Here is a 144,179-nt window from a genome sequence, read left to right on the forward strand (position 1 = left end):
GTTAGCACATCCTTCATCTAACATAATTGCCTTTTTGTTGTTATTATTTTTGTTGTTATAGTGAGACCATTAATGAACTACTCATAGCAACTTTCAAGTATACAATACAGTATTGTTAACTGTAGTTACCATGCTGAACCTTAGACCCCTGGAACTTATTCATCTTATAACAGAAAGTTTGTACCCCATGACCAGCATGTCCCCATTTACCCCACCTCTCAGTCCCTGGCAACCACCATTCTACTCTCTCTTCTCTTTCTTAGATTTCACTTAGCATAACATCCTCAAGTTCCATCCATGTTGTTGCAAACAGCAGGATTTCCTACTTTTTTAAAGGTTGAATAACATTCCATTGTATACCTATACCACATTTTCTTTATTCATTCATCCATCAATGAACACTTGGGTTGCTTCCATGTCTTGGGTATTGTGAGTAATGCTGCAATGAACATGGTAGTACAGATATCTCTTTGAAACAGTGATTTCATTTCCTTTGGATATTTACCCAGAAGTGGGAATTACGTGGTAGTTCCATTTTAAACTTTTTGAGGAACCTCCATACTTTTTCCCATAGTAGCTGCACCAACTTACATTTCAACAATGTTCAAGAGTTCCCTTTATTGCACATCCTTGCCATTTGGCTATCTCTTGCCTTTTTGATAATAGCCATTCTGAGAGATGTGAGGTAATATCTCACTGTGGTTTTTTTTTTTTTAAAGATTTTATTTTTTTCCTTTTTCTCCCCAAAGCCCCCCGGTACATAGTTGTATATACTTCGTTGTGGGTCCTTCTAGTTGTGGCATGTGGGACGCTGCCTCAGCGTGGTTTGATGAGCAGTGCCATGTCCGCACCCAGGATTCGAACCGACGAAACACTGGACCGCCTTCAGCGGAGCGGGCGAACTTAACCACTCGGCCACGGGGCCAGCCCCCTCACTGTGGTTTTGATTTGCATTTCCCTGGTGATTGTGATGTTGAGTGCCTTTTCATGTACTTGTTGGCTATTTTTGTGTCTTCTTTGGAGGATTATCTACTCAATTCCTCTGCCCATTTTTTAATTAGATTGTTTTTATTTTGCTATTGAGTTGTAAAGTTACTTACATATTTTGGATATTAACCCCTTATCAGATATGAGGTTTGCGAATATTTTCTCTCATTCTGAAGGTTGCCTTTTTATTTTGTTGATCATTTCTTTTGCTGTGCAGAAGCTTTTTAGTTTCATGTATCTGACTTGTTGATTTTTGCTTTTATTGCTTGTGCTTTTGGTGTCATATCCAAAAAAATTATTGCCAAGACAAATGTCAAGAAGCTTTTCCCCTATGTTTTCTTCTATTGCATGTGAATATCCAGTTTTCCCCACACAATTTGTTGAAAAGACTATCTTTTCTTCATTGAGTACTGTTGGGGATTTTGTCAAATATTAGTTGGCCATACATTTGTGGGTCAGTTTCTGGGCTCTTCATTCTGTTACATTGTCTGTGTGTCTGTTTTTATGCCAGTATCATATTGATTTTATCACTATAGTTTCATAATGTAGTTTGAAATCAAGGAGCATAATGTCTCCAGCCTTGTTCTTTCTTGAGATTGCTATTTGGGTCTTTTGTGGTTCCATACAAAATTTAGGATTGTTTTTTCTTAATGGAGATGTAATTGACATATAGTATTAGTTTCAGATGTACAGCATAATGATTCTATATTTGTATGTATTGCAAAATATTCCACCACAATGTCTAGTTAACATCTGTCACCATAGTTACAAAAGTTTTTTCTTATGAAGAAAACTTTTAAGATCTATTCTCTTGGCAACTTTCAAATATGCAATGCAATATTATTAACTATAGTCACCATACTGTACATTACATCCTCATGAATGATTTGTTTTATAACTGGAAGTTTGTAGCTTTTGACCACCTTCAGCCATTTTGCTCACTTCTACCTCCCAACTCTGACAACCACCCATCTTTTCTCTGTATCTACGAGCTCGGATTGTTTGTGTGTGTGTGTTAGATTCCACATAAGTGAGATCATACTCTATTCGTCTTTTTCTGTCTGATTTATTTCACTTAGTATAATACTCTCAAGGCCCATTCATTCCACAGATGGCAAAATTTCCTTCTTTTCTATGGCTGAATAATATCCATATATATATATATATATATATATATATATATAGACACACACACACCCCACTATTTCTTTGTCCACTCATCCCTCGATGAATACTTAGGTTGCATTTGTGTCTTGGAATTTATAAATAATGCTGCAATGAATATAGGGGTGCATATATCTTTTTGAGTTAGTGCTTTCATTTTCTTCTGATAAATACCCAGAAGTGGAATTGCTGGATCATTTGGTAGTTCTATTTTTAATTTTTGAGAACCTCCATACCATGTTCCATAGTGGCTGCACCAATTTACATTCCCGCTAACATTGTGCAAGGGTTCCCTTTTCTCCGCATCCCTATCAACACTTGCTATTTTTGTCTTTGTGTGTGTGTGTGAGGAAGAATGGCCCTGAGCTCACGTCTGTTGCCAATCTTCTTATTATCGCTTGAGGAAGATTGTCACTGGACTAACATCTGTGCCAATCTTCCTCTTTTTATGTGGGATGCCACCATAGCATGACTTGATAAGTGGTGCTAGGTCCACACCTGGGATTTGAACCCATGAACCCTGGGCTGTTAAAGTGGAGCACGCAGACCTAACCACTACACCACCAGGCTGGCCCCTTGTCTTTTTGATAATGGCCATTCTGAAAGATATGAGGTGATATCTCATTGTGATTTTGATTTGCTTTTCCCTGATGGTTAGTGATATTGAGCACCTTATCGTATACTGTTGGCCCTCTGTATATCATCTTTGGAAAAATGTCTATTCAGATCATCTTCCCATTTTTAAAATCAGATTGTTTGACTTTTTGCTGTTTAATTGTAGAATTCTTTATATATTTTGGATATTAGCCCCTTTTTAGATATATGATTTGCAAATATGTTTTCCCATTTGGTAGGTTGCCTTTTCATTTTGTTCATGATTTCCATTGCTGTGCAAAAGCTTTTTAGTGTGATGCAGACCCACTTGTTTATTTTCGCTTTTGTTGCTTTTTATTTTGGTGTCAAATCCTAAAATCATTGTTAAAGATGATGCCAAGGAGCTTACCGGCTGTTTTGTTCTAGGAGTTTTGTGGTTTCAGGTCTTACATTCAGGTCTTTAAGCTATTTTGAGTTAGTTGTTGTATAGGATATAAAAGAGTGGTCCAGTTTCATTCTTTTGCATGCAGCTGTCCAGTTTCCCCAACACCATTTATTGAACAGACTGTCTTTTTCCCTTGTATATTCTTGGCTTCTTTGTCATAAATTAATTAACCATATGTACTTTGGCTTATTTCTGGGCTCTCTATTCTGTTCCATTGATCTATGTATCAGTTTCCATGCCAATACCATACTGTTTTGATTATGATAACTTTATAATATAGTTTGAAATCAGGGTGTGTGATGCCACTCTCTTTGTTCTTCTTTCTCAAGATTGCTTTGGCTATTTGGGGACTTTTGTGGTTCTATACAAATTTTAGGATGGTTCTATTTATGTAAAAAATGCCATTAGAATTTTCACAGGGATCGCTTTGAATCTTTAGATTGCTTTGGGTGGTATGGGTATTTTAATAACATTAATTCTTCTAATCCATGTTCACAAGTTATCTTTCCATTTTTTGTGTCTTCCTTAATTTCTTTCATTAATGTCATAGTTTTCAATGTACAGGTCTTTCACCTCCTTGGTTAAATTTATTGCTGGGTATTTTATTCTTTTTGATGCAGTAGTAAATGGGATTGTTTTCTTAATTTCTCTTTCTGATAGTTCATTATTAGAGTATAGAAATGCAACAGATTTTTATGGATTGATTTCGTATCCTACAACTTTACTGAATTTGTTTACTAGTTCTAATAGGTTTTGGTGGAGTCTTTAATGTTTTGTATATATAATACCAAGTCTTCTGCAAATAGTGACAGTTTTAATTCTTCTTTTCTGATTTGAATGTCTTTTATTTAGTTTTTCTTGCCTAATTGCTCTGGCTGGGACTTCAAATACTCTGTTGAATAAAAGTGGTCATCCTTATCTTGTTCCTGATCTTAGAGGAAAAGCTTTCCACTTTTTACTGTTCAGGATAACGTTAGATATGGGCTTGTCACATATGGTTTTTATTATGTTGAGTTACAGTCCCTCTATAACCATGTTGTTGAGAGTTTTTATCATGAAAGGATGTTGAATTTTGTCAAATGCTTTTTCTGCATCAGTTGAGATAATTCATATGATTTTTATCTTTCATTTTTTAATATGTATCATCATGATTGATTTGCAGATGTTGAACCATCCCTGCATTTCTGGAATAAATCCCATTTGATAATGGTATATGATCTTTTTAATGTATTGTTGAATTCAGTTTGCTCATATTTTGCTAAGGACTTTTGCTTTGTGTTCACCACAGATATTGGCCTATAAATTTCTTTTCTTGTGGCTCCTTGGCTGCTTATGCTATCAGGGTTATGCTGACTGTAAAATTATCTTGGAAGTGTTCTCTCCTCTTCTATTTTTTGGAATAGTTTGAGAAAGACTGGTATTAGTTCTCCTTTAAATGTCTGATAGAATTCACCAGTGAAGCCGTCTGGTTCTGAACTTTTGTTTCTTGGGAGTTTTTTGATTATCAATTCAATCTCCTTACTAGTAATCAGTCTGTTCAAATTTTCTATTTCTTCATGATTCAGTATTGGTAGGTTGTATGTTTCTAGGATTTTATCCATTTCTTCTAGGTTATCTAATTTGTTGGCAAGTAATTGTTCATAGTAATCTCTTATCATCTTTTGTATTTCTGTGGTACCAGTTGTAATGTCTTCTCTTTCATTTCTGATTTTATTTATTTGAGTCCTCTTTTGCTTCTTAGCAAGTCTGGTTAAAGATTTGTCAATTTTGTTTATTTTTTCCAAATATAAGATCTTAGTTTCATTGATCTTTTCTATTGCCCTTTTGGTCATTGTTTCACTTGTTCCACTCTGATCTTTGTTATTTTCTTCCTCCTACTAGCTTTGGGCTTCTTTTGTTCTTCTTTTCTACTTCCTTGAAACGTAAAGTTAGGGTTTTTATTTGAGAATTTTCTTGTTTCTTCAGGTGGGCGTTTATTGCTATGAACTTCCCTCTTAGAATTGCTTTTTCTGCCATTAAGTTTTGGTATGTTGTATGCCATTTTCATTTGTCTCAAGGTATTTTTTGATTTCTCTTTTTACTTCTTTGTTAACCCATTGGTTGTTCAGTAGCATATTGTTTAATTTCAATTTCAATAATATTAATTATTGTTTAATATTGTTTAAATTCACTTATTTGTGAATTTTCAAGTTTTCTTCTTGTAAGTGATTCCCAGTTTCATATCATTGAAGTCAGAAAATATACTTGATATGATTTCAATCTTCTTAAATTTATTATCACTTGTTTTGTGGCCTAACTTATGATCTATCGTGGGCAATGTTCCGTGTACCATTGAGAATAATGTATATTCTGTTGTTTTGGGATGGAATGTTCTGTATATATCTGTTATGTCCCTTTGGTCTAATGTGTCATTTAAGGTTAATGTTTCCTTACTGATTTTCTGCCTGAAAGATCTATCTAGAGGTGAAAGTTGGGTATTAAGTCCTGTCCTATAATTGTATTGCTGTTTATTTCACCCTTTATATATTTTAATATTTGCTTTGTATATTTAGATGCTCCTATGTTGGGTGTATAAATATTTAGAAATGTTATTTCCTCTTGTTGGATCAATCCTTTTATTATTATGTAATGACCTTCTTTGGCTCTTATTATAGTCTTTGTCTGAACGTCTATTTTGTCTTATATAAGTATAGCTACTCTAGCTTTCTTTTGGTTATGTTTGCATGGAATATCTTTTTCCATCCCTTCACTTAGAGTATATGTGTGTATTTACATCTGAAATGAGTCTCTTGCAGGCATCATATAGACGGCCTTGTTGTTTATCCATTCAGCCACTCTATGTCTTTCGATTAGAGAATTGAATCAATTTACATTTAAAATAATTATTGATAGTATATATTTATTGCCATTTTGTTGATTGTTTTCTGGCTGTTTTGTAGTTCCTCAGTTTCTTTCTTTTTCTCTTGCTCTCTTCTTTTCTAATTTGATGATTTTCTGTAGTAGTATGCTTAGATTACTATCTCTCTATCTTTTGTATACCTTCTATAGGTTTTTGCTTTGTGGTTAGCATGAAGCTTACATAAAATGACTATTTATAACAGTTTATTTTAAGCTGATAACAAGTTAAATTTGAATGCATTCTAAAGCTCTGTATTTTTATTCTCCCCCCACATTTTATGTTTTTGTTGTCACAGTTTACATCTTTTTATCTTGTGTATCCTCTAACAAATTATTGTAGTTGTAGTTATTTCTATTAATTTTGTCTTTTTTTTAAAGATTTTATTTTTTTCTTTTTCTCCCCAAAGACCCCCAGTATATAGTTGTATATTCTTCATTGTGGGTCCTTCTAGTTGTGGCATGTGGGATGCTGCCTCAACGTGGTTTGATGAGCAGTGCCATGTCCATGCCCAGGATACGAACCAACAAAACACTGGGCCGCCTGCAGCAGAGTGCGTGAACTTAACCATCGGCCACAGGGCCAGCCCCTATTACTTTTATCTTTTAACCTTCATACTAGTTTTATAAGTGATTAACCCACCACCTTTCTGTTAGATTATTCTGAATTTTGCTATATATTTACCTTTACCAGTGAGATTTATTCTTTCATATGCTTTCCTGTTACCTTTTCACTTCAAATTAAAGAAATTCTTCTAACATTTCTTGTAAGGTTTGTTTAATGATGATGAACTCCATTAGCTTTTGCTTGTCTGGAAAACTCTTTATCTCTCCTTCAGTTGTGAATGACAACTTTTCTGGGTAGATATTCTTAGTTGGAAGTTTTTTCTTTCAACACTTTGAATATATCATGCCACTCCCTGGCCTGCAAAGTTTCTATTGAGAAGTATGCTATAGTCTTATGGAGGTTCCCTTGAACATAACAAGTTATTTTTCTTTTGCTGCTTTTAAGATTCTCTCCTTATCCTTAAATTTTGACATTTTAATTATAATGTGTCTTGGCATGAGTCTTTCAGATTCCTCTTATTTGGAACTTTCATGGCTTCCATGGATGTTTGTTTCCTTCTCCAGGTCAGGGAAGTTTTCAGTCATTATTTCTTCAAATGGTTTTCTGCCACTTTCTCTCTCTTTTCTCCCTCTGGGAGGCCCTATAATATGAATGTTAGTCCACTTGATGCTGTCCTATAAGTCCCTTAAGCTATCTTCACTTTTTTTCATTCATTTTTCTTTTTGTAACTCTGATTGGGTAAATTACATTGCCCTGTTTTTGAGTTCACTGATCTTTTCTTCTGTATCATCTTGTCTGCTTTGAATCCCTCTAGTGTATTTTTAAGTTCAGTTATTGTATTCTTCAGTTCTATTCTATTCTTCAGTTTCATACTTTTTTATATTTTCTATCTTTTGTTGAAGTTCTCGCTTTGATCATCCATTCTTCCCCTGAGACTAGTTAGCATCTTTAAGACTGTTATTTTGAACTCTTTATCAGGTAAATCACTTATCTCCTTTTCATTAATGACTTGAAGTGTTATCTTGTTCTTTCATTTGGAAACTTTTCCTTTGTTTCTTCCTTTGGCTTGACTTTCTGTGTTGGTTTCTATGCATTAGATAAGACAGAAACTTCTCCCAGTCTTGAAACAGTGGCCTCATGTAAGACATGAACTTCTCATTCAACTCTGCCCAAGCCCTCTGTTGTCTTTCACAGCTTTGTGATTGTCTAAGCAGTCTATTTTATTTTTAGTGGCCTCCAGTTGAAAGTGTGCCAAGACATGTCAGTGTCCCAAAGAGGAGGATTTTGGTCAGCACCTAGATTCAGGCTGATTGGAAGTTAGGCCCTCAGGCAGCAGCTTTTAAAGTATGCAAATGTATACAGTCCTGTGGGACCACAAGCATAAGTCCTGGTGGCCACCAGAGCCAGGCAATCTAGAGATGTTCCCTGGGCAGCAGCCACAAAAATCAGGGCACCGGATGATGGTATAATCTCTTTTACAGGAGATACCAGTGACCTGGAGCATGGGAGAAGGGAAGCATAAAAAGAGATGACATCTACCAGCCTCTATTCCCTGAGACCATCTTGGAAGCCTCCCAGATGTGTCCCAATCCAGAAGCCTCCCCTGCATGCTGAAGCTCCAGGACCAGCAATAGGCCTCTTTCACAGAAAGGCTGAGGATGTGTAGTATTAGCCCTCGCAGTTTTTTTCTTTTTTGTAATGCAAGTGCCTGACTTATGCTTTGATTGTTGAGGCATCCACTTCAAATAGGCATCCACTTCAGAGATGGCTATCTTGAAGAAACACATTGCCAATCACACAACTAGATAAAGAGCCAGGCCACCCCTCCCCACCAGGCTACTTTGCTTTTAGAGATTGGTTGATTTCAATAACTGGTCATTTGGATCACTTGTTTTTTTCTTTCCTTATGCTTTAATTTCCTGTTCTGATGTTTTAAATTTATCAATAAAGAGTAAGCCCATGAAACTCTGCACTCAAACCTCAACCCCAATAAAATGGAATGCTAGGCCCACACTCTCTGTCTCTCTCTCTCTACATGAGCGACCTTGCTGTGTGGCTCCAGGTGTGCCATGTAATTTCCAGGATGTATAAGTAATAAACATTTTCTCTTTCAATGTTTTCTGATAGTTATTGCTGAGGGCATCTTACAATCATAATTAGAACCACAAGGGCCAGTCCAGCCACAACATTGGTTATTGATGGGCTGAGACCAACACAAAACAGGGTGCATTTCAGACTTCTGTCTGCATTTTGCCCTGGGGGTAGTAGCCAACAATAACTGTCTCTCTGATCGTTACAGTCTTGCGAGACGCAGGAAAGCAAGCCCCACTGGCCGCGAGAACCAGGCAATCAAGGAGCATTTCCTGGGAAGCAGCCACAAAAACCGGGGCACCAGACGTAAAACCCAAGCCACCAGAAATATGTATGGGCTCCCCTCTGGGATGTACCAGGACTCTGGAGCCTGGCAGAGGGAGAGCATAAAGATATCTCCGCCCTCTTAGGTCTCTGGAGAGGATTACCGTCAGCCCTTAGATGTGTGTTTAATTAGAAACCTACCTCTCAGGCTGTAGCTATGATGATAAACTATTAGGTTTCTTTCACAGAAAGACTGGATACCTTACTCAGTGCCTCTTACTGTGCCCTGGGGGTAGTAATTGGTTAAGAACTCTTTCTCCATTGGTTATAACCCTATGGGACTCGTGATCATAAGACCTGCTGGCCACCAGACCCAGGCAGCCTTGAAGTGTTCCCTGAGTGGCAGCTACACAAATGGGGGTGCCAGCTGAGGGTTCAATCTCCTTTCTGGGAGATACCCATGAGCTGAAGTGAGGCAGAAGGAGAGTGCAAAGATGATGTCTACCAGCCTCTGTCCCCTGAGAGCACTAAGATTTTTATCTATTTCTGTGAAAAATGCCATTGGAATTTTGTTAGGATTGCATTGAATCTGTAGACCTGTTTGGGTAGTATGGAAATTTTAACAATATTAATTCTGATCCACGAACATAGGATATGTTTCCATTAATTTGTGTCTTCAATTTTTTCTTCAATGTTTTATAGTTTTCAGTTTCCAGATCTTTCACTTCCTTGGTTAAATTTATTCCTAAGTATTTTATTGTTTTTCATGTTTATGTAAATGGGATTGTTTTCATTATTTCTTTTTCAGATATCTGATTATTAGCATATAAAAATGCCGCTAATTTTTGTATGTTGATTTTGTGTATTGCAACTTTCCTGAATTTGTCGGTTAATTCTAACAATTTTTTGATGGAGTCCTTAGGATTTTCTATGTAAAAAATCAGAGAGGCCAGCCCGGTGGCATAGTGGTTAAGTTTTCACACTCCATTTCTGAGACCTGGAGTTCGCTGGTTCAGATCCCAGGTGCAGACCTAACACTGCTTATCAAGCCATGCTGTGGCAGGCATCCCACATATAAAGTAGAGGAAGATGGACACAGATGTTAGCTCAGGGATAATCTTCCTCAGCAAAAAGTGGAAGAGCGGTGGCAGATGTTAGCTCAGAGCTAATCTTCCTCAAAAAAAAAAAAAAAATCACGTCATCAGCAAATGGATGCCTTCCTTTCCAATTTGGATGCCTTTTATTTCTTTTCTTGTCTAATTGCTCTGGCTAGAACATCTAGTACAATGTTGAATAAGAGTGGTGAGAGTAAGGGCCCTTGTCTTTTTCCTGATCTTAGATGGAAAGCTTTCAAACATTGAGTATGATGTTAGCTGAAGATTTTTCATATATAGACCTTATGTTGAGTTATGTTCCTTCTCTACCCAATTGGTTGAGAATTTTCACCATGAAAGATGTTGAATTTTGTCAAATGCTTTTTCTGCAGCTATTGAGATGATCATATGACTTTTGTCCTTCATTCTAGTAATTTGACGTATCACATTTTTTGATTTGCATATACTGAGCCATACTTGCATCCCAGGGATAAATCTCACTTGATCAATGTGTGTATAGTCCTTTTAATATGCTGTTGGGTTCAATTTTCCAGTATTTTGTTGAGAATTTTTCTATCTATATTCATCAGGAATATTGTCTTGTAGTTTTCTTTTCTTCTAGTGTCCGTGTCTGTCTTTGGTTTCACGCTAATGCTGGCCTCATAAAATCAGTTTATGTGTGTTCTTTCTTTTTCAATTTTTTGGATGAGATTGAGAAGAATTGGCATTATTCTTCTTTAAATGTTGGTAGAATTCAGCCAGGAAGCTATCTGGTCCTGGACTTTTCTTTGTTGGGTGGTTTTTAATAACTGATTCAATATCCTGACTTGTTATTGGTCTGTTCAAATTGTCTATTTCTTCCTAATTCAGACCTTGTAGGTTGTATGTTTCCAGGAATTTAATCATTTCTTCCAGGATATCCAATTTTTTGGTGTATAATTGTTCACAGTAGTCTCTCATGAACCTTTTGTAATTCTGTGGAATCAGTTGTAATGTCTTCTCTTTCACTCATAGTTTTGCTTATTTGAGTCCTCTCTGTTTTTTCTTCTTAAGTTTGGCAAAAGATTTGTCAATTTTGTTTACGTTTTTAAAAAACAGCTCTTAGTTTTGTTGATCTTTTCTTTTGTTTTGCTAGTTTCTGTTTCATTTATTTCTGCTCTAATCTTTGATATCTTCTTCCCTCTGCTAGCTCTGGGCTTAGTTTGTTTCTATTTTCCTAGTTCCTTAATTTGTAAAATCAGGTTACTTTGAAATCTTTATTTTTTCTTAATATAGGCGTTTATATTTCTCTTTTAGCACTACCATTGCTGCATCCCATAAGTTTAGTAATACAAGTGTGTTGCATTTCCATTTTCATTTATTTCAAGATGTGTTTTGATTTCTCTTTTGATTTTATTTTTGACCCATTGGTTGTTCAGGAGTGTGTTGTTTAATTTCACATGTTTGTAAATTATCCAGTTTTCCTCCTGTTATTGACTTCTAGTTTCATAACATTGTGGTAGGAAAAAAATACTTGGTATGATTGCAATCTTTTAAAATTTGCTGAGACTTGTTTTGTGAACTAACATATGATTTATACTAGAGAAGGTTCCCTGTGCACTTGAGAAGAATGTGTATTCTGTTGCTTTGGGGTAGAATATTCTGTACATGTCTATTAAGTCCATTTGGTGTAAATTATAGGTCAAGACCAATGTTTCCTTTTTGGTTTTCTGCCCTATTCATTGTTGAAAGTGGGGTATTGCAGTCTTCTACTATTAGTGTATTTTTGTGTATTACTCTATTCAAATATGTTGATATTTGCTTAATATATTTAGGTGCCCTGATATTGGATGCATATATGTTTACAACTGTTATATTCCCTCAATGAATTGAGCCCTTTATCATTATATAATGATCTTCTTTGTCTCTTCTTACAGTTTTTGATATAAAGTCTATTTTGTCTGATGTAAGTATAGCTACTCCTCCTCTCTTTTGTTTTCTATTTGCATAGAATATCTTTTCCACCTCTTTTCTTCGAGCCTATCTGTCTCCTTGGAGCTGAAGTGGATCTCTTGTCAGCAGTATATAATTGGGGCTTGTTTTTTTTTATCCATTTAGACACTTTATGCCTTCTGATTAGAGAATTAATCCATTTACAGTTGATGTAAATATTGATAAGTAAAGAGTTACTATTTCCATTTTGTTAATTGTCTTTTGGCTGTTTTGTAGTTCCCTTCTTTCTTTCTTTCTCCTTTGCTGTCTTCCCTTGTGAAATGATGATTTTCTTTAGTCATATACTTTGATTACCTTCTTTTTATCTTGTACATATTTCCTACAGGTTTTTGTTTTGTGGTAAGCCTGAGGCTTCCTTGACACATCTTATTAATATACCAGTCTATTTTAAGCTGATAACAACTTAACTTTGGTCCCATAAAAAAACTCTTCTCTTTTACTCTCCCTCTCCCGTTTTATGTTTTTGATGTCACGATTCATATAATTTTAAATTGGATATTGTTTAAAACATTATTTCATGGCTATTTTTAATACTTTCATCCTTTAGTCTTTATATTAGAGTTGTCATCACCATATTGCAGTATTAAAGTGTTCTAAATCTGACTGTATGCTTAGCTTTACCAGAGTTCTGTATATTTTCATGTTAATAACTGTATCTTTCCCTTTCAGCTTGAAGAACTTCTTCTAGCATTTCTTGTAAGGCAGATCTAGTGGTTATGAACTCCCTTAGCTTTTGTTTGTCAGGGAAAGTTTTATCTTACCTTCATTTCTTAACTAAAACTTTGCTGGATAAAGTATTCTTGGTTGGCAGTTTATTCTTTCAGCACATTGTATAAATCATCCCCTTCTCTCCTTGCCTGTAAGATTTCTGCTGAGAAATCTGCTTATAACCTTATGGGAGTCCCCTTGGATGAGAGAATTTTTTTTCTCTTTCTGGTTTAAAAATTCCTTTTGTCTTTGATTTTAGACAGTTTTATTATACTGCATGTTGGAAAAGATCATTTTGGATTGAAATTATAGGGTGACCTACTAGCTTAATAAACTTGGAGGTCCAAATCTCTTTCCAGGTTTGGGAACTTCTCAGCCATTATTTCTTTAAGTAAGCTTTCTGTCCCTTTTTCCCTGTCTTTTTCTTTTGGGACTCCAATGATATGAAGATTATTTCTTTTTATTGTTTCTCTTCCTATAAGTCTCGTAGGCTTTCTTCATCCCTTTTCATTCTTTTTTTATTGTTTGCTCCTTTGACTGGATAACTCAGAATGACCTACCTTTGAGCTCACTGATTCTTTCTTCTGCTTGATCCAGTTGGCTCCTGAAGCTCTGTATTGCATTCTTCAGTTCAGTCGTATTCTTCAGGTGCAAAATTCTGTTTGGGTGTTTTTTATATTTTCCATTTGTTTGTTGAACTTCTCATTTTGTTCTTGTATTGTTTCTGTGATTTTGTTAAATTGTTTATGTGTGTCCCCTTGTAGCTCTCTGAGCATCTTCAGAAGAATTATTTTGAATTCTATGTTGGGAAACTCATGTGTCTTCATTTCTTTGGAGTGGGTTACTACAAGTTTGCTGTGTTCCCTTGGCAGTGTCATGTTTTCCCGATTCTTCATGATCCTGACAACCTTGTGTAGATTTCTTCACAGTTGAAGAAGGAGTCATCTCTTCTAGACTTTATGGACTGACTTTCATAAAGAAAGACCTTCATCTGTGGGTGGGAGCATGCTGGAGTGTGCTATGATGCTGGGTCTAGTGGTCCAGGGACCCAAGTGCAGGGCCATGTGATGGCTCCATGTCTCATGGTATGGTGTTATTTCTCATTAGCTCAGGCTTCTGGGGTCCACTATGAGAGTCTGAAGTGGCTGCAAGGTGTATTGGGATCTTCAGTGGCCTCTCCAGTCCAGTGGCTAGGAACCATGGCAGGAAGTGTTGGTGGCTGGAGCTGGTAATGTGTACATACTTGGGTGAGGGGGCCAGCTGCAGGTACTTGTGTAGTAGCAGAGGCTTGCTGCAAACACACATTTAGTAGAGAAGGCCATGGCCATCAGCAAGGGCCTAGGCCAACTTCGGATGCACTGGGACCTGTCTGCATGCACTCCTCTGGCTTCAGTCTCTCCATGGGTCCACACATGGCAATGGAGAACAGTGTGGGGAGTTGGGCTGTGGGTGTGAAGGTGCATAGCTGGAGGGGCTTGCTGCAAATTAACCCAGTGGTGTAGGCCAGTGACTGGAGCTAGGGCTAGATATGGGCCCACAAGCATCTGCAGGGGCCTTAGTTTTTGGGATGCACTTCTGTGTCCATAGGAACTTGCCATGGGCACACACATGGCAGTAGAGGCTGGTGGTGGAAGTTAGGTTGGTGGTGTCCAAGTACACTGCTGGAGGGGCTAGCCCTAAGCATGTTCATGAAGGTAGGGGTCAGCTTCAGGAGTCTAGGCTGGTGTCTTGTACTCACACAGCTGCAGAGGCCCGGGCTGGCTGCTGATGTGGTTTTTGGGCTCCAGTGTGGTGGAAGTGTAAGGGAGCAAGGAGGGATTCAGGCAGCTGGCTTCTGTGATTGCAAATACCTGTGGGAAGAAAACCAGGTGAAATCTGCAGGAGGTCCATGGCTACTATGCTAGCCATGGATTTCTTCAAAGGTGAAAGCAGCAGGTGTCCTCTGCAGAGCAGGTTCCTGGGAACCTCAGTCAATCTTGCAGGATGGCTGATACCAGTAGCCCTTGCTTTTCTTCCTTGTTCCTAGCTATCTCTATTTGTCTTGGCTTTACCAGTCCTGTGGTGGGGTGAATTCTAAGTGAGTCCTTCAAATGGCGCCTCAACTGCTGGGGAAGCTGGTCACTCACCCTGCTCTTTCTTCCCTGTTAAAGAGAACTCTTTCTAGCTGGGGAGGTCCCACATAGTGCTCCTATAATTAAGAATCAGAACGGAAGATGTGTATAGTTTTGTTTCTTCTGTATCCTTAATTAGCTTAAACATCCCCAGCAAGGGAACTACAAAGGACAAAGGGAATCCTGTACTTTACTTCCACGTCTCTATTCAATTCATTTTTTGACATATTTATAAGGATAATAAATTAGGACACTTCCTCTGAATTATTTGAAGTCCTTTGTAAGATGTATCTAAAACTAACAACCTTTTTCTTTAGGCAAGAGGCCAGGCAAGCTAAGTCACTTCCACATAAATGATGGATGAGTTCATGCACTCATGGAGGCTGTTCTTTCAGTGAAAAGGAAGAGATTAATACACAGAATATGGATCCTTTGACCATGATGACAGCAGTCTTTGATAAGCAATGCCTTTAGCCTGTAAAATTAAAAGCATTCTTCATGTTTTAGTTTATTTTGGCTCTAAATTTTGTAAACATATCTAAATATGGTTTTAGAAACCATGAGAAAGTTGTACTATTTTAATATTAACAGAATTGATATGCTCCAATACCAGGAAAATATACTTTTATAAAAACAGAAGGTGTGTATAGCTTTTCCCTTTCACTTGCTCTAAAGACAGCTTTTGTAGGTTTGCCACCTTTGTTCTGCTGATCCAGGTACAGAGTGAAGATACAGGACTTAAGACAGAAATGGCTGAATCCCTCTATAGATGAGGAAAGAAGGCAAGAGAGAATCACAGAGAGATACTGGCCAGAAATTTTGGGGGAGAAAGACAAAGAAAGGAGATAGGGCAGGACCAGGCACTGTTGGGTTTTGAGGATTTATGTGGGTAAATTTGACTGTATGTGGAGAGGTGGAATCTTCCCTTTGTCACCTCTTCAAGATGGAAAATTATATTATTTTTAAAGTATATTAGATTTTGAATTTGTACTTCCTCTGAATGGAATATTATTCAGTAATTGGAATACTCAACCTAAATACAGTTTGACAAAGACTTCTCATTCTGAATTGCCATTTTATTAGATAGCTCTCCTCTACTACCTTAGCTACAGTTTTTTAAAAATGAGAACAAAAGACGACTGGAATTCACTATGTTAATCAGATTATTTGTTACTACCCATACAACATCATCTGTAGCTGTTTGAGTGGCAAGGGATGCGACTCTTCTGTTACTTTTTTCAATAAAGATTGTGGGGAAAGAAGGTTAGTCTCATACTTTGTTATATAGATAAAGTTTTGTTTCAAGCTCAAGAGAAATGTAGATTTTGGTCAATAAAATGAATATGTGTTAAATAGTGGGAACTTTCTAATATTTGGGTAGGTCAACTCAAGAGTTGGTGAGTATCCTTCACTGGAATGCTCCAATATGGACTGAACGACCACTTGGAAGAAGTGAGTAGGCAAGCATTACTTAGGGATACAGAAGTTTTAAGTGACTCTTTCAGGATTCCAGTGGGTCTCTTTTTCCTGGGAGAAACTTGGAAGAGGAAAGCAAATGGTATAAACTGCAGCCTCCACCACTGTGCCTGTTATCAGGGCCACAAGTAATGCTTCTTGTCTGCTTGTCTCTTCTCTGATAGCCATTCTAAATTCCCTTCACTCTCAGCTGGTAAGTCTGCTGGTTTTGGTGGCAAACTTGGCGATTTATGCAAACCTTATCCCTGAGGGGTATAGGGGTGGGCCACCATGCCCCTTTTCAGGCCAATTTGCTGCACTTGTCCATTTATTCTACAAGTAAGCAAGGGAGTGCCAAAAGGCACCAAAGTAATCACTGGAATGTCAAATGTATTCCTCCCTGCTCTCATTGGGTAACAGCAGATCTAGTTCTTTCTGATGATTAGGATCAATATCTCCATTACGATGGTGATTTCTCTTCATGCTTGATAGTGCCTTGATAAAAGGAGCTCAAAGTGCCCAGGTGACAGCTGTGGTTTTAATTCAATGGGAATCTTGCTGTTTCCATTGGCAGAAGTGTTTCCCCTTTGGGAATCAGGATTTACAACTATGCAGAGCTCTGAGCTGTAGGGATGGGCAGCACAAATTCCCCATTAGGTCAATAGGAGTAATGGTTGGTAGAAGCAGTCCTGCTTCCCCACCCCTGGTTCCCAGACTCATTTATTTTCCATACTGGACACAATATCATATAAAGGTCTTTGTTTCAAGGTATATGCTGCATCCCATGGGATGGCACTCTATTACCATAAAGTGTTTCCTCTGAAGCAGTACTTCAGCTGTACCTTATGCAGGCTAGTTCCACTCTCTGACAGGCAGGCAGCTTCTGGGTCAGATGTTATAGAATATGACCAAAGAATCCCATGGTCATGAGCCAACTCCCACACCTCCCTTGCTGTAAAGAAAGTCCCTTGGTTTAGTGTAAGGTTATTGGGGTTCCAGTGTAGGCGAAGCAACACTATAAACCCTTAGATAGTGGTACTGCCGAGAAAGCCAACACTTACTCAGAATATATAAATAGGCTATTCTTACTACAACTAATTGCTTGCTCTGCCAGAGTGAAAGAAGCCCAACTGAATCAACTTGCCACCACATGGCCTGTTAGTTTGCTCAAGGAATGATGCTGTATCAGAACTCAATGTTGCTCTCTGTTTCTGGCAGACTAGACACTTGGACTAGTAGTATCTAGATCAGCTTTGGTAAGAAGCAGCTTGTGTTCACAGTCCCATCTATAGCTTCTATCTCTGCCACCATGGTCACTTCATTCATGTGCTCACCATGTCAGCACTTGAGAGGCTGATGACAAGAGCTGGCTGGTATCTTGTATACTTGGTCATTAGTGCCTCTTCCAGAGCAAAAGCTTTCTGATGGGAGCACTCATCTGAGATATAGGATTTTATACCCTGGCAAAAGATCCTGGAGGTGGTATGAACTCACCAGTAGGATGACTCCTAGAAACATAACAAAGTTTTGGCCTAGCTCAATGGAGTTGAAATACCAGAATTGCCATGTTAGACAATGGAGGAAGGGATTAAAACATTCTTGAAAGTGGGCTTACTGGAGTGGATATACTAAATAGTGCTGGAAATTCAGTGGTGCTTTCCTTTGTAGGCCAAGGAGGCTGGTAGTAGGGGCTCACTGACAGCGGTTAGGATAATAAAAGATAGTACCCTGAAACAATAGAGTCCAAGTGGAGGGGCTCAACTATCAGAAAGCAGAAGACACAATTGTTGCAATAAGCAACAAGATTAGGTGGTCATTAAGGGGACTTGACTCACAGACAGGTATGGGGATGGTTGATGGCACATGGTGTTTGTGGGCATCGGACACCCCAGAGATGTTTTTGTTAGTGTTGTCAAGTCAATATCAACTCCTAGCAAAACTGTGGACAGCAGAGCAGAACCCTGCCTGGTCTTTTGCACCATCCCTTCACCTTCTGGCACTATATCAGACAATGCCTCACTGATATTCCTAGGGTTTTCATGGCCAACTTTTTTTGAAAGTGAATGACCAGGTCCTTCTTCCTAGTCTGTCTTAGTCTGGAAGCTCCTCTGAAACTTGTTCACCCTAGGTGACCCTGTCGGTATTTGAAATACTGGTAGCCCAGCTTTCAGCATGACAGCAACACACAGCTGCCACCCTATCACAACCTACAGGCCAGTGGTGTGGTTCCCTGACTGGAAATTAACCTGGGCTATGGCAGTGAGAGTGCCAAATCTTAAACACTAGACTGTCAGGGCTGGTACTCCATAGATGAGAGATGAAGAAAAATGATTTTTCTTTGCTTATGGAGGTAAAGGAGGCCACTGTCCCCCTTACTTCTTGAGTCTCCTGGGAAGGATAATGGGAATGGGTCCTAATTCCAATCTTGTTGGTATTTAAGTAAAATCTCTTCAAAACTCAGATGGTCCCATGTGTTTTGGCTGTTAGGACCTAGAGACTTCTCCAACTTCTGGGTTTCATTCTTCTGCAATGTAAATACATAGTGAAAAAAACACTCCAGTCTTCCTAACACCCTCAGATGTAGTCTCGAGCCCCACTCTAGGCTATAGTCATTTGGTTTAACAGAAGTTTTATTCCACTTTTGGATCAGATCAATTAACTAGAAAAATGGCTACAGAGCTAACTCTCATGGTATTTAGAATTTCAGAAATCTTGGGCTCACAGAGGAACACTGAGATAGCCAGGAAGGTTTTGTTTCCCCATTGTTCTACACAGTTGTATCAGATGTGTGGATTTGTGTAACCACCGCCAAAATCAAGATACAGAACAGAACCATCCCCGCAATTTTCTCTTACCACTCCCGTAATGCTTCAGTTCACAACAATTGCAATTGTTAAACTTGAGATCTTTAGAAACTCAATAATTTGAATAGTTCCAGAATGAGCAATGAAGTATGTCCGGACTGATATGGAGGGGAGATGTAGACTCATGTCATTGGTAAATTCCAAGCCAGAGAGATGCCTTGAAGATCATCATTTACAGAATATGACTTGGGACTAAGAAAGGTTGATTAGCTTATCCAAGATCAAACAGGAGCAAAACCAGGAATGAAGGTAACTTCTCCTAACTCCTTGGTTCAGAGATGGTGAAGGTAAGAAAGTAGAATCCCTAAGGGGTCATCGACACGAATGTTGAAAACTTGCTTTTGCTTCAGACTTCATTGTTAAAAGTCTCAAGTATTTTCTTAAATTAGAAGGTAGAGTGAACCAAAATTAATTTTAAAGTTTTTTAAGCTGTCTTTCTAAATAACAGTGATCTTAGAATTGCTTTGTAGATAATAGATGTAGAAAGAATAGAAGACTGAATCAAATATGTATGAGGCCATAGCCAGATGTTTACATTTTATATTATGTCTTAAAAGCTCTAGTATAAACTGGTTTTCTGGAGCTTTATGATTCTCTCTGAAAAATGAAATGTGGGAAATATTACTAGGTGTAGTTTTATTTAGTAAAAATTTTACTATAAAAACTAAAAAGAAATGAAAAGGAAGTTGTTACAAAATGGAAGCCTATGTAGGTTAGCTTTTTCTGAAGGCTAAATTTTGACTTACTGTTGATTAACAGAAAATAGATCATGCGGCATCCATTGAGTCTATTCAAGCTCTGTGAACCAAATAAAAGTGGTTGGGACTGAGATTGCTCTGCGTGGGTTCGACCCAGATTGCTCCCTGCACTTAAGTCATAGCTTATATTTTATGCCCATGGCCATCCAAGTCTGGAACATTTTAACCTATATAGAGTAATATGGTTTGCAATACTTTCTTGACTTTGATGTTTTCAAATTTCATGTTAATTTCTATTGGTATCCATCAGCACTTTGTTTCTCACTCCCACCCCAACATACACATTTATGGGCTTTGAAGTCCAGCTTTGATTGGTTTTCAAATGACAAAATTTGCGTTTTCAATCTCCCATCATCTTTGTTACCTTTTAAAGAATTGTTTGAATCATGTGATGTCTTTTAATGGAATATCAGAAATGCACAAAGCAAGCAAGGAAAATTTTCACCAGCTTTCCCAAACCTACAAACCGACCCCGTAGACTTTCTATTCTTTCCTCACAGCACCAGCTACTCTTGGAAGATGGCACTGCCTGAAAATTCCAATATGAATAATGAGGTAAACTTTCCCACAGACTCAGGCACTTGTACTTAAGCCCAGGTTCATACATGGACCACAACTTAGATACATGCAGAGAAGCACTAAAATTCTGTTAAATTAGGTTTTTGAAAACTCAACTAATGCAAATATGACCTATAGCTCAACGTACTTTAAAACATGGCTCTTCTTTCTTCATCCTTAATTTAGGATCCATGCTTAAAACTGGCTGAATATGACAAGATTCAAAGTCAAAATGAGTTCCCAAATAGTTCGATATGTCTTGTCACGATTTTTCCAGTTGGAGAGCTCTATTTCTATTTCTAGATCTTCACACTTTTTTAAGTGTGTTCTATCATGTAGCCTTTTATGTATCATATAATTTAAGCCCAATAACAGGCAAATACAATCCTCACTTGGGAAACTTGGCTAAGATCATATGACTGTTGAGACCCTCAATCTGAGGCAGAGCTGCTATATGAAGGCATATGTGTCTTACTCCACATTCACACTCTTACCTGTTGTCTGCCAAATTATGCTACAATTCCCTAAATAGGTTTCCAAGTAAGGATGTAATAAAAACTTAGAGATATAAGAGACCTTAAAGATGATCTAACTCAGAAGCCTTACGTAGATAAAGCAGAAACCCAGGGAGTTCCAACAATTCTCCCAGCTACATCCATTCTCAGGCCAGAAGCCAGCGAGTCCGATTCCTGCCATTCGTGTGTTGTGGCTCATGTCAGCTGCATTGTGTAGCACTACAAAGGGACTGTTTTCAAATATTCCTTCCATTAATACCCACTACTCTAACTCTATCGATAAGCCTTTAGTCCCATCTGGTTTATGGTTTTAACTGATTCTAATTCAAAAATTAATAAATCAACACAGCATTTTGGCTTCAAAAAACATAATGCAGTGCTTCTTTTAAACAGGTAACCGTAGTTTTCCATCTAAAAATCATAGCAAAATTATCACAAACTCTTCGATTTTAGAGAATTTAAATAACATGAGATGGCTGCTTTTACTATTTTGGAGCTCTTCTTTAGGGGTTCATATAAAAACCTTTTTAAAAAACCATCATTTATCATCATCCTTTAGTTCCCTGGATGTCTCTCAGAATATCTGTCTTAGAAGAATGCTAATGATCAAATTAAAATCTCTAAACACAATGGTTAAAAATGAAGAAAACATACACAGTTTGCAACATCATATTCTATACATTCTGTTTTCTAGCTCCTAATAATTTCTTCCATACTGTAAATTTGTGATAATGCAAAAATACATGCTCTTTAAAAGCGTGTCCGTAATGGCAAAGTACTGTGATATTTCTTGCCATAATACTTATTCTTTGCTTCATTCATTATTAAGCTCATTCGAGACCCCTACTTCATATACACATCCAAAGGCTTATCATTAAGGTGTAAAAGGCCAAAGTTCTTCTGAGAGTCTATATAATTACACTTTTAAAGACACCTTGAAAGAGTTAGGTCAGAGATATGAAGCCTATACTTAGAGCACAATAAGAACAAGTTTCTCACTTAGTGATTGGTTGTATATCCTAAATCAAGAATTATCAGACAGCTATATGGTTTTTAAGATGCAGATCTTCTTGATATCAATGGAATATACATGATGTCTATTTATTTCTTTGATTCAAAGAAAGGCCTGTGTGCAGTGGTAGAACTTCTTTTCCAGGGAAAATAATTTACATCTTTTTAAAGATATGATACAATATGTTGCCCCAAGATTTATGCGAGGTGAAACATTTCCATTTGACATTTGCATATGTTCAATGGAATTGAGATGGTTTATTTCAATTCCATTGAATGCCTGTCTTGAAGCACCATTTATATTTGCTTTAAGAGAGGGCCCCCAAAAGCCAAACCCAGACAATGATATCCTGAATTGTACCAGCACAATTTAATACAATACCATTACATTTATAACATTTACATGTATAGTTGCAAATCTACTTATTTTGATCATAATTTATATAATATTTTGACAGACAAAAATATATGTTTAGAACCATTATATGTATCTGTCTGTTGAGTAGCAAACTTACAATTAATTATACACTATTCCAGAGTAATTTTCTTGAAGGCTAAAAAAGAAAAAGTCATGATTATGTTTAAAATACAATGCTAATTCATTATTTCCAAATAAAAAAGCTAATAGCCATTGCACTAGATTCGCTTGTTTCAGGCTTACATTCATCTGATATTCACACAAAATTCATCACTTGTAAGTGTAGCAGCAAAGCTGGACTTTGACAGTGAGTGCTCGTTACTGACAGTCCAGCTCCAAGCTTGATGTTTTGAAAAAGTACGTGTGAATATACTAACATTATCTGACAAACATGTTACAATTATTGTAAAAGTATGAAAATGAAATGTTTTATTCTAATGCTTTATCCACAGGTATTGCCTCCAAAGGTTAATATAGCCAGTATCTAAAACGTTTCTGTCATTTTCTGTCCATTGAGAATGGGCTTTTGGAATTAGGTTTGCTGAGCAAAGCCGGAAGAATACAAAGCTGTCTGCATCACCTCTGACATCAAAACAGAGAAGGGACGAGCACAAAGCGTCGTCCCCTACATTTCACCACTTCATTCCTTCCTTGGAAATTGGGGGGCAATTTGTGTGTGAATGTGCCTAAATAAAGACCCTGTGATTGTTTTTTCATTCCTTCTTATTTTCAACTATTTTCAACCTTAAAAAAAAAACTTGCTAATATTTAGCACATTTATTAGTGGATTTTATACTGAACTAGTTTTTTATATATTTAAGAGTAGGTAGGAAATAATGAGATAAATAAAAATAGAACATTATTTGTTAGCTTATTTAATTTATCTAGTTTTTAACATTTTGGAGACTAAAATTTTTTCCCCTTTATCTTTCTATTATTATAAAATGAATGGGATGGAAGAAATTTTCACTACCAGTATTTATTCTTTTTCACTGGATTTAAATATGATCTGTTTGGACAATTGTTGCACAACAAAATTGTAAAATATAATGTCTGTAAGAAGATTAGACTTCCCTGTTGTACTCTATTGAATTACAGCTGATGTATTTCTATGGAAGCACGTGCCTAAATAGATTGAAACAAAAACTTACAGTGATGGAGTGGGTAAAAATAATCATTCAGACAGTGTGCTGGACAGCATGGCACAGCTGAAGAATCGTGTTTGCCAGGAACTGTAGACTCCCATCAAGTAATTACTTTTACGTGTCAAATATTTCCATCTCTGTAGTTTTTCTTCTTGTGTTTCCTGCCCCTGGTTCTTCTCTCAATCCGTTTCCAAGAATCTTGAGATTCTCACACTTACTAGTTCCCAAAATGTGCTCCTTCCAAGTACTCCATAGGGTACTGGCATAGAAAAGATTCTGAGCAAATAGATGAGTACAAAGAGTTCTCTTCTCATTTGGACATAGATGATGTTCCTTAAAGATTCTGAATGCAATGTCATATTCACCATCAAGTTTTGATAAAGCATTAAAAATAAGGGACACTACAACATGTAAAATTATTTAATTTCATATTTTAAAAATTACCCTGTTACTTTAATTCATGTTTAATAACAAAAACGGTGTATTATTTGATGCTTTTAGACAATTACAACTTTTAAGAAAAGGAATTCTAGCTTACCAAACACTTTTATACTTAATGTCAAACACTGAGTTAACTTCACTTTGTGTATGAATCACAAAAAAGAAATATTTTTGGAAAAAAGTGACTTAGTTTGAATAATTCAGGCTGCTTTTTTTTATTGGATCAAAAGCTCCGATACTTTTTCAGCTTATCAGTTCTGTCTGCTTTTGTAGACACAGCTCCAGGTATATCTATAAAGTGACTGGTGGAAAAGCATTTATAATTCATGAATGAATACAAACCGTTACATGTGTGTATATATATATACACACACACACACATATATTTTAACTCCAGAAAAGAAGCAAAATAATGTTTAATGGTCAACCTCATGAAAGTTATGTAGACATCAAAAGTAAAAATCAATGGCTTCTTCCTTTTAGGACTTATTTTTTCTTTCTGATTTCTCCTGCATGTTAAATTTCACTACATACTTTTTGTAATGATTTGTCCAGTGCCTAAGTTCGGCTTATGTGAAAAAGCGTCACAGAATATCTTGCTTGACACTAAATCATCCTCACTAATGAATATCCAAAATTAAGTGGGTTTTGTTTTCCTGGTTTTACTACCATGGGGAGGCGTGGCTTGTCTCTCATTAATCTTAATTGGTGCTGGGTAGCTACCTCACCCTAAACATGGCTCATTTTCACTTGCAATAATAATTTAGAGAGTAAGCCAAGACATTACTTCTTTTAGCATGAAGCAAGACTTTATACATTTTAGATGAGGATAAAAATCTACCATTCTTCCTGTAACTTTCTGCTTAATGGGCTTCTTGAGTTATTGCTTTAAAGTTGTCTAATAATCACGCTGTCCATGCTCCAGGTACTCTTCTCAATGCATCTGGTAGTTGTAGACACACTCAAAGGAGCCCAGGGCTCCTCTGCAAAGATGGATTCTATTTCCCTATCACCTGGACATAAAAAATGCCACTATACAATATTTTGTGTGTTAGCTTTGCCTGTGCTCAGGATAATACATGCCACTACTAAAAGAAAACAAATTGCATGTTCAGCAAATGTTTTAATTAAGAACACAAAAGAAGAAAATCAGCTGGTTAATTCATTGCACCATTCCTTGGTGTGACGGTGAGTTATTCTCACAGCCTCAGTGTGAGAATTAAATTGGATTCACCAGTGCACTAGCAAACAAGATCTGGTCAAGACTATCCAATCTCCTTAGCTCTTTCACATCTACTTCCTTCTTTCACAATAAAGATAAACGCTCTGCTTGGCCCGCTGTTCTTTGAGTGGGGCTTTATTCATTTTGGAATAGTTAAAACTATCTAGAGTTAAAATCAAATGAGGATGAGAAACACCAATGAGGAAGAGAACTGTTGCTTTCACAGGTGCCTCCTTTAGCTTGGCTTGTATTTGTGCAGTTGCACTTTTATAGGCATTTTTGTCCTCCTGAACATTTTTGGTTTTTTAAACATGTTTTATATGCTGCAAACCATCCTTCCAGGACTAGCCTGCTATCGTGCTGTTTGAGAGAGCAGTATTTTATTTAGATGGGGTCATTATAAATTATCTTCCGTCCCAGACCCTTCTGGACTGGAATCAATGTCAAGGAAGGCCTCTTTATTGGTGAAAGTCGAACTGAGAGTTATGCTCTGTCGAGGCTTCACAGGTGCAAGTTCATCTAGTTTAATATTTTCATTTTTGACCAGAATCGTCTTATCCATGTTTTCTTCACTGTGCCTTGCAACAACAGCATCAAATACATCTAATTTTGGTGGCAAGGTTCCACTTTCAAATAGGTATTTGGCTAGATACGAGATGCAAATGTTGGTTAAGAATGCAGTAACCATGGCAAGGGTCTTAAACGGGAATCTCTGATTATAGATACCATTCTTATCAGAGTAATAACCAGGGTAAAAGATCAAGGGCTGCAGGTACAGGTATGGCTCCCCACCAGTTATTCTCAGAAAAAGGCCAGAAATATAGCCTGCCACGGCCCCATATGTGTTGGTTCCCTTGATGAAGAGCACACAGAGCAGCTGTGGGAAGATGATGATGTAAACGAGGTCTGAACTTAGGTACCAGAGCCCATACACAGTCTTTGTTAGCAAGGCCATGGCAGTTGCAGAAGCTCCAAACACAAATACTGTGATTCGCATCACCCAAACGATTTCCTTGTCTGATGCCTGCAAGAAATTGCCACAGTGTCAGCTTCTTACACAATGTGTTGGCTCATTTAGGTGAAGAATGAGATGCATTTTGGTGCTTCAAAGCTGTTCTAGAGAATTTCCCTAGTTCAAATGGCTCAACCTATGGGAAAAGCTGACCTAAACCACAGCATCAGAAGCAAGCAATTTAGGTGGCTTCCCGGGGAGGCCTTTGGGAGAGGATTCTCTGAACCATGTGCAGGAAGAACAGACCACCTGTGCCTTCCCCTGAATGTGCAGGAGGAGTGGTGAGATGAGCTAACGTCTTGTCATAGAGGAGTAATAATGCAAGGCTGAATTTTGCTCACTTTACATTTTAAGGAATAGTTGTTATGTGGCAGTAAGGAGCCATAGCTCCTCCTTGCTGCCTCTCTTCATAGGAGCCCTCCCATCTTTAGGGCCAAACACCTTAAAACAAAAGTTGAACCATTTTGTTACCTATGACCTGGAAAACCTAGAGTAAGGCAAAGCTTTAGTCAAGGCTATTGGCTCCTCAGCGACCACAGCAGCATGCTGCTCTGCACCCACTTGATTCAATAAGGAAAATCAAATTGAGAGCCTATTTTCTGACAAAACTGGACTTGGGAGTTCAAGCAAGCAGAGGCATAGATGTTACACAAATACCCACGAAACAACTTACTCACCATGTTCTGCTTACACTAGAGTTCTCAAGTTTCTTATCGTATTTAATTAAACTCAAAGTTTTTCTAAGATATTGTGAGTTTCATTACTCTTTCATTAGAAAGACAAGAGGCTTAAATTATAGCAATATGACTGTACCTCTTGGGAAATAGTTATATTGATTTTTTTCCCTTCAGTATTGGCATGAACAATAACATGCATTAAAAACATTTATTTATAGCATAAATAAAATTCATCATTATTTAACCTTGTGTGCTTAATCAAAGTAGGGTCAGATTTTAATATAGAATATTAATCAGTAAATAATATTACATACACAATAAATATAATGATGGCAACAACGATAACAATAATGATACATTTTTAAAAAATGTGTTCTTACGTTTTGTCTGAATGAAAGCTGGTAGATGTTCCGAGCAAACATTGAACTTGCTGACAAGATAGAAGAATCTGCTGATGACATAACAGCAGCAGAAACTGCCCCAAGCCCAAAGTAAGAGATGTATACAGGGCAGAGATACTGCAGAACAAGTGGTAAAATCATGTCTGCTTCCTCATTACTCTTTGGATCTGGAATCCCATATGCAGTCTGGTTCCAGTCTGTTGAATAGAAACAACAAAACAACAACCAAGGAGACATACGTTCTTCATCTTTCTGGGGATCATCCTATTAGGTAGTTTTTAAAATGAATTCAGAATGTACGAATTAGTCCAATTAGATGGGAAGTCCATGTAGTGGTCAAGTGAAATTGTCTTATATGTTCTGAGTTCTAATGGTTTTTGGTTGCATTTAGTCTTATTTACAGGACCTGCACAGAATGTGCTGGTGAGATATACACACATATATTTCTCTTCTGGAATGGTGGCATTACATAGAAAGTGGTGAAGAATTATAGAAAAGAAACGTTCTTAAACTGAAGCACAGAGTATTTCTCCAACCATTTGGAGATGTGAGAGGACACTTACTCTTTCATTCCTTAGTCCTCAATTGTACATGTATAAATGGATAAAGACAGTAGTGGGGCTAATCTTACCCAACCTCTTCCTGTACATAAACTTGGTTTTGTAGCTGTCTCATCATTGTTTTTCTCCCAACTAAATTCCTTCTTGCATCAAATTCCACTTACTGGAAATGGGAAGCATGATACATAAAGGATAGTCCCTTTGAATTGAATAAAAAGTGCAGGTATGGGGCTGAAAGTTTGAGGACATTTTTGGACTCTGTGGTAAAAAGATGTGAAACATAAGCTTATCTTTGAATGCATAGCTTCTTCACCTTTTAGTTATGCGAACACGTGCTAAAGAAGACAATGGAACCTTTAAATGTACATTACTGTAGTTTCTTGTTTAATGCCATGATTACAAGACCAAATAAGAGTGGTTTTCCTCAGATCCTACCATTTTTTTCTTCCCTCATTTTCCGTTACAATTGTTCAAAGCCACGCTTTGATGTAGCCAATTTTACAGCAGTAACTGAGATGTTGTGTTAGCAGAAATATTGACCAAGAATGTGTACCTGATCTAAAAAAAATTGTTTTTTAAGTCTCTTGTCCTACAACACACACACACACAGAAACATTACTGAAACCAGATCTGTTTTTTGACTGTGACATAAATTCTATCTTTTATTTAAAGGCACACAATCACCTTTGTCAGCCACCTTTTTAAGTGCTTATGTCACGGATGAACAACTGGAATAGAGAATGTATGCTATGAACCATGACTACTCTTTTAAAAATTAAGTAACCCAATGAATAGCTCTACTAATTGAAAGTCAAATTAGCCAGGTGAGCATCATCCTGGAATATCTTTACAAAATACAACGGAGTGAGAGGTGAACTTCTCTAATCTGTTGTAATCATCTCTACCTAGCCTCCTTGAATTTGGGTTAATGTGGTGTATTTTCATGAAATGCTCTTAAAAGCTGTATAGCATGGGAACACAGGGTCAGGAACAATTAATAAGTTCAATCACAATAAGGGTGCGATTTAAAAAATGTTCTTCATAGAGCCTAACTTGGAAATACGCATTTCATAATGCTGTTTTTACCAATTTTGAGTAAGTTATTCCCTAAGTGACTTAGTATCTTAGTTTATCTTTAACTACACACTTATAGATTGATTTCTCCAAGAAAGAAACTCTTAATTAACAAACTATCAAAAATGTAAAGCAGAAATCTCAAGTTCAAAGTGCTCCTGAGGTGGTCATGATGATGGCAGGTAAACTTCTAAGCCGACGGCTCTCAACTCTGCTGCACTTTGACTCAGCAAGAGGACTTGAGAAAGCACTGGTCTCTGGTTCTATCTTAGATTATTAAAATAAAATCCCTGTGGTGTAGGCCAGAAATAGATATTTTTTAAAGAGTCCCTCTCCCTCTCCAGGTGATGTCAACGTGCACCTTGGCTGAGAACCACTCCTGATAGGATTACATATACATGATTGATAAATATACCAACATTGGAGGGGCTGTGTGTGCTCACAGGTATTTTATTGGAAGAGTGAGCAACCAAAAAAAGTTTGGAGACTACTGAGCTATAACACTATTTGTTGAATGCTATAACAAAGGTGTATATGTGAGCACGATGAGAAACAATGAACTATGTGGGGATAAGAGGAAAAGCAGGGGTGGAAGGGCAGCTGGGTGGTAATTCGTAACTTCGATGAAGCTTAAGTGGGTCAATTAGTGAAGCTGTAAGATATTTACCTGTTGATGCACCAATGGCCCCAATGAGTATGGCTGGCAGAGCCATCACCAGGCACCCAAAAGCTGCCAGAAAGGACAGCACTTGAGCATAGGTGGCTGAAGATGAAGAGAGAACCCTCTGGAAATAGGCTTGCCATGGGATTCCACCCAATATCTGCATGGGAATCATAGGGACTCAGAATGAGTTGGAGGCAAATAGCATCTATTAGGTATTTTTAAAATGAAATTTATTACAATAATATTCAGAATAGTCATAAGTACAGCTCTAAAGTACAAAAATGGTCTTACATGCCACTCATCTCAACTGCTATCACTATATTATTGTCACCCTTTTAATTGTGCAGAATTTCCTCAAGTTATTTTCTTACATAGCTACATAGGACAATCTTTTCTTTTCCTTAATTTACATACTTTAAGTGCATTACAACTACCAGAAGCCTTTGATTTGTTCCCATGTGCGGGTTCTAACCATCATAAAATAGTCACAAAAAATTAAGATTCTGAAAGTATGAAGTTTAATCTGAATCAATACAATTCAATGAATATTTCTGGACTTTGGTCATGTGCCAGGCAATGCAATGGTTGTCAGAGCACAAAGATGAATAAGGCATGGTTCTTGCTCTGGAGCTAACTGTCAACTGGGAGAATCAATGCATTTTGTTTGTGGAATACTCAAGACATTATACTGGGGCATCAAAGAAAACATTAGAATTTCTATTTATGCTCATTTTTACCTCATACCTAAATGTTATATAGTTGTTTTTCTTAAATAATTTACATACCATGTTAGTACAGTACATATAAGCAATTGAAAACTACATCTACATTGGAGGTATGCTTAAAATTCTTACTGATGATATAAATCAAAAAAGTTTGGAGACATTGAACTATAATATAATTTGTTGCATGCTATATGCATGGGATGAAAAATGAGAAACAATTATCTGGGGATGATGGAGGGAGGTTAAAAGCTGAGAGGAAGGGACAACCGCATGGTGATGAGGAAAATCTACAGAAATGATATTTGAGTCAGTCCTCAGGCATTGAGAGGGTGTCACCAGCTAGAGATGGAGAGAGAGGAGAGTAGCAGGGAGAGAATCTAATAGGAAAAAGAAAGAAAAAAACAATGAGGCAGCTATGAGCCCACCATATTTGGTATAATTAGAGGTCAGGATGTGTGGGAGTGACGAGAGAGGAGGCTGAGAAAACACTTTCCTGTGGATTACTGCCACAGTCTTCTGACTGGCATAGAGTCAGTGTTCTATACATGCATATCATGTGAATAAGTGAACTGATGAATGAGCTTCCCATATCACAATATATTTAAGTTGTTTCTTTAATTGCCTCTCTCTATAACTGGGCTCTAAATTCTGCCAAGCAGAGTGCTTGTCACATACTGATTCTAGAATAATTTCCTTTTTATATAAAACACACACGTTCAAAAGTAAAAAAAAAAAAAAAAAAGTTAAAAGAATATCCTCAACAAAGCATTAGCAAAGCAGATTTAATAATACATTAAAAGGATCATATACTGTAATCAAGTGGGATTTATTCCAGAGATTCAAGGATGGTTTAACATCCACAAATCAGTCAACATGATACACCACATTAACGAAATGAATACTAAAAGTCATATGATCATCTAAACAGATGCAGAAAAAGCATCTGACAAAATTTAACATCCATTTATGATAAAAACCCTCAACAAAGTGAGTAGAGAGGGAATGTAACTCAACATAATAAAGGCCATATATGATAAACTTATTGTTAACATCATACTCAATGTGAAAAGCTGAAAGCTTTTCATTTGAGATCAGAAACAAGACAAGGATGCCCACTCTTGCCACTTTTATTCAACATAGTATTGGAAGTCTCAGCAAGAGCAATTAGGCAAGAAAAATAAATAAAAGGCAACCAAATTGGAAAGGAAGAACTAAAACTGTCACTATTTGAAAATGACATGATATTATATATAGAAAACCCTAAAGACTTCGTTAGAAATCTGTTAGAACTAATAAACAGATTTTTTGTTTATTATTCTAATAAACCGACTTTCTGAAACAGAAATTCAGTAAAGTTGGAGGATGCAAAATCAATATGCAGAAATCTGTTGCATTTCTATATACTAATAATGAACTATCAGAAAGAGAAAAGAAGACAAAAATCCCCTTTACAATTGCAACAAAAGAATAAAATACCCAGAAATACCAAGGAAGTGAAAGACTTGCGTGCTGAAAACTGTAAGACATTCATGAAAAAAACTGAAGAAGAAACAAATAAATGGAAAAATATTCTGTGCTTATGGATTGTAAGAATTAATATTGTTAAAATGTCCATACCACCCAAAGCAATCTACATATTCAACGTAATCCCTATCAAAATTCTGAAGGAATTTTTCACAGAAATAGAACAAACAGTCCTATAATACCTATGGAGCCATAACAGATCCCAAATAGGCAAAGCTATCTTGAGAAATAAGAACAAAGCTGAAGGAATCATGCTCCCTGATTTCAAATTATATTACAGAGCTATAGGACTTAAAACAATGTGGTATGGAATAAAAAATAGGCACATACATCAGTGGAACAGAATAGAGGGGCCAGAAATAAACCCATGCGTATATAGTCAATTAATCTATGACAAAGGAGCCAAGAATACACAAGGGGGAAAAGACAATCTCTTCAATAAATGGTACTGGGAAAACTGGACAGCCACACACAAAGAATGAGACTGGACTGTCATCTTACACCACACACAAAACTTAACTCAAAGTGGATTAAAGACTTGAATATAAGACCTGAAACCATAAAACTCCTAGAAGAAAACACAGGGGATGATTTTTTGGATTTGATACCAAAAGCAAAGGCAACCAAAACAAAAATAAACAAGTGGGACTACATCAAACAAAAAAGCTTCTGCGCAGCAAAGTAAAGCATAGAAGAATGAAAAGGCAACCTACTGAATGGGAGAAAATAATTGAAAATCATATATCTGATAAGGGGTTAATATCCAAAATATATAAACTCATATAACTCAATAGCACAAAAACAAACAACTCAATTGAAAAATGGGCAGAGAATCTGAATAGACGTTTTTCCAAGGAAGGCATCCAGATGGCCAGCAGGTACATGCATAGATGCTCAACATAACAAATCATCAGGGAGATGCAAATCAAAATCTCCCTGAGGATATACCACCTCACACTTGTTAGGTGAAATAGGTCAGACAGAGAAAGACAAATACCATATGATCTCTCCTATATGTGGAATCTAAAAACAAAAATTTAAAAATTAAAAATAAATGAGGTACAGGTACAGGGAACAGATTGGTGGTTGCCAGAGGTGAGTGGTGGGAGAAATGGTTGAACTGTTGTCTATACTTTTAGTTTAAGTAAGTTGAACAAAAACAAAGTTAAAAGAAGGAATTCTAAAATTCCTAATTCCACGACTCAAGTCTATATTCTTCCAAAATTTTTCCTTTATTTTGCAGCCTGTAAATCAATATATTACTAACATCTTCCATGCCAATGAATATTTATCAATAATATCAATGACTATATGAAGTGATATATCATAATTTACATATCAATCCCCTTAGACATTTAGATCATCACATTATCAGAGGTTTCTGAGTAAGGTAAAATCTGACCTCCATTGACAAACAGAAGCTTCCACGGCAAGGTAGAAAATAGGTTTGGAACAGAGAGTTATGGGGGGCTGCCGGTGGGGAGACCAGTGAGGGGCTAGCACAATAGGCCAGGTGAGGAATGCTGTCAGCTTAAATATAATGACAATATAGGGACAGTGGGCTGGTACAGAGCGAGACAGGGAGATACTTTGATGTTATCATTAGCAAGACTTGGTGGGTTTTTTACATGGAGGATATGCTTGAGAAACAACTGAAAGATGAGACACCAATGGCGAAACATTTCAGGGTTTATTTTTACAGTTTACTCATTCATTCATTAAACATCTACTATTTCATTTCAACTTACTTTATGATTTGAATAATGAACATGACTTGGTCATACAATTTTTTAAGATGGAAGAAACTTTAGCAATTATGGGGTACAATGCCTTATCTTGAAGGCCAGTAAATCTGAGAACTAAAGTGGAGTATAGAGGAAAGGACTTTGGAGTCTTGATTCTCTGTTTCGATCTCTAGCTTAGACAATGGTGTGATCATTAACAAATTGCCTAACTTGTCTGAGTCTCATCATCTACTCCATATAACCATAAAAATACCTGCCATGCAGGTATAATTATATGCACATCCAATATTTAATCTCTTTCTCTATTCAATTCATAATAGTAAATTATTCCAGAAAAATTTCAGCCAATGCATTTCTTAACAATCCTTGGGGAAGAAGCTCTCCTACTCGCCACTGGAAATATTTGTTTTTATGTTTTCTTTCCTGGGAGAGATACTTCTACTTTTAGTGCTAAAATTTAGCAAAGTGGCACAAACACAAAGTTAAATCACACAATATTGCGAACCCTCTAAAGAGGAAACAAAAATAAACAATTTCACCTAATTTTAATTAAAAAAAAGTAATCTATTTCTTCCTTTGAAATCAAATACAGTGTTTTATTTGTATGTATAACCCTTCTAATTAGCAAAATCATAGAATCTGGTAGGTTCTTTTGGGTTTTTTCCTTCCCTCAATCTACGGCCTGTGCCCTTTCCCCCAAGGTTCTTCATGGTCTCAGGCTGCCTCTGACTTCCCAGGGTTTCTTTCCTGGCATCTTTCCTGAGTGATACCTCCTTTCCCAACTTATCTCATGCACATAAGGCCTTATGACATCCCCTAATTTACTTACTTTGTAATTAGAGACTAAATGAGTTACTTATTTCAGAAGAAATTGGTCCAAAATACAAATTAAAATTTTTAGATGGCTTGACTCTCAGATGAGGGTAGGTATCTCGGGGTAGGGCATGGTGCTCCTTAACTTACAGTACAACACAAATGAGAAAACACCACACATAACCCCATGAACATTATTCCTTATTTCACTAGTCAGCTACCACAGTCAGTAAGTGCCTCCATCCTTTCAATAGAAGGTATTCAACTCGGAAATGGACAGTAGGTGAATTTTACATATAAACTTTAAATTATTGAAATTGCATTTGATTTCAGGAACAATTAGATTGCATTCCTCAGGTAAAAGCATCACTCACCAACAACAGAAAACTATCAAGCCAAGTGTAGACTTCAAATGATTCAATGGTTCCAAGCCAAGGCTCCTGGTATTTGGCATGGACTGCAGTGAACCCAATGTCAGTAACTGCAGGATGTGACAGTGCGAAAGGGACACTGATCCACTGTAACCAAAGAGTGACATTAGAATGTTAGGCTATTATTTTTAACTAATGTATGTAAGGTTTAGCCACCTATGTTTTTTCATAGACGTCATAGCTCAGTAGTTCCTCTTGTTCAGACAGAAGAACCCGGAATCACGTTCTCTGTAGGACACCATGCAGTACTGATTTAGAAAAGTTAAAGTAACATATTATATACTTCTGTGCTTAATTGCACTGTATTATACCAACTATAGGAGCAATCACCACAATGCTCTGGGAAGAAAACATTAAATTTGAGAACATTGTATATATTTATTTATAAACTTTTTACTTTTTCTTTGAATTAGGAAAAAATATCCATTCCCCAAAATAAGGAGTGATTTGATTGAGAAATTGGTAGTGAAATAAGCATTCAAGGGTGAGCCTTCCAATAGGTGGAAGAAGAAGGAATTGCAGGGAGAGATGGTCTAGGTGGATCAAGACAGAGAGCAAAAGAATATATGGCATACGGACATGTGTGCGCACACATCTGCTGAGTGACAGGGTTTGCTGGCTTGAGGGTGGATTAGAGAAGTGGGAGAGATAAAGATAGAAAACCTTGTATTGTGAACTAAGAGATCTGTATTTTCTTTTTTAGGCAAACAGAAGCTAGAGGAATTTCTTCTGAATTTAAAAAAATATTTTAGTAGAATTTCTTCTGAATTTTAACATCCTATGTGAATAGAGAGTTTAGCTGAAGGGAAGAGCCAGGAAGAGCGGTAAGTTGGCTCAGACAGGAAGGAAGAAGAACATCTGTGAATGGCCCCACTTACCAGTCCTACGAAAATGCAAAAGAGCTGAACAACATCCGTGTAGGCCACAGAGTAGAGACCTCCTACCAGGGTGTACAGAGTGGCGATGAGTGCAGAGACAATGACAGAAGCGTGTACATTGACATTAATGATCACACTGATAGTGGCTCCTGGAAGAAAGCAAAAACAAGAGAACGCTGTGGTCAACGTACTCAACTGGATTCCACTTCCTGTGGAAAAATATATTTTTTCAGTGACAGCAGATATTTTCCTATGTCACATGAATCGTATTGGATGATAAAGCTAAAGCAAATTTTCATATTGAAATTTTTATATCTCAGTAAATTGAATATGCACTTACATATGTGTATTTATGTGTATATAAATGTATATTTAAAAATATTCTTTCTTTTTGAAATTAGTGCTTTGCCAACCTATTTACATGGGGACACCTGAAATCCATGATATGATTACAGAATTTCATGAAATATGATAAATTTAATGACTGTGAGAATTTATAATAATTCCACCAACTATCTGAAACTTTAATTAAATATATGCAATATATTTATGCACATCCATGAGAAATACAAGCCTTTTTGATAAGCATATTCATCCATTTCTACATTTTACAATTAATATTCACTTACTATTTTGCATTAATTCTGACCCATGCTAGCTTTTGTGTATGACAGATGGTATAAAGTACCAATGTTTGAGACAAATTTATAGGAGAAAATAACAAAATTGGTAAATTGTATCTAGCAACTTTTCCTCTTATTTTGTAAAAGATCACTTTTATTTTGTTTAAGTGGTGGAACATTCCAGGCTCACTCCTAGGACACGAACGTATGGAAGAGCCCTAGATTTAAGCATTATAGTTTTAAGGAATTTTCATCAACAAATTTTTAAATCTGCCTTAGAAATCAAATTTATATTTTCTTACTTTATGACTTTGTTCACTGTGCTTGTTGGTGTCTAAATTTCCAGTGAGAATATTATGGTTTGGACAATTGGACCCCTGTTGTTCCTGGACTGGCAGTTCAGAATTTGCTTCTTGCTTTACAAAGCCTCTTCCCAGTGCTTTTGAGAGCTATATAATTCATATTTCATATTTTTAAACACGGCAATGCTAGGAATGCTAACACACATGCAATAAATCTGTGCTTTTGTGTTATCAGTTGCAATCTTACATATTACTACAACTCCTCAGTTGCATGCTACTAGTAGTGTATGCGACCCACCAGTGATGAAAATTTATCACAAAGAGCAGTAAATGATATTTTGATCTAAGATAACACAACAAAATACTTATCAAGAAATTTTTTCTTAATGCTTTGGCTTTGGTAACAGTTAAATTACTTTCAATTAATAAAGGAAAAAACATGGTAAGGAGTTAGAGGATGAAGACAGAGGAAAGAGGTCAATTATTTATAAATGACTTTGGGTAACTGACTGAGTTATTGTAGTACAAATATCTGTTGTACAGATATTTGACAAGTTATTTTTTTCCAGAAATTATTTACTTCATCTTGAAACTTTAGTTGCAACTCTTTGCCATTCTTCTTTTAGTCTAGTTTCTCTCCTTTAATAACAACATTTCTAAGTATATTCCATGAATTATCAAAGTCCAACTATCTCTTTTGAGTCCTGCTTAATTTTCCACACATTAGTGAAATTTCTATTAATCCTACACCTGCAAAAGGTAGGGAGGTTGTATATTATAGAAGAAAGATCACTGGACTAGGATCCTAAAGGTAGGGGGTCCTAGTAGATGCTGCCATTTGGTTGTAACTCAGTGGTTTTAGAAAAGTTACCCACTTTTCTGTCACTATTAATATGAGATAAATTTTTTCTCTAAAATATTTTCTAAATAATTAAATCATTTGTAGTAAGTAAAATCAAAGTTCTACTTCCAGATCTGCTGTGAAATATTAGTGTACTGATGTAGTCATTAACATAAATATACTGTAAATAAAGTTACAAAAAATTCACTGAATTTGAGCTGTTAGAAGTGTAAATACACATTTCTCTAAAAAGTTGTAAGGATGCTATCCATTTATACAGAGAAGATAGTTTAAAATTCTTCTGTGTTTCAGTGGTGAACCACACACATTCACAGTAGGGTGGTAATAGAGCTTATATTTGTCTATTCTGAAGTATCCCAAATTATTTCTAATAAACACTAACTTTGAATTATGTCCAACTATTATTTCTGAAGAAAATGGAGGTGTTAATTTAAAAATATACGCACATTCTCTTTACCAGAGCATGGATATCAAGCAATATCAGTAATGTCTTCATATATATTGTCTCATATTTGTGTGTGTGTGTGTGCGCGCGCACACGCGCATGTGGAGAGAGAAAGAGAGAGGCATTAATATATTTTACATATATATTGACATACACAGGCATAGACACACATGAATTATATACAAAAATAACTATTGCAACAAAGTTCAGAGTTTAGCTATTATGTTTTATATTTCCAAAATACTTTAGAAATATTAGCTTATTAATTCTATTCTCCCTTCAGGGCTCTGTTACATAAATTGATCTTTATTCAGTGAGAGTGAACATTTTGCATTCTATTAGATATTCAGCCTACTCCTTTTTTGATATCTCAGCAGGCAGTTTGTTCTCAAAACAAAAATTTTCTGGTGTTGAAAGCAATATAAGCCACCATTGCTTCTTAGCTAATGAGAGCAAGGTGGAAAGGTAGGTGTACTTTTACAAATAATTTCATTAAGATATAAATGCAGTGGAGTATTGTGGAGTATTGCCATCTAGCACCAGGAAAGTGCAACATTTTTCACTGAGTTATTAGAGTATTTTATAACTATGAAATTCTCTTCTTTTCTCCAACAAGTCACTCCCTTGTTTTACAGTTGGAGACCAAGAAAATAATATAAGATTATATAGGATTTTGAGAGAAAAAGGAGTAAAATGTAGTATATATAAATTATCTGATATTACAGAGGCCAGGTCTGATAATACTTAAACCAGACGATAAGTTTGTAGTCTGGAACATACAACATAGAAGAAATTCATCTCATCTTACTTTTGTTCAGCCCAAAGTCTGGCTGTACACTTAAGCTCTTCATTTCCATTTGTAAGAAGAGATGGAGAGTAACATGTGTGAGTGCCTGGATGCAAAACATTGATATAGCTCACTGAGGAAGGTTGCCAAACCTCCAGCTCTGTTGATTTTCAAGAAGGAACTCAGCACTCAGTGGGATGGTTTAGATTTCTCCTTGACCAAAAAGTAGAGTAATGAGCCTAAAGATCTCCCACCATCCCACTGAAATCTCTTTTTTCTAAAACTTATAAATGGGCGGAAAAGCCAAGGGCCAAGGACAGATTGTCCTTAGCATTAATTGATCTTGCTAGTAAGTCAGACTCTAAAGAGTCTAAGTTCATTTTCTAGATCCCTAAAGATGTCCACAACCCAATACTTCACAATATAATGGGACTACATTGAGGAAAAAAGAAGCAACATTTGTTTTCTTTGTAGCTGTAGATCATTCATTCACTTGTGATAGGATTACACCTGTTAACAAGACACAAGTCCTGCTTTCTAGAAATTTATAATTCTTTTCTTGAGGTTAGAAAGGTTGAGGTTGAGCATGAAATAGATAAACAGACACTTAATCATACAAAGTGAAGTCCAATGAGAACAAAATTCCAGGTGCCTAATGAAGCCCATAGGAAAGGCACCCAGGAGGTTCAGGATGACTGCTCTAAGGAAGTGACATCTATTAGAAGATCTGAAGGATACTCCTGGTTATCTAGGCAGATGTGGGAGAGGAAAGAGGGGAGATGAGTCAAAGCAGAGGGCACCTGGGCTTGCTAAGCGTCAGAGGTGAGAGAGGAGGACTACAGTTCTGGAAGAAGGAAGGAGGCATGGGGAATGATGAGAGGAGAGAACCATAGCCCAAGTCATAAAAGACCTTGTGAGCCCAGTTAAAAAGTTAGGTTTTAAGCAGGAACGAGATATGATCAGATGTGCATTTTAGAAGGAAGAGTCTGGCTACCATGTAGAGAATACAGGGAGAGGGCAGAGCAGTGGGCAAGGAGATGGTTGCATTAATCCAGGTGAGGGAGGCTGGGGGTGGCCTGTAAAGTTGTGTATCTGTTCAGTCAACGAGAGAGATGAAGCTAGAACAATATTTCATCGGTCCTTACCTAAGGCAGAGAAAATGGCTGCAGCCCAGAACATTTCTCCCATTAGTGCAGGAATAAATAAGAGCCCACCCATGCGTTTTCCGTAGATCTGCTGAAATGGGTCTAACATAGTCACATATCCCTTGGAACGCATAGGCTTTGCAAAAAACAGCCCACCTAAAAGAAATCAAACAAGTGTTTATGAGAAAATAAAAAATGCATAATATAAGAGTGTTTGCCAACCTTTCGCTATGCTATAATTTTTGAAGGGAAACAGATTTTTTAGAACACTTGTATATGTTGAGGAACCAACCTGAAATACCCTATGAGTACAGAACCAAGAAATATTTAGCAGCCAAATAAAAATTTCTTAAGACATTTATCACTGTATGCATCCAAAGGACAATTGAATTGGTATATCTGAGGCATGCAGATTAAAAACATGGACCAGCACAGCACTCACTAAAATGCCTTGACGTATTTATTTGTAACATCCAGCATAGCACTTAGACATTTTGAATAAAGGCAAGATCCAACAAAAGTATTTTAAGTGCAAAAAAAAAGGAACTCTATGATATAATATTCTTGACCTTTTATTAGTTTGACTTACAAAAAGAAATTCTGATACAATTTAAGTGAATTCATTCTTAATGATATATTCACACTATTTTTGAAAGAAAAAATATTCTGTTAAGAAATTCACTGTTCTATTAAGTCATAAGATCAAGGGACTTTCTTTACATATTCCATAGTCAAGAGATCAAATAATCTACGCATTATTGTTCCACTATTTACCAATTTCTTGTAACAGCTACTTAGAGATTTATGGTAACGCTTTTACACAGTAGTCATTCACATTGGTTGACTTGTTACTTCACTTGTTATACTCCTTTTCTAAATGTTCACTGAGTGGGTCATTGAGGTTTAAACTTTCACTTACCTAAAACCAGACTAAGAGAATATCCAATTGGTGCCTGAGCCCACGCTAGACCGTAATCTGGTACGTACACTGCTTCAGCTGTCCCGTTGATGTATCCTCCTCCAACCCAGGTGGCTGAAATAAAATGAAAAGCGAGGGAAAGACACTGCCATACCCGTCATACCCTAGACCTGCTTGGTCTAACACAGTGGCCATTAGCCTCACATGTCTATTGAGCACCCAAAACTTGGCTAGTCTCGATTGAGATGTTCTATGAGTGTGAAATACACACTGGATTTCAAAGACTTAGTATGGAAAATAAATGTAAGATATCTCAATAATTTTTTTGTGTTGATTACACGGTGAAATGAAAAAATTTTCAATGTATTGAATTAAATACATTCTATTATTTACATTAATTCATCTATTTCTTTTCATGTCTTTTAAAGTAGTTTGTAAAAAATATAACATTACATTTGTGGCTCACATTATGTTTTTATTGGACAGTGAGGCCCCAGATGTTTTCTAAATCCATTTAGTCATCAACAATTTTAAATGATATTATTTAAATAAATGAAACCATATACAATATAATATATGACTATTTCTATTCTCAATAATACTACAACTTTTTCCCTAGCCTTCATAACATGGGGTCAAGTGTCTTTATTTCAAGGCCTTCTGTTTTAATTGTATTGATCTTTACACAGTGATCGTGACTATTCTCCTCAGGGAGTAACGTATGTGGGTGCGTGTGTGTGTGTGTCCGTGAGTGTGCTTTTCCTTAGTAGAGTCATGTCTTAAACACTCTGGGTACATAGGACCTTGGCAAATCTGTGGAGCATCATAATTAAGTGATACTACTACTTTAAATTGCCAGGAGAGTGAAGGGAAGAGAGAGATGACATTTTTACTCCAAGGTGTCCTACAGTGAGTTTAAATTATCTTTTCCATCTGTCTTCCTAAATCCTCAACATCCAGGTAGGGCCTAGACTAGCGATCAGAAGAATTTAAAATGTTCACTGCATACCCACTTGCAATTCTTTGCTCTAATCTGGGTCTTTTAGTAAGATATTTGATATATCACAGAGAATAATAAGAAATATGTCTTCTCCAGATTTATTTAATAAAATTTCTGTAGCATAATAGCTAAACGAGGGAGGTCAAGGGACCAAAGAAAACACATTTTGTTAAACAAGTTTGAGCCAAGAATGATCTATAAAATCTACCATTTTCTCCAAGAAGACAATATAATATTTGGTTCTTGCTGAAAAACTAGGATTACTGGGACACTTAAATCTTCACAGTTTATATCATTTTAAGAGTACAATAAAAATATTTAAAATAATCCCTAAGTACAGTTTGTGTACTTAGAACTGTATAATAGAATTATGAGGGATACAGGCTGGCAAGAAGCTTATCAGATGTGAGACTGAATTCTGGGCTGTATCATCACATTGGGAATAAAATGTGACTGAAAAATTCTCTAAAATCTTACCCTTAGAACGTAAGTAAAACCAATAATATGTACATGAAATTATCAAAGACAAGCTTTTCTGTTGTGTTCGTGCCAGAATTTATCTGGCTTTCAATTGAAAAACAAAGCAAAGAACAGAGAATGTTTTGGGGTTAATACTATTTTTAAAAGGTTAACATGTGAAAAGACTTTCCTGCACAGAAATTTTAAGTATATTCAACTGGGAAGTTTATATACAAAATCCTAAAGTGGATAAATATGTATTTATCAGTCAATCTCATCTTCATAGTAGCTTTCACATGGGTATTAATAAGTAACAAATGCTATTATTTGTTTTTCTCATTCTAAGCCCCGCTGAAATTTTAAAAAGGGTTTTTTTCCCCCCACTGAGTGTGTAACTAGGACGAATTCTCACAGGTTCAGGATCTGAGACTTTGTCTTCCTGCTGGGCAACCGGAACTGCTAACAACACACCACAACATTTCATTGCATAAATGATCTGACAGTCTTACAAGCACACAGCTTACGAGGGATCAGTTTTCATTGTGTAGGTCTCCTCTTCCTCATCCAAACTGAACATGGTGCCTGAATGATTGCAAATATTATAATATAAAGGTGAAGACTTGGTTACTTGTTATGATTAAAATTCCTCTATTTTTATCAATCTAGTTCCTTCTATACCAGAATTTGCTCTGCATGTTTGTATATGTCATGTCAGATTCATGAATGAGAACAAGAACTCTTTTAACCCATATGCATTTTTATTTTCAGTCTTTATTCTTTATTAAATATATACAATCAATGAATCTGACAAGGTTTAGATAATATTGTTCAGATTTTAAATAAATTATGATATTGACCAAGGTTCTTTTCAGTTCTAAGAGATTAAAAAAAAGCTTTAAAAACTGAGCTAGATCATGTCACTTTATAGGAAATATTATAATTCAACTTTTTTCTAAATACTTTAACAGCCTATTAGATTGGAAAAATCTCTCTAAATGATGAAAGAACAAATTCTGAAATATTACCTTTATGGGCATAATAAATATAATATTAAATTATAGTAATAACTATAATAATTTACATGAACAAAATATGCTGATGTACAACAGTGTATTTATTTTTTCAACAGCTTTTTGAGTGACATCAACAACTTTTGTTGTTTTATTTTGCTTTTCTTCTCATTTTTTTCTCTATATCTCTCTGAGGGAAATATAGTTACGATATTTTAAACCACTTCAGATCCCAGTATCACATCAGGATCTTTAGGGGAAGGAAGAAATGTCTGTGCTATAATGAAAATGAAGATATGAAGTTGTGCATACTATTCATCAATAGGTGGGTAAGAAGAAAATACATTGGAAAATCTACACCAACATTTCAGTAAACTTATCTGCAGGTGGTAGCTTTATGGATGACTCTTGTTCTTTATATGCTTTTTATTTATGTAATTTTGTATATTAGGCATCACAGAAAATATTTTGCAAAATACAATTTGTTCTGTATATGTATGTATGTAGAAAAAATGAGAGATGGTAAAAAAGAGACCTCTTTACAAACTGTGTACTTTTATACAGAAATAAAGTGAAACCAGCGGAGGGCCGCATGTGCACACTGTGGAGGACCTGGGCGTGGCTGCCAGGAGACCACTGGTTAGGCCTTGGCTCTGCTCCTTGTTAACCATGTAACTCTTAGTCTTCACTTAAGCCCAGAGCCCTTTCATGGAGCTCAAATTCAAACGGAAGATCTTCACAAAGATCAAATGAAATCTGTACAGTTCATGAAGAGTTAAACAAACATAAAACATACATATCTGAAAAATAAAATCTATAGTCCATAAATTGTTCCACAGTATTGTGGGTTTCAGATGCCCAAACAGGGATGCAGTCCTTCCAGACTGGTTTGTAAGCTATTTCATATCCAGAGTGAACCCTTTTTAAACAACACTTCAGGACTGAAGTTGGGCATCATTTGGATATGATTTCCAACAGGACATTTTCAAATGGGCACTCAGGGCTCCTGTTAATTGGTTATGTTGCTAATGCTTGAAAACCTAAGAAAACGCTAAAACAAAATGTGTGTTTTTACTGAATATGTATCAAATAATACTAAACATATAATTTTAAATTCTTGTTTTTCAGAAATATTTTCAACAACCAAGAAGAATATAAAGGAGAAACAAGTCACCACTTAAACAGAACCACATCTGGGCAAATGAGGAAAGAGTATGGCCCTCCCAGCAGAGAGAAGGTGTGAATGAGAGAGAGCTGCAGATGGTGGCCCAGGGGTCAGCCCACACTCTGTTCTGTTAGGACACACTTTAGATTTTTTCCTTTTATATCAAGCTTCCTGGAAATCTCTTTTTTCAGTGCTGTGGATTTCTAACAAGTGATTGTCTTCTTGTGAGAAAATCAGTTTATTACCTGGTAGAATTAGGTTTCAGAACAGGGTATCAATCAATCTGGAATTGTGTTGCCTCCAAATTGATTTATTCAGGTTTAAAGCCATCACTAGCCAGTGTTCCTTGGCATTCATCGTTTAAGACAACTTTAAGTTGCAACGTCATGCCCGTATTAATGAACACGATGAGACACTGACTTTATCACATTAATTAACAGAGACATAACTTGTAAGAACAAGAGATTTTTGTACTTTCCGCCACCTCTTTGTTTGAATTCTGTTTACACCCACTAAACAGCCTAGAGAGCTCAGATTTGTCTCATTGATATTCTGTCCAGTGATTTATTATAAAATCATTTTGTTCAAGTACCACTGAGTTGAAATCATTTTATTTTTGTTTTAAATAGGTGTAAAATTATTTAAAAAATATGTAAGTAGTGAACACACAGAATCCCCAAAGGACAAAAAGCAACACTTGCTTTGTTACTCTGAGAAGCCAAGGAGGACCAGGCAGCGTCGGAACCTACCTGTCATGGTGAATCCGCCCACTAGCAGGCCAATGTCCCGGCCGCCAACTATTATGGCCTCGCTGCGCTCCTCCGCCCGGCTGCTGTTTTTGGTTCTCCAGGCAGCCCATATTCCAACCAGCAATATCAGAAGGTAGAACACGATGATAGCTATCAGTCCTTCCACATGGAATGTCATCTTTATCTGGGGGGTCTGGATTCTTTCACAGCTGGCTACTTCATTAAGACTTCTGAAGAAAATACAGTGATGCATTATAAAGCAGCCAAGCATGCACAGGCAGCCGCAAACAAACCTGCTGGCTCCTGAGAGATCCTGTGCCACTTAAAGAAAAAGGACATTGTAATTGTATATTAAAGTAGTAGTTGCCAACAAGTGCCCATCGTATCATTATATTTCTACTTCACAATTTAACATTCTTTTGAGTTGAAACAGAAAAAAATCAGAAATTCTGTTTAACAAATGTAATCATGATCATTTTGTATTTAATAAATTCTTTCAATTTAAATTTAATCTTGTATCTTAACTCAGTAAGTTGGCCAAGGAATCACCTACAAAGAGGATGTCTGCTTGCTTTTGGAACTGACTTACTATTTGATCTAGAATTATTCAGTAATGTAAGTGTATCATAAAAGGCCACTCTGCGAATTCTAACATATTCATTCACTCATTCTTCTATCCCTCCTTTCAAACAATTTCAGGGAGCAGTTCCAACAGTAACGTGACATGCAAATATCGGGGAGAAAAAAGCTTCAGGAAAATCTATTTCAAAACCACATCAATTCCAATTTTCAACAAGTGCCAGTAGCTCAAGTTACTGCAGCAAATAAAGATGTTATGCTGTGTAAAGGGTCCACCCTCTCGATCAACTCTTGTTCCCCATCTGCTGTCCTTTGTTCCTTTTATTCCCTGCCGCCAATGGTATATACAAGAAAACGGTTTAAAAATACAGAATTGCCTAAAAACATGACAGAGAGTCAAAGGGATTAAAAACAAGACACTTAGGTGACATGTCAAATTCTCATGCCTTCACTTTTTGGAATTCTTGTTCTCTGTTATTTTTTCCCTTTGTGACCACGGCTATTTCATGCACCTCAGTTGACACAAGTTTCTGGGGGAAACTCAGATATTTGTTCACGCAGGTGGGTAATGAGACCTTGGGCAAAAGAACCAGCCTCCCTTGGATTCAGGGGGAAGCAAAAGAAGCGCAGGCAGGCTGGAAGGCTTCTGCCTTTGCGAGCAACTGAGCCGGAAAGTTCTTTCTCTGGCCACAGCCAAGTGCTCCCCGGCCCCGCGCTGTCCCTCCCGGTCCCCACTACCCATTTCCTGCGCCAGGACTTGGTCCCTCTTGAGCCCAGACTCTCCAGCCCCTAGCATCCCAAGAGCCATGAGTGCCTGACAGTGCCCTCGCCCGCGCATCCCCACGGAGAGGGAAAAGAGCCGTGTCCCTCGGCTCTACAAACGCCCAGCTCGGCGCCCGCCGCGTCCCCGAGGGAGCGGGCCCCGACGCGCCGGGGATGCCCGCTCTGCTCCTACCTGGAGAGGTGGCCGCGCAGCGAAGCGCTCCGCCGGGTCGGGCTCCTCCAGGGACCGCCGTCCCTGGGAACTGCGGTGATGGGGGGGCTGCAAGGGTGCAGCGTCGAGAGAGAGTGTGTGTGTGTGTTTGTGTGTGTGCTTGTGTGTGTGTGTGTGTGTGTGTGCGCGCGCGCAAGGGTGAGGTGGGACGGGGCAGGGGCAGGGCCAGGGGACCGGGGTCGGTTTCTGGACTGCTCCTCGCCCAGTGTCTTCAAGAACCTGGGCGCGCGCAGAGTTGACAGGTGTGGGCGCCGGCGGAGGGCGCGGGGCGCGGGACGAGGCGGTGATCGATCCCAGTATTGGCAAAAGTCCTCTTTATAAGGACGGCCGGTGGGGGCGATCGTCAGAGCTCGGGAGACGGACGTCAGAGGAAAGTGGTGCTGGGGCGGGTGCTGGAGACAGTGCCCTCTCGAGCAGGGAGGTGTGGGGGTGCGAAGGGACCGCGGGCCTGAGGAACTGGGGCTGAGCCTGCGCTCTGGGCCAGCGCCACGGTGACATCTCCGTCCCTGACGGATGCGGGGCAAGTCTCTGCCACTCCCGCTTCCCTCCTCCAGGAAAGACGGCGATACTCCCTAGGGTCATTTCCAATTCTGACTTCCCACGACTCTGGTTGGAAGCAGAGAATGGGGAGACTGGGAGGGTCTCAGAGAATTATGTTTTCAAATGGAGCAGCTGGAAGTCCAATGAGAGGAGGAATCCAGGGTTCTTGTCTTCCTAGACTTTGCCTGGAATGTTTCTCGAGGTTTCTCTCACTGAGAGCAGAGGGACCCTCTCCCAATGCCTCCCGCAGGCCTGGGCTGGAGGCAGGGTCGGCTTCCCTGGGTGGGGTCTCTGAAGGAGACGTTTCAGGAAGCTTTCGAAAGTCATTTTTAAATTCATACCCCTTCCACTTAAAAATAAGATCAAAATGAAAGACTTTAGGAGTTGTTGAAAATAACAATGAAGTTATCACATTAGCAGACGAGATAGCTTTCCTTGTAGAGCCTACTAGGTTGCTTGCCCACCAAAATATCCTATTCCACCCTTACAAAAAATTGCTATATAAGTTTGAAATATCTATCTTCACCTAGATACCTGTATTTAATATCTACATTATTTATATATCCATGGATATAGTTATATATATCTATAGCTATGTTTCCACAGAGCTATATTAATATATGTACATCTTAGGTAGATATAGATATCTGTGTGTATTTACATACATATGTCTGAGTTCATGTGCATTTATGGAAAAAGATGGACAGAGAAAGTATAGAAGAGTAACAAACACAAAGCCACAAGCCCTCTGGCCACTTTCTCACTTCTTTCCCTATTCCACCATGCCAGTGTATTAAACAGTGAAATATGAAAATTTAATAACTGATAAAATAAGTAAGAGTATTTCTTTACTGTCCACCTCTCTCTAGGCAAAATCTCAGAACATCCCCCATTTTCTCACACTGGATTTGGAAATGAACTTTCAAATTTCTGTCACTACTCCCTTTCTTTATTCTCTGTGTGAACAATCATGGTATCCAACTACTTTATTTGAGATAAGAAAGCCCATGGAGTTCAAACAGACTTTAGGACGGGGAGAAGGGCCGGCATGGGGCAGTTCCCTCATCTGGTTTATATGATTAGCTCATTGCTTTTCTGGAAAAGGCTTAGATAGCCTTTGAATATAGCTCCATTTTACATGGAAAGGTTATGAATTTAAGCAATTTTAGGGAACTTAGGGAAAACAGAAATAAAATTTCATATAATTCAAGTGTTTTTAAACAGAGATTCATTCATTCATTCATTCATTTTGTTTTGGACAGTTTATAACTCAGTTTCTGATTCTATGCTTTGGGCACAGGTTAATTTATGTCTTTCCTGCCAGAATATGTTTAAGGTGATGATGACAAAAAGCTTACGGTTGTAGGAGGGCAGGAAAGGGCAATGACAGTGTATGAAACAGTGCACAGGGCTAAGGTCAGGAATCTGGATTTATATCCAAAGAAGGACGAAATAGGTGACTGTCCTCAGAAACATATCACCAGGGCTTTTAGGTCTAAGAATCAGGAATGTAGCCAGGACACGAGGCTCTCTGTGGGGCCTGCCTAATCCACTTTAAGAAGCCAGACTTGCCAGACTCTACATTCAGTGCCAGATCGGGGAAGGTACAATGACCTTGGAGGTGGCCAAAAATATTCTGATCTGGCGGAGCAGCTGTCCTTCATGACGAAAAGCACCGGTTGAAAATAACAATTGTTGATGTATTGAGTCTACTTTTCTGGAGACATTTCCTCATTTTCTGAGTCCTTTGAGCTCCTGGGTCTGATCTAAGGATGACGCTGCTTGTGAATTTCTGCTCCTTCGGGTACCCTCCCAGACAACCATTCATCTTTTGTCTTCAGCATGCGCCTTCCTCCACTCTCCCGAGAATATATGATCATGCTTGGAGCTGGAGAAATACATCTCAGTGGGAAATCAATTGCAGCTTTCGGGGATAAAAAGCAGGTTTTGCCTTTTCAAATCATTTATTTATTTAATAGACATTTCCTAAGTTCCTTTTATGTTCCAAGCACTGTCCTAAGTACTGAGAAACATGGAGAAAATTATAGAGCCCCTGCCCTTAAGCAATCCATCATTAGTGAAAGGAAGGAAGGAACAAACTGGCGAAAGCTCTGCTTCAGTGTATTGTTGTAAACGCTGGGAAAGATGCATCATATCTACACACACAGATTAAAGGGAAAACACAGACAGAAGGTCCTAATCAGACTAGGATATTCTTTGAGGACAGGGAGAATTATTCATTCAACAAACGCATGGTGAGCACCCACTATGGGCCGGGAATTGTGACTGAGCAAAAAGAGCCCCATCTTTAATAAGCTTACAGTCTACAGTCTTGTTATTCGAAGTATAATGCATGGAACAATAGTGTCAGCATCATCTTTTTTTTTTAACAACGTTGGTAATTTGAGAAGGACATCACTTGGCATACATATATTGAACATGACTCAGATAAGAATGAAAATGCATAATGAGATTTTTTGGGATTCCTTTTCCTTAAGTCATTTTCTTTCATAATGCCCCAGTTTCCTCATGCAATTTTTACTTGAACTTTTCATAGTGTCTTATTGATTACATTCAGCTTCAATTGCAGTTGTGGTCTGTCATTTCTAAACCAGAGTGATCTCAGAATCATAGATTGCTTCAAAATGGAAGATCCTTGAGCCCCACAGCAAGAATTCTCACTCAGTAAATCTTGGGCAAGAGTTCAGAAGTTTTTTTTTTAATAGAATTATTGTTTTTAAAAGAAGTTTTAGATTCACAGCAAAATTGAGCAAACATAGTTCGTATGTACTCCCTGCCTCCACACATGTGTAGACTTCACTATTATCAACATCCCCCAGCAGAGGGTACCTTTGTTACAATGATCACACCATCACCCGGAGTTCATAGCTGACATTAGGGTTCACTCCTGGTATGCTTTCTATGGGTTTAGACAAGTGTATAACGACGTGTATCCACCATTATAATATCACACAGAGCATTTTTGCTGTCCTAAAAATTGTCTATGCTCCACCGACTCATCTCTTCTTCCCCATTAACCCATGGCAACCATTGATCTTTTTACTGTCTCCATAACTTTGCCTTTTCCAGAATGTCATATTGTTGGAATTGTACAGTAACCTTTTCAGATTTCAGTTAGTAATATGCATTTAAGTTACCTCCATGTCTTTTCATGGCTTGGTAGCTCATTTCATTTAAGTGCTGAATAATGTTCCCTTGTTTGGTTGTACCAATTTATTTATCCTCTCACCTACTAAAAAACATCTTGGTTGCTTCCAAGTTTAGGCAATTATGAATAAAGTTGCTGTAAACATCTGTGTGCAGGCTTGTGTGTGGACATAAGCTTTCAACTCCTTCGGGGAACTACCAAGGAGTGTGGTTGATGGATTGCATGGTATAGGTATGCTTAGTTTTGTAAGAAACTGTCAAACTATCTTCCAAAGTGGCTGAACCATTTTGCATTCCTACCAGCTCCACGTCCTCACCAGCATTTGGTGTTGTCAGTGTCCTGAAGTTTGGCCCTTCTAATAGATGTGTAATGGAATTGAGTTCTTATTTTAATTTGCATCTCCCTGATGGCATATGATGTGGGGTATCTTTTCATATGCTTATTTGCTATCTGCATATCTTTTTTGGTGAGATGTCTTTTAATGTCTTTGGTCCAGTTTTTAATCAGGTCTTTTGTTTTCTTATTGTTGAGTTGTAATAGTTCTTTGTATCGTTTGGGTAAAACTCCTTCATTAGATGTGTACTGTGCAAATATTTTCCTCCAGTTCATGGCTTGTCTTTTCATTCTCTTGACAATATTTTTTGTAGATTAGAAAATTTTAATTAATGAAGTCCAGCTGATCATTATTTCTTTCATGGATTGTGCCTTTAGTATTGTATCTAAAAAGTCATCTCCTTTCCCAAGATTACCTATGTATTCCTCTATGTTATCATCTAGGAGTTTTGCAGTTTTGTGTTTCACATTTAGGTCTGTGATCAATTTTGAGTTAATTTTTGTGAAAGGTGTAAGGTCTGTGTCTAGATTCATTTTTTTTTTTTTTGCATGTAGATGTCCAGTTGTTCCAGCACCATTTGTTGAAAAAACTATCTTTGCTCAGTTATATTGCCCTTACTGTGCTGTCAAAGGTCAGTTGGCTTTATGTGTGCCTATTTCTGGGCTCTCTATCCTTTGCTTTGAGCTATTTGTTCTTTCACCAGTCCTACACTGTCTTCATTGCTGTAGCTTTACAGTAAGTCTTGGAGTCGAGTAGGGTCAGTCCTCCAACTTTACTCCTCTCTTTCAATATTGTGTTGGCTATTCTGGGTCTTTTGCCTCTCCATATAAACTTTAGAATCAGTTTGTCAATATCTACAACATAACTTTCTGGGATTTTAATTGGAATTTTGCTGAATCTATATATCAAATTGGGAAAAACTGACATCTTGACGATATTGGGTCTTCCTATCCTATTCATGACGTGAAATATCCACTTATTTAGTTCTTCGATTTTTTTGTCAGGGTTATGTAGTTTTCCTCATATAAGTCTTGCGTATATTTTGTTAGATTTATACACATTTCATTTTTTGTGCTAATGTAAAGGATATTATGTTTTTAATTTGTTTCCACTTATTCATTGCAGGTATATAGGAAAGAGGAATCTTCCCTTTTTTTTTCCCTAGACTTTCCCTGATGATTCTGATGGTCAGCCAAGTTTGGGGGATCCTGCTGCATTTCTGAGTGGAGAGAGCTTTGAAGTCAAAACAGACAACTTTAGCTCATATTTGCTAGTTATAGGATCTTCAGAAAATTGTTTTCTGCTTTGAATTTTAATTTTCTTTAAAGTGGAAATAAAAAATATGCAAAGTTACTGTTGATCTCATAGGGGTGCGAGGATTACTTGAGATGGCATATTTTAAAACACCAAGTGCAACACATACTTTCCCATTGGCGCTCAGTATGTGTTGGTAAGCATTTGCTACTGCATCAGCTTCTGTTATTGTTGCTTTGATTCATTATTGAAACCTGTTGATGTCCCAGCCTCTGGTGGCAGTTAATTATATAACTACTGTGGTAAATAAATGTCTCTGCCTATTTCCTTACTTAATGGTAGAGAAATGTTTTCTTAATGAGCTCAGGGGTACTTCAGGAGTTCATAAATTCTGTGAACCACATCATAGACTAAGGTCTAAATTCCACTTCTTGACCAATTTTTTACTAACTCAATTTGTGCCTTTGTAGGTGGGGCTGGGGGGAGTGGCAACAATCCACTTTCATAGAGACACATGTGGAAGAGACATCCAGCTTCTTCTTCCTCTGCCTGACACTCTGTTCTCACCAACAGTTCCCAGCAACTTTTCAGCAACACCCTCTTCACGTTGGCCACCTTGTATGAGGCTAATTCCTTTTCATTCTTTTAGATTCAGCTCAGACATGGATCCAAAAGAACCTCTGTGATTCCCTGTTTATGCCCAGACTGGATAATGTGTCCCGCTTCCAGGCTGCTCTCCCACGGCACTTAGTTCTACATGGCAATTGTTTGCATAGCATACATCTATTTCTCCACTAGCCCATGAACTCTTCTTAGGAGAAGATCATATTCCATTCATCTTTATATACTCAGCACTTAGCACTATACCTGGAATCTACTAGCAAAAATTTAGTTGAACTGAAAAGCCTTATCATTTTACAGAAGGAAAAATTGAGACACAAAATGAATAAAGACCTGAGCACATTAGAATAGACCTCCGTGTGCTGACAATAACAATGACTAGAATTAATCACTTGGATACAAATAAATTAGAATCAAAAGCAATTGTCCAACAAATGCCAAGTTTTTTCTTTTCTCCTTGTGATAAATGGTGTACGATCACTAAATGTTCATACTTTTAAAACAAGAAGTAAGATAGGAATTATCCAATTGTATAAATTCATCATAGTTAAAAAAATTTTAACAGTGATGAATAATGTACTTTAGGGTCAATGATTTCCCTCTGTTGTGGTGTCAAAGTCATTCTGTGCAGCCACTGCTATAGCTCTTGGTAGTGGCAGTTCTCCTGTTGGTTATTTTTCTAATATTTTATTATGAAACTATTTAAATGAATATCACAGTTGAAATACATATCAAAGTTAACACCTGTGTAACCACCCCCTAGATTCTATCATTAACGTTTCTTTGTCTTATATCAGTCTGTACATCTCTCTATCTGTTCATCAATTAACCTCACTTACTTGATGCATTCAAAGTAAATGGTATAAGTACAGTTCCTCCTTGAGCAAGTATGTCATTAACTAGAGTTTGAGAATTTTTTACAGGATTTTTTTTCTATTGAAGTAAAATTTACATGTAACGAAATGTATGAATCTTAAGAGTATATTAGCTATTTTGATAAACGCAAATAACAGTGTAACTCAAGCCCTGATCAATATATAAAACATTACTTTTGTCCCCAGAAAGTCCGTTATACTCCTTCTGAGTCAATCTCTGCCATTGTCCCTAAGAGGCAAGCAATGTTCTAATTTTTCTTATATTTTGCCTATTCTAGAACCTCATATAAATGGAATCATACAGTATATACTTGCACTCAGCATATTGTTTTTGAGATTCATCTATGTTTCTGAGTAGATAAATAATTCGTTCCTCTTTTGGATGTCATTTTCCATTGCGTGAATATACCGCAGTTGGTTATCTATGCTCCTATTGATAGGCACCAGGAGTGTGTCCAATTCTTGACTATTACATATAAAGCTAGTATGAACAAGGTTTTTGGGGATACAGGTTTTTATTTCTCTTGGTTAAATACCTAAAAGTGATATTTCTGGGTCACAGAAAAAGATGTTAACTCAGGGCAAGTCTTCCCCAGCAAATAAATAAATAATAAATTACTTTAAAAAATGTCAGATCTTTTGCAAAGTGGTGGTGCCATTTTACCCTCTCATCAACAATGCATAAGATTTTCCTTGCCAGCATTTGGTGTTATCAATCTTGTTAGAAAATAATTTTAATATATTTTTCATTTTAATTTTAAGCCATTTTGGTTGTTATATAGGTATGTCATTGCGGGCTTAATTTGCATTTTCCTTACAGTGAATAATGCTGGGCACTTTTTCATGTGCTTAATTATAATAGTATGTCTTCTTTTGTGAAGTGTGTATTTGATTTTTTTTTCGAATTTGTGATGGGTTACTTGTTTTTATTACTACTGAGTTTTATGCATTCTTTATATCTCCTGGATACCAGTCATTATCACACACATGTTCTGTGAATACTTTTTTCCTGTCTGTGGCTTGTCTGTCTACTTTCTTAATGAGGATCAGAAAGTTTCAATTTTGATCAAATCTAATTTAATTATTTTCTTTAGTTTCAATGCCTTCTCTTAAGACCTTTGCTCATCCTAAGTCAAAATTTTCTGTTTTCTTTGAAAAGCTTTATAATTTTAGTTTTTACATTTAGTTCTATGATCTATCTCAAATTAATTTTTTGTGTACGAATATGAAAATTTTATATTGTTGTTTTTAAAAACATTTTTCTGCCCCATCCTCTTTTCCCTCCTCCTCTGTGTCTTCAAGTATATGTGTACAAGACCTTTAGAATTCGTCTCACAGATTCTTAAGGTTCTATTTATTTTTTCAGTCTTTTTTCCTTATGTTTTTCAGATTCGCTAACTTTTACTGATACATCTTTACAGTCACTGCCATTTCTATTCTTCTATTTCCCTATTCAGTGCTTTTTAAATTTCACATATTGTAGTTCTGGAACTTCTATGTGTTCCTTTTAAATGGTTATCTCTGCTGAGTTTCCTATCTTTTCCATCAGTATGACAGACTTTCTTTATGTAGTCAAGCATTAATAGATGCTTTAGCATCCTTGTCTGCTAATGGCAACATCTGGGTCACCCAGGGTTTCTGTCCTGTTATTATCTGTTCTATTGGGGATTGGTCACATTTTTCATTGCTTCACACTTTGAGTAATTTAGTTTGTATCCTGGACCATATGGATCATCTAGACTTTTGCTTTATTTATATAATTTTTTCATATCCCACTACTGGCTTTGTCTCTCTTTTCAAAAGTAATTTATTGAGGTAAAACTCACACAACATGTAATTAACCACTTTAAAGTGGTTAATTAGTACATTCACAATGTTGCGCAACTCCCACCTCTATCTTGTTCCGAAACATTTCCATCACTCTAGAGCCTTACCCAGCAGTCAGTTTCTCCCCACTCTCTCGCTTCTCCTAGCCCCTGGCAACTGCAAATCTGGAATCTTTCTCTATGGATTTATCTATTCTGGAAATTTCACATAAATGGTATCATACAAAATATGACCTAGTGTCTGGCTTCTTTCATTGTAGCATAATGTTTTGGAGGTTCATCCACACTGTAGCGTGCATCAGTAGTTCATTGATTTTTATGGGTGCATAATATTCTATTGTAGTTAGATGTATACACCATGATTTGATTCTCCACTCATCTGTTGTTGGACATTTGGGTTGTTTCCACTGTTTAGCTATTGTGCATAGTCCTGCTATGAACATTCATGTACACGTACATGTTTGAGTCTCTGTTTCCAATTCTTTTCTTATATACCTAGAATTAGAATGGCCTGGTCATATGATAGTTCTGTGTTTAACTTTGCCAGGAACCACAAACTGTTTTCCACAGTAGCTGAACCATTTTAAATTCCCATCAGCAGTGGATGAGGGTTCCAATTTCTCCGCATTTTTTTTTTTCAGTTATGACATAGTAGTGGGCGTGTGACATGGTACCTCCATGTAGTTTTGTTTGTGTTTCCCTAATGAGTAATGATGTTGATCATCTTTACATGTTTGCTTTTTTAGCCATTTGTAAATCTTCTCGGGGCTATGTCTTTTCAAGTTCCTAGTCTATTTTTTAATTGGGTGGTTTGTCTTTTTGTTTTTGACTTGTAAGAGTTTTTTATGTATTATGTATTTTTTGTATTTATGTATCATGGATACTAGATTCTAATCAGATATACAATTTGCAAATAATTTCCTCCATCTATAGGCTGTTTTCTTGATAATGTCCTTTGATGCACTGTTTTAAATTTTGATGAAGTTTATCTATCTTTTCTTTTGTTGCTTATGCTTTTGCTGTCATATCTAAAAATCCGTTGCCAAACCCAAGGTCATGATGATTTACCCATATGTTTATTCTAAAAGACTTATGGTTTTACCTGTTTTGAGTTAATTTTGTGCATAGTGTGAGGTAGGGATCCTCCTGTGTTCTTTTGCATGTGGTTATCCAGTTGTCTCAGACCCATTTGTTGAAGAGATTACTCTTCCCCCGCCGAGTTGTCTTAGAAATCTTTTTGAAAATCAGTTGACCATACATATGTGAGTTTATTTCTGGGCCCTCGAATCTATCCCATTCATCTTATATGTCTATCCTTATGCTAGTACCACAGTGTGTGGATAACTGTTGCTTTGTAGTAAGTTTTGAAATTGACAGGTATCAGTCCTCCAACTTTGTTCTTTTTTAAGATTGTTTTGACTATTCAGGGTCCCTTGTAATTTCATAAGAATTTGGGAATTGGCTTTTCCATTTCTGCAAAAAAAAAGGCCATTGGAATTTTTATAGGGATTGCATTGTATCTGTAGATCACTTTGGGTAATATTGACATGTTAGCAATGTTTAGTCTTCCAACCTATGAACATAGGTTATCTTTCCATTTATTTAGATTTTTTTCATTTCTTTCAGCAATATTTTGTAGTTTTCATTGTATAAATCTTTTGGCTCCTTGGTTAAATTTATTTTTAAGTATTTTATTCTTTTACATGGTATTATAAATTTCATATTCTGATTGATTACTGCTGGTGTGTAGAAACACAGCTGATTTTTGTGTGTTGCTATACTACCCTGCCACTTCACTGAATTTGTTTATCTTTAAGTGAGTGTGTGTGTGAGTTCTTTGGGATTTTCTAATATAGGATAGGGTCACAGGAGAATAAAAATCCTTTTATTTTTTCATATTCATTTGGATTTCTTTTATTTCTTGTCTTTTTGTTTTTTTTAATCTAACGGTTTTTCCTGAAGATCTATGAGGAGAGAGGTCACCAATCCTCCATTCATATTTTTTTTTTTTTTTTGTCTAGGAAAGATTTGCCCTGAACTAACATGTGTTGCCAATCTTCCTCTGTCTTTTTTTGTTTCTCTCCCTAAAGCTCCAGTACATAGTTGTATATTCCAGTTGTAAGTCCTCCTAGTTCTTCTATGTGAGTGGCTGCCACAGAATGGCTAGTGACAGATGAGCTGTGTGGTTCCATGGCCAGGAACTGAACCAGGGCCATTGAAGTAGAGCATGCTGAACTTTAACCACTATCAGGGTTGGCTCAGGGTTTCTTTTATTTCTTTTCCTTGCCTAACTACTCTGACTATAACTTCCAACTCTATGCTGAATAGTGATGGTTAATGTTGGCATCCTTGTCATGTTCCTGATTTAGGGGGAAAGCTTTAAGTCTTTACTAGGAAATATAATATTAATGAAGGGTTTTTTAATTTGTCTTCTACTGTGTTGAGGAATTTTTATATTCCTAGTTTTTGAGCATTTTTATCATCCCAGGATATTGACTTTTGTCAAATGCTTTTTATGTTAAATTGAGATAATCATGTAGGTTTTCTTTCTTTCATTCTATTAATGTGGTGTATTAAAAGAACTGATTTTCTTACAATTAACCTTCCTTGCATTGTGGAAATAAATTCCACTTGGTCATGATGTATAGCCCTTTTAATATGTTTCTGAGTTCCATTTGCTATTATTTGGTTTGATATTTTTGCATCATATAAGGGATTTCGGTTGATAGTTTTCTTTTCTTATAGCATCTTCGTTGGAGTTTAGTAGGAGGATAATACTGTCCTCATAGAATGAGTTAGGAATCTTTTAATTATTTGGTGAAGTGTGGGAAGGATTGTTTAGGTCTTTAAATGTTTGGTATATTTCACCACTGGAATCATCTACCCAGGGCCTTTCTTATTGGGAAATTTTTTGCTTACTGATTCAGTGTGCTTACTAGTTATAGCATAATCAGATTTTCTATTTATTCATGATTCAGTTTTTGTAAATTATGTATTTTTAGAAATGTGTCCATTTTATGTAGGTTATCCAAGTTGCTGGCATACAATTGTTCATAGTCTTCTGATAATCAATTTAATTTCTGTATAATCAGTGGTAATGTCTCCACTTTTATTTCTGATTATAGTAATTTGAGTCTTTTTTCTTTTTAAGAGCAAATATAGCTATAACTTGTCACATTGTTGATGTTTTTAAATAATCAACCTAAGTTTCATTGATTTTCTCTATTCTTTTCTACATTCTGTATTACGTATATCCCCTCTAACCTTAATTATTTCCTTCTTTCTGCTATCTTTTGGTTTAGTTTGCTGTTATTTTTCTAATTACTTTGAATTTAAAGTTAGATTATTGATGTGAATTATTTCTTACTTTTTAGTGTAGGCATTTATAGCTATAAATTTCCCTCTGAGCACTGCTTTCATTGTACACCCAAAATCTTGGTATGTTATCTTTTGGTTTCTACTCATCTCAAATTATTTCTAATCTTTTTTGTTTTTTATTCTGGGACGTATTGTATTTTTATTTGAGTGTTGATTAATTTCTACATATTTCTGAATTTTCCAATTTTTTTTCTTATATCAATTTCTCATTTCATTCCTTTGTGATTATAAAAAATACTTTATATGATTTAAATCTTTTTAACCTTATTAAGATTTGTGTTGTAGCCCAACATATGTCCTATCCTGGAGAACATTTCATATAAACTTGAGAAAAATGTATATTCTGCTGTTGTTGAGTAGAATGTTTTGTATATGTGTGTTAGGTCCAATTGGTTTACAGTGTTGTTCAAGTCTTCATTTCCTTACTGATCTTCTGTCTGGTTATTCTAACAGTTGTTGAAAATGGGATATTAAAGTCTCCAACTATTCTTTGAGAATGATTTATTTTGCTATTTCTTTTGTATATGTCTTACAGCTTTTTTGTTCCTCATTTCCTCCATTATTGCCCACTTTTTGTTTAGTGGAGTTTTTGTAGTGACATGTTTGATTCCCTTCTGTTATGGACTGAATTGTGTCTCTCCAAAATTCATATGTTGAAGATTTAATCCCCAGTGACTATTTGCAGATGGAGCCTTTAGGAGATGATTAAGGTTAAATGAGGTTATAAGAGTGGGGCCCTAAACTGATAGAACTGATGTCCTTATAAGAAAAGGAACAGATACTAGAGCTCTCTCTCTGCAAGTGCACAGATAAAACATGAGGTGAGAACACAGTGAAAAGATGTTCTTCTGCAAGCCAAGAAAAGAAATCCCTCACCAGAAACCAATCCTGTTGGCATCTTGATCTTGGACTTCCATCGCCCAGAACTGTGATAAAATAAATATGTGTTGTTTAAGCTGCCCAGTCTGTGGTTCTTTTATTGAAACTCTGCTGACTAATGCAGATTTTGGTACTGTGAAGTAGGGTGCTGCTCTAACAAATACTTAAAAATATGGAAATGGCTTTGGAACTGGGTAACGGTAGCGGCTAGAAGAGTTTTGAGATGCATGCTAGAAATAGCCTAGATTGCCTTGAAGAGATCGTTGGTAGAAACATGAATGGTAAAAAGTGATTCTGGTGAAGACTCAGAAAGAGAAAAGGAGGACTATAGAGAAACTTCTATCATCTTAGAGAATACATATATCATCATGAACAGAATGTTGGTAGAAATATGAACACTGAAAGTGCTTCTAGTGGGATCTCAAATAAATGAGGAACGTGCTATTGGAAACTGGAGGGAAGGTGACTCTCGTTGTAAAGTGGCAAAGAACACAGCTGAATTGTGTTCTAGTATTTTATTGAAGGTAGAACTTGTGAACAATGAAATTGAATATTTTGCCGAGGAGATTTCTCAGCAAAGTGTTGAATGCACAGCATAGTTTCTCCTTACTGCTTATCGTAAAATGCAAGAGGAAAGAGATAAATTGAAGGAATTATTAGACAAAAAGGAACTAGAACTTGAAGATTTGAAAAATTCTCAGTTTATTTATATTGCAAAAATGAGAACGCATGTTGTGGAACCAACACCAAGAGTATGGCTGCACAGTCAGTTTGTAAAGATATTACCCATGGATTTAATCTGCCGTCTCAGTTGAAGCCAAGAATAGGGATCGGATTATTTCAGTACAAACACTATTAGCTGGGATTAAAGAGGGTAGAGACAATGAAACAGAATGAAGAAAGCCTGTTGGACTCTTGGGATGCTGCAGGATGGACAATAGAACTATGAGGCTTTGGACAAGGGTTATCCTTCAAGAAAAGAGAAGAATGATTTTGAAGGTGATTCACAGATCATCAAATCTGCACTTTGACCACAGGAATAAGTGGCAAGCCTGTTTCCTATCTGGTTTCAGAGGGTGGGGCCAACTCCTCCATTTCAGTGGGCCAGAATGTCACTACTCAGTGCATCAGGGGTAAGGTCAACCTGCAGAGCTGAGAGGAAGGACCCATCATCTAAGGCCATAGAGGCAATGCATCAGTGGGCCTGAAGGGCAGAGCATTGAGCCAAAGAGATTTATTCTTGAGCCTTAAGATCTAACGGAATTTGCCTTGGTAGGTTTTGGATTTGCTTGGAACTCATCACCCCTTTCTTCTTTCCAACTGCTCTCTTTAGGAATGTGAATATCTATCCTCTGCCTGTCTCACCAGTGTATTTTGAATAACTTGCATAACATTGTATAACTTGTCTGGTTTCACAGATTCAAATCTGGAGAGGAATTTTGCCTCCAGATAAATCATACCTTGAGTCTCACTCAGACATGATTTAGACAATATTTATATGAGACTTTGGAACTGGAGTTGATGATAAAATGGATTAAGACTTTTGAGGCAGTGGGATGGGATAAATATATCTTGCACGTGAGAAAGACATGAACTTTGCAGGGCCAGAGGGTGGAATATTATGGACTGAATTGTGTTCCTCCAAAATTCATATGTGAAGTCCTAATCCCCAAGGTGACTATATTTGGAGATAAAGTCTTTAAGGAGGGAATTAACATTAAATGAGATCATAGGATGGAACCCTAATCTGATAGGACTAGTGTCCTTACCAGAAGAGGAAGAGACAGTAGGGCCCTCTCTCCGCATATGCACAGAGAAAGGTCATGGGAGGGCACAGAAAAAAGATGTGTGGTTTCCCCAGAAACCAATCCTGCTGGCACCTTGATTTTACTTCTTGCCCCTAGAACTGTGAGAAATAAATGTCAAATTTGTGAAGTTGCTGGTCATTATTTATTGAAATAATTTTTGCACCCCTTTGTCTCTCTTTTTCTCTTCTAGATTTCCACAGTGCTTCTGTTGGTCCACTTGATGATGATGTTTTTTCTTCATTCTTTTTGTTTCTCTTCAGACTTGATAATTTCAAACATCTTGTCTTCAAATTTACTGATTATTTCTTCCACCTGCTAAAATCTGCTATCGAACTCCTCTAGTGAATTTTTAGTTCTCTTATTATATTTTTCAGCTCCAAGTTTCTGTTTAGCTGCTTTTGAGAATTTCTGTCTCTTTATTGATTTTTTTTTTTTTAAAGATTGGCAACTGAGCTAACAACTGTTGCCAATCTTCTTTTTCTCTCTTCTTTTTCTCCCCAAATCCCCCCAGTACATAGTTGCAGATTTTAGTTGTGGGTCATTCTAGTTGTGGCATGTAGGATACCACCTCAGTATGGCCTGATGAGTGGTGCCATGTCTGTGCCCAGGATCCGAACCAGTGAAACCCTGGGTCACCGAAGTGGAGCACACGAACTTAACCACTCAGCCATGGGGCCAGCCTCTCTTTGTTGATATTTTCATCTTGGTCATATATAATTTTCCTGGTTTCCTTTAGTTCTTTGCACATCTTTCTCCTTAACTTCTTGAGCCTATGTAAGACAGTTGTTTTACAGGTTTTGTCTGACAAGTCTGATGTCTTGGATTCTTTGGGGATAGTTTCTGTCAACTTATTTTGTTCTTTTGAATTGCCCACATTTTACTATTTCTTTATATGTGTTGTGACTTTTTGTTGACAGTTGGAATGTGGAAACTGGAAATTAGATTCTCCCCCTTCCCCAAGGTTTACTGTTTATTTTGATTGTTCAAGTTTATAGTGGTCAATTTTTTGGAGAGTTTTCCAAACTATTTGTACAGTCTTATTCCTTGTTGTGTGTGATAACTGAAGACTCTGTTCCTTTAGCTCATTTTTAGCTAATGTTTTGACAGAGATTTCCTTAAATGCCAGGAACAGAAACAAAGAAACAAACAAACAAGAGATATCAAGGAGAAAAACAGAGAGACAGAGAGAAAGAGAGAGAGAGAATGAGACAGATAGAGACAGAAAGGCGAGAGAGAATGGCTACCTGTAGATTTTCTCTGTGCTGGTATACTCCTTCGCCACTTAGCTTGACTTGCTCTGAGCCTAGTGATCAGCCTGAGATGAAAGCTTAAGATCTTCTCAGGGCTTTTCTGGGAATGCCTCTTGTCTTTTGTCTATGCATGTGCTTAGCTTTGTCAATTCTTTCGTATACATGGCTGCCCTTGAATGTCCCAATTTTAAAGCATCTCATCCTTGCTTCTCCTCCAATCTCAGATGGTCTGTTGTATGTCTCCACTGATAGCCTCTTGCCCCAGGCATCAGTGGGTTCGTAATTATCTTGTAGTTTTTACAATTAGTGACTGCCCCTTTTCTCTTTTGCATTCTGAGTTACAATAAGTAAAGACAAGCACCTTGCATCAACAATTCAGGTATCCTATGGATGGGTTAGAAAAGATGTAGACAATAATTTTCAAATAAATGTACTCTTCTCCCTCTGGTTCGAAGGCACTTGGAAACTGGGCTGCTGCCTGTTTAAGACCATGACTCCCACTGCATGAGGATGTGTGTGTGTGTGAAGGAATGGAGAATAAAAACACCATAAAACTTTCCTACCATTCTGCAAATGGCTTTTTCTTGATTCGGTGTTTACTTGGTTGCTCTAAATGTTTGACTGTTTTCCAGAGCTCAGAAAAACTGGCTCAGAGAGTTTCTGGGTTTTTTTTTTATGTTTCTCTGGGGGAACATAAGCTTGGTGCTTCCTAGTCCACCATTTTGCTGATGTTGTTCCTCAGCATCCCATAAGTTTTGTGATATTGTGTTTTCACTTTTATTAGTCTCCAATTATTTTCTAATTTCCCTTTTTGTTTTTTTGAGGAAAATAAACCATGAGCTAATATCCACTGCCAATCCTCCTCTTTTTGCTGAGGAAGATTGTCCCTGAGAAACATCTGTGGCTATCTTCCTCTATTTTATATGTGGGATGCCTGCTGCAGCGTGGCTTGATAAGCAGTGCACAGGTCTGTGCCCAGGATCCAAACTTGCTAACCCCAGAACCCAAACGTGAAGCACACGAACTTAACCACTATGCAACCTGGCTGGCCCCTTCTAATTTCTCTTTTGATTTCTTCTTTAACTCATAGTTGTTTAAGATTATGTTAATTTCCACATATTTGTGAGTTTTCTAGTTTCCTTCTCTTATTGATTTCTACTTTCATTCCATTATGATTAGAAAAGACACTTTAAATGATTTTCATCTTTCTAACCTTATTAAGACATTTTTTGTGGCCTAACATTTGTCCTATCCTGGATAACGCTCCATGTGCAGTTGAGAAGAGTGTATATGGAAGTTCTGACTATGTCTGTTAGGCCTGACTCACATATGGTTCTTCAAGTTCTCTATTCTTTATTAATCTGGTTGTTTTAGCCACTATTGAAAGTGGGTTATTGAAGTCTCCAACTATTGTCATAGAACTGTTTATTTCTCCCTTCAATTCTGTCAGTGTTTGCTGTATATGTTTTGGGGATCTGTGGCTCTGCTGTTTGTTATATATTCATCATATTCGTAAGTCAAGACAGACGCTACAAGGCTGATTTAGAACTAAGTTCAAGACTGTTTATTTAAAGAAAAGAAAGAAAATAAAAACAGTTTGGGATAGAGAAATCAAATGACTTTTTCTTTTACTCTTAGCTGCTATCCCAATTACAAAATTACCTGTGAAGGCAGAGAAATTTGCCCTTTACACAGAGCATTATTTGTTATTATGATTTGACTTAAGATTAGAGGCCTTTCTAAAAAGTGACATTTAGAAAGCTATCTTAAGAATAAAAATAAGAATGATTTTTAAAGCTTAAAGTAGAGGCATGATAGGTCACACCTTGTGGAGAAACAGACTCCACAGGCTTAATTTGAACAAGTCATTAAACAAACAAATAAAACCAGCAATAATAGCCATCTCTAGGGGCATCAGCATCCAGATACCTGTCTCTGAACAGGCAGAACATGTAGAGTTCCTCTGAGGTCCATTTCTTTGTCATTGTTCGACCCACTACAATAATGTTATCCCAAATGTCCGGTTATCAGCAAAGAAATTGTGAAACATGCAAAGACAGAAAAGTGTTTCCTATACACAAGAAATCACATGGGAATCAATATATTCTGTCTCTGAGGAGAGCCAGGTGTTAGACTTAGTAGACAAAGAATTTGAAGCATATATTGTAAATACATTCCAAGAACTATGAAAAATCTTGTTTAAATAGTGAAATGAATACAAGATGACACTGACACTGAAGAACAGAAAGAAAGAGTGAAGAAAAATGAACAGAGCCCCAGGGACCTCAATATACCCGTAATGAGACTCCTAGAAGGAGAGTAGAGGGAGAAAGCAGAAAACGTACTTTAATATAATGTCCAAAACTTTTCCAAATTTGACTGAAAACATTAATCTACATGTCATGAAGCCCCACAAAGTCCAAATAGGATAAATACAAAGAATTGAACCTTAAAAAACGTCTTGATCAGAGTGATGAAAGCAATCACAAAGAAAATATATTGAGAGTAACAAAAGAAAAACGAATTGTTGTGTACAATTGATCCACAATAAGATTAATAGCTGACTCTATCTTGTAAGAAACAAATTATTCCAGAAGACAATAGTTTGACATATTCAAAGTGCAGGTTGACAAAAATACTTTCAACCAAGAATTTTATATCCAGCAAAACTATCCTTCAAAAATAAAGGCATTCCCAGATAAATAAGCACTAAGAAAATTTGTTGCTTGTCAACTTGCCTTAAAAAGTACTAAAAGAAGTTCATAAAACTGAAAGTAAATGATGGAAAGCTTTAATTCAAATCCATGTGAACAAGCAAATAGCACTAGTAAAAGTAATTACATAGGTAATTATTAAGAATGACAATTGTATAAAGCAATAATTATAAAACTGTGTTGTTGGGACTTTCAACATATAAAGAAGTAATATATGTGATTATAATCTGATAAAGCTGGCTGGAGGGAATGGGGCTATATTGAAACAAGGAAATGATATCAGATGGTAAACTTGAATGCAAGGGAAAAATGAATACCAAAAATGGTAAATATGTACATTATTATAAAAGATACTCTGAAGATATTTTCCTCCTTGCTTCTCTTGTTTGAAATATATTAGATTTCATAAACAACAATTATAAAACTGTATTGTTGGGTTTATAATATATAGAAAGACATTTATGACTTTAATAGCACAAAGGAGGGAGGAAACAGCACTATATTAGAGCAATGTTTCTGTATTTTACTGGACTGAAGTTAGTAATAATCTGAAGTAAATAGTGAAAAATTAATATATTTATTGTAATTCCTAAACAACAATTAAGAAAATAAATAAAAATATAGTCAAAAAACAACAAAGGTCTGACTTCAGAGGAAATGGTGGAACAAGGACTTCCAAAATTCTTTTGCTCCGTAAAATCAGTAAAAACATTGGGAAAAATTCTCCAAGTAAACTATTTCAGAACTCTGAAAATTGACCAACAATCTGGGGAGTATCTTTCCAAGAAAATTGGCTAAATCTCAGTAGGAATAGCAAGCTTTCTTGCTTTTCAACTTTCTCTAGTCCAAATGTCTCTCGCCTACTTGATGGTAGCCTTTCATGTAATAGTTTTATGATTATGGTGAAAATGAACAGCCTAGTAGCCTCTGAATAGGCAGAACATTGTGGAGTTCCTCCAAAACTCAGTTCTTTGTCACTATTTGACCTGCTCTAAAATAGATAGTAAATAAAAAGACACAAGACATTAAGCTGAATTTACATAAATAAATAAAAATAACTGGTATTGACAACTACATAAATATAAAAGAGAGAATAAATGTACCTCGTTTGTAACTCTTTTCTCCTATCTGTGTAAAAGACAAGTATATAAAGCAACAATTATGAAGCTGTGTTAATAGGCACACAATAAATAAAGTGTACTTTCTATCACAATAGGAGTACAAGAGAAAAGGAATGAAATGAAGCTATATAGGATCAACGTTATTGTAAATTATTAAAATTAAGTTAGTATTAACACATTCTACGAAGCCAACATCACCCAACCCCAAAACTAGACAAGGACAACACAAAGAAGGAAAACTACAAGCTAATATCACTGATGAACATAGATGCAAAAATTCTCAACAGAATTCTGGTAAACAGAATACAGCAATACATTAAAGAGATCATATGCAATGATCAAGAGGGATTTATTCCAGGGACACAGGGATGGTTCAACATCCACAAGTCAATCAACATGATACACCACATTAACAAAATGAAAAACAAAAACCACATGATCATCTCAATAAACACAGAGAAAGCATTCAATGAGATCTGACATCCATTTATGATAAAAATTCTCAATAAAGTGAGTATAGAAGGAAAGTAGCTCAACATAATAAAGGTCATATATGACAAACCCACAGCCAACATCATACTCCCTGGGCAAAAACTGAAAGCCATCCCTCTGAGAACAGGAAAAAGACAAGGGACTCCACTCTCACCACTCTTATTCAACATAGTACTGGAGGCTTTGGCCAGAGAAATTAGCCAAGAGAAAGGAATCAAAGGAATCCAAATAGACAAAGAAGATGTGAAACTCTTGCTGTTTGCAGACGACATGATCTTATATATAGAAAAACCACAAAGAACCCATGGGAAAACTACTAGAAATAATAAAAAACTACAGCAAAGTTGCAGGGTATACAATCAACTTACAAAAATCAGTAGCATTTCTATACTCTAATAACAAACTAACAGAAAAAGAACCCAAGGACACAATCCCATTCAGAATCACAATTAAAAGAATAAAATACCTTGGGGTAAATTTAACCAAGGAAGTGAAAGACCAATACAATGAAAACTACAAGACTTTCCTGAAAGAAATTGATGATGACATAAAAAGATGGAAAGACATTCTGTGCACATGGATTTAAAGAATAAACATAGTTAAAATGTCCATACTACCTAAAGCAATCTACAGATTTAACACAATCCAAACCAGAATCCCTGTGACTTTCTTTATAGAAATAGAACAAAGAATCCTAAAATTCATATGGGGCAACGAAAGACCCCAAATTGCTAAAGAAATCCTGAGGAAAAAAAAAAGTTGGAGGCATCACAATCCCTGACTTCAAAACATACTACAAAGCTACAGTAATCAAAACAGCATGGTACTGGTACAAAAACACGCACACAGATCAATGCAACAGAATTAAAAGCGCAGAAATAAAACCACACATCTATGGACAGCTAATCTTTGAGAAAAGAGCTGAGGGCATACAATGGGGAAAAGAAAGTCTCTTCAACAAATGGTGCTGGGAAAACTAGACAGCCACATGTAAAAGAATGAAAATATACCATTCTTTTTCACCATTTACTAAAATAAACTCAAAATGGATCAAACACCTAAAGGTAAGACCTGAAACCGTAAGACTTCTAGAAGAAAATATAGGCAGTACATTCTTTGACATCAGTCGTAAAAGGATCTTTTAGGACACCATGTCTTCTCAGACAAGAGAAACAATAGAAAGAATAAACAAATGGGACTTCATCAGACTTAAGAGCTCTTCAAGGCAAGGGAAAACAGGATTGAAACAAAGAAAGAACCCTCCAATTGGGAAAAATATTTCCAAATCATCTATCTGATAAAGGGTTAATTTCCATAATATATAAAGAACACACACAACTCAACAACAAAAAATCAAACAACCTGATAAAAAAATGGGCAGGCGACATGAACAGACATTTCTCCAAAGAGGATATATGGATGACCAATAGACACATGAAAAGGTGCTCATCATCACTGATCATGAGGGAAATTCAAGTCAAAATTATGCTAGGATAGCACATTACACCTGTTAGAATGGCAAAAATAACCAAAACAAAAAGTAACAAATGTTGGAGAGGTTGTGGAGAAAAAGGAACCCTCATATACTGCTGGTGGAAATGCAAACTGTTGCAGCCACTATGGAAAACAGTATGGATATTTCTCAAAAAATGAAAAATAGAAATACCATATGATCCAGCCATCCCACTACTGGGTATCTACCTAAAGAACTTGAAATCAGCAATTCCAAAAGCTCCATGCACCCCTATGTTCATTGCAGCATTATTTACAATAGCCAGAACATAGAAGCAACCTAAGCGCCCATCAACTGATGACTAGATAAAGAAGATATGGTATATACATAATAGAATACTACTCAGCCATAAAAAACGATAAAATCCTCCCATTCACAACAACATGGATGGACCTTGAGGGTATTATGTTAAGTGAAATAAGCCAGATAGAGAAAGACAATCTCTCTATGACTCCACTCATATGTGGAAGTTAAGCATGTAGACAAAGAGAACAGATTAGTGGTTACCAGGGGAAATGGGGGGTGGTGGTGGGCACAAAGGGTGAAGTGGTGCACCTACAACACAATTGACAAACAATAACGTACAACTGAAATTTCACAAGGTTGTAAACTATCACACTCTCAATAAAAAGTTAAAAAATTGTTAGTATTAATTTAAATTATATGTTTGTAAATTAACATGTTAAGTGTGACCCTTGGGCAACTACTAAGAAAATAACTAGAAAATAGTAAAATAAATGACAACACAATTAAAATGGTACACTGGAAAATATCTTTTTAGCACAAAAGAAGAAAGTTATGATGTAATAATTGAACAAAAATGGTAAAAGACATAGAGCAAACAAATAGCAAAATGGTGGGTGTAAATTCTACATTATCAATAATGACTTTGACTGTAAGAGTCATCACTCCAAACCAATGCAAAGATTGACAGAATGGATTAAAAAAACCCCATGATCCAGCTATATGTTGGATTTACAAGAAATGTTCATTAAATTCAAAGGCCCAAATAGGTTCAAAGTAGAAGTATGGAAAATGATATGTCAAGCAAATAGTAACCAAAAGAGAGCTTGCATGGATAAAGCAATATCAGACAAAACATATATTAAAGCCCAAATTTTTACTAGATACAACATAGACATTTTGTAATGATAAAAGTGTCAATCTGTCAAGAATATATACCAAGTATAAACATATATGCACCTAATAACAGAGCCCCAAAATACATGAAGGAAAAATTAACACAGACCATTCAAATATAATAATTGCAGACTTCAATACTTGACATTCAATAATGGGTAGAACAACAACTAGACGGAAGAGTGGCAAGGAAGTAAAATCTTGAAAAACACTATAAATGAACTAAACCTAATAGGCATCTATAGAACACTCCTCCCAATAGCAGAAGAATATAAATTCTTTTCTAGTACAAAAGAACAATTTTCAGAATACATAACATGCTAGACATTAATGTCTCAATGATTTTTTTAAAAAGTTGAAATCATAGAAAGTATGTCCTGTGAACACAACAGATTAAATTAGAAATCAGTAACAAAAGGAAATTTGGAAATTACAAATATGTGGAAATTAAACACAATTGGTCAAAGAAACAAAGATAGATTAGAAAATACTTTGACAATATTAAAACAAAACACGGCATATCAAAACTTATAAGACATAACAAATATAGTGACTTAGAGAGAAATTTTTAGTGGCAAATTCCTACATCAAAGAGAAAAAATATCTCAGATCAATCCTCTAACCTGCTACCTTCAAAAGCCTAGAAAAAGAATACCAACTTGTTGAAGAACATCAGCAAAACAACCCCTAAAGCTGACATACAATAGTGAGAAATATATCCCTTTTCTGTTAAGATAAAGAACAAGACAAAAGATGTCTGATTCACCATTTATTTTTCAGCATACTATTAGAAATTCCAGCCACTGCAATAAAGCAAGAAAAAGAAATAAAGGCATATATTGTGGAAAGAATTAAATTTGCAGATGACATAATTTGCTAAGTGTAAAATTCCAAAGATCCTACAAAAGAACTCCAAGAACTAGTAAGTCAGTTCAGCATGTTCACAAGCTACAAGATCAGCACTCAAAAAATCACTTACATTTCTAAATATGCACAATGAACACGGGAAAACCACAATTTAAAAAAAAATATCATTTACCATCATCCCAAACAAATGAAATACTTAAGTATACCTCTAAAGAAGTATAAAATTCACATGCTGAAACTTACCAAAACTCATGAAGAAATTCAAAGAAGATCACTTCTCCCACTTTAAACAACAACTAAAATTACCTTAATTTATGAGTAGAGGATACCCACACAGCACATCAGGATGCCTGAGAGACACATGCAGCTATACATCTGATGGTGGATGGACTACTGACAGAGTGGTGGTGGAGATAAATGAACACTCTCCAGCCCCCAGGCAGCCCAGTACATGTGTACAAATGCTTTCCTGGCTGGAGCACTCATAGCACTATTATGGCCCAGAGGGTGAGAGCATGACTTGGTGTGACTACGGGAACCAGTGACAGCAGCCATAAGGCCCCACATGATTGCTTCCCCATCTGGTGGGAGAGCCCAGAGTGCTGCATGGTCCACATTGAGCAGCTCTGGCTCAGACTCAGTGGAGATGCCCCACCTCCCAAGCTGTGCTTGTGTGACCTGGCAGCAGACAGTGGCAGAACTGCAAGCCAAGGTGAATGAGCTACAGGCTGCCATGAATGCCCAGAGTACCTCAGAGGTCCCAAAGAGGAGAGTGCAACTCCGAAGTGTGGGAGCAGGTGACAGCAGTCCTGAGCCCCTGTGTGATCGCTCTCTTGTCTGATGGGAGAGCCCACCATCCCACTGCAGTCCCAGTTTGGTTATGGCCCAGACCCAGTGGGGAGGCCCTGACCATGAAGCACAACAGCTGGTGCAACCTAGGAGCAGATGGTGGCAGATCTGCATGCCCATGTGAATGAACTTCCAGGTACTATGAACACCCATGGTACTGCTGAGGCCCTGAAGGGAGGAGAGTGTCTTGGCAGGATTGTAGGAGCAGGTGGTGGCAAACCTGAGCGCCAATGTGATTGCTTCCCCATTTGGTGGGAGAGACCATAGGGCCACTGCAGTGCCAAAGAGTGGCCAAGGCTTGGTGAGGCACAGCTGACAGGGATCATGACAAGCTCAGAATACACAGCTTCTGTCCCCTGCCCCCTGTGGCAGGTGGAACCTGCAACCAGATGTAATCACTATACGATGGCACAAATCCACTCTATCAAGTAGTATGAAGAAATATATTAATACTCTAGACAGAAGGATAAAAACAAACACTCAGAAATGAATCCTGAAGGCATGGAAATATACAATCTAAATGACAGAGAATTCAAAATAGCTATCATAAAAAAAACCCAGTGAGTTACAAGAGAACTCAGAAAGACAGTTAAATGAAATCAGGAACAAAATTAATGAACAGAAGGAGTTCTTCACAGAAGAGATTGAAAATATAAAGAAAAACCAATCAGAAATCCTAGAGATGAAAGACACAATAGATGAGATAAAGAAAAATCTGGAATCCTTAATTAACAGAGCTGATATTATGGAGGATAGAATTAGCACTCTAGAGGATAGAAATATAGAAATGCTTCAAGTGGAGGAGGAGAGAGAACTAAGACTAAAGAAAAATGAAGAAATTCTCCAAGAAATATCTGACTCAATTAGAAAATGTGACATAGGGATTATAGGTATTCCAGAGGGAGAAGAAAGGGAGAAAGGGACAGAGAGCTTTGTCAAATAAATAATAGCTGAGAACTTTCTAAACATGGAGAAGGACCTAGAATTACATGAAAATGAAGTCAACAGAATTCCTAATTATATCATTGTAAGAAGACCTTCTCCAAGGCATATATTAGTAAAACTGGCAAAAGTCAATGACAAAGGAAAATATTAAGGGGAGCAAGGCAGAAGAAAATAATTTACAAAGGAATCGCTGTCAGGCTTTCAGCAGATTTCTCAGCAGAAATCTTCAGGCTAGAAGACAGTGGAATGATATATTCAATATTCTGAAAGACAAAACCTTTCAGCCAAGAATACTCTATCCAGAAAAAATATCCTTCAGATATGATGGAGAAATAAAGACTTTCCAAGATAAACGAAAGCTGAGAGAGTTCATAGCCACAAGACTCACCCCCACCCAAGATATGATCAAGAAGACCCACATAAATAAATTTTAAAAAAGAATAAAGGGGTTACAAAGCCTTGAGCAAGGATATGAATAGGCAGACAAAATAATAAAATTGCAATTCTATCAGAACACATTAGCAAACATTTAATTATAACTCTAAAGATAAAGGGAAGGAAAACACCAAAAATAAACATAATCGTTTCATTTTAAATATAAACTCACAACACAAAATGGAATAAGTTGTGACAACAACAACTTAGAAGGGGAAGAGGTAAGGGATGAAACCTGCTTAGACTAAGAGAATAAGAGGCTTTCAGAAAATGGACTATCTCATCTATGAGATCTTTTACACAGACCTCAATGGTAATGACTAAACAAAAAATCAGAAGAGAGACACAAATAATAAATAAAGAGAAAACTGGGAAAACCATCATAGAGAGCCACCCAGCTCAATTGGTAGTCTGGAATACACAGGGTGAGAAATAAGGGAAACACAGAACTATAAAACTAGCAATAAAATGCAGCATTAAGCCCTCATATATCAATAATCACTCTACATGTAAATGGATTGAATCCACCAATCAAAAGAGACAGAGTGGCTGTATGGATTAAAGAAAATACCCAACAATATGCTGCTTCCAGGAGACACATCTCAGCTATAAAGACAAACACAAGCTTAGAGTAAAGAGGTGGAAAACAATACTCCAAGCTAATGACACACAAAAGGAAGTAGATTTTTGTCATACTTATATCAGACAAACTAGACTTCAAGATAAGAAAGACAATGAGAGACAAAGAGGGACAGTGTATAATGATAAAAGGGACACTCCACCAAGAGGACTTATAACACTTATAAGTATATATGCATCTAACAGGAACACCAAAGTACATAAAGCAACTATTAATTGACCTAAAAGGAGACATTAACAGCAACACAATAATAATAGGGGACCTTAAACCCCACTTTCATCAATGGATAGACCAATCAGACAGAAAGCCAGCAGGAAACAAATGAAACCAAATGAAAAACTAGACCAGGTGGACTTAATAGATATACATCGAACACTGCATCCAAAATCAGCAGAATATGCATTGTCTCCAGTGCACATGGAACATTCTCAAAGATAGACCATATATTGGGAAACAGGGCAAGCCCCAATAAATTTAAGAAGATTGAAATCATATCAATCATCTTTTCTGATCACAATGCTATAAAACTAGAAATCAACTACAAGAAAAAAGCTGGGAAAGTGAGAAAATGGAGACTAAACAACCTGCTGCTGAACAACCAATGGACCATTGAAAAGTTAAAGGAGAAATCAAATATCTGGAGACAAATGAAAATGAAAATATACCATACCAAATCAGAAAATACACTCATACCAATGCAGTAAAAGCAGTCCTAAGAGGGGAATTCAGAGCAATACAGGCACACATTAACAAACAAGAAACATCTCAAATAAGCAATCTTAAACCACACCTAACACACTTAAAAAAGGAGCAAGCAAAGCCTAAAATCAACATAAGGAAAGATATAGTAAGAATTAGACCAGAAATAAATGAAATTGAAACAAACAAACAAACAAAAAATAGTGGAAATGCTCAAAGAAACTAAGAGCTGCTTCTTTGAGACAATAAACAAAATTGACAACTCTTTAACGAGACTCACTTAAAAAAGAGAGAATGATCAAATAAATAAAATTAGAAATGAAAGAAGAGAAATTACAACAGATACCACAGAAATAAGAAAACACTATGAAAAACTGTATACCAACAAATTAGACAATCTAGAAGCAATGGATAAATTCTTAGACTCATGCAACCTCCCAAAACTGAATCAAGAAGAAATAGAGAATCTGAATAGACAAATCATAGTAAATACATTGAAGCAATAATCAAAAAACTCCCCCAAAATAAAAGTCCAGGACCTGATGGCCTCTCTGAAGAATTCTACCAAACATTCAAAGATTTAGTATCTATCCTTCTCAAAGTTTTCTAAAAAATTGAAAAAGATGGAACCCTTCATAACATACTTTATGAGCCCAACATCATCCTGATCTCAAAGTCAGACAAGGACAACACAAAGTAGGAAAACTACAGGCCAATATTGCTGATGAACATAGGTGCAAAAATCCTCGACAAAATAGTGGCAAACTCAATGCAACAATACATCGAAAAGATCATACACCATGATCAAGCAGGATTTATAACACCATGATCAAGTGGAATTTATACCAGGGTCACAGAGATGGTTCAACATCCACAAATCAATCAATGTGACACACTACATTAACAAAATGAAGAGTAAAAACCACGTGATCATCTCAATAGACACTGAGAAAGCAGTTGAAAAGATCTAACATCCATTTATGATGAAAACTTGCAATAAAATCAGTATAGAAGGAAATTACCTCAACATAATAAAGGCTATATATGACAAACCCACAGTAAACATCGTACTCACTGGGGAAAAACTGAAAGACATCCCTCTGAGAACAGGAACAAGACGAGAGTCCCCACTCTTGCCACTCTAATTCAACATAGTACTGGAGGTTTTGACTAGAGCAATTAGGCAAGAAAAAGATATGAAAGGTATCCATATTGGCAAGGAAGAACTGAAACTCTCACTGTTTGCAGATGAAATGATTTTATATATAGAAAACCCTGAAGAATCCATAAGAAGACTATTAGAAATAATCAACAACTATAGCAAAGTTGCAAGGTACAAAATCAACTTACAAAAATCAGTTGCATTTCTATACTCTATTGAACTAACAGAAAGAGAACTCAGGAATACAATCCTATTTAAAGCTTCAAAAAAAGAATAAAATATCTAGGAATAAATTTAACCAAGGAGGTAAAAGACTTATACAATGAAAACTATAAGACATTATTGAAAGAAATCAATGATGATGTAAAAAAATGGACGGATATGTCATGCCATGGATTTGAAGCATAAACATAGTTAAAATGTCCAAATTACCTAAAGCAATCTACAGATTCAATCAGAATCCCAATGACATTCTTCATGGAAATAGAACAAAGGATCTTGAAATTCCTCTGGGGCAACAAAACATCCTGATGAGGTACAGCAATCCTGAGAAAAAAGAAGAGAACTAGAGGCATCATGATCCTTGACTTCAAAATATACTACAAAGCTATAGTAATAAAAACAGTACAAATACTACAAAAATAGAAGCACATACCAATGGAACAGAATTGAAAACCCAGAAGTAAAACCACACATCTATGGACAACCTAATCTTTGACAAAAGAGCCAAGAACATACAATGGAGAAAAGAAAATCTCTTCAATAAATGGTGTTAGGAAAACTAGACAGCCACATGCAAAAGAATGACATTAGACCATTATCTTTCACCATACACAAAAATTCATTCAAAATGGATTACAGGCTTGAAGGTAAGACGTGCAACCATGAAACTCCTAGAAGAAAATATAAACAGTACATTCTTTGACATCCGTGTTAGGATCTTTTCAAATACCGTGTATACTTGGGCAAGGGAAACAATGAAAAAAAATAAACATCATGAACTAAAGAGCTTCTGTAAGGCAAAGGAAACCAGGAGCAAAACAAAAAGACAACCCACCAACTGGAAGAAAATATTTGCAAATTTTATATCTGACAAGGGGTTAATCTCCAAAATATATAAAGAACTCACACAACTCAACAGCAAACAAACAAACAATCTGAAAAAAAAAAAAATGGGTGGAGGATGTGAACAGACATTTTTCCAAAGAAGATACACAGATGGACAACAGGCACATGAAAATATGTTCAACATCACTAATCGTTAGGGAATAGGGAAATGCAAATCAAAACTACATTGAGAAATCACCTTACACCAGTTAAAATGGCTATCATAACCAAAACAAAAAATTACAAACGTTAGAGAAGATATGGAGAAAAGGGAACTCTCATACACTGCTAGTGGGAATGCAAACAGGTGCACCCACTGTGGAGATTTCTAAAATAATTAAAAATTGAAATATCATATGACCCAGCTATCCTACTACTGAGTATTTATCCAAGGAACTTGAAATCAACAATTCAAAGAGACTTATGCACCCCTTTGTTCATTGCAGCATTATTCACAATAGCCAAGATGTGATAGCAACCCAAGTGCCCACTGACTGATGAATGGATAAAGAAAAGGTGGTATATATACACAATGGAATATCATTCAGACATAAAAAAGCCAAAATCGTCCCATTTACAACAACATGAATGCTTAACTATTATGTTAAGCAAGATAAGCCAGACAGAGAAAGATGAAAACTGTATGAGTTCACTCATGTGTGGAAGATAAACACATGGACATTAGAACAGATTAGTACTTACCAGAGGGAATGGGGTCAGGGAGTGGGCATAAGGGGTAAACAGGCACAAACATCTGGTGACTGATAAATAATAATGTACAACTGAAATTTCACAATGTTATAAACTATTACCACCTAAATTAAAAAATTGATAAATACTACATAAATATGTAAATATGTTTGAAATGTTGATATATCATTATTAAATACTTCTAAGATTTAAAAAAATGTAAAGATCCAATTAGAAAGTGGGAAAAACACATGAAAAGACATTTCCTTGAAGAGGATATATAGATGGCAAATAATAGGAAAAGATGCTCAGCATAATTTGCCTTTAGGAAAATATAAATTAAAACCACAAAATACAAATTGGAACCACAATATCATCACACATGCAATAAAATGGATAAAAAACATCATGCCAACACCAAATGCTACAAGATTGTGGAGAAACTGGATTTTCCAGATATTTACTATAAAATGACAAAATAGTAAAATATAAAATTCACACATTGGTTGTAAGATGTTAGAAGCACTTTGGGAAAAGTTTGTTACTTTCTTATAAAACTAACATGTAATTACTATACATCTCAACATTTGCACTCTTGGGCATTTATCACAGAGAAATGAAAACTTAAGTTCACACAAAAATCTATATGAGAATTTTCATAGTCACTTTATTTGTAATAGCCAAAAACTGGAAATAGCCCAGATTTCTTTCAACAGACAAATGCATAAACAAACTGTGGTACATCAACACCACAAAATAGTATTCAACAATAAAAAGAACAAACTATTAATAATGCAACTAGTTGGATGAATCCCCAGGGAATTGTGTGGAGTGAAAAAAGCCAATCCCTGAAGGTTATATATGGTAAAATTCAATTTTTATAACATTTTGTAATGACGAAATTTTAGAAATGGAGAACAGATTAAAGATAAGCAATAACCAGTGCTGGGAAGGATGTGCAGAAACTGGTATTACATACAATACTGGCTGGAACATAAAATGATATAGCCACTTTGGAAAATAGTTTGGCAGTTTCTTAAAACTTTAAACATAATCATAACATACAACCCAGCAATCCCAAGAAGACTGAAAATAGGTGTCGACACAAAGATTTATATATAATATAAATAGTAATATTACTCTAAATACTCTAATGGTAGATACTCAAAATGTGTATAAATTTGTGAACAGATAAACATTACGTGGTACAGCCATACAATGGAATATCATTCAATAAAAGAAATGAACTACTGACAAATCTTACAACATAGATGAACCTCAAAAACGTTATATTAAGTGAATGAAAGACAGACTCAAAAGACTACATATTGTATGCTTCCATAAGGTAGTAAATCTATAGTAACAGAAAGGAGATTATTTTTTGCCTGTGGCTGGAGATTGGAAGTGGGAATTAATTGCATACTACTATGAGGCAAATTTTTGGGCTAAAGAAGACATTCTAAAACTGGATTGCAATATTGTTGCATAATTCTATATTTACTAAAAATTCATTTATTTTTACACTTCAAATAGATTATTTCTTCAACAAAATATTAGCAGACCAAATTCAACAATACATTAAAAGAATCATACACCACAATCAAGTGGGATTTATTCGTTGGATGCAAGGATGGGTCAACATCTCCAAATCAATCAATCAATGTGATATACCACATTAACAAAGTAAAAGATAAAAATCATATGATCATCTCAATAGATGCACAAAAAGCATTTGACAAAATTCAACATCCGTTTATGATAAAAACTCTCAACAAAGCAGGTAGAGAGGGAACATAACTCAACATAACAAAGGCCATATATGACAAGCCAGAGCTCACATCATACTCAATGGTGAAAAGCAGACAGTTTTTCCTCAAAGACCAGAAACAAGACAAGGAGGTTCACTCTCGCCACTTTTATTCAACATAGTATTGCAAGCCCTAGCAGAGCAATTAGGCAAGAAAAAAAAATAAAAGTCACCCAAATTGGAAAGGAAAAACTGTCACTATTTGCAGATGACATGATATCATATATCCTAAAGATTCCATCAAAAAGCTGTTGAAACTAATAAACAAATTCAGCAAAATTGCAGGCTACAAAATCAACATGCAAAATTTGTGGCATTTCTTTAGCTTAATAATGAACTATCAGACAGAGGAATTAAGAAAACAATCCCATTTACAATTGTATCAAAAATAATAAAATAACTAGAAATAAATTTAAAGAAGGGGGTGAAAGACACGAATATCAAAAACTATAAGACATTAATGAAAGAAATTGAAGAAGGCACAAATAAATAGATCAAAAGAATTAATATTGTTAAAATGTCCATATTGGGGTCAGCCCAGTGGCATAGTGGTTAAGTTCACATGCTCTACTTCAGCAACCTGGGGTTCGCTGGTTCGCATCTCAAGTGCAGACCTATGCACTGCTCATTGAGCCATGCTATGGAAGAGTCTCACATACAAAATAGATGAAGAGTGCCACAGATGTTAGCTCAAGGCAGCTCTTCCTCAAGCAAAAGGAGAAAGATTGGCAACAGGTGTTAGCTCAGGGCCAGTCTTCCTCACCAAAAATAAACAAATAAATAAAAATAAAAATGTCCACAGCATCCAAAAAATATACAGATTCAATGCAAACCCTATTAAAATTCTAATGGAATTTTTCACAGAAATGGAGCAAACAATTCTAAAATTTGTGCGAATGACAAAAGACCCCAAATAGCCAAAGCAGTCTTGACAAAGAACAAATGTGGAGGCATCATGCTCCTTGATTTCAAACTATATTACAAAGCTATAGTAATTATGATATTGTGGTATCAGCATAAAAACAGACACACAGATCAATAAAACAGAATAGAGAACCCAGAAATATACCCAAGTATATATGGTCAACTAATTTATGACAAAGGAGCTAAGAATATATAGTGGGGAAAGGACAATCTCTTCAAAAAATGAGATTGAGAAAAACTTGACAGCCACATGCAGAAGAATCTTACACCATACACAGAAATTAACTCAAAATTGATTGAAGCCTTGAACATATGACTTGAAACCATAAAACTCCTAGAAGAAATCATAGGTGCTAAATTCTTTGACTTAGGTCTTGTGGATGAATTTTTAATCTAACACCAAAAGCAAAAGCAACAAAAGCAAAAATAAATGAGTGGGACTACATTAAACTTCAAAAACTTCTACACATCAAAGGAAATCATCATCAAAATGAAAAGGCAACCTACTGAATGGGAGAAAATAATTACAAACCATATATCTGATAAGATATACAATATACAAAGAACGCATGCAACTCAATAGCAAGAAAACAAACAATTCAGTTAAAAACTGGGCAAAAGACCTGAATAGACACTTTTCAAAGAAGACATACAGATGGCCAACAGGTACATGAAAAGAGGCTCAACATCATTCATCCTCGGGGAAAGGCAAATCAAAACCACAATGAAATATTTCCTCACACCTATTAGAATGGCTGTTATCAAAAAGGCAAGCAATAACAAGTGTTGGCAAGGATGTGGAGAAAAGGGGACTCTTGTGGAATGTTGGTGAATGTAAATTGGTGCAAACACAATGGAAAACTGTATGGAGGTTTCTCAAAAAATTAAAAATAGAATTACTATATGATATAGCAATTCTACTTCTAGGTATTTTCCCAAAGAAAATGAAAACACTAATTCAGAAAGATATACGCATCCCACATTCATTGCAGCATTATTTACAATAGCCAACATATGGAAACAACCTAAGTGTCCATCAATGGATGAATGGATGAAGAAATTGTGATATACATATATACAATGGAATATTATTCAACCATTAAAAAAATGGAGTCTTGCCATTTGTGACAACATGAATGGATCTCAAGGGCATTATGCTAAATAAAGTAAGTCAGACAGAGAAAGACAAATACTGCATGATCTCTCTTATAAGTGGAATCCAAAAAAAAAAAAAAATCTCATGGATGCAGAGAACAGATGGGTGGTTGCAAGAGGCAGGGAGTGGGGAGTGGGAGAAATGAGGGAACATGTTTTTTTTAGATTAAATAAATTAAATAAAAATTCTTTTAAAAGAATGGAAAAGAGGGCAGTGGGGCAGGAGGGAGAGGGCCAGGCATAGTCCAATTCCCCTTGCTCCATGGTGTTTTTGAACTGCATAGCCAAGCCGTGTGCAGCTCTGGTGGTCTGGGAAGCTTCCCTGAAAGAGAAGTCAAGATCAGAACCTCAGGTCCACGACACTTGGGGAACTCCATTTCTGCCAGGCCACCTGTCTGAGTGATGCCTGGGCACTTCTGCCTCCCCAAATACCTCATGAAGCTGGAAGCCAGTCCATGATCAGCTTGTTTCCAAGCTAGACTCCCAATTCAGCCAACCTTCAGAGGAATGTGACTCCTCTCCAATGACCCCTCTCTCACCCCTGCCCCATCACGCACCTACACGTGGTGTTCACAAAAGTCTAGCCTTTGCCCTTTTATAACTTCACCTCCCCAAGTAGCGCCGCCTCCAGGTTCTTGTTTCTGTCAGGACACTGGGAACTTCCTCTCAGCCAGGCATGGACTTCTCCCTCTTCATCCCAAGTTTTCAGGACCCTGTGATGCCTGTGGGTGCCCCTAGAGCCAGGCCTTCCGGAGGACTGAGCCAGCTGGTTTAGAGAAGGTCTGGGACCTAGCCCAGGGGAGAGGTTGGATGAGTGCTTTCTCAGGCTCCTTTCAGGATTCTCAGGGAGCAACTCTGGGCAGGCAGAGTGACTAGACTGATCTCCAGGAGGCTGCACAGTTTCCATCTGTTTCTGCTGAAGCTAGAACTAGAGAAAAGTAGTGTAGGTAGAAACATTAGAGATTGAGGTGAGAAAGACCACAGTGTGGACCCAAACTCCTAAAACAAATGTTTGAGATCTTCATAATCAGATCCCACTTACCACTCCTCACGTTCACTCCTGTCTCTCCACCGCTCTCATGCCTTTGCCTGTCCAAATCCCACTCAGCCTCCATGATCTTTCATCAGTCTCACTTCTTCCAAAAAGCCTTACCTGACCTATGTGGCCACTTCTTTGAAATCCAACCACACAGATTGTACTACACAGTATAGCATTTGGAATCTTAGCACTTCAAGCCTGGCAAGCACATCCCTAAGACTGTCAACTCTTTTCCTGATTGACTTGGTTTCCAGGCCTTGTCCTCTGACATATCCTTTTGCTTATCCCTCTGACACTCTGGGGACCAGACTGGACATGCTGTACCACCTGCAGACTGTCCTTGACATTGCACAGTGCTCTATCCCCTTCCTGCTTCTGACTGCCATGTTTCTGTTAATACATCGCAAGTTGATATTCACTTTTTTCAGCAGTCATAAAAGTGACAAAAAAGAATATAGGTTTAGAGCGAGAAGCAACTCTACTGTCTACTAGTTGTGTAACTTGGACAAGTCTGTTTATCTCCTGCCTCAGTTTCCTGTTCAATATAATGGAGTTGAAAATAGTACTTTCCTCTTGGGGTGTTTGTGGGAGTCTTGAGAAATAAGATGTTGGTAATTTTTCTAACTGTGCCTAGCATATAGCATGTTCAACGAATGGTTCTTCTGATAGTTCTGCTTCATTCAACTTCCTGCTCTTAAACAAAAAAGTAGATATATTTTGTGATGTGTACATTATATCTCAATAAAGCTCTTATAAAACAACATGGATGAATCTCAAAATCAGTTTGTTGAGTGTAATATGCCCTTCACAAAGAAGTGCAGACTGTATGAGTACAATCATATGAAGTTCTAAGACTGGCTGAACTGACTTATAGTGAAAAATATCAGAACAGTAGTTCCGTCTGCTGGAGTGGAGTGGGTATTGCCTGGAAAGGAACATAAAGGAAATGTCTGATATGATATTTGATATCTTGACAGTAGTTTGCTGGTAGTGGGTGTATATAGATTTGGAAAAATTTTGCAAATATACACTTGAGATTTATATATTTCACTTTGTAAGTTCTACCTCCAAAACTATAAACAAATATTGATACGCATAATGAAATGTTTATGAGCGAAATGTGATGTTTACAACTTGCTTTGAAATCCAGAAAAAATAAGGTGGGCTGATTAATGGGTAGAAATATGAACAGATGTGTGAATTTGCAAGTATCACAAGATGTTAATTATAGAATCTGGATGGTGAGACCATGCGTGTTCTCCATATAGTTCTTTCAATTTATTTATTTGAACATTCTTATAATGAAATATTGGAGAAAAGGAAACCAACAGGTATTACTCCAACTAAAACTGTTTGGTAAAGTTTGTAAGCCACTCACATTTAAGACCATCTTATCCCTTAATATATTTGGTCAGTGTAGGGATCTTACTGTTTTCATTGAGAAAGAAGCACTTTTCATTTCTACAAAATCCTTGATATCACTCAGAGGTTTGTGCAGTGCTATTATTTCAATCCTTCAAAAGAAGAGTCAGTATTGCTACCACATGTCTTTGTTTCCAACTAGGATTCTGAGTAAACTATAGAAAGAGAGATGACTGTGGAGCGGCAAATGGCTTAGAGGTTTACAGGATAAAACATCAGAATCTCCTAGTTGATCCTAGTTTCCTGTTTGTGGGCCCCTGGTTTACAGAAGTGAATTGAAGGCAAATGTGATATCTGGAATAAACATTTTTGGGACAATTATTTAATGCTTTATTTTTCCTTTAAAAGTCATAGCTCAGTACAAAAACATCTGTCAAGGCAATTGGCTGTAATGTAAAGAAAAATAGGTGAAATAGCCCAAATTGCATGCTTGTATTTCAAAACATTTAGGCTAAATACCTGATACTTTCTATTTTATAAACCATTTCTAGTCTTCTCATAAAAAATGTAATTTTAATAAGTTTCAATGCTACTTACTGTTAGCAAGTTATAATTACATTTCATTCTACCTCTTTATATTTGCTTCATTCTTTGATATAAAAGTGTGCTATTTTCCTTTTCTAGTTAAACCATTAAACAAAAAAAATAAAGACTTCTGTTATACTTAATAGTAATATCAATTTCTTTCTCTCTGTGTAATATGTGAAACTATATGTATTTATTTTTTATTGTACTATATGTTACTTTAAAGGTAGAAGGTCTTTATTTTTAATAACTAGAGTAACATTTTTCTTACATCTTTTTGGGAACTTTCTCCATTAAATTTAAATTATGGTCTTTTGAGAGAAGAGTCTTACATGTGCCTTTTTGTTGATTGCAAAAGCTTCTGTTTACGGAGAACATAGGAACATGGCATACAATAAATGGGCTGTCAAATGAATTAAATAAGCTGTTGCTAAAGAAACTTCAGAATGAGTCAGTGAGCTGCCTCAGCACATTTGGCACTGATGTTTTGTGACGGTCCTATGTGTAGTCATAGGATTTTGACACTGATAAGCAATACATTTCTTGTTTCAAATATCATTTAAAAGGTAATAGAGGTTCACTTGCTATATTTCAGGTATCATCAGTAAGGCTTTGGGAAACGGCTGGCAGTACAAGCCAGTTCAAAGCACTGAAGTCAGCAAGGGATTCTGAACGCCAAGAACACGGAGAGTGAGCAAAGTCTAATGTAAAACAAAACAAAACCCTAGAGTTGCCATTATTCCAATGGGAGAAAAACCAACGTCATGTTTTTTTCAATGAGTTTTTATTTTAGAATACTTTCAAACTACAAAAAAATTGTGAATAGATAATAGAGTTCCCCACAGTCAGTTTCAGCTGTTGCTAATATTTACATTAGTATGGTACATTTGTCACAGTGAACTAATATCGATACATTATTATTAACTAAAACCCAAACTTTATTCAGATTTCCTTGGTTTCTACCTAATGTTCCTTTCTGTCGCAGAATACCGTATTACATTGAGTCATCATATCTCCTTAGATTTCTCTAGATTGTGACAGTGTCTCAGACTCTCTTTGTATTTGATGACCTCAACAGTTTTAAGGAGTATTGATCATGTATTTTATAGAATGTACCTCAATTTGTGTTTGTTTGATGTTTTTCTCATGATTAGACTGTGATTATGGGTTTTGGGGAGAAAGGCCAAAGAGGTGAAATGCCATTCTCATTGCCTCATATCAAAGGTATATGTTATCACCACGATTTTTCACAGTTGATGTTGACCCTGATTGCTTGGCTGAGGTAGTGTTTGTCACGTTTCTCCACTGAAAAGTTCCTCTCCCTTCCCTCTTTCCAGACCATACTCTTTAGAAGGAAGTTACTATGTGTAGCTCACATTTAAGGTGTGGAGAGTTATACTCAGCCTCTCCGAGAGGAAGATATCTACATAAGTTGCTTGGAATTCTTCTGCATGGAAGATTTGTCTGTTGTCCCCAATTTATTCATTTATTTAACCATTTATTTATATTGGTATAGTCTCATGGATATTTATTTTATGCTTTGGGTTATAACCCAATACTAAATTAATTAATTAATTATTTTTTAAAAAATATTGGCACCTGAGCTAACTGTTGCCAATCTTTTTTTTTTTTTTCCTGCTTTTTCTCCCCAAATCGCCCCCAGGGCATAGTTGTATATTCTAGTTGTGGGTCCTTCTAGTTGTGGCATGTGGGACGCCACCTCAGCATGGCCCGATGAGCAGTGCCATGTCCGCGTCCAGGATCTCAACCAGCGAAACCCTGGGCCGCAGAAGCGGAGCACGCAAACTTAGCCACTTGGCCACGGGGCCAGCCCCATAAATTATTTATTCTGTTGCTTAAATTATTGCAAGAATTAGGAGCTTTGACAGTTGTCTACCGTGCCCTTTTGACATACTACCATTGTTGTGTGTGTATGTTTTGGTATTTCGTTACCTAGCATTTCTACCACTGACAAGATGTCCCAAACTCATTTTGTATATTCCCTGCCCCAGTTGTGGAATAAGCCATTTGCCAAGGAACCCTAGCTCCTCTTACGGAGAACAGTATTGGAAAGCAAGATATGATCTCTGGGTGTGCTCATTGTTTCTGGATTACTATTGCTTCTAGTTTCACTCAGATAAAAGAGTTTGAAAATATGTGTGAATATTAGCCACTTTTTAAACACATTTCTATAAATATTTTATATATATTTTCATCTGTCTGTATATCTACCCGTATCTATCTATTTTGCATCTGTATCTATATTAAAACATGAGTTCATACTGTTGTCTCCAACTATAATTCAGTCCCACATGATCATTCTAACCTTGTCCACTTGCTTTTCTGTAACTTCGCACTCCAGTAGTGAGAAATCTGTTCCCACCGTCTCCATCTATTTGCTTCACTGTTTCATTACATATACTTGGATAGTGGTTTCAGAATTTCAACATCATATCTTAACGACAAAATAAAATTATGTTAGGCAAGGTCATTCTTGAACTCTGGATATTTTTCTCTAGTAAGATAAAAGGCTCTGTACTAAGTACTCATAAGAAATATTTTATGCATTTAAGGAAATTAAAATCCCATTAAGATGAATAATTGAGAGTAAACCTTAGTTTTTTACCTCCTATTCATATGAGTTATTATTAGTATTGCTACTTAAAAGTGAAGAGGTAATTAGAGGAAAATAGATAAGCCAATTCCTTGGCTTCACTGTTGTGGTCAGAAAGAATGAATGCACCCAGTTTATAATTAGGAGAAAGTAAATATTGCAATGAAGAGGCCCAGCTTTAATCTACCAGATATATGAAGACCTACTCCTTAAACATGAAGATGGTTTCCCTTATTCCCAGCATCATCAAGCAGTCTTGATGTCATCTTTTGGTGACTATTATGTTTAAAATTACAGAATCCTAGATTTTTAGAGCATAAATATCATAAAAACTGGAAACTAAAGGTATACGTCAGGTCTCTTTGCTTATTTTTTTCTAACAATTATCTTGGTATTTTAAAGATTAATAACTCTACAAGCATTAACACTATGTTTAATTCAACTTTACAAAAAGTCTGTGAATGTGAATCTAATGGGCCATTTGGTAAGTCTTCTCTAATTCATAACAGTAAGAGACGTTAATCATTGCATAGTCACATTAAGAATCATCTGGATTAGGCATCAGGTTCTGCATACTGTAACTGATGATTGTGAGCTGTTTATTCTGTTCATGTTGAATATAAATACATTCTGTTGGTAAATGTTTCTGACATTTGTGCTGATCAGTAAGGAAGAAAATGAAAATGAACACTATCTTTACCACTATCCAATCAATGATTCAAAAACTTAATAGGTGTGGATGTTAAGAAGATATTTGATGCAAAAAATAACAGAAATTAAAACTGAAATCACTTATATTGCTTATTAACTCCTTAAAATAAGTCAATTAAACACAATATTTTCAGATTTTATTAGGGATAAACATTCTACCTATACTTCTATTGCAAAATAGTTTTAGAGACATCCTCTGTTATTAAAAGGAAATTTATTCCATATGCAAAGAGTTCAACTTTGGTTCAAATAACAGTAAAGCAATTTGATCTTTAATTTCTATGTATTTCTTTGTTTGCAATGTCTTTATGTTTCTGTTCAGATTGAATCTTATTAGCTGTCATAAGCCTATAATTAATGGCTTTTAGGTGGTTCTATAAGCATATCCAATTATATGCTTCTGTTAATTGTAGATATAGATATCTTAGACATATGGATACTGTCTTGCTGAATATGGTAAGATAATCCATTTATTCTTTCAACAAATATATATTGATCACCTACTATGTGCCAGGTGTATGTGCATAATACCTTTTTCATTTTTTTTGCATTTGCCATAAAAGTTGAATAATAAAAGTAAAACTTTATTCAAAGATACATGTAAGGACACAATTGTGATCCTCTGAGAATAAGCACTTTTTCACACTGCGCTAGTATTGTGAGTAAATATAACAACCTGTGCATTATTGTTTGTCTTTTTTTTTCCTTGCTGAACAAGAACTTCTTATACTTTTACATACTGAGCATACAGACTATATAATGTCACATTAGCTGTGCATTCCTAATTCTTGGCCTAATACTTGTAACTGCACTCTTTTAAAAGTTTTTCTATTTGAAAAAGTATTTCAAATAAAAGTAAATGCACCATTATTATAGAAAAAACAGTCTTTTATTTCAAAAATAATTAATTCAGTACCTTGAATTTTTGACTTATTATATGTTGTTGGGCTGTGTCTAAGGCAGTGAGAGCCTCGGTTTTGCTCATTGCTTATTTGTTCTCTTTTCTCCACCTCTCCAAGGTCGGGTGTTATAGCTGGGGAACAAAATCCTGGGAGGATGGATTTCTTTCTTTTTCTGTCTCAATAATTTAAACTAGTTATGTGAATCTAAACCTCTCTTACAAATAGAAATATACTATGATTTATTGTTATTATTATTTGGGGGATTGGTGCTGTATTTTAACTGAGCCTTTACTCCTACTTACTCAGTTCTCTGGCTTTACCCAATTTTGATATGGCTCTCCTGGCAGCAGAGTGGTGTTCCATGGGCTGGATTCAATCCATAGATCTGTTTTGTTTGAGTCATAGAGTTTTGGCATATCTGAACATCTTAAAATCAGAATTCACATAAAAATCCAGATTTCTTGTGAAAGTTGTAAATCTGGTCTAGCTGGTTGTTGGTTTCCACAGGAGAATTATGGGCTGGGTGGAGTAATCGCTACTCTCTTTGAATGTAGAGCCATAGGCCTCACTGACTGCTTTTGCTTTCCCGAGACTGAGGGCAAGAGTCACTTTGCATTTGCTTCTGCATTTTTACTTTGCCTTTTTCAGAGTAAGAATTAGGAGAAAAATAAAATCTTTTCTTTTAATTTTTGTTGAGATTATGATAGTTTACAACCTTGTGAAATTTCAGTTGTACATTATTGTTTGTCAGTCGTGTTGTAGGTGCACCCCTTCACCCTTGGTGCCCACCCCCCACCCCACCTTTCCTCTGGTAACCACTAATCTGTTCTCTTTGTCTACATGTTTAACTTCCACATATGAGTGGAGTCATACATGGATTGTCTTTCTCTATCTGGCTTATTTCCCTTAACATAATACCCTCAAGGTCCATCCATGTTGTTGTGAATGGGGCGATTTTATCCTTTTTTATGGTTGAGCAGTATTCCATTGTATATATATACCATATCTTCATTATCCAATCATCAGTTGATGGGCACTTGTGTTGCTTCCACATCTTGGCTATTGCACATAATGCTGCAATGAACATAGGGGTGCATGGGGCTTTTGGAATTGCTGATTTCAGTTTCTTTGGGTAGATACCCAGTAGTGGGATGGCTGGGTCATATGGTATTTCCATTTTTCATTTTTTGAGAAACCTCCATACTGTTTTCCATAGTGGCTGCACCAGTTTGCATTCCCAGCAACAGTGCATCAGGGTTTCTTTTTCTCCACAACATTTCCAACATTTGTTACTTTTTGTTTTGGTTATTTTTGCCCTTCTAATGGGTGTAAGGTGATATTTTAGTGTAGTTTTGATTTGCATTTCCCTGATGATCAGTGATGATGAGGATCTTTTCATGTGGCTATTGGCCATCTGTATATCTTCTTTGGAGAAATATCTGTTCATGTCTCCTGCCCATTTTTTGGTTGGGTTATTTGATTTTTTCTTGTTGAGTTGTGTGAGTTCTTTATATATTATGAAGATTAACCCATTGTCGGATATATGACTTGCCAATATTGTTTCCCAATTAGTGGGTTGTTTTTTTGTTTCAATCCTGTTTTCCCTTGCCTTGAAGAAGCTCTTTAGTCTGATGAAGTCCCATTTGTTTATTCTTTCTATTGTTTCCCTTGTCTGAGAATACATGGTGTCCAAAAAGATCCTTTTAATACTGATGTCAAAGAGCCTATATTTTCTTCTAGAAGTCTTATGACTTCAGGTCTTACCTTTGGGTCTTTGATCCATTTTGAGTTTATTTTTATGAATGGTGAAAAAGAATAGTCAATTTTCATTCTTTTACATATGGCTTTCCGGTTTCCCCAGCACCATTTGTTGAAGAGACTTTCTTTTCTCCATTGTATGCCCTCCAGATGTGCCATTTTATTTCTGGGCTTTCAATTCTGTTCCATTGATCCGTGCACCTGTTTTTGTACCAGTACCATGCATTTTGATTACTGTAGCTTTGTAGTGTGTTTTGAAGTCAGGGATTGTGATGCCTCCAGCTTTGTTCTTTTTTCTCAGAATTGCTTTAGCAATTCGGGGTCTTTAGTTGCCCCATATGAATTTTAGGATTCTTTGTTCTATTTCTGTAAAGAATGTCATTGGGATTCTGGTTGGGATTGCATTGAATCTGTAGATTGCTTTAGGTAGTATGGACATTTTAACTATGTTTATTCTTCAAATCCATGTGCATGGAATGTCTTTCCCATCTCTTTATTTCATCATCAATTTATTTCAGGGAAGTCTTGTAGTTTTCATTGTATAGGTCTTTCACTTCCTTAGTTAAATTCAATACAAGGTACTTTACTCTTTTTGTTGTGATTGTGAATGGTATTGTGTCTTGAGTTCTTTTTCTGTTAGTTCATTATTACAGTATAGAAATGCTATTGATTTATGTAAGTTGATTTTATACCCTACAACTTTGTTGTAGTTGTTGAGTATTTCTCATAGTTTTCCCATGGATTCTTTGTGGTTTTCTATATATAAGATCATGTCATCTGCAAACAGCAAGAGTTTAACTTCTTCACTCCCTATTTGGATTCCCTTGATTCCTTTCTCTTGCCTAATTGCTCTGGCCAAAACCTCCAGTACTATGTTGAATAACAGTGGTGATAGAGGGCATCCTCATCTTGTTCCTGTTCTCAGGGGGATGGTGCTCAGTTTTTGCCCATTGAGCATGATTTTGGCTGTGGATTTGTCATATATGGACTTTATCATGAAGAGTTAGTTAATTTCCTTCTATCCACATTTTGTTCAGAGTTTTTGTCATAAATGGCTGTTGAATCTTGTCAAATGCTTTCTTTGCATCTATTGAGATGATCATGTGGTTTTTATTCCTCAATTTGTTGATGTGGTGTATCACGTTGATTGATTTGCGGATGTTGAACCATCTCTGTGTCCCTGGTATGAATCCCACTTGATCGTGATGTATGATCCTTTTGATGAATTGCTGAATTCGGGTTGCCAAAATTTTGTTGAGATTTTTGCATCTATGTTCATCAGCGATATTGGTCTGTAGTTCTTCTTTTTCATGCTGTCCTTGTCAGGCTTTGGTATCAGAGTGATGTTGGCCTTGTAGAATGTGTTAGGAAGTGTTCCATCCTCCCTAAGTTTTTGGAATAGCTTGAAAAGTCTAGGTCTTAAATTTTCTCTGAAAGTTTGGTAGAATTGCCCAGGAAAGCCAACTGGTCCTGAGGTTTAATTCTTTGAGATGCTTTTGATTGCTGTTTCAATCTCTTTCTTTGTGAGCTGTCTGTTCAGATTGTCTGCTTCTTCTTGACTTAGCTTTGGGAAGTTGTAGTAGTCTAAGAATTTATCCATTTCCTCTAGGTTATACATTTTGTTGGCATATAGTTTTTCATAGTATTCTCTTATAATCCATTGTATTTCTGTGGAGTCTTTTGTTATTTCTCCTCTTTTGTTTTTTATTTTGTTTGTTTGAGCTTTCTCTCTTTCTTTCTTTGTAAGTCTGGCTGGGTGTTTGTCAATTATATTTGTCTTCTCAAAGAACCAGCTCTTTGTTTCATTGATCCTTTCTACTGCATTTTTTGTTTCAATAGCATTTATTTCTGCTCTGATTTTTATTATTTCTCTCCTTCTGTTGACTTTGGGCTTTGTTTGTTCTTTTTCTAATTCAGTTAGGTATAATTTGAGATTACTTATTTGGGATGTTTCTTGTTTGTTAAGGTGTGCCTGTATTGTAATGAATTTCCCTCTTAATATGGCTTTTGCTGCATCCCATATAAGTTGGTATGGAATGTTATCATTTTCATTTGTCTCCAGATATTTTATCATTTCTCCTTTAATTTCTTCAATGATCCATTGCTTGTTCAATAGTATGTTGTTTAGTCTCCACATCTTTGTCCCTTTCTCAGTTTTTTTCTTGTAATTAATTTCTAATTTTATAGCACTATGATCAGAGAAGATGCTTGTTACTATTTCAATTTTTTTTAATTTATAGAGGCTTGCCTTGTTTCCCAGCATATGGTCTATCCTTGAGAATGTTCCATGGCACTTGAGAAGAAAGTGTATTCTGCTGTTTTTGGATGGAGTGTTCTATATATGTCTATTAAGTCCAAATGTTTTAGCTTTTCATTTAATTCCACTGTTTCCTTGTTGATTTTCTGTCTGGATGATCTGTCCAATGATGTGAGTGGGGTGTTGAGATCCTCTACTATTATTGTGTCATTTTTGATATCTTCTTTTAGGTTTGTTAATAGTTGCTTTATGAACTTCGGTTCTCCTGTGTTGGGTGCATAGATATTTATAAGTGCTATTTCTTCTTGATGGAGTGTCCCTTTCATCATTATATGTTGGCCCTCTTTGTCTCTCTTTAGCTGCCTTATCTTGAAATCTACTTTGTCTGATATAAGCATTGCGACACCTGCTTTCTTTTGTTTGCCATTAGCTCAGAGTATCATCTTCCACTCCTTCACTCTGAGCCTGTGTTTGTTATTGGAGCTGAGATGTGTTTCATGGAGGCAACAAATTGTTGGATCTTGTTTTTTAATCCACCTCATCACGCTCTGTCTTTTTATTAGAGAGTTCAATCTGTTTACATTGAGGGTGATTATTGATGTATGAGGGCTTAATGCTGTCATTTTGTCACTGGCTTTCTGGTTTTCATGCAATTCCTTTGTTTCTCATCCTGTGTGTTTTGGTCTACCCATTGATTTCTGCAGTTTATTATGCTGCATTTATTAATTTTTTCCATATTTATTTTTTGGGTCTCTGGTCTGCTTTTTAGTTTAGTGGCTACCCTGAAATTTGTATTCAGAATCTTGTATATAACAGTCCATTTTCTGATGGCCTCTTATTTCCTTAGTCTAAACTGAGTCAGTCCCTTTCCTCCTCCTCTCCTAAGTTATTATTTTCACATCTTATTCCAGCTTGTGTTGTGAGTTTGTGGTTAAAGTGATAAGATTGTCTTTGTTTTTGGTGTTTTCTTTCCCTTTATCCTAATGCTATCGTTGAATATTTGCTATCCTATTCTGATTCTATCTGTCTACTTACTCTGTTTTTGACCCCTTGAGCTTTTCTGGTAGGGGGGAATCTCGTGGCTATGAAGTCCCTTAGCTTTTGTTTGTCTGGAAAAGTTTTAATTTCTCTTTCCTATCTGAAGGATATTTTTCCTGGATAGAGTATTCTTGGCTGAAGATTTTTATCTTTTAAAGTTTTGAATATGTCATTCCACTGTCTCCTAGCTTGTAAGGTTTCTGCAGAGAAATCTGCTGAAAGTCTGATAGGGGTTCCTTGGTAGGTTATTTTCTTCTGCCTTGCTGCCCTGAGTATTCTTTCTTTTTCATTCGTTTTTACCAGTTTTACTACTATATGCCTTTCAGTAGGTCTTTTTACATTGACAAATCTAGGAGATCTGAAATATTCCTCCACACACATTTCTCTCTCATTCCCTAGATTTAGAAAGTTCTCTGCTATTATTCCTTTGAGCACATTTTCTGCTCCATTCTCCTTCTCTTCACCTACTGGGATACCTATAATTCTCATGTTGCATTTCCTCATTGAGTCAGATATTTCTTGGACCATGTCTGGAGCATTTCAACATGTCTATCTTAGATTATGCTGATTCGCTCCTCTATGGTGTCCACATGAGCATTCAGGGAATCTGTATTTTGCTTTCTCTCTTCCATGGTGTCTTTCATCTCTAGTATTTCTGAATGATTCTTCTTTATAGCTTCAATCTCTTTTGTGAAGTAGCTCCTGAACTCATTGAATTGTTTCTCGATATTCTCTTTTACCTCACTGAGTTTTTTGATGATAGCTATTCTGAACTCACTGTCATTTAGTTTACTTATTTCTGAGTCCTCAGGGCATAATCCTGGGCACTTATTGTTTTCCCTTTTGTTTGGAGCTTGGATGAACTGCTTGATTCTGGAAGTACGGATTTTGCTCATAGTGATATTATTCAGTTGAAGTTATAGCCTATAACCACTAGGTGGGGGTCTAGAGCTGCGTATTCTGAGTCCTCGGCCTTCAGCCAAGATGGCATGGCACAGTGCAGGTGGTGGTGAGGGGAGCATTTTCTTTTGGGCACAGACATTTATTTCCCTATCAGCTCTCGCTATCTGGTCTCCTGTGGTCTTGGCTTGATGAGGTCACCCCATGTGAAAGCTTTCACCCCATTAGAGGGCTTCCCTATAGGCTGCAAGGGCGCTAGGGAGTCCTGGGTGATCCCACAGATGTGTGACCCCTCCCCTTCTCCTTCCCTCACCCAGCCTCCCTCAGCAGTAATATCAGTCTTTGGGGGCGGGGGGGGAAGTGAAGTTCTCTCTTACCACATTTCAGCTCTTCCGAGGGGGGAATCCAGCCTCTCTGCCCTCCATCATTTGGCTGCTGTGACTCTCCAAGGATTCCTGTACTATTAGGATATTTTCTGTTGGAATATGGTTGCTCCTTTTTGTTGTGTGTTGGAGGGGAGAAAGTCTTGGGCAAGTTCACTCTGCCATGATGCTGACATCACTCCCAATAAAATATTTTTTGAATTAATATCTCTATCAAAAGTGGGAAAATAAAAGACAGAGGTCAATTTTTTTCACTATTCCAATCTCAGTTATAGTATTTGCCTGAAGTTCACACATATTTAAGTTTGCAACCAAATAATATAGGGACATTATTTTGAAATAAATAGGCACTTGTGAATGTATGCGTGTTGGAGGTCTCATTAGATAAAGTCAGTGCAGTGGCCACTGAATTAATGAGACATCATGCACTCTGTTAGGAACTTAAGATACAGAAATTAATAAAACATGATATTGTTATAAAATAGGAGTGCATGGTATAGGCAACTATAGTGGAAGTCCTTAATAGTTGTTTCCTAATTCATTTTACATTCTTTAAATTGTGCTTCCTTTTATTGTGTGTTGCATCATAATCCCCTAAGCTAGAGTTGAATTCCCAGTGTCATCAATAGTTAGTAAAAATATACACTAATATTTAGATGGTGGTCAAAATAAAAACTCACATATTCAAAGATACTCTCCATTTAAGTCTGCAAACAAACTTTCCAAATCTCATTGGTAGTACAGAGTGAAAAACAATACTTGATAACTGATTTGTTGAGAAGGGTAAGATTATTTCTATTGAGGAAAAAGTAATCACTGGCAACAATTACAGAGTAATGCCTAGAGAAAAGGAAAAATTCCATCGGGGAAAAATAGATCAATTCATCTGTCATATCTTGAACATCAGTCAAATCCATGAATGGATTTATAATACTGTTTGGGAGAGAAAGTTATAAAATTGTAAACACCTGTAACTTCAGGCAGGCTTTACCATCACTAACTTCCAACAGTTTCATTATACACACTGGGGAGTCACAATATCACAGATTTCTATTTCTTGATCCAACTGCCTGAAAGAGCCCCCAGGAGAGAAGTCAATTCTTAAGTCACAATGGCAGTAGCTTTAGCTGACTCTCTTACAATTTAAAGCCATAAGTGATTGCTATGTTGAGAGCTTGGTAATCCTCAGGGTGGCTAGAGATTGGTTGATGCACTATTAAAGATAAGACTAGAGACTCTCCATTAAGAAGAAACAATGGGGCTAAAGAAAAATTCTATGGCTTGATTTGGAGATTAGCTGTTAGGTAGAGGTGGTGGAAGATCGATAAAGAAATTCTAAGGAAAACCATCAGAAATGTGCTTTCTCTACAACACAGCTGTATTCTTGTTTCCCTTTTTCTCTTAAAACTATTCCTGTTCAAAAATGACTAATGCAAAACAGTTGTAATAATTTAGGGTCATGTGATTAAAGCAAACGTTTAATCTGAAGAGCCTTCCTGTCTCTGAAAGGAAATGAGTACTGTGATTTGATTACTTTTTACTGCTGATAGCCTTTTTCTCTTTAGAATGCAGATTGTGTTAATTTTTAAAATAAGATGACTGAAATATCATTTCTCACCATCTGAAGTTGGCAAATATTAAAAATCTTGTAAAGATTTCCTAATTTATTGTGTAAAATCTTTTTCTCAAACTGCCTCTAACCAAGTGGAAATGGTTTCTTTGTACCTCTCTTCAAGCAAATGATCTTTGTAAGTAATTTTACTTTATTCTCAGTTTCATCTATAAATTATTGTTATTTCATAGTAACATTAATTTATTATTAGATTTCTAAGTAATGAGCTAAGAGTGTCACCTGAATAAAATGTTATATTAAAGGATGAGTGATTAACCACCACTCAAAGACAATACTCCATATTAAATTTATTCTTTCATCCCTAAGTAATATTACAAAACCCGTTTAAGGCTCAACGCCTTCTTGAATATTCATGTACATCATTTTGTATCATTTCTACTGGATTGGATGATGGCCTAATTGCCCAAGTTATATGAGCTAGCACACGTATTGAACTCGCTGACTATTGTTCCATGTTCTATGTGCCTAGGACAGAAGAAGAGAAGGAATGGGAAGAAAAGGATCTACCATGTATCAGTTGCTTAACATTCATTAATTCTTTTAACCTTCCCAAGGCAATATGAGACAGAATCATTATTCTCATTCTGCAGATGAGGCAACCAGGGCCCTCTTTAGAGTAAACAATTTGCCTGAAATCATGCAGCTAGTACTTGAGTAGTGTAATCAGGATTCAGAAGCAATTCTCCATGAATCCAAAGTCCACGTGCTTTCTCTGTCCTTGTAGTGTCTTTGAATACACAGGATAGATTCTTTCCTCTTTCTTCCTTGTATTCTTTCTCACTCTCTGTAACAAGTTCTAAGATACAGCCCACCTGAGCAGCTACCACTCTAGCTATCTGACCACTCAGTGGACATTCATATTTATGCCTTTACTCACATCACTTGCATAGAACCTCCTAGATAGCCTCACAGGGGAGTGCCACATGTGAGCTCACCTAGGATAAGCACATCATGTAGAATGCAATTATATTGAGGACTCTTAGACCAATCTTTAATGAGTAATAAATATAAGTACAGTAAAAAAAAATAGTAAGAGTTCAATAGATGCCCATTTGTTGAAGCTTGAGAATGAGAAGAAAAGTGAGGCTTATGTCAGATTTCCTCAATTTGATATGTATTATGAGAAAAATCAAACAGTCTTATGGCCATTTAAATTTGGGAAATAGTGGTCCAAAGAGATCTGAATAGGTTTCTTTACAGAGGATATCTGAGAGCCCTTGATATGCTAACGTGATTGCAAGAAGGCATTTCCTAAACATATTTGACTATGAATGTTACATGTTTTTTTGAGACCATTTTAAGAAACTAGTGCTCCCCAATCGCTTTTTGGGAAACACTAGTTTATGCCAACAAAAAGGGAAACCATTAAGTTTCTGTCCATGTTTTCCTTTGATACACCATAATGAGTTACTGAAAATTACAACCTTTCCCTACTATCTCCCATTTCATTCCTATACAATTTATGACTTTGTTCTTGCTCATCATTTTTCAGAAGAAGAACCTGGTGGGCATCAACTGGAATCTTACTCAACGAATTGCCTTTTTACTACTTGCAGAAGTCTTCATTTTATTGGAAACTCACCAAATGGAGGCAATGAATCTTCTCCCCTTCATAGATCTGAGCATTGACATCTTCCGTCTAATGACTGCTGTGGTCTTATATGGATTAACTATGATCCAGGCTTCCGTGACTGGTGATAAAATATTTTTGCTGGTTGAGTAAGAATTGTAAGCGGCATGATGGCATTGAAACTTTGCAGCTGAGGAAGCCATGAAGCCTTCTCAGCATCATCTCACTATCCTCCCAAAAGACCTCTGTGACAATGGATGGAAACATTTTTCTACTAAGAGTGGAGTCTGTAGGAAAAAACTTGCTCAATGTTAGAGCCTATCAGTAATAGACTCCAGTACAAACTCTTAATCTGTACCTTTTACCAAAAAGCTACATTCACTAGATTGCAAGATTTATCTTGTTTTGACATACTGGATATTGTTTAGAAAAGAAATTTTCTTTGTTTCTGCAAATTAAAAAATGTTGTGGCAATAATTGTATCACTACCATGCTATCTTAATTTATGTATTGGAGTATTTTAGAAATGTGATGAGGCTATAATTGAGTTAGAGTCATAAAGCCACTTTTTCTCTGGAAGATTTTAGTCATATATATTTCCCCAATAAAGATCACCTCCAATCATCAGTCTCCACATAGGTATCTTGGAAATGGTTATCTTAATAATTTACTCACATTATTATCTAAAGGAAGTTTTATATCAGAAATGCAGGAGAAGAATATTTTAATGGGTGTACACTAAATTTGTGAAATATCCACTAGGAATTAGAAAGCAGAGACTATTTTCCCCTGCATTCCTGTCTTAGGAGTGGTAGGAATGTAATACAGTGTTAGTCTCAGCACTGGTTGACCACAAATAGTGAAGATACATGCAAAGCATCCAGCGACTGGAAGGACATTTCGGAACTAGCCCCAGGCTCATCTACCAGTGGAGATTATGTGTTCCCCTTTGTTCTTACTCACTGCCAGGTCCATACTTAAACACTCAAAATATCTAAAAGACCACTGAAAAGTAGCACAAATTATCCTGTACTTTAAGAACACAATTAATTCTCAGATTCCTAGGGTGAAGGGTACAAACACTGAGAAGGGATCCTCACAACCCAACTCTCTCTCAAAGGAATTGCCCAGCTCAGATACCAGGAGGGCGCTGTGCTTCTCTTGATTAATTTTTTTTTCATGGTACAAAAGTGTTTAATAAGCAGAACATCAGTACAGAGAAACACATAATCTTTGAAACCAGAACAACCCAGTGAAAAGTCAGCACAGAGTCTGATTTTTACCTAAAAAAAATCAAAGTTATATATTGGGAATTGAACTACTATAAGCTGGCATAGAAGAAGATTTACACAATGAAGTCGCCACTAAACCACTGCTTAGGTCCAGTCCCTGGCCTTCTTTTTTCTGCTCTGTATTCCAGAAACATTTCTTTAAAAGCCAGAAAATCCATAAACGTGAGCTGCACGTTGAGTATGTCACCAGCCACTTCATCTTGATGGTGCCGTACTGCTGTTGTGAAAGCCGCCATGTTAAATCCAGGAATCCCCTCCAGCAGCTGTTCTTCAATGTAATTTTCTACCAAAGAAATGTATTTGTTAAAAATAAGCGTGTTAGTTTATTCTCTTCCATGTCTTCAAACCCCTGGTAGTACTTGTCCATGAAATTTCTCTGTAATAACTGGAACTCGTCGTCCATGATGATATCTTCTAAATATCCTATCACAGCATCAAATTTTGCATCATAGACAGAGGAGGACAGCCAAGCTCAGTGGGGTCAGAACCTCCAAGTGAGGTCATGGTCTCAGGCTCCTTGGCTACGGCCATGTGCCAAGTGGGCTTTCACTTCTGGCTGGCCTCTCTATGTGCTGCTCCCTTGATCATTTTTAATTTCAATGCACTCAAATGTAATCTGGCACCTACATGATCAAAGGGAAGTGACTATAATAATGTTGCTCTGGTTGGACTGAAGGAGCATGGTGTGGGGGAGGGAGGGCATCCATGAGTCCCACTAGCTGGTTCCCTGCCTCGGCGCCCCTCCTTCACGCATCCTCCCCACACGGTCCCAAGGGCAGAAAAAAGACAATTTGAAAAGCTTGCAGTAAGTCTTCTCTTTAAATATATGGTTGGTAGTTTTCTGGGGTCATGCTCAGATGTGTTGAAGACTCTCCTCATTCAATGGCATTGAAGGAACATGGAAAATATCTTTAGAGCCTTGTTTACAATCTTGAAACCAATAGAACCTATTTTCTTTGGTTGTAGATTTAATCTTGAAAGTTTTAAATATGAGGCACAGTGAATAAAGTACCTGAGTGTGTTAATCAAGAAAATTACATAAAAGTAACTTTATTTTTATTTTCCTCTATTCTTTAAACCTGCTTGGAGTGGGAGTTGAGTCATAGAGGAAACTTCTTTTCTCCCTGGCCCTCAGTGAAAACTTGGATAGGTTCCAGATTTTTTTTAAGTTTTAATTTTTTATTGAGGTTACATTGGTTTATAACATTATATAAATTTTGGGTGTATATCATTATATTTTGATTTCTGTGTAGACTGTGTGTTCACCACCAAAAGTCTAGTTGCCATGCGTCACCATACACATGTGCCCTTTTATCCCTTTCATGCTCTCCCCTCCTCTTCCCCTCTGATAACCAGCAATCTAATCTCTGTGTCTATATGTTCGTCTGTTGTTATTGTTTTCCCATCTTCCACAAATCAGTGAAATCATACAGTATTTGACACTCTCTGTCTGTCTTATTTCACTTAGCATAAAGCCCTCCAGGTTCATCCATGTTGTCGCAAATGGCAAGATTTCATCTTTTCTGTGGCTGAGTAGTATTCCATTGTATATATATACCATATCATTGTTATCCATTCATCTGTTGTTGGGCACTTAGGTTGTTTCCAAGTCTTGGCTATTATTAATAATGTTGCAATGAATGTAGGGATGCATACATCTTTTTGATTTAGTGTTTTTGTGTTCTTTAGATAAACACCTAGAAGTTGAATAGCTGGATTATATGGTAGTTCTATTCTTAATTTTTTGAGGAATCTCTATATTGTTTTCCATAGTGGCTGTACCAGTTTGCATTCCCACTGGCAGTGTATGAGGGATCCCTTTTCTTGACATCCTCTCCAACATGTGCTATTTCTTGTCTTTAATAATAGCTGCTCTGATGGGCATGCAGTGATATCTCATTGTAGTTTTGATTTGCATTTCCGTAATGATTAGTGACGTTGAGCATCTTTTCTTGTGCCTGTTGGCCATCTGTATATCTTCTTTGGAAAAATGTGTATTCAGATTCTATTTTTTAATTGAGTCGTATGAGTTCTTCACATATTTTGGATATTAACCCCTTATCAGATATATGATTTACAAATATCTTCTCCCAAATGTTAGCTTGTATTTTTGTTTTGTTGATGGTTTCCTTTGCTGTGCAGAAGTTTTCAGTTTGATGTAGTCTCATTTGTTTATTTTTTCTTTTGTTTCCCTTGCCTGAGGAGACAAAACGATACTGCTAAGACCCATGTCCAAGAGTGTACTGCCTTGGTTTTCTTCTAGAAGTTTTATGGTTTTAGGTCTTACAATCAAGTCTTTAATCCATTTTGAGTTATTTTTTGTGTATGGTGTAAGATAATGGTCTACTTTCATTCTTTTGCACATGGCTGTCCAGTTTTCCCAAAACCATTTATTGAAGAGACTTTCCTTTCTCCACGGTATGTTCTGGGCGTCCTTGTCGAAAATTAGCTGTATGTGGATGTATGTGTGGGTTCATTTCTGGGATCTTGATTCTGTTCCATGGATCTCTGTGTCTGTTTTTGTGCCAGTACCATGCTGTTTTGATTACTATAGCTTTGTAGTATATTCTTAAATCAGGGAGTGTGATACCTCCAGCTTTGTTCCTTTTTCTAAGGATTGCTTAGGCCACAAATTTTTAAAAATGCATTTATCGTAAATCATATATACATGCAAAAAACGTTAGAATATTTATGTATGCATTACATAGATTATTAGACCCACCAACAGAATTAAAATATAGACTATTATCAGAGGGATAATAGTGAATAAGGGAGGCGCTAGGCAAGAACATCAAAGAATCCCTCTATTCTTACCAAAGATTCTATAACTTTTCATGATTAAAGACTTCTCACTTTATTGTATGATTTTTGCTGATTTCCAGAGCACTGTGATGGTTGTTTTTGTAGGGAGAGCTTTTGGAGAGAGTTCTCACTCTCTCTGCTTTACTAGTAGTCTTGCTTCTGTACTTTTTTTTAAAAACTGCTTTATTGAGGTATAATTCGCATACCATACAACTCACCCATTTAAAGTTTACAATTCAATGGGAGCAAAATGGCAGGGTGAGCTGACCCGGGATTCTCTCCCCTCCAAAATACAACAAAAGATTGGAAGAACTGAATTTCAGAGAATAAACATAATGCCAGCTCATTAGAGACCTACAATACCAAGAAGGCGGAGATCATAAACCTTGCTTACACCCTCGGAGGCGCTGGAACGGTAGGAGAGAACATCGCTCCCTCCCCTAGAGTCTGCGATCGCTGCAGCACGGGTCAGGAAGGAGCGGGGGAGGGGCTGTGCAACCGGGGGATCATCCAGGACTCCTGTCGCTGATTCAGTGGAGACCCGCTGACGGGGGGAAAGCTTCCATCCATGGGGACCCTATAAATCAAGGGCCTTGGGAGACCAGAGAACAGAACTGATCTGAACCCAGACTGGCGCGTGTGAGTAACAGCCCCTCCCCCCCAGCAAAGCCAGTGGGCGCCGCCATCTTGCCCCGAAGGCGGAGAGCTAACATGCCGCTCTCGACCCCCATCTAGTGGCAACAGGCTGTAACTGCAACTGAATTCTACCACCATGAGAAAAAACCGCTCCTCTACCATCCAGCAATTTATAAAAGCCCCAGACCAGAAGGAAAACAATAAAAACACAGAATTAAGTCCTGAGGACTTGGAATTAGGTAAACTAAGTGATAATGAATTCAGAGCAGCTGTAATAAAAAAACTCAATGAGGTAGAGAGAAAGATAGAGAAACAAGCCGAGTTCTGGAGTTACTTCACAAAAGAGATTGAAATCATAAAGAAGAATCAAACAGAATTACTTGAGATGAAAAACACAATGGACCAGATAAAACAGAATACGGATTCCCTGAATGCCCGTGTAGACAACCTAGAGGAGCAAATCAGCATAATCGAGGACAGACAGGCTGAATGGCACCAGACAGAGGAAGAAAGAGAACTAAGAATTAAAGAAAATGAGGAAAATCTCCGAGAGATAATGGATTCAATGAGGAGTAAGAACATAAGGATCATAGGAATTCCCGAGAATATGGAAAAGGAAAATGGAGCAGAAAGTGTGCTTAACGAAATTATTGAAGAGAACTTCCCAAATCTAGGGATCAACGGAGAAATGTGTGTAGAGGAGGGTTTTAGATCTCCTAGATTTGTCAATGTAAAAAGACCCACCGCACGGCACATAATAGTAAAGTTGGCAAATAGGAATGATAAGGAGAGAATACTCAGGGAAGTAAGGAAAAAAAAGAGAATAACCTATAAAGGAGCCCCTATCAGACTGTCAGCGGATTTCTCTACAGAAACCCTACAAGCTAGGAGAGAATGGAGTGGCATATTCAAAGCTTTAAAGGATAAAAGCCTTCAGCCAAGAATACTCTATCCAGCAAGAATTTCCTTCAGATATGAGGGAGAAATTAAATCTTTCCCAGACAAACAAAAGTTAAGGGAATTTGTAACTAAAAGCCCTCCATTACAAGAAATCCTCAAGAAGGCTCTTATACTTGAAAAAAGAAAAAAGGGAGAAAGGGGACACAATCCACAGACTAGGGAGACCGATGGATAGAACCAGAACAGGATAGCAAATATTCAACTATAGCATTAGGGTAAAAATAAGGAAACTACCAAAACAAGGACGATCTTTGCACTCTAACTACCAATTAATAAGACGAGTTGGAATAAAAAATGAAAATAATTATTTAGGAGGGGAAGAGCAAAAGATCTAAATCAGTATTGGTCGAGTAAGTAAGAGACCACCAGAGAATAGACTATATTATACACTAGATTCTAAATACAAACTTCAAGGTAGACACTAAAATAAAGTACAGAACAGAGTCACAAATCATAGATAAGGAAAAATCTAAGAAACCCAGCATAAGAAATTGCAGTATTAAATGGTTAGTCTAAAGCACACAGGAAAACAAGATAATGAGTGACAGATTGACAGCATTAAGTCCACATGCATCAACAATCACTCTCAATGTGAACGGATTGAACTCTCCAATAAAAAGACACAAAGTGGCAAAATGGATTAAAGAACAAGATCCAACAATTTGTTGCCTCCAGGAAACACACCTCAGCCCCAAGGACAAACACAGACTCAGGGTGAAGGGGTGGAGGACAATACTTCAAGCAAATAGCAAGGAAAAAAAGGTAGGTGTTGCAATTCTCATATCAGACCAAGTGGATTTCAAAATAAGACAGGTAAAGTGAGACACAGAGGGACAATATATAATGATCAAAGGGACACTTCATCAAGAAGAAGTAACACTTATAAATATCTATGCACCCCACACAGGAGCACCAAGATTCATAAAGCAACTATTAACAGACCTAAAGGAAGATGTTAAAAACAACACAATAATAGTAGGGGACCTCAATACCCCACTCACATCAATGGACAGATCATCCAGACAGAAAATCAACAAGGAAATAGTGGAGCTGAATGAAAAACTAAAACAATTGGACTTAATAGACATATATAGATCACTCCACCCTGAAGGAGCTGAATACACATTCTTCTCAAGTGCACATGGAACATTCTCTAGGATAGACCATATGTTGGGAAACAAGGCAAGCCTCTACAAAGTTAAAAAATTTGAAATAATAACAAGCATCTTCTCAGATCATAGTGCTATAAGGCTAGAAATTAATTACAAGAAAAAAGCTGAGAAAGGCAGAAAGATGTGGAGACTAAACAACACACTACTGAACAAGCAATGGATCATTGAAGAAATTAAAGAAGAAATAAAAAAATACCTGGAAACAAATGAAAATGATAACATGCCATACCAACTCATATGGGATACAGCAAAAGCTGTATTAAGAGGAAAATTCATCACAATACAGGCACACCTTAACAAACAAGAAAAATCCCAAATAAGCAACCTTAAAGCACACCTAACTGAACTAGAGAAAAAAGAACAAATGAAGCCCAAAGTCAGCAGCAGGAGAGAAATAATAAAAATCAGAGCAGAAATAAATACTATTGAAACGAAAAAGACAGTAGAAAGGATCAATGAGACAAAGAGCTGGTTTTTTGAGAAGATAAATAAAATTGACAAACCGCTAGCCAGACTTACAAAGAAAAAAAGGGAGAAAGCTCAAATAAACAAAATCAGAAATGAGCGAGGAGAAATAACAACAGACTCTGCAGAAATACAACAGATTATAAGAGAATACTACAAAAAACTAGATGCCAACAGAATGGATAACCGAGAGGAAATGGATAAATTCTTGGATTCCTACAATCTCCCAAAGCTCACTCAAGAAGAGGCAGACAATTTGAACAGACCAATCACAAGGAAAGAGATTGAAACAGCAATCAAAAACATCCGAAAGAATAAAACCCCAGGACCAGATGGCTTTCCTGGGGAATTCTACCAAACTTTCAGAGAGGATTTAATTCCCATCCTTTTCAAGCTATTCCAAAAAATTAGGGAAGATGGAACACTTCCTAACACATTCTATGAGGCCAACATCACTCTGATACCAAAACCTGACAAGGACACCACGAAAAAAGAGAACTACAGGCCAATATCACTGATGAACATAGATGCAAAAATTCTAAACAAAATTTTCACAACCAGAATTCAGCAATTCATCAAAAGAATCATACATCAGGATCAGGTGAGATTCATACCAGGGACACAGGGATGGTTCAACATCCGCAAATCAATCAACATGATACACCACATCAACAAACTGAGGAATAAAAACCACATGATCATCTCAATAGATGCAGAGAAGGCATTTGACAAGATGCAACAGCCATTTATGATAAAAACTCTGAACAAAATGGGCATAGAAGGAAACTACCTCAACATAATAAAGGCCATATATGACAAACCCATAGCCAACATCATACTCAATGGGCAGAAACTGAACCCCATCCCCCTGAAAACAGGAATGAGACAAGGATGCCCTCTATCACCACTCTTATTTAACATAGTACTGGAGGTCCTGGCCAGAGCAATCAGGCAAGAAAAAGGAATACAAGGAATCCAAATAGGGAGGGAAGAAGTGAAACTCTCGCTGTTTGCAGACAACATGATCTTATATATAGAAAACCCCAAAGAATCCATCGGAAAACTCTTAGAAGTAATCAACAACTACAGCAAAGTTGCAGGGTATAAAATCAATTTGCATAAATCAGTAGCATTTCTATACTCCAGTAATGAACCAACAGAAAAAGAACTCAAGAATACAATGCCATTCACAATCGCAACAAAAAGAATAAAATACCTGGGGGTAAATTTAACTAAGGAAGTGAAGGACCTATATAATGAAAATTACAAGGCCTTTCTGAGAGAATTGGATGACAACATAATGAGATGGAAAGACATTCCATGTACATGGATTGGAAGAATAAACATAGTTAAAATGTCCGTTCTACCTAAAGCAATCTACAGATTCAACGCCATCCCAATCAGAATCCCAATGACATTCTTTACAGAATTAGAACAAAGAATCCTAAAATTCATATGGGGCAACTAAAGACCCCGAATTTCTAAAGCAATCGTGAGAAAAAAGAACAAAACGGGAGGCATCACAATCCCTGACTTCAAAACATACTACAAAGCTACAGTAATCAAAACAGCATGGTACTGGTACAAAAACAGGTGCACGGATCAATGGAACAGAATTAAAAGCCCAGAAATAAAACCACACATCTATGGACAGCTTATCTTTGACAAAGGAGCTGAGGTCATACAATGGAGAAAAGAATGTCTTTTCAACAAATGGTGCTGGGAAAACTGGAAAGCCACATGTAAAAGAATGAAAATTGACCATTCTTTTTCACCATTCACCAAAATAAACTCAAAATGGATTAAAGACCTAAAGGTGAGGCCTGAAACCATAAGGCTTCTGGAAGAAAACGTAGGCAGTACACTCTTTGACATCAGCATTAAAAGGATCTTTTCGGACACCATGCCTTCTCAGAGAAGGGAAACAATAGAAAGAATAAACAAATGGGACTTCATCAGATTAAAGAGCTTCTTCAAGGCAAATGAAAACAGGATTGAAACAAAAAAACAACCCACTAACAGGGAAAAAATATTTGCAAGTCATATATCTGACAAAGGCTTAATATCCTTAATATATAAAGAACTCTTGCAACTCAACCACAAAACATCAAACAACCCAATCAAAAAATGGGCTGGAGACATGAACAGACGTTTCTCCAAAGAAGATATACTGATGGCCAATAGGCACATGAAAAGATGCTCATTATCGCGGATCATCAGGGAAATGCAAATCAGAACTACACTAAGATATCACCTTACACCCGTTAGAATGACAAAAAGATCTAAAACTAATAGCAACAAATGTTGGAGATGTTGCGGAGAAAAAGGAACCCTCGTACACTGCTGGTGGGAATGCAAACTGGTGCAGCCACTATGGAAAACAGTATGGAGATTCCTCAAAAAACTAAAAATAGAACTACCATACGATCCAGCCATCCCGCTACTGGGTATTTATCCAAAGAGCCTGAAGTCAGCAATCCCAAAAGTCCTGTGCACCCCAATGTTTATTGCAGCACTGTTTACAATATCCAAGACGTGGAGGCAACCTAAGTGCCCATCAACAGACGAATGGATAAAGAAGATGTGGTACATATATACAATGGAATACTACTCAGCTGCAAAACAGAACAAAATCATTCCATTTGCAATAACATGGATGGACCTTGAGAGAATTATGTTAAGTGAAATAAGCCAGTGAGAGAAAGATAATCTGTGTATGACTCCACTCATATGAGGAATTTAAAACTATGGACCAAGAGCAGTTTAGTGGATACCAGGGGAAAGGTGGGGTGGGGGGTGGGCACAAAGGGTGAAGTGGTGCACCTACAACATGACTGACATGCATTAATGTACAATTGAAATTTCACAAGATTGTAACCTATCAATAACTCAATAAAAAATAATAATAAAAAAAAGAAAGGCCAAAACAAGGAAAAAAAAATAAAAAAATACAGTTTACAATTCAATGGATTTTAGTATATTCACAGAGTTATGTAACCATCACCACAGTCAATTTTAGTTACTATCCTCCTATTCCCCTACTGCTCTCTCCTCCCCTCTGTCAGCCCTAAGCAACCACTAGTCTACTTTCTGTCTCTACAGATTTCCCTATTCTGGATTTTAATATGAATGGAATCACACAGCACGTGATCTTTCGTGACTGACCTTTCACTTAGCACAATGCTTTCAAGGTTCGTTTATGTTGTAGCATGTATCAGTACTTCATTCCTTTTTATGACTAAATAACACCCTATTGCATTTTGTTTATCCATTCCTCAGTTGATGGACATTTGGGTTATTTCCACTTTTTGTCTGTTAAGAATAGTGCTGCTATGAACATTCGTGTGTAAGTATTTGGATCTGAGATTACCATAGTCCTGTATCACAGATCCTGTTGATCCTCCCTCCCTCTCAGCTATTGGTCTCACTGGTTTCCAGTAACACAAACTCATCTCATCGCTTCAGTTTTGGGGATGATAACTGCCCCCTTTTCTTGCTAGTTCTGGGGAGTTTTACCAAGTTTTGTTGGTTTCCCTTATGCCTTATCATAAATTTATACATACTCTCTCATTAAACTTGCCTCAGTTTTCCTATTTGAATATACAAACTTTTGTTCCATTAAAAGCTCTTGCTAATACATCTCCTTTCAAAACTTGAGGTAAAGGGAACATGTGGTAACCATTCCTTCTCATTTTGGAGGGCATTGTGGTTCAAAATACTTAAACAGCTCTTTCAAAAATACTCTTCATAAAATCTTCCTCCGTTCCAAATCTGCACCCTCTAGACTCAGTTCTTAAGGTCAGTGGGAATTATACATTCAGGTTATAATGTTTTATGCTGTAAATTCGTTAAAGGTCATTGCTCTCACATATCACTTTGGTTTCCTTATAACTATGTATTGCCACATTCAATACCTCCAATTTAACATCTCCTCACATAAAGCAATATTAACTTTACGTTTGTTCACTGCCAAGTTTTGTTGATTTAAATTGCTTAGTTACTATGTAAATTCTTATGAACCAAAGTCGGCTATTATAGATTTCCTGCTGAATTTTAAGTTAATTTCTTTTTGTGTGCTTGGGAAGAGCAGTGGGATTTACTTTTAAATTGTGCTCAACAAGAAAGGTATTATTGTGTAATTCCTAACTTTTTTAGTAACTTTATAATCCAACAATTTCATTACCCCTCAAAATTTCCTCAGACATTCTTACTTGTCTGCTCTCTTCCCTCACATGAGTTGGTAACCTGCAAAGAATAACACAGATTTTCCCTAAAGGTATTCCACTATTGGCGTAAGTTAAGCTTCTTCTGAATCATTCAGTGCTGAGAATGTTTTACTGACTCTCAAACACTTAGTACATATGCCTATTTCTGGGGGTGATTGACCATTGCTTATCCTCATTTATTTTCATAGGACACTGATCTCTTTTCATTTATTCATTCAAACAGAGCTTTGATGATTTAAATTCCTGAGATCTGTGATATTCTGCCATGCTGAAACTGGAAGAATTACTATCATCCTGATAGGATCTTATGAGCCTCAGACACCTTGTCTGAAATAATATTATTATTGTTACTGTCCAAGGGAGGTCATCTGCCTGCTGCAAGACATACCGATACTCAAGAGACAAGGTGGTAGGAGAGAAAGGATTTTTTATTACAGCTTGCTAGCAAGGGGGAAGATGGCCAACTAATGTCAGAAAGAGCCATCTCCCAGAACAAAGACTGCAGGCCAGTCACATATGGGGCTGGTCTCCAGATGGGAGATGTGGCTGATCTCTGGTGGAGGCAGACATCTGGTTTGAGTTCCTGATAGTCTTTTGTTTTACTGGATGTGCATCAGAGACCAGAGCAACACCCTATATCCTGGTCTTTCAGTTGTCATTGATGATGGCTATCAGCATAGGCTCTCTGCCTGGGGTCATAACATTCCTAAACAACTCAAAAGAACAAAGTTATCAACTTATTACAACTGGGAGGGGCCATAAAATCTTCAAATCCCTCACAGACAAACTCTTACCTAGGCAAATTAAAGCAAAGATTCAAAGGGGCTGGTGAGTCAGGGTTGTTAATCAGAAGTCATTCAAAGTTACAATGTGGTTTCTTTTCTACAATATGGCTTTCCTTATGTCAACCTTGTGTTGAGCTAGTATCATTATGGAAAACTCAAGAAATATATATTTAAATTATAATGTTTATTATGAATTTGTCTAATCTAATAGAAACATCTTTTATTGATATTTACTTCAAAAGTTATGCATTCAGTCTTATAAAATAAAATAAAGCTACCTTGAAATTTGGCTAAAAAGATTTCAATGGTGTTTTTTAAAGGATGATTTAATGCAATAGAGAAAACTAAAGCAGACAAGAATTAAACAAAAGAGGTAGGAAGCAGTACGTGTAAACAACATGTCAACAAATTAGGCTTCGAAGAGTCTGGCAGAAATAGGGTATCCTATAAAGGAAAGTGGAAGTGAACAAATGAAGGACATTCAGATCTCACGTGAACATGTGAATGATGGGAGAAATGTGAAAAATGGATCGTCAATATGAACACAATCTGTTACCTAGGCTTTGTTACCACTTTCCTTCAAAAAACAAAGTAATTCTCTTGGAGAATCTGTGTGATGCACTCAAAACTCAAACTTCATGGAGAGTAGCATTTTATGATTATTATGAAAGTATATGAGTGATATGAAGCCAGGCATATAAGTTGTATTTGTTCCTTCTAAACACTATGACAACCCTTTAGCTGACACAACATGAAGTGCGTGGCTTTCTTTAACATCTGGTAAAATAAAGCAATGCTCAAACACACAATCCACTGATCTCACCCTCTCATTCTGCCCCCTCCCACTCCCCACCACCATTCTCTGAGGATAGATTCTTATACCTTGAGTTAACCAATGAATATAAACATTTTTTAATCTTTTAATTCATATTGCCAAATTGCTTCCAGAAAAGTTTTTACTAATTTAAAGCTCCGGCAGTAATCTACAAGGGTGCTCATTTTACTACATTTATCAATGTTGACTATTATCAAGTTTGATGTGTATGTTAATTTAATAGGACAATAGTATATCTGTTTTTATTTCACTTCTTTGATTAGTATTATGGTTGATTTTTAAGTAAATTTATTGTTAATTTTCAATTCCTCTTTTATGATTGGTCTTTTCACAACGTTTATTTATCTTTTATTGGCACCTTACTGTTTTCTTTTGATTTATCTTTAATATCTCTTTGTATATGAAACATATTAGTTATTTTTTCTATCATATTTATGTCAGAATACTTTTCCCAGTATATTGCTGCATTATAATTATTTCTACTTTGGATTTCTTCCATTGTATTTATGATTAAAATGTTTTTCCCCATGAAACTGGTTAAATAAAGATTCAACTCATTTTTAGTCTAGATTAGTTTCATTTCTTTTTTGCTATTATTTTTACTATTTAATACAATAGAATGTACAAAGATGTAATTTCAGACAAACACTAGAAAATAATTTTATTTTCCAAATATCAGGCAGCTTTTGTATCAACATTTTTTGAGTAATCTGTTACTTTCCCCATGGATTTTTTCTTTTTGGTGAGGAAGATTGGCCTTGAGATAACATCCGTGCCAATTTTCCTCTACTTCATGTGTGGGATGCCACCACAGCATGGCTTGATGAGTGGTGAACAAGTTTGTACCCAGGATCCAAATCCATGAACTCTAGGCCACCAAAGCAGAGTGTGAGAGCTTAACTACTATGCCACTGGGCTGGCCCCAACTCCTTTCCCCATGGATTTTTGATGATAAACATATACCCTACATTAGCCTATAACCTAATACCTAGGGTTTGTTTCTGCCTCATTTGTACTGTTTTATTCAACTAAATGTCTCTTCATTTATTTATTATCAAGCACAGCTAAAATCTTTTTGTAATTTGCTTTTTTTCCTTAAAAATTCTTGGCTATTTTATTTATTCTTCCAGATAAATTTTGGAATCATTAAGGTTCAGTTTAAGACAAAAATTGTAAATTTGAGTAAGGTTTTGATAAACAAATTAGAGAAATATTGAAATATCTATAATTTCTACTGTTTTCATTTTCCACTGAATTTTTATGATCTTTTTCCTTATTTGCTCTTGCAGGTTCTTGCAGGGTTATTCTTAGTTTTTCTAATTTTTACTCATTGTGAATAGAATTTTATTTTATGTCCTAATTTGGTTTTATGGCATCATTGACATATAAAAAGCTTTCTCTTTACTAGTAGCATCCAAATCTAAACCAGTTGTGCTTTAACCAGATTGTAAAGTCTTCTCCAGTTTCAATGGTGTCTTAAGGGCACAACAATATTTTTAATAATATAATGGCTCCTAGAAAGAGCTCTATTCTCTTTCCAGGTATCTATTATAACAAGACTAGAACAAGTGTTGAAACTAGTGGACAGGACATTGTAGGGGAGGAAGACGTTTCCTCTACCCTCTCTGGGTTCTTCTGGCTGGAAAACAAATTAAATTCACATGAGACAGAATAACAGGAGAAAATTAAACAAAGCTTTATAACATGTATATATGGGAGAGGCTCAGGCAAGCTGAACAACTCACCAAAATGGCTGAAGCCACCACCTTAAATATCCTCCTCAGCTAAAGACAAAGGAGGATGTTGGCAGTAGGGGGAGTCAGCTACAGGAGGTTATCACACAAGTACAGTAAAAAAGATTCAGATTTAAGTCCTTGCCTTAGGCATTGATTAACAGTTTCTAGAGATAAGGTCATTCCCCCTTCTTCCTGGTACAGAGAGGGAGACACCTTTACAGATGGAGATTTCCCTTAAAATGTAAATGTCTCTTAACAAAGGGTAAGTAAACTCTGCTTTTCAGAGTTGCCTTCCTGTCTGCAGTTTATTAAAAGTAACCAGCCCCAAATAACCCTCATGCCAAAGAGATATATCTTGGGGTGGCCAATTCCAGTCCCCCACAACATCCTCAATCAACTAGTTGTCTATTTGTAGCACTTACTTGATTGTAGCATGGAGGCCATTTTGTACCACAAGTTGACATTTAGTCAATTGTGGTACTCTGTCTTTGTCTTATTAATTAATTATTTCTTCCTTTTACATAGTTTCTCTTTCTGTCAAATAAACTATTTGAAAGGTCCTTTGTAGTCTCCCCAAATTTCTTGCCTACGCATCATTATTCATACAACTATCCTGCTTAAGATACCTCTTTCCTTCTATTTTTTTCATATTCAATTTCTATATTTTTTTCAGAGATTAACTAAAATGCCAACTTACCCATGGATTCCTTTTTAATCCTATTCACCAAAGTAATTCTTCTCTAAGTTCTAAAACTGTTTTATCTGAATTCTTTTATTGTGCCAATTAATATGTTTTGGTTATGGGCAACAAAATCTTCTAACTTAGGCCAAAAAGAAAAGATTTAAGGTAGCTCATAGTATCAATAGAAAGGGGAAGAGTCTGACTGTTCTGGAGAGCTAGGTAATAAGAATAAAGGGAGACCTGAAGGATGCTCATGGGGAAGATTCAAGGCCAATCATTTCCATCCTTGCATCAGTTCATTAAAAATTTAAAACATCTGGAGAGGGTGACTGATTGAACTTGCTGGAGTAAAGCACCTTGGGTAGAAAAGGGCAGAGTGTCATGATGGGTGGACCCACCAAGACTGGGAGTCCCACCAAAGCAATGGGAATGAGGCAGTTCTTCTGTGGAAAGTAGGGTATTCAGTTAACAAAAGAAAGGGAAAAGAATGCTGAATTTTAGAAAGCAGAAGACAGTCACTACACTTATTGTACTCAATTACTTTTGACTTCTTATTCTAGATATGTTGGTAAGTTTTGATGTCTGTGTTTATTAATTTTTGGATACTTATCGCATCAAGCACATAACACACACTTATATTTATTTAACAAATGCAAACATACATAAATGTGACTTCTCATTAGAAGATAGGGAAAAACTAAGAGATGAAATGTCCTAAGCAAACCTTTAAGCAATATACGTAGTAAATGTTAGATGAGGTCTTCACCTTCATGTACATTCACATTACTCATTTCTTAGGGTATTTTCTTTATTTTTTTAAATATTTACTTTTATTATACTCATATTTCTTAGTTTCTAGGGTGCTTTACTTTCTGTTCTTAAAACATTTCCTTTTTTAGAATTTACTTGACGTTAAAAAGGGAGCAGAATTCTTCTCTTGTGGAGGTATTTCACTCTGCTTCTCCTGATGCCTGTGATGAATGAGAATAAATTGGGAGAAAAGATTTGTAACTTTGTGTTTAGATTATGAATTTAGTCACTGGGACCCTATGAATAAAACTTTTAGTTTATCCATTCGAAGATTTTCATTCTTCAGTGATTTAAAAACTTTTATAAGCATCTCCTGTTAGAAATTGAGGAATTCAAGTGGAAGGAAAAAGTCCCTATTACCAATGAGCTTGTGGTCTTCTGGAGAGCTCAATGTCAAGTGGTGAGGGCTTTGTTTGGGACAGGCACAAGTTACTGTGACAGCAATGGGCAGGCATAACAACTCAGACTGGGGAGGTATAGAAAGAAAAGTGTCCTGGAGGTGGAGGTCGACATCAAATCGAATCTTAAAGATCACAAAAGTTATCCAGGTACAGAAGGGGATAGAAAATTTCAGGAAGAAAGAGTTGCATGGGCAAAAGCTTGGAAGCATAGAGGGCATGGTATATGTGGGGAACTGCATATACTTCCATGTTTATTTTATTAGCTTATATAGAACTTAGTAGCCAGCCCTGGTGGTCTAGTGCTTAAGACATGGCATTCTCACTGGTGTGCTCAGGTTCATTTCCAAGTCAGGGAACCACACCACCTGTCTGTTGGTTGTCATACTGTGGTGGCTGCATGTTGCTGTGCTGCTGAAAGCTATGACACTGGTATTTCAAGAACCAGCAGGGTCACTCAAGGTGGACAAATTTCAGCTGAGCTTCCATACTGAGACAGACTAGGAAGAAAGACCTGTCCACTCACTTCCAAAATATTTTGGCCATGAAAACCTATGAATAGCAGTACAGAATTGTCTGATATAGCACTGGAAGGCAAGAAGATGGTGCAAAAAGATCGAGCAGGGCTCTGCTTTGCTGTACACAGGGTTGCTAGGAGTCAGAATCCACTCCACAGTGCTAACAGCAACAAAGGAACATAGTGTGTTTCAGGCTCTGATATAAGTATTTTATAAGTTTTAATCAATTTAAGGTAATTTAATGTATGTTTAGAATTGGGGTTGGCAAATTAACAGCCTGCAAGCCAAATCCACCTCATCATTTGTTTTTAAAAATATAGTTTTATTGGAAACAGTCATGCTCATTTATTTATGTATTATCTATGGTTGCTTTCACATTACAATGACAAGGGTGAGAAACTGCAATAGAGATCATATAACCCACAAAGTCTAAGATATTTACCATCTGGCCCTTTACATAAAAAATTTGCCAAGCCCTAATGTAGCTTGAGAGGAGAGACAAGAGACATAAGGCTAGAGAGAGAAGGCCAGATTACAGAGGTTGTCAGCTTAAGGGAGGAGATTCACTTATAATATATAATTGCTTGTGAGTATAACTGTACCCCAAAGCCCCATCATTAAGACTGCTCAGGGAGGACTGCTAGTGTTCTTGTCAGACTATGGCAGTATCTCATGGTCTATCCAGTTCCACATTAAGTGGCAAACTTCACAAAAGCTATGTGTTTGTACCTACAGCTGAGGTTTTGGTTGACTTCTGAGCTTCAGCATAACATTTTCTAGATTCAATCTAATTTTACAAAAGATAAAATGATGCTTGGACTGTAGATAAGTGTTTTCTTAGCCAAAAGACAAATCTCAAATATGTTTTTCTGCATCAATGACATTTAATATGTCATACAAATGTCCTATTCATACATAGCACCTCATACATAGGTCCTTATATACATAAGGTCACATTCGTGGGTCCTTACTAATCTGTTGACCTAGGTAAATTATTTAAACTCTTTAAGCCCCAATTTCTTCGTCTTACTTAAAAATAATGTTTTGAGGATTCAATGAGATAATAAATGTATAGCTCTTAGTACAGAGTTTGGTACACAGTGGCAGCTCAATAAACAACGTTTATTATAAAAACCACAAAGCTTTAGAGGCCTCTCTACATGTCTCTTTAAACCTGTTTTCTTGCAACCCAATATTTTTTATTGAAGAAAAGCTTATAGTTGGAAGTCAACAAACTTCACATCCTCTGAAAAACTCAATTGAGTGAACAGCTTGAAGATTGAAAACACAATAAAAGTGCAAACAGCTAATAGTTATTGGATTTTTTCCCCCAAATAAACCTGGGCACAAGGCAGAAATCATCTTTTTGAGAAGAGATCTGATTTCAGTGAAGTCTGGAAATATCATCAGAGGAAACTGACATATTGTTTTTGCTTTCAATTGTCCAGGCTCAATAAAAGTGATGAAGAATGGGAGTCTATGCGACGATTGTGATGCAGAGAAAGACAAAAAATAATAGAATCAAGGCGTCATGAAGTATTCCCCTTAGCCACTCACCCATTTGTTATTGTCCTAACCAGGGAAGCAAATCCTGTCATACAACTGAGTTCCTGGATCCACCTGGAAAGTGGCACAATCTCCAGGTCTTTAAGCTTACTCACCTTTAGTGCCTATTAGTCAGGTCTTGTCAAATTCCAGAGATTACTCTCGGAAATAAAAGCATTAGAATTAAAGGAAGATATATTAAAATTTCCATCCTTGATAATTAACAACCTAGAATATTAAACTAACAGAGGGGAAAGATGGCTAGGAAAAGAAAGGGAAAAATGAGGCAAAGCAAGAATGTGCACTTACAAGATCCTGCTACTCACAGGTGTTGATCTGTTTTCGAAGAAGCCATTCAAATCTAGCAATCTGGAAAAGTCTTCGGAAAACTTTCTCCTTCATGCTGTCATCTTCGTCTCGAGAATCCCAAGAGATTCTTCGTTTACATGTCACACAGGCATGGAGCCCAGGAAATGGTTGAGTCACATCTTTATAACTGAAAAATGTGAACTCAAACGTTGATTCTTTGCAGCTTTACTGCAGTTGCCCACTCCCACTCCCTTAATGGTTCCTGATAAGAACTCTTTCCATGAGGTTCAAGAGCAGTCACACCCTGGTGTGGTTTCCAGGTCTCTGGGCTGAAGTTCATACAAGGGACGCTGTAGTTTATTCATGGGAAAAACTGCCTGTACCTGTTAGTTATAAACTTGAGTGGCCTGCATAAAACTTCACGGGAAGTCTTCATGGAACTTTGTAAGCTTTTTTGACAGTGTCATTTGTTCATTCAATGTTCTCTGATTATGGAGGATGATAAGGGCAATGGAGTTCCTGGATGATGGGAAAGATTTTCATTACTTTCTCTGTAAAATTTATTACTACACAAATAGGAGAATAATTCCCCTGTGAGAAATACAAAGTCTAGGGGCCGGCCCCAGTGACCTAGTGGTTAAGTTTGATGCTTTGGTGGCCCAGGTTTGATTCCTGGGCGTGGACCTACACCACTGTCAGTGGCCATGCTCTGGTGTCAGCCCACATACAAAATAGAGGAAGATTGGCAACAGATGTTAGCTCAGGGTGAATCTTCCTCAGTGAAAGAAAGAAAGCAAGAAAGCAAGCAAGAAAGAAAGAAGGAAAGAGAGAGACAGAGACAGAGAGACAGAAAGAAAGAAAGAGAAAGAAAAAGAGAAAGAAATACAAAGTCTAGAGAAGACAGTTGACTTTCAACAGAGAACAGCATCTAGCCATCCAGAAAATAGACAGACAATAGTAAGAACATATTCACATCCATCTGAATGGAGCAACTGTATAAAATCCATCTGCAAGTGTTCAAATAGACCCTAAAGCTTTAGTTCTTTCCTATATCCCACCTTACAGTTTTGCCAGGACTATGGGTTTGGCAGGTGGAATGTGTGCCAGAAACATACTCAGCAAGTTTTGAGTGAAACTGCCCTATTAGTACTGGCTTAAGATTGCAGGTATTTTTTTCCTTTGATAGAGTGATAAAATTGAACAGTTCTGGCTAATGAATTACGTTAGCCAGTATTATGAGAATGGAAGAGAGTGTAATTCTTTCCTTAGGAATAACGGACAATTACATGAATGCCTGGGAGATATCGCGAGTTTGATTTGAGACCACTGCAACAAAGTGAATATTGCAATAAAGGGAGTTATACTAAATTTTGGTTTTGCAGTGCATATAAAAGTTATGTTTATACTATACTGTAGTCTCTTAAGTATGCAATACCATTATGTCTAAAAAAACAATGTACATACGTTAATTTAAAAATGTTAACCAGCATCTGAGCCTTCAGCAATTTGCAATCTTTTTGCTGGTAGAGGATTTTATAAAAAACGCAGAATCTGTGAAAAACAATAAAATGAGGTATGCCTGTAATTTGTCAGGATGTAATCAATGACTACCCTGTGTATCAGAGCAACCTATAAACAGTGAGACCATCAAAAATTTTCCACGGCCTTTTGGTTTATATTGTGAATCTTATGACACTGGTAAACAAAGAATTTACCAAAGTTCACTATTTTTGTGTGTATGTGTAACAAATAGAATCTTTTTTTTAACTAGAATTTATTTCTTTTATTTCTAGTTTAAGGCCCCATTCAGCTGCAGTGACAATCATCTTATCAGCAGAGGCCCTCCGCCTTCCTCAAATTTACGGGCTATGTCTGTGTTAGGGAATTTCTGAAGTGCCAAGATGAGGAGAAGCTGGAGACATCAAGTCCTCGCATCACTGGTCCCCACAGGGATTCTGAGATGTTCTTTGCCCGTCCTGAGGTTTGGTTTTCAATCTTTTGGTTTCAGTGCTGACAAGCCTGGCCCCTCCAATCATGGTGACTGCCTGGCTTGCGGGTCCAGATGTCTGTGGCTTCCTTGCCCTGTGATGTGGCAGAAATCTCTGTGAGGCTGCCCTTCTGCCTAGAAATAGCTGAAGCATCACCTCACAACTTGTTAGAAATGCAAATGCTAAGTGTATCCTCTCCCCTGAAATAACTTCCTAAGTCAGAAACTCTCAGACAGTCAGCAGACTGCAAGCTCTCCAAGGCTCGCTCTCGGAGGCTCTGCCCGGAGGGAGTAGGCAGACCTTATTGGTTTCTCCTCCCCTGGGGTGCGAGGGGTGTTAGAATCTTACTCTTTCCTCTTCTCTCCCTTTCTCTAAAAGAAATTAATGACTTTATTTTTAGAGCAGATATAAGTTTATAGAAAAATTGAACAGATAGTACAAAGAGTTGCCATATATCCCCTCTTCCCATCACTCAATTTCCCCTGTTATTATCTTGCCTAGTATGGTTTATTTGTTAGAATTGATAAATTGATATTGACACATTATTACTAACTGAAGTCCCTAATGCATTTTAGGGCTCACTCTTTCTGTTGTAGTTCTATGGGTTTTGGCAAATGGGTAATGTCATGTGTCCCCTAACACAGTATCATGCAGAAAGCCAAACTTAATTTTAAATAAATTAAAATGTAGAGACCACAAGGTTTTCCCAGGGAAAATGAATTAGACAAACGAAGTTCTTAATTACTATTAAATGCTTTGAGAAAGAAAATGTAGTTCAGGAAATAAGATAGTTTACAGATTTAGAATAGCTTACTTCCAGAAGAGAGAACACAAAAACGTACTGCATGTGATGTTCAAATTTACTAATTAAAGGTAGGCTGGAAGCAAATAATGTTTATTTAACTGATTAACTTTGACTAAAAATCAAACAAGATGATAGTCTTGGGTTCTCCAACTTGATTGAAGACTAAATTCCCTGTTAACTTAGCCTGCGAAGAAATCAGATCTTTTTTAAAAACAAGCATTTTAATGTTAATTCTGAAACATCATTTGCAAGAATTTTCATATCAAATAACGTGACTTTACCCCGCTAGTTCAAGTCTGTTAATTCACACTCAGCATTCGCAGACACAGCTACAGGCTACCTACCAGCTCTCAGCATATCCTCCACAACACACGGCCTTGTCTCCTTGTCTGGCAGGATATACACATATGTTCTGTGACATTAAGATCATCTCTAACTGCTTGTAAGGATGATAAATGATCAATATGATATAATCAAGTGGATTCTGAACTTTCTGGCCACTTATTTAAATTATTTTGTTGACTGGTTGAGAACAAAGGTACCAGGGGGCCCTCTGCTGGACAGCACACATAAGAAATGAAAACAGATTTTGGAAGGATAAAAGGAGATTATTTTGGGGTCTTCCACTCTCCACCTCCCCCACACCAAGTCCTTTTAAAGGATCGGGACTTGGAAACGTAAGGGCCTACACTTCAGGCCTGTAGGATAGAAAACTGAGGACTGGGTGGGAGAGTACAGCTATTAAATGCAATGAGGCTGATGGCTGTTTTTTTCTTTTTTCACCTTTATTAAGATATAATCAACAAATAAGATTGTAATGTATTTAAAGTGTACAACCTGATTAGTTATTATACGTGTACGTGTTGAAAGGATTCCCATCTTCGAGTTAGTTAACACATTCATCACTTCATACACCTTTGCTTTTAGTGAGAACATTTAAGTTCTACCCTCTTAGCAAATTTCTGATATACAATACAGTATTATCAACTGTAGTCACCATGTTATACCTAATAAGCTTCAGACCTTATTAATCTTCTAATGAGAATTTGTGCCCTTTCAGCAGCCTCTCCCTATTTCCCTCCCTGAAAGCCTCTGGCAACTTCTGTTCTACTCTGTTTTTATGAGTCCAACTTTTTTTTAAGATTCCACATGTAAGTGATATCATGTAGTATTTATCTTTCTGTCTTGGGCTTATCTCACTTAGCGTAATGCTCTCTGGGTTCCTCCAAACTGTCACAAATGGTAGGACTTTCTTCTTTCGTAAGGTTGATTAATATTCCATTGTGTACGTATACCACATTTTCTTTATCTTGTCAATGGACACTTAGGTTATTTATATACGTTGGCTTTTGTGAATAACACTGCAGTGGACACAGTAATACAGATACCTCTTTGAAATAATAATTTCATTTCCTTTGCATATAAACGCAGAGGTGGAATTGCTGGATTGCATGGTAGTTCTGTTTTTACTTTCTTGAGGAGCCTCCGTACTGTTTTCCATAGAGACTTCACAGTTTACATTCCCACCAACAGTGGACAAGGGTTCTGTTTTCTCCACATCCTCTCCAGCATTAGTTATCTCTTGTATTTTTGATAAAAGACATCCTAACAGGTGTGAGATGATATCTTATCATGGTTTTGATTTGCGTTTCCCCGATGATGAGTGACATTGAGCATGTTTTCATGTGCCTGTTGGACACTTGCACATCTTCTTTGGAGGAATGTCTATTCAGGTTCTTTTCCCATTTTTAATTGGAATGTTTGATTGTTTGCTATTGGGACGTATGAGTTTCTTATACATTTGGGATATTAACCCCTTATCAGATAGGTGGTTTGCTAATATTTTCTCCCATTCCATAGATTACCTTTTCATTTTGTTGATTGTTTCTTTTGCTGTGCAGAAACTTTAGTTTGATACAGTTTCATTTGTTTATTTTTGTCTTTGCTTTTGTTATAAAATCAAAAACACATTGCCAAGACCAATGTCAAGGATCTTACCCACTATGTTTTCTTCTAGGATTTTATGGTTTCAGGTCTTACATTCAAGTCTTCCATTTTTGTGCATGGTGTAAGATAGTGGTTCACTTTTGCTCTTCTCCATGTGGTTGTCAAGTTTTCCAAACCCCATTTATTGAAGAGATCATCCTTTCCACATTGTATATTCTTGGCTTTTTTGTCAAAAATTAATTGACCATATATATAGGTGGATTTATTTCTTGGCTCTCTATTCTGTTCCGTTCATCATTGCATCTGTCTTTATGCCAGTACCATACAGCTATGATTACTATAGCTTTGTAATAATGTTTGGAATCATGAAATGTGATGCCTCCAGCTTTGTTCTTTCTCAAGATTGCTTTGGGGTCTTTTGTGGTTCCACATGAATTTTAGAGTTATTATTTCTATCTCTGTGAAAAATGCCATTGGAATTTTGGTAGAGATTGCATTGAATCTGTTCACTTTGGGTAGTGTGGACATTTTAACAATATTAATTCTTCCAATCCATGAACATTGATTATCTTTCCATTTATTTGTGTCTTCTTTGATTTCTTTCTTCAGTGTCTTGTAGTTTTCAGTGCACAGGTCTTTCATTTTCTTGGTTAAATTTATTCCTAGGCATTTTATTATTCTAGATGCCGTTGTAAATGAGATTGTTTTCTTAATTTCTTTTCCTGATAGTTCACTGTTAGTATATAGACATGCAACTGATTTTTGCATATTGATTTTGTATCTTGCAACTTTACTGAATTGGTTTATTAGTTCTAACAGTTTTTTGGTGGCATCTTTAAGGTTTCCTATTTATAAAAGATCATGGTATCTGCAAGCAGATACAATTTTACTTTTGCCTTTCTGATTTGGATGCCTTTTATTTCTGATTCTTGCCTAGTTGCTCTGGGTTGAACTTCTAGTATTATGTTGAATGAAAGTGGTGAGAGTGGTCATTCTTATCTTTCTCCTGACATTAAAGGAAAAATTTTCAGCTTTTCACTATTGAGTACAGTTTTAGCTGTGGGCTTGTCATATATGGCCTTTATTATGTTGAAGTCCATTATATTTACTATTTACACCTAATTTATTGAGAGTTTTTTTCATGAAAAATGTTGAATTTTGTCAAATGCATTTTCTGCATCTAGTAAGATGAATATATATATGTATATATATGTGTATATATGTATGTATATATGTGTATATACATACATATATATGTATTTTTTTTTTTTTGTAAGGAAGATTGTCCCTGAGCTAACATCTGTGCCAATCCTTCTCCATTTTCTATGTGGGATACTGCCACAGCATGGCTTAATGAGCAGTGTGTGGGTCTGTGCCCAGGCTCCAAACCTGTGAACCCTGGGCTGCCAAAGCAGAGCATGAGAACTTGACCATTACGCAACTGGGCTGGCCCCAAGATGACCATATATTTTTATCCTTAGTTTTGTTAATGTGGTCTATCACATTTATCAATTTGTATATGTTGAACCACCCTTTCTTCCCAGGGATAAATCCCACTTGATCATGGTGTATGATCCTTTTAATGTGCTGTTGAATTTGGTTTGCTATTTGTTGAGGTTTGCTATTTGTTGGTTGCTATTTATTTCTTCTATGTTTATCTGGGATATTGGCCTGTAATTTTCTTCTCTTATATTGTCCTTTTCTCACCTTGGCCTCAGTGTAATGCTGGGCTTATAAAATTAATTGGGAAGTGTTCTCTCTATTTTTCAAAGAGTTTGAGAAGAATTGGCATTAATTCTTCCTTAAATGTTTGGTAGATTTCACCAGTGAAACTATCTAGTCTTGGACTTTTGTTTGTTGGGAGGTTTTTGATTACCAATTCAATCTCCTTACTAGTAATTCCTCTGTGCAGATTTTCTACTTTGTCACGATTGTCTTGATAGGTTGTACATTTCTAGGAATTTGTTCATTTTTTCTAGGTTATCTAATTTGTTGACATATAATTGTTCACAATTGTCTCTTATAATCCTGTATATTTCTGTGGTATCAATTATAATGTCTCCTCTTTCATTTCTGATTTTATTTGCAGCCATTCCTCACTTAATGACAGGGACACGTTCCAAGAAATGCATTGTTAGGTGATTTTGTCATTGTGAAAACATCATAGAGTATGTTTACACAAACCTAGGTGGTATAGTCTACTACACACCTAGGCTGTATGGTACTAATCTTATGGGACCAACATCATATATGTTTTCTGTCATAGACTCAAATGTCATTATGTGGCACATGGCTGTATTTGAGTCCTTTCTCTTTTTTTCTTAGTTAAGTCTAGCTAAAGGTTTATCAATTTTGTTTATCTTTTTAAAAAAACAGCTCTTAGTTTCATTGATCTTTTCTGTAGCCTTTCTGGTCTCTATTTCATTAATTTGCTCTAATCTTTGTTATTTCCTGTTTTCTACAAAATTTGGGCATAGTTTGTTCATATTTTTCTTGTCCTTTGAGGTGTAGAGATAGGTTGTTTATTTGAGATCTTTCTTTTTTCTTAAGTAGGCATTTATTACCATAAATTTCCCTCTAAGAATTGCTTTTGGGGCATCCCATAAGTTTGGTATGTTGTGTTTCCATGTTCAATTTGTCTCAAGATACTCTTTGATTTCCTTTTTGATTTCTTCTTTTACGCTTTAGTTCTTCATGAGTATGTTGTTTCATCTCCATGTATTTGCAAATTTTCCAGTTTTCTTTCTGTAATTGATTTCTAGTTTTGTACCACTGTGGTCAGAAAAGGTGGTTTATATGTCTTCAATCTTCTTAAATTTATTAAGACTTGTTTTGTGGCCTAACATATAATCTGTTCTGAAAAATGTTCCATGTGCGCTTGAGAAGAATGTGTATCCTGCTGCTGTTGGATGGAACATTCTATATTTGTTTGTCAGGTCCATCTGGTCTAACATGTAGTTAAGTCCCGTGTGTCCTTATTGATTCTCTGTCTGGATGATCTATCCATTGTTGAAAGTAGGTATTGAAGTCCCCTAGTATCATTATATTTTTGTCTATTTCTCTCTTCAGTTCTGTTTATTTCTGCTTTATGTATTTAGGTGTTCCTATGTTGGTTGTAGCAATATTTATAATTGTTATATTCTCTTGATGAATTGAGCCTTTATCATTATATAATGACCTTTTTTGTCTCTTGTTACAGGCTTTGGCTTAAATTTATATTTTGTCTGATGTAAGTATAGTTACCACTACTTTCTTTTGTGTTTTGTTTGTGTGGAATATCTTTTTCCATCCTTTCTATCTATTTGTGTCCTTAAAGCTTAAGTGAGCCTCTTGTGGGCAGCATATAGTTGAGTTCTGTTTTTTTAATCCATTTAGCCACTCTGTGTCTTTTGATTGAGAAATTAAGTCCATTTATATTTAAAGTAATTATTGATAGATATGGGCTTATTATTACCATTTTGCTACTTGTTGTCTGGCTTTTTGTATTTCTTTTATTCTTTTTTCTTGCTCATTTCCTTTGTGATTTGATGATTTTCTGTGGTGGCATGATTTGATTCCTTTCTTTTTATTTTTTGTGTATCTAGTATAAGTTTTTGCTTTGTAGTTACCATGAGGTTTATACAAAATATCTTATAGTTATAACAGTCTATTTTAAGATGATAACTTAACTTTGAACACATACAAAGGGTCTACGTTTTTACACTCCCTCATTTCAAGTTTTTGATATTACAGTTTACATCTTTTTATATTGTGTTTTCATTAACAAATTACTTGTTATAATTATTTTTAATACTTTAGTCTTTTAGCCTTTATAAGAGAGTTATAAGTGATTTGCCCACCATCACAATATTAAAATATTCTGAATTTAACTATTTTTTACCTTTATTAGTGAGTTTTATACTTTATATGTTTTCCTTTTACTAATTAGCATTCTTTTGCTTCAGCTTGAAGAACTAACTCCCTTTAACATTTCTTTTACGGCTTGTCTAGTGGTGATGCACTCTTTCAGTTTTTCTTTGTCTGGGAAACTTTTTCTCTCTCCTTTAATTCTGACTGACAGCTTTGCTAGATAGAGTATTCTTGGTTGGTAGGTTTTTCTTTCAGCACTTTGAATCTATCATTCCACTCCCTTCTGGTTGTAAGGTTTATGCTGAAGTGTCTTCTCATAGTCTTATGGGGATTTCCTTGTATGTTGTTGGGTGCATTTTTCTTGTTGCTTTTAAGATTCTCTCTTTGTCTTTCGCTTTTCATAATTTAGTGATAATGTGTCTCAGAGTAAGTCTTTTTAGATTCATCTTTTTTGGTAAGTTTTGGGCTTCCTTGATCTGGATGTCTGTTTTTTTCCACACGTTAAACTTTTTAGTCATTATTTCTTTGAGTAAGCTTTCTGTTCTTTTCTCTCTCTCTTGTCCTTCTGGATCCCTATAATGTGAATATTGGTGTGCTTGATGGCATCCTATATGGCCCTTCATTCTTTTTTCTTTTGTGCCTCTGGTTGGATGAATTCTACTGTTCCATTTGTATTCACTGATCCTTTCTTCTGCTTGATCTGGTCAGCTGTTGAAACCCCACTCTTAGGCAGCAAATGGGAAAGTCAGGGTGCTAGGTATGCAGTCTAATACATATCAGGGTGAAACAGAAAGCTGGATGTTTTTGCTCCTCACTCTGTGCTGAGCCAGAGAGAATAGTCACTGGGAGTTCCTGTGCTCCCAGATGGAACTGCCTCTTTGTTTTGTGTGGTCCCAGGGGACCTGTGTATGCTGAGCCCTGTCAGCACCCAAAGTTAGCAGCTAGAACTACCTGTTCCCTTGATAAGCCACCAAGAAGACCCCAAACTCAGACCTAGAGAGAGTAGGAAGAAGTCCATCCCACCCTTCTTGTAACTCCACTCTCTGCATTCTAAGAACAAACACCACCCTCAGAGGGCTGATATCACAGATTTGTTGCTCCACTCCCCCATCCTAGACAGAGATATTCCTTACCATTAGCAAACTGGTGTATTAAGAAGCTGTATATCTCCTTCCTGTTCATATTTGAGTCTCCAGTCATCCCTTTTGAATCCCTTTTCCAAAGAATCCCCCACATCAGTAAATGGCACCATCATCCATCCAAAGGGTCCCCCAAATACTTAGGAATCAACCTAGACTTATTTTCTTCCTCATATCCACATCCAATCTGTCAGAAAACCTTGTTGCTTCTGTGACCGTAATGCATCTCACCTTCACTCACTCATCTCCATCTCCACACCACCTCTCTCGTCTAAGTCACCATCATCTTTCACTTGAGGTACTGAAGATGCCTCTTACCTGGTCTTGGCTTTCACTTTTGTCCCCTCTCTCCACAATCCATTCTCTGCTGAGCAGCAGCCAGAGTGGTTGTCTTCAAAAGCAGATCAGATTTTGTCCCTCACGTGCTTAATTACCTTCCATCCCTTCCAGGGCACTAAAAATAAAACCTAACCTCCTTACCCCCATTTAGCCCCTACTTACTTTCCAAGTTTTCCACTTTTCCAGGTGGACCACAGTCCACCTCACCTTACTCTATGTGCTTCAGTTACCTTGACCTTCCTCCTCTCCCCAGGAAGGGCTAGCTGCTCGGCTCTTGTCCTCATAGCTCCTTCTGCTGGGATGCTCCCATCCCACCCCAACTCTTCACTTGGCTGTGCCTTCTTCATGCTCTGGTCTGATCTCACATATCAGTGCTTCAGAGAAGCAGTCTTTGACCAGACTCTGCATGCTCCCACCTGTTCCCCTTTACCCTTTAAGACATCCCCTTATTTATTCCATTCATAGGGCCTACGGCAAGCCCAAATTACCTTGTTAATTTATTTTTTTCACTTATTTGTTCCCTGTTACCCCAGTTGACAGCACCCAGAGGGTGATAGCCTTGTCTACCTGATTTCACTGCTGTATTCCAAAGAACTGAAAGAGTTAGCACAAATGGGATTTGGCTTATTGGAAAAATGTAGATATAAAGGAAGATACTGATTTTAAGATTCTGTGATAATACCCTCAAGGTCCATCCATGTTGTCACAAATGGCCGGATTTCATCATTTCTTATGGCTGAGTAGTAGTCCATCATGTGTAAATACCACATCTTCTTTATCCATTCATCCCTTGATGGGCACCTAGTTTGCTTCCAAGTCTTGGCTATTGTGGATAATGCTGCAATGAACATAGGGCTGCAAGTATCTTTATGCCTTTGTGTTTTCAAGTTCTTTGGATAAATACCCTGCAGTGGGAAAGCTGGAGCATATGGTAGATCTATCCTTAATTTTCTGAGGAGTCTCCATACTGTTTTCCATAGTGGCTGCACCAGTTTGCACTTCCACCAGCAGTGAACAAGTGTTCCTTTCTCTCCGCATCCTCTTCAACATTTGTTGTTTTCTGTCTTGTTAATTATAGCCAATCTGACCAGAGTGAGGTGATACCTCATTGTAGTTTTGATTTGCATTGCCCTCATAGCTAATGATGTTGAGCATCTTTTCATATGCCTGTTGGTCATCCGTATATCCTCTTTGGAGAAATAATTCAGAGGGAGAAAGTCAAATACCATATGATCTCACTCATAAATAGAAGACAAAAACAACGACAAAGAAACACATAGCAATGGAGATTGGATTGGTGGTTACCATAGGGGAAGGGGGGAGGGAGGAGGGCAAAAGGAGTGATCAAGCTCACATGTGAGGGGATAGACTATAATTAGTTTTCAGGTGGTGGACATGATGTAATCTGCACAGAATTCGAAATGTACTATGATGTACATCTGAAAATAAACAAATAAATGAAAACAGAAAGAAAAAAAGATTCTGTGAGATTCAGGATTATTTAAGTTCTAATTTTTGCAATTTTTGGAGGTTGATGCGAAAATAGAGTCTACAAAATCCAACCTACATCTTTGGGTCTTTTCTGGGCACGTTGTGGCGGATAGTCAGCATCTGTGTGCCTCCTCCAGGGGAACCCTCTGAGTTTCTCCACACTGTTCCCCTCCCAATCTGGATTTTCTTTTCTGTGTGTTTTCATCACCACTGTTTACTTTTATCATTGATCTTATTACACAGTATTGCTGCTGTGAACTTATATTTGTGACTTCCCCACTAGTGTGAATTTCTTAATAGTAAAGGCCACTTCTTACTGATTTTTGAATGCTTAGAGCAGTGGCTAGTACAATATATATGATTGATAAATGGTGCATAAATAAAAGAGAGAGTGTACTACAAATCATAATCACAGCTTTTTTTTTTTTTTTCTTGGTGAGGAAGATTGGCTCTGAGCTAACATCTGTGCCAATCTTCCTCTAATTTTATATATGGGTCACCACCACAGCATGGCTTGATAAATAGTGTAGGTCTGCTCCCAGGATCTGAACCCATGAACCCCAGGCAGCCAAAGTGCAGCAGGCTGAACTTAACCACTATCAGAGCTTTTATCAATGACAGTATGGCATGACATGTAACAGGGAATTTACCCTTGAATAATTTAAGGGCCATCAAAATTCACATATAAAGCTAATGTGTAAAGTTATCTGATATGATAATTGGTAATTAATGCCAAAACAGCATTCACTATCTCTATCCTGAGCAAGATTTTCCATCCCATTTTGCTGCCTACTTCTACTTTATCTCCAAGGTGCCACTTTGATCTCTTATGCTTCTATGCTTAGAAACCTACACTTTTAAGGTACTCACAATTGAGAGCTTATTAAAAAAATTATTTAGTGAAGCCCTCTTAGACTCGGTAAGTTTTCACTCACGTCTCTAATGCACACATCTCAGTAACCACAGATACAATACAAATCCATAATTCAAGTGCTTTTCTGTTCTATTTTTCCTTTCTTTCAACTTGAAGTATTAGACACTAAGAACTTGTTGAATTAAATTGGCGTATATTTCAGCTTCCTCTCCTCCTGTGGATTTCTTCTCACAGAATCTCTTAGGTTCTGAGATTAGTAGAAAAGAGGGGCCATAATTACCTAACTGATTTTGCATTGTCCCTTCACTGTGTTTTCTTGGTCATTTAGATGGTGTAGGCAACAGCATGTCTTCCATTCTTGCATATCTACCTGGGTACTTGAAACACATTACCTGTGTGTAAACCACTTGGTTCTGACAAAGCCAGCTGTGCCTCAGTAGAGGTTTTCCAGTCCTAACTTATTCAATCACTTTACTTTTAAGGTTCTCATCACTGCTATTCTGAAACAATCTCCACAGAAATAGAGTTAACGCCTAAACTGAAAGTAATATGGGCTTAAATAGCAAGTTACTTTGACCTTTAGCGTAAAGGTCCTGGGGAGTCCCCTGTTTTTTTCCCCCGATGTTAAACTTTTAACAAAATGAGTTGCTTGTGTTTCATCTGTTCTGTTGCATTTGACTCACTAGAGGGAGGCAGAGGAATAGATTTCAAAGAAGCTAAGCCAGAAACTACACAGAAAACCCACCACTTGTTTAGGTTAGTGTTCTAAAAACAACTTGGGTCCAAATGTCAAATCTAATAGTGAAGCAAATTAAGATGCTTGTTTTTCTGTGCCCTCATCTTGAGGATAAACTTATTATGGACAATTCAGCCAATGCATTCATTGTCTGGGAGCTGATTACTGATTGAATCTGATGTCTTCTGTTTCTATGTCAATTGAAGGCATTCACAAATAATATATATATTTTTTTTCCTGCTCTTCCGTCCTTTCATTTTCACTGGAAATATCCTAATGAAATCACTTCCTTAATAGCCCCCCAAATTTCTTCTTGCTTATAGATGTAGAATAATATTTAAAACGTTTTGAAGTTGGCACTCAGCCATGAACATCATTAAGAATCAAAACATATGTATAGTTTCTGGCACTCATATTAAATAATATGGCAACCTACCAGTTACATGGCTTCCCTTTGCCCTTTTAAGGAGTGGATGACTGACTGTATTTTGAAAAGGAAGAGATTTCAGGTCAGCTGACCATGAGAGTTTGGCCTCTGGGATTTGAGTATCTCATGTTGTTTTGCCAAGCCTGTCAATCTATCCCTTCCCCACAGATCTCTCTCTCTGAAGATGACTGTGCTACTGAAAACAGTAGGGTGACTACATTTCTTAATAAAGTGAAACTAATGAATAGCAATGACTATATTTACTCCAAAGGTAGTAACATCTTTAATTGTAGGCAAGATTTTGAAGGAGGTAATATTTCTCTTCAGAATTACCCCTTCCTTTTCCCCTCCTAGGTACCCACAGGGCAGGGCAGTCTCTCTTTCTCTCTCTCTCTCCCTCTCTTGGATTCTGACAGCTCTATCTTCCCTCCCCAATGAAAGCATTTCAGTCTCTATTGCTCTGGAGTCATTTAGACATATTTGTTTGATTCCTGCATTGTTAGTAAAAGAAGGGTCATCAGTAAGACATGAAATAAATGTACATTTAATTGATTTTGATATTTCCTTCTTTGTTCCCTTCAATCAGGGCTCCTTCCATCCCACATTCCAAGGGTCTGTGTCCCAATGCTGATCCACAGTTACTAGGATACCCACTATACAGACTATGCCCATGACTGTTGCTCTTGGAGTAGCACTCCTTGCTCTGGATCTGTCAAGGTTTTCCCTTAAAAACCCATTTGTTCTGTAACTCCCTTCTCTCAGAACCCACTAAGTAACCTGATCATTAATACATACTAAGGTACCGTTTATATATACAGATATATATATCTCTGACATATGACATATATATATACATACTCTGACATATGATTGTTTTAGAGGTTTCGTACATTTGTGGGATCTCTCTGGATACACACACATTTTACTCAGAGGGTTAAAACTTTAAGGATGATGTTTTGGGCACTGGAGCAAGCCACTGAGCAAGGCTCTTTGAGTTAAGTTTCTGAGGCTGCCCTCCCGTGTGTCTGTTCTCTCTGTCTCCAAACTCAAGCTGGGTCCATTGTTTCAGCATGTCTTACTCTGCGAGGTCACAGGAATGAGTCATTCTGGATGAAATGATCTCTTCTTTCTTCCCACACCAGGCACTGGCAACCCTTAACCAGTTCTGTCTCACATGTGGGCCAAAACTTTCCACCAAAAAATACAAAATTGGCCCTTGGAGAGAAAAGTAGTGTGGGCCTCTTGTATGAGATCCCTGGGGTAGTAAGGCAAACACATCTGGAATGAACTTTAAATATTTGCTGACAGGTATGTCTAAAGGACAATTTTTTAAAAAGTGAACACAGTTTTTGCCCCTGCCCTGCAGTTTTAAAGGGAGATGGAAAGAATTATGGCAGAAGAAGACAATGGCAGGCCTTTTCCTGGGGTGAGGGTACCCCCAGGAAGCTGAATTGTGAAAAGCAAAGGGCAGTGGTGGGTGTCATTCACTTCTCTTTAATTACAGAACAACCAGCATGTCATTTCATTCTAAAATGGAATACTCTTCTTATTTCATTAAATATGTACATTCCATAAAATATGGATTAGCAGTGGGCTCTGCTGGTGATCGGTCTTTCCAATCTGACCTAAATTGTTCCTGTTGGTTTTATGATCCGGAAAGCAAATGTATGCATTCCAAAGACTTTTTCTAGGATATTTTAAATTATTCCATTATACTATGGAACAAATCGTTATGTTTCAACCTTGAAAAAAAACAAGCCCATTACACTGCAGAAAGAAGTTAGCCATTAATTAAACGGAAACCTGGGGCCTGATCCACACAACAATTGCCCTCCATTTGTCGAAGTATGTTTTGCAGTTCTGGTTTGAATCCTCTGCTGTTGCTGACACTGTGGCCTGTTGAAATTTGGATGGCTTGATATGTTATCTTTCTCATACAAACGAGCTGGGGTTTGTTTAAAACACAAGTAAACTAATTGTTGGTTCTGTGTAGAAATTATACAAGGAAACTTGAAAATGTATGACTTTCAGTGAGGAAAGAAAATGGCATGCAAAGAGACAATAAATGATAATTCACATAATCATAGAATGTGATTAACTTTAGCCTTGTGAGTTCATTTAAAATATTAGTCAACACAATAGATTTTATTTTTGTGATCTCATAGAGGAAAATGTGTTTTCTTTGCTAGAAGGTTCTTAGTTTCCCTGGCTGTGTCGAGGTTTATCAAAATGTAAAACCTATTGGAAAGAGCCCACTCTCCCCTCCTCTGGATAAACTAGAATTGAAAATGCAGCTGAAGATTAAATACACCGTCTGCTATATGGTATTACAGCAAATCCAACGTCGTGCATCATTTCTGGGGGAACTGACTGAGTGGAATCCTAAGGCGTAATTTTCCTTGCTTTTATTAAACTAATGAATTTTTTATTCCTGAATAGCATAGAGAGAGGGTGCACTTTCATGTAGGATACACATTCTCTACAGATATATTTAGCTTATTCATATTTAAAAACATTCTTCTCTTTTAAACTTTCTTTAATGTTTATGTGTAATTAACATTTACATAAAGCTTTGCATTTCAAGACACTTTAAAATACATGTTCTCTTTTGATCTTCAAACTAACTTCAGAGGTAGGTCTCACTAGCCCCGCTTTGCAAATGAGGCAGCTGTAACTGGAGAGATTATATTTCTTCCCCAAACTCACATGAGATAGTAAGTGGCAAAGCGGCGTGCACATCACAAATTCAAGTCCTTGGTTTCAAGTTTGGCATGCTTCAGCCGCTCCAAATGTCAATTGCCATTTAGACCCTTCTTGTGGTGAGCACCACATGTTAACCATATGCATCTTTCCCTTCAATTAAAGGACTACCCACACATTTGCAGGGAATCCATACATTCTTACTTCTACTTTTAGATAAAATTAGCTTTTTGCTATTGAGATGAAATATAAAATTGCTACAATCTTTCGATTTTGAAACTAACAAGGCAGTTCCACTCTCAGCCCAGACTCAGCTGTGATTGCTTTCACCGCTTATTAGCTTAGCTTTGCACCCACTGGTCTGCTTTGTTAACGTGTAGACTCCTGGAAGGCATAGCCTTTATTATCAGGACTGTGCCCATGGCTAGCTTGGTGCTTTGTATATAGCTGAAGTTCAAAAAATGTTTGTCATTCATAATGCTTAAAAAGCTGTCATCTTCCCTGGGTACTAAACTAGATAAAACTCCCTTCTACTTGAATGAGTTTAACATTTTATGGCAAATATACACAAATTTTGAAACTGATGAAATTAAATCATGAAAACTAGATTCCTTTTACTGTATCTCACATTTCATATCCACTTTACATGTTGATGAAATTACAGTTGAAGGAAGTTTTGAAGATCTATTTTGCTCATCTGATTCCTGGGATCATTAGAATTCTGGATGCCTGCATTTACCTCAGGATCTGCTAAATAGTGAGTGCTTGTTGACAAACATCCTGTCAGAGGGCTGACTACTATCTCCTGGTCCTTTGAGATTTGGGGAACAGCAGTGTCAGGTGCTCTCTCCAGCTCCCTTCCAGGACATGTCGAGCATTTTCTGAGAGCGAGCTCTCTGGAGCTTACCCTTGTAAACTCTGGGGAGGAAATCTCAATTTGAAATATATTCTACTTACAAAAAAATCTCTTATTTAGGTTTGGATTGTTACATGGCAGTAGTTGATGATTTGAATACTGCATTTAAAATTTTTTATATGACTTTTAGTTATTAACCTGAAGAAAGCCTATCTTCTCCAGGATTCTTCATCAACTCTTCCTTCTGTCTCCTAAATCTTAAATTTCTCTCTTTTTTGATGAGTCCACAAGCCAGTGCCCCATTCTAAAAGCATTCCCCAATCCTATTGTCACATCACGCAGCTACTCTAATTTCCCACATTTCTACACTTCTAAACTTTCTGGAAGAATAATCAGTCTTCCCGGTTCTCTCTTGCTCCACTGCCAGCCTCTCTTCATCTAACATGACATCTAGCATGCCTATTGCTATTGTGGAAAGAGCTTTAATAAAGTAGCTAATGTCTTTTAATTGCTCAATCTAATCAGGGTTTAATTTTTCACTTTAAATTTCTGTTAAATTTTAATAATGTCCTATTACATATTACTATACACATATAAAGTATAGGAAATATACAGAATAATGTAACACATCCACGAATGTAGTACCCAGATTTTATCTTATGTTAATATCTTACCATATTTTCTTCAATATTCCCCCTTTTAAGAAATAAAATGGTGGTATCTAGACTTGCGGTGATGATCTCTTTGTGGTGTATACAGATGCCAAATTATAAAGCTGTACATCTGGAACGTATACAATCAAAAGGGACTGAAAAAAAAGAAAGACAATGGCTCAGTACATTTAAATCCTCACTTCATCCTTTTTCCTTATTTTCAGAACCTCTCTCTTCCACTTTTCTGTAGCGCTGACAATGTTGATTCATTCTTTTTTTTAACATCCTGCTTCTCCTTAGCACTGCCATGTTTCCTATATTCTCTTCCTACTAGTACATCTGCTACTTTCATCCATGTTTTTCATTCTTCCTTCTCCATCTGTCTTTTAATTGTTGGTTTTCCCACGTGTTCCATCTTGGTTCTGTCCTGCTGCTTTACCTGTAATCAAGTGATGTTGTCCACCTGCCCGACTACTTCCTGTGTGTCCATGTTTCCCAAATCTATGTTTCCAGCTTTGACTCTCTTTATTAAGCACCATTTTCATTTGAACACTAGACTCAGATTTCTGGGTGTGGTTCAGCCTCACCCAAATCCGCCCCTGTTGGTCCCTTGAGCCTCCTATGCAGCAACCTCAGTGTCCTTCCAAGTCCATTTCTCTCATCCTTTATTACTTGCCAAATATTAAAAGGCCATCTCAGGAAGATTCCCTGTATTTCATCTCCTATCCATCATGACTACCACTGTGTTAATGCTTTTCCTTATCTATCATCTTAGCTTGACCCTATCATCCACCTCCTAATTGGCTTCCCTCATTAGACATTTGTGCTACATGTCATCAATTATCTTACTGTCAGTTTTCTTCCCAAAAAAGTCTGGTTATGCATTGCTAATACTTAAAAATTTCCATTGACCTTTGGTCTTACAAGGAAAAAGTCATGGATTTCTTTTGTCCCATGTGACAACCTTCACATCTGTTTGTTATCCGCCTCACCACTTCAGCTCCTGCCCACCCCGTTCCTCTGCACCTAGTTTTTATCTACATTGAACCTGATTTTCCCACTACCCACGCAGAAGCACTGCCAGGAGGCCTTGCATCAAAGTTGCGGACTAGACTGAGTGTGAGGCCTGCTTCCTACCTCCATTCTAAACACGGAGAAACTGAATAATTTATAACAGCAAAAAATAAAACAAAATAAAATTCATAGCTGAGCTTAAAGGTAAGAAAGGGAAATCTCCAGGTGCCTGACAACCAGAGTGGAATGTCCATTAGCCCTAAAAGACATTGGAATTGGATCTATGTCTTCAGGTGGAGTTTTCACACCCACTCTATCCAGCTGTTTAAGGCTGCATTCCCTGGGCTCCATGTGAAATGGAACTGAGATCCTTGAATGAGGGGGAGTGAGATGAGATGTTTTATATGTGAATTGGAACTAAAATAAAATTGTGCTCTCTAGGCCAGAGAGGCCTCGTGAGGCATGGCATCTGCCTTGGACCAGGGATGTGGAAAAAGACGCGAGCAGAAAGAAAACAGGTATACAGATTTGTGCTCTGCATAAGTATGAGATCCAGTCTTAAGTTTTTTACATGATGAGGAAATCATGAGCTGAGAAATTAACCTTAAATACTTGATTAGTGAAACCGGTGCAACTCATAGTGCCTAGTGAGAGGCAAAAACTTCCCCGCGGTGAGATCTTCATCACCACACCCGGCAAGACTCACACTGAAGATAAGCTCAAAGTAAAAATTCAAAAGCAAAAATACAACACCGAGAGAACTCAAAACGGATGAACTATCAATCAGAGCAATCTGAAAACAATTCTAAAGAAAAGTGTTTAAATTATTCAAAATGCTGAAATAGGAATTGAATTCATAAGAGAAGTATAAAACATTAGAAAATAAACATTAGAAAGAGAACTTAAATATCTGAGAAACTTCTGGTTCTAGAGCAGGAGTGTCCCTTAAGAGAAAAGGAGAACCTAAGTGTCTACAGTAGACCTGGAGAGGGAAAAACCAAGTTAGAGGTTCCAAGGAAGAAAAGCAGCAAGCCAGAGGGCTCCCTGCCCTGCCTCCCTGCACCTCCTGCTGTCACCTGTCCGTGCCCTGCACCGCATCTGCCAGCACTTGTTTAGTCCCACTGAAGTCAACGCAGCGGTGTGGACAGGCCTGCCGGGGAATGTCTATAGACCCCAGGTTCTCCACCTGGGGCCATATTACTCCTGCAGGGGGCATTGGGCCATGTCTGCAGACACGTTTGGTTGTCACAACTGAGAGAGTTAGTACTGGCCTCTGGTGGAAAGAGGCCAGGGAACTCTAAACATCCTATAGCGACAAACAGCCCTACAACAAAGAAATTCTGGTCCAAAATGTCATTCGTGCTGAGGTGGAGAAGCACTGCTATTGACAAATAAAATACTTTAAATGCTATCTTATTAATATCACACTATGCTTTTCATGCCTTGTTCTTGTGGCTTTCCACTATATCCAGAATGTGGTCTCCCCACGTCCACCTGATGAACTCCATTCATGCTGTATGGCCTCTCTCTAGTGGAGAAGTAATGGCACAGTTGATGGACATGGACACAGGTGGTAAAGGAGAGCGATGGTGGGGGAGAGTGGGAGAAGTTATTGTGAACAATTTTTCTATCTTACTTGCTGGAGAGATGAAGGATTCTGCTCAAATTTAATGAAATGCCAAAGGATAAAACTAAAAACTCTTAGTTTAAGAAGATCAAATATATATTGAGATCTAAATATAATAATATAAAAAATTGTGAGAAGGTGTGAGAGAGAGGTAGTAGAGGTGTGTTAAACTACTTGTCTTATTTTTAGCACAGAAGTTTATAGATGCAATTCAAATTTGATATATCCAGAAACAGAAACAAATTCCATAGAGTTATAGTGTTAATCAGTAGATGCACTGAAAGCAGAACTATTGAAATAATAGGACTGTTAGAATTTCTTGACTATATGAATACAGTATTTCTAAATTTAAAATAAAACAATTTTAATACCAAGTTTTAGCAAGACTGGGTCTGTGAAAATAAATGGAATCATCTTTCTGGAGGGCATTTTGGCAATATGAATCAAAGGCTTACAACATCTTAGATCCTCCTACCCTGTAATTCTGCTTTGAAGTATTTATCCTAAGGAAATAATTAGACATGTAAAGATAGATTTATATTCAAGAATATTCGTTGAAGTTATTTTTATATGCAACAGTTAAAATTCATATTAATTGAAGTGCCAGATTAGAGATCAGCCAAATAAATTATTGAACATCCAGACAAAGGAATAGAAGGTACTATTAAAAATCATGCTATCAAAAATCATTCAGAGACACATACAAAAACCGATCACAATATAATGCTACATGAGGGGGAGGCTATTTTAAGAGTATGCTCCCAATTACGTTAAATATATATGATTGTCAGAGGCATTTCTGCGTCCTTTTCTCATGCATCTACTTTATCCTCAGAGAAGAATAAGCTTAACTATCAGATTTTCTGATATAAATTTTTCTGTAGGAGGAATTAACACGAGGACTACGTCAATACTTCTAAAAACCTTCACAGAATAATGGTAAATAAGGAAAAAGTACATTATTCAAGGACATGTGGATTTTGATTATAACTGTAAAAAAAACAGATTAGGTTATGGAAAAAAATATAGGTATCTGTAGAAGAAATACATCAAAATCTTGATAGAATATAATTCTAGGGACTGGGGCAGTGGGCACTGTTAGATTTCTTCTTGATTTGTATTCCAAATCCTTCATAGAAGGAAAAAAAGTCTTTGTGTAAGCATCTGGGTTTTTTTCCCCCACAAATAGGCATTGGTTCACTTTCTGGTAAACATTCCTTCATTTTACCGTGGAAAGCTACCTGCCTCCATTCACAGACCATGTCCAAGAATCAGGGTGGAGCATCTGACCCAGGGCATTGCATTTTCCTGGCTACAGGGATTGATCCAGAGAGAGACATGTGAGCCCAACATAAGCAAAAAATTAGAGATTTCTGAAAAGAGCTCTTCATTGCCATTGGACATGAAGTCTAGAGGATGCGAGATCAAGAGCTGCTGTCTCAGAATCTGCAACTACAAGAAGAAAGACTCTATGATTGTGGAGCCAACCCACAGAGGAGAGCAGAGCACTGGGTCTTGCTCCAAGACAAGGACAGCGCGACTCTGGACTTGGTCACATGAGCTGATGCATTCCCTTTATGCCTGAGCCAGTTGGGGTATAGTTTTCAGTCATCTGCAATCAAAATGATCCTGATAAAATTTTTTGTTAGAAAAATTTTTTTTCCTCTCTTTGATGGGTAGTTTATCCTGGAAGTTGTGGTCCTTTGGTCATAAATCTTTGAAAAGAGTCATAAAAATTCATTTTGGAGAGTGATTTACTATATTATTATTTATATTATATATTATGCATTATTATATATATGGAGATATTTTTCTCCTTACATTTGTAGAGAAATCAAGATGCTCATTCATTCTCATTAAGGAAAATATTTAAATTTGTGGTTATTCATTATATCTCTGTAATATCTTCAAATATATATTAATTGAGAAAACAAATGCCATATAAACAAATTTTCTCTCTCATTTCTTCCAAGTCTTCACTCTCAAAGCAGTAAGAGAATGATGCAGTTTTTAATCAATTCAGGCAGAAAAATGAGTAAAGGCACTTTTGAAGAAAAGTTTCTTCTCTTCTCTTACCTCAATGACAAAATAAACCAGAACATGAAAAATTGACTTCCAGTAATTTTTTCTAGGAAACAATAAAGCTTTCCTCCACTTTAGACTCCAAAATAGGACAGTGTCCTTCCTTTTATCCACACTTACTTGAATAGAGGACAGAACCCCTGGTTGAGTTTGTGCAAGTCTGACAATTGGGTTAAGCTTAGTCAAGCAAGAGTCAACAATAACACTGTGTACCGATAAATGATCTGTCTTTCTTAGCAAGAATTCTGAAGCTGTCTGTCTGGTTTAATTGCATGAGGTTAACTAGTGAGAGGAAGATATGAGTTAAGCAGTTTAATATGTTACAGATCTGTTAACTCTGGTATTTATCTGTTTTTGACAATCTCAGAGGGCAAGTCCTGATGTCCATTGTTATGGGTTTTACTTTTTACACATTTAATCCAAGAGATATTGATCCCCCAGAAACTTGGCTTTCTTAACATCACTGAAATTTTCCCTTTTTCTTAGAAAAGGTCATATGACCCAGTTTCCATCCTCCCTGTGCACTCTCCCAGGGCAGCTCAAGCTTTTAAAATTAACAAGGATTTCACGCATAGCAGTGGTAAATAGATGTCATAAGAATTAGGCCGACTGGGTTTTTCTTGATTGGGCTGAACCAGACTCTGAAAGAAGTTAGTCCCCTAAGAATCTTATGATCTTTCTTTTCATGTCTGAACAATATAGCTTGAAGGTTGGCTCCCTGGTGTGATGGGAAAGTAAGGGCAGGCTTTTAGCTAATTCCCAATGTGATTCAACTTGATTTTTACCTCATGCCTATCATTCTTGTTGCTGATGGAACTATACGCCTCTTTCTCTCTCTCTTCAATTTTAGCTATACTACATATGGTAATGCTAATTAACAAGCACCGTTTCAAAACAATCTGGGACATGATACATATGAACAAATAAAAATTAAGCCAAACTGAGCTCAGTGCCCAGAAAAATCAGGCACAATCACTTGTAAACAACTGAGGAGATATACATATATATATATGTATATACATGTATATATATATATATATGTATATACATGTATGTATATATCTATACTATAACAATATAAATGATTAAAATATAAAACAACTCAATATGTAGAATATTCTATAATTTTTTAAAAATTAAAAAATGTGGTCATTTCCTAGCATGAGGCTGGCAGCAATCGCTTTGAGTCTTGGACGTCCTGATGATGATAGCAATGATGGTGATGATGACAGTACTGGTGATGTTTCATGATAAATTTTCAAGTCACTCATCACATCCAAGTCACTCCCTCCATCACTTTATTCATTGTGAGTCATCCTGCATGCTTCAGTCAGACTGCTTCAGATGTGTAGTGACCCTAAATGAATCAGCCAAACTTTCAGGAAAATGTCAACCATTTTAAGATTTTTTGTAAATATAAGGTACTTGAGAATGCACTTTTTTTCCAGTTGGTGTGAGAGAGAAAAAATTTAAACTGAACAGAGCATTAGATCATTTGAACATGGATACTTAAAATTTTAAAGACCAGAGAAATGCAAACCAAAGTAGATATGATCTAATTTTTTTCTGGACACTGAGCATCTTTTACATTTTAGTTAGGTATACAGAAATGCTCATAATGTAGCAGTCATAGTCAATGTTGTTGGAACTAGGGTACAAGAAAAATAAGTCAGAATTTGCCTTATTCTCAGCTTAGCTACACAAATAGTAGAGTAAAGGACAGGTAGACTCCTTGTTGAGCCTATTGTACACTACTAATTTGAAAAGAAAAATGCTATAAAAATAATAGAAACAAATAGATATTTGCTTTAATCGAGAGCTAATGGGCTTAGGAGACAAGAAAAGTTTTTCTAAGCAGAGATTTAAAAATATTCCTAGGCAAATTTTAGCTATACATAGGATTTGATTTGGAAATGAGAAATAATACAATAAGACATCATCAAAATTTGTCTTAATTTCTACCACTAGTGGAAGAATGTAAAGGAAGAACTCTTAAATTGACAGAGTGGGCCTCTGGATTAATGTTTCCCTTTCAAATGCCTGGCTTCTTCCACTATGCACGACTCGAAAATTACAGTAACCGTAATTACTGAAAGAACCATCTCAAATCATCTTTAGTTGCAGCAAACTGTAAACATTTATGGAGTTATGTATTTGTAAAATGTATTTTATATTGGAGAAGCAGTATGATATAATTCAGAAATAATCATTGGAAGAAAGATATCTTGATCAATCAATTATTAATAAATTATCCATTTTAATTGTATATGTAGTAAGTACTAGGTACTGCCCACGAAATGGAAAATACAATAAATACAGTAAGACAAAAGTCATTCCTGCCTTCCTATCATTTATGATTTAGCAGGAAAGACACACGTTGGACAAATAATTACAAATGTGATGATGTTACAGGCTTTTAACATCAGCCCTGATATCAGTACCCCACATTGAACCCAGCGTATATGGGGTTAAAACTAAAACCCACCACCCCCTTTCCTGCTTCTCTAGCTCCATTCATATGTAAATACTTATTTCTTTAAACTTTGACTCTTTGAGCTTTACAACTAAATGGGAGTTACAAGTTGTTAAAAGCCCAGGTGGCCTGGAGTTGGAGGCACACTAAAGTTTAGCTAATCATGTGTTCTTGAGTTTGCCAGGAAAGCCGCTGTATCAAGAATATCAAGGAGCGGAGGCTTCCCAGACCTCAAGTCCTCACTCCAGGCGCTCGAACCCGCCTCAAACAGGAAGACGAGCCAAGAGACAATGGCCACCTGCCATCCTCCTATCTCACCATCCCCCCCCACCTGGCTGCAAGCAGCCTCTCAAGGCCAAATGCAGGCTGGTGGAAAAGCACCGAGCTGCAAAGCTACATGTTCCCCCTCCCCTACCCAAAACCCCAAATAAAAATCCATACCCATTCCTCATCTGGGAGCTAGCAATTTTTGAGGCATGAGCCCTTGCTTTGCTCCCTGTGCCTGGCATAGTAAAAACCTTTCCTCTTCCGCTCAAAACTCTCTTCTTGTTATTTGGATTGGCATCCGGTTCAGAGACCGAACTTTCGGTTACAATGAGTCTTAGAGGAGTGGAAGGTCAGCATGGCTAAAAGAGCTTCTATCAAGGGACTGTAACCAATTCCAAGGGCTCAGGGAGGACTCTATTGAGGAAATAACATTTAAACAGAGACCTACAAAGATGAGTAGATATGACGTGATCAAAGACATAAGAAGAGTATCCTAGGCTAAGAAACTAACATGTGAAAGTCCTTTCAGAAGGAGAGAGCGTATACGAGGCATAGAAAATAAAGATTCCATATGGCTAGAACGTAGAGAATTAGAGAAGCGCTCAGCAAAATTACGCTGGAGAGGTGAGCCATGGATTTGGCATTTTATCAGATGTTAAAACCATTAAAGGATTTTAAGCAAGGTCAGATTTAAGCACAGTTAGATTAGCTTTTGAATAATAACCTAGAGGCTGGCCCCGTGGTCGTGGTCAAGTGGTTAAAGTTCCACGTACTCTGCTTTGGTGGCCGGGGTTTATGGGTTTGGATCCTGGGTGCAGACCTACTCCACTCATCAGCCATGGGGTGGAGGCATCCCGCATACAAAATAGAGGAAGATTGGCACAGATGTTAGCTCAGGGCTACTCTTCCTTAAGCAAAAAAGAAAAAAGAGGAAGATTGGCAATGGATATTAGCTCAGGGTGAATTTTCCTCACAAAATAAATAAGTAACCTAGTTTTAGCCCCAGCTCTGCAACAAGTAACCTCTCCGTACTTTAATGTTGTCCATCGGCACAATGAGGCTCACATGCTGTGTGCAGACCCTTTCTACTCTGAGTCAAGTGTGAATAAGTCAGAAAAAGAGGAAGGAAATTGCTAATGGGAAGGGAAGAGATATGAATTTCTCATGATGACTTCCTATTTGTGTGTGTGTGTGTGTGTGTTGTCTTGGTGGTAGTGAAGATTGCTTATTATGTTGATGCATAATAAAGTGAAAAATGTCTATTTTCTTCATTGGCCCAAGTGCAGGTGCCGTGCCATTATAATTGCTGAGATTGTTTACATATTGGCTTTTAATGACGCATTTAAAAATATTCTTCCCATTTACTGACTTAGGCAAACAATTTATGTTTTCAAATGTGGGCCCATGTATTATTCCCAAGCTTCCATTTATTTAAAACACATCACTCTAGTTTTTATATTCCCCTCGCAAGGGAAAAAATAGAATTCTGGTTGTTTAAAGACAGAATACCAAAACAAGATGAAATAAACTACTTTCATAATAAGAGATTAATTTCTTTTCATCAGGAGGAAAGGATTAAAATAAGCTGGTTTACAAGTTGTGCCTTGTGCTACTTCGTCCTAAATGCTCTTCCAGTTATAAGCCCTTAGGACAGGTTAGGGCTTTTATCACAATTATTTTTAAAGTCCTCTTAACTAAAGCTGAGCATCAAAAGTGAAGCAGATGTTATACTGGAAATGAATAGCATATACGATGAAAAATATTGTTACTTTCCTTCCCAACAGTCAGGGGAAAGATAGGCTTCTTGGTAACCCACATTTTCTAGGCAAAAAGTGAGGAGTGAGATGGCACCGTTGCAGATTTCAGGTGTGGAGCCTTCCTGGTGGCCTGGAAACAGAAATGATACCTGAGGACTTGGAGAGTGTAATTCAGACTTAATTCCAAATTTAAAT

At 36.8% G+C, this 144,179-nt stretch overlaps 1 protein-coding gene across 3 annotated transcripts; it reads right to left on the minus strand.

Moving 5' to 3' along the window:
- Positions 1–22,424: 22,424 nt before the first annotated feature.
- SLC5A7 (solute carrier family 5 member 7) lies at positions 22,425–117,126 on the minus strand. 3 transcript variants are annotated; one of them, XM_001501402.6, is made up of 9 exons: positions 46,805–47,394; positions 45,271–45,500; positions 40,888–41,001; positions 39,969–40,124; positions 35,805–35,953; positions 34,870–35,013; positions 29,692–29,845; positions 27,370–27,587; positions 22,425–26,324 (listed from the first exon to the last, which is right to left on the minus strand). In XM_001501402.6, the coding sequence occupies exons 2-9, from the start codon at positions 45,446–45,448 to the stop codon at positions 25,698–25,700; spliced, it is 1,740 nt and encodes a 579-aa protein (XP_001501452.4). In that variant the 5' UTR covers positions 45,449–45,500; positions 46,805–47,394; the 3' UTR covers positions 22,425–25,697. The 3 variants fall into 3 exon arrangements, with proteins under 3 accessions (XP_001501452.4, XP_070092064.1, XP_070092065.1); XM_070235963.1 differs by lacking the exon at positions 46,805–47,394 and adding an exon at positions 116,978–117,126 and having other exon boundaries at positions 24,574–26,324; XM_070235964.1 differs by lacking the exon at positions 46,805–47,394 and adding an exon at positions 116,961–117,098 and having other exon boundaries at positions 24,574–26,324.
- Between the last annotated feature and the right edge of the window lie 27,053 nt (positions 117,127–144,179).

This window comes from Equus caballus, chromosome 15, assembly GCF_041296265.1.
Source record: "Equus caballus isolate H_3958 breed thoroughbred chromosome 15, TB-T2T, whole genome shotgun sequence".
Taxonomy (NCBI): domain Eukaryota; kingdom Metazoa; phylum Chordata; class Mammalia; order Perissodactyla; family Equidae; genus Equus; species Equus caballus.

Bases quoted from the DNA above. Each gene is read 5' to 3' on its own strand.
- SLC5A7 (XM_070235963.1), bottom strand. From the start codon at position 117,006: ATGGCTTCTTCGAAAACAGATCAACACCT. The intron at 41,002-45,270 runs GTAGGTTCCGAC...ATTTTATTTCAG, and splicing joins GGGCGGATTCACCATGACAG to CCACCTGGGTTGGAGGAGGA. The intron at 40,125-40,887 runs GTAAGTGAAAGT...GATTTCTTTTAG, and splicing joins TTCTCTTAGTCTGGTTTTAG to GTGGGCTGTTTTTTGCAAAG.